The 116,619-nt window shown below is 40.9% G+C and overlaps 8 protein-coding genes and 2 non-coding genes across 16 annotated transcripts; 9 read left to right on the forward strand and 1 right to left on the reverse strand.

Annotated features, from left to right (window-relative positions):
- The first annotated feature begins 609 nt into the window (after window positions 1-609).
- hsd17b14 (hydroxysteroid (17-beta) dehydrogenase 14) lies at window positions 610-8,328 on the forward strand. 3 transcript variants are annotated; one of them, XM_066642104.1, is made up of 10 exons: window positions 610-857; window positions 2,388-2,426; window positions 3,716-3,813; window positions 3,908-3,974; window positions 4,949-5,040; window positions 6,053-6,157; window positions 6,605-6,672; window positions 6,822-6,918; window positions 7,049-7,199; window positions 7,366-8,328. In XM_066642104.1, the coding sequence occupies exons 1-9, from the start codon at window positions 770-772 to the stop codon at window positions 7,190-7,192; spliced, it is 798 nt and encodes a 265-aa protein (XP_066498201.1). In that variant the 5' UTR covers window positions 610-769; the 3' UTR covers window positions 7,193-7,199; window positions 7,366-8,328. The 3 variants fall into 3 exon arrangements, with proteins under 3 accessions (XP_066498201.1, XP_066498202.1, XP_066498200.1); XM_066642105.1 differs by having other exon boundaries at window positions 7,663-8,328; XM_066642103.1 differs by having other exon boundaries at window positions 7,049-8,328.
- A 734-nt stretch (window positions 8,329-9,062) lies between these two features.
- Window positions 9,063-25,307, forward strand: bcat2 (branched chain amino-acid transaminase 2, mitochondrial). Its single transcript, XM_066642210.1, has 11 exons — window positions 9,063-9,295; window positions 12,542-12,616; window positions 14,038-14,238; window positions 14,983-15,093; window positions 15,388-15,507; window positions 16,583-16,746; window positions 17,728-17,870; window positions 18,107-18,192; window positions 18,919-19,059; window positions 21,610-21,684; window positions 22,437-25,307. Exons 1-11 carry the CDS (start codon window positions 9,278-9,280, stop codon window positions 22,476-22,478), a joined length of 1,176 nt encoding a protein of 391 aa, XP_066498307.1. The 5' UTR covers window positions 9,063-9,277; the 3' UTR covers window positions 22,479-25,307.
- Window positions 25,308-27,147: 1,840 nt separating this feature from the next.
- On the reverse strand, window positions 27,148-35,614 carry ifi35 (interferon-induced protein 35). Of its 4 annotated transcripts, none has more exons than XM_066642440.1 (11): window positions 35,579-35,613; window positions 35,045-35,077; window positions 34,650-34,703; window positions 34,321-34,389; window positions 33,023-33,181; window positions 32,453-32,569; window positions 31,722-31,866; window positions 31,249-31,355; window positions 29,933-30,119; window positions 28,897-29,006; window positions 27,148-28,120 (listed from the first exon to the last, which is right to left on the reverse strand). In XM_066642440.1, exons 2-11 carry the CDS (start codon window positions 35,057-35,059, stop codon window positions 27,920-27,922), a joined length of 1,164 nt encoding a protein of 387 aa, XP_066498537.1. In that variant the 5' UTR covers window positions 35,060-35,077; window positions 35,579-35,613; the 3' UTR covers window positions 27,148-27,919. The 4 variants fall into 4 exon arrangements, with proteins under 4 accessions (XP_066498537.1, XP_066498538.1, XP_066498540.1 ...); XM_066642441.1 differs by lacking the exon at window positions 35,579-35,613 and adding an exon at window positions 35,406-35,519; XM_066642443.1 differs by lacking the exon at window positions 34,650-34,703 and having other exon boundaries at window positions 35,579-35,614.
- Window positions 35,615-36,326: 712 nt separating this feature from the next.
- Window positions 36,327-56,819, forward strand: grna (granulin a). Of its 2 annotated transcripts, XM_066642854.1 has the most exons (23): window positions 36,327-36,409; window positions 37,082-37,175; window positions 38,066-38,206; window positions 39,948-40,088; window positions 41,150-41,278; window positions 42,127-42,211; window positions 42,636-42,742; window positions 43,514-43,664; window positions 44,193-44,405; window positions 44,595-44,692; window positions 45,441-45,594; window positions 45,693-45,790; window positions 46,330-46,483; window positions 46,903-47,000; window positions 47,509-47,662; window positions 47,761-47,858; window positions 48,763-48,916; window positions 49,109-49,206; window positions 49,613-49,870; window positions 51,076-51,351; window positions 52,361-52,591; window positions 52,953-53,180; window positions 54,744-56,819. In XM_066642854.1, exons 1-23 carry the CDS (start codon window positions 36,339-36,341, stop codon window positions 54,885-54,887), a joined length of 3,375 nt encoding a protein of 1,124 aa, XP_066498951.1. In that variant the 5' UTR covers window positions 36,327-36,338; the 3' UTR covers window positions 54,888-56,819. The 2 variants fall into 2 exon arrangements, with proteins under 2 accessions (XP_066498951.1, XP_066498952.1); XM_066642855.1 differs by lacking the exon at window positions 44,193-44,405.
- Window positions 56,820-60,672: 3,853 nt separating this feature from the next.
- On the forward strand, window positions 60,673-69,127 carry rundc1 (RUN domain containing 1). The gene is made up of 6 exons (XM_066642924.1): window positions 60,673-60,863; window positions 61,505-61,832; window positions 63,259-63,417; window positions 63,902-64,100; window positions 64,832-64,921; window positions 65,184-69,127. Exons 1-6 carry the CDS (start codon window positions 60,802-60,804, stop codon window positions 66,056-66,058), a joined length of 1,713 nt encoding a protein of 570 aa, XP_066499021.1. The 5' UTR covers window positions 60,673-60,801; the 3' UTR covers window positions 66,059-69,127.
- A 1,861-nt stretch (window positions 69,128-70,988) lies between these two features.
- Window positions 70,989-75,814, forward strand: rpl27 (ribosomal protein L27). Its single transcript, XM_066641987.1, has 5 exons — window positions 70,989-71,064; window positions 72,066-72,148; window positions 72,561-72,730; window positions 74,556-74,666; window positions 75,731-75,814. The coding sequence occupies exons 2-5, from the start codon at window positions 72,068-72,070 to the stop codon at window positions 75,777-75,779; spliced, it is 411 nt and encodes a 136-aa protein (XP_066498084.1). The 5' UTR covers window positions 70,989-71,064; window positions 72,066-72,067; the 3' UTR covers window positions 75,780-75,814.
- A 2,797-nt stretch (window positions 75,815-78,611) lies between these two features.
- On the forward strand, window positions 78,612-94,892 carry slc25a39 (solute carrier family 25 member 39). The gene is made up of 12 exons (XM_066642853.1): window positions 78,612-79,079; window positions 81,009-81,116; window positions 81,379-81,438; window positions 82,571-82,621; window positions 87,473-87,582; window positions 87,973-88,040; window positions 88,534-88,658; window positions 89,092-89,265; window positions 89,961-90,070; window positions 91,206-91,287; window positions 91,563-91,643; window positions 92,245-94,892. Exons 2-12 carry the CDS (start codon window positions 81,020-81,022, stop codon window positions 92,361-92,363), a joined length of 1,077 nt encoding a protein of 358 aa, XP_066498950.1. The 5' UTR covers window positions 78,612-79,079; window positions 81,009-81,019; the 3' UTR covers window positions 92,364-94,892.
- A 3,567-nt stretch (window positions 94,893-98,459) lies between these two features.
- On the forward strand, window positions 98,460-104,140 carry rpl3 (ribosomal protein L3). Its single transcript, XM_066642308.1, has 9 exons — window positions 98,460-98,594; window positions 99,804-99,996; window positions 100,803-100,971; window positions 101,412-101,547; window positions 101,661-101,847; window positions 102,266-102,426; window positions 102,741-102,842; window positions 102,964-103,179; window positions 104,010-104,140. Exons 1-9 carry the CDS (start codon window positions 98,592-98,594, stop codon window positions 104,052-104,054), a joined length of 1,212 nt encoding a protein of 403 aa, XP_066498405.1. The 5' UTR covers window positions 98,460-98,591; the 3' UTR covers window positions 104,055-104,140.
- Window positions 102,111-102,204, forward strand: LOC136665485 (small nucleolar RNA U83B). Its single transcript, XR_010795262.1, has one exon. It is a non-coding gene; the product is annotated as a small nucleolar RNA U83B (small nucleolar RNA).
- On the forward strand, window positions 103,749-103,883 carry LOC136665482 (small nucleolar RNA SNORA54). The gene has a single exon (XR_010795259.1). It is a non-coding gene; the product is annotated as a small nucleolar RNA SNORA54 (small nucleolar RNA).
- Window positions 104,141-116,619: the final 12,479 nt, after the last annotated feature.

Consider the following 116,619-nt stretch of genomic DNA (forward strand, 5'->3'; position numbering starts at 1 on the left):
GTGTTGTGGTGTGAACGAGGTACTTGAACGTTACTGAAACGCAGTGATTCATTTTTGTAGTTTGATACGAACAAAAATTGCAGAACAGAAATTACAGGATTTTCTTGCTTGGTTACAGATGCTTTGTCAACACACACATACACACACACACACAAAAAACACACACACACACCAGCCAGGATAAACACTATGTTCACACTAATGTGGGTCTTTAAAAGGCCTAAGCCCTAAACAGGGTCCATCTCAAGGCGACACACACCCACATATTCACTCACACACTCACACCTACGGACACCATAAAGAGGAGTTATCTGATTAAACTGGGAAACCTGGCTTTGTGGAAATCACTGGGCTTTCAATCTCTGTATTTAAAGAAAGCCCCAGCAGCGCTGTTGATTCCCCTTCATCGTTATACGAGTTTGTACTTGTCAGAGTGTGTACACGGCCCGAATTTACACAACATTCATTGGAAAACTACAAGTCCCATAATGCCCCACGGCAGATCAGATGACACAGTGTGACAGGCGGCTGATGTTTGCTGAGGCAGAGCTGATTGGTGTTTAACAGCAGCGTGTGGTTCAGGATGTTCCTCAAACACACACACACACACACACACACACTGACAGAAGTGAAAGGTGCAGAGTCAGGTGGAGTGTGCTGATCAGCTGACTGAGTTCAGACTGATATTCGCCTGAGTTTAAACAGAGTAGAGTTTAGTCTGAGTTTAGTTTAGTGTGTGTCTGGGTGGTTTTTGGAGCGCTGCTGCGGAATGGCGAGTTCTCTGCGCTACGACGGGAAGGTGGCGGTGGTGACCGGAGGATCGAAAGGAATCGGCCGAGGAATAGTTAAAGTGTTCGGTAAGAAACAGTGAGAGAGAGAGAGAGAGAGAGAGATAGACTTTGTGTGAAAAGAGAGAGAAACAGTGAATGGAGAGAGAGAGGGTGATGAGCAGAGGGAGAAAGATATGGAGAGATAGAGATTGAGTGGAGAGAAAGAAAGTGAATGGAGAGAGAGAGGGAAATTGAGCAAAGAGAGAGAGAGAGATGGACTTTGAGCAGAGGGAGAGAGATATGGAGATTGAGCAGAGGGAGAGAGAGAGCTGGAGATTAAGTGAAGAAAGTGTGAGAGAGAGACTGAGTGGAGAAATGCAGAGAACACACTTCAGTATGACAGTTTCTACTAATTTTATTGCATGATTACTGTTTATAAACGTTAATAAGACATTGTGAATGAAGGAAAATGACAGGTGTTTATACAATGTAGTTATAACACAGTTAATAATCCAAGATGTAGAGGGAGTGAAGTGAAAATGTTCCAGGAAGGAAGTGCAGTGTGCTGTATGTGCAGAGGGAGAGAGAGAGAGAGAGAGAGAGAGAGAGAGGTAGTAAAACTGAATGGTGCACAAAGTTCACAAATAAACAGGACGCTTTGGACCGAGGTTATTAAATTCTTCTGAAGCTCTGAGAGATCAGAAACCATTATATTGCAGCTGTGATTATGTTCCAGCCTCAGGAGCACTTTCCTTGCACAGCTGCTAAAGGACCTCTGTCTAGAACATCCTGTCTGTTCAGAAACGTTCTGCCATCCTTGTCTCTACACTGACTTTGCACTCTCAGCTCCACTGACCACACGGGAGAGCTGTGTATTTCTACAGTTACAGACTGTAGTCCACCTGTTGCTCTGCATACATTGTTAGACCCCTTTCCCCCTGTTCTTCAGCGCTCAGGGCTCTCACAGAGCAGGTGTGATGTGGTGGTGGATCGTTCTCAGCGCTGCAGTGACACTGACGTGGTGGTGGTGTGTTAGTGTGTGTTGTGCTGGTGCGAGTGGATCAGACACAGCAGTGCTGCTGGAGTTTTTAAACCCCTGTCACTGCTGGACTGAGAATAGTCCACCGACTAAAAAACATCCAGCCGACAGCGTCCTTAGTCACTGATGAAGAACTAGAGGACGACCGACACACACTGTGCAGCAACAGATGAGCTACTGTCTCTGACTTTACATCTACAAGGTGGACCAACGAGGGAGGAGTGTGGACACAGGGTTTAAAATCTGTAAGGACTGCTGTGTCTGAACCACTCACTCCAACACAACACACACTAACACACCACCACCACGTCAGTGTCACTGCAGCTCTGAGAATGATCCACCACCACATCACACCTGCTCTGTGGGGGTCCTGAGCTCTGAGGAACAGGGGAAAAGGGGTCTAACAATGTATGCAGAGCAACAAATGGACTACAGTCTGCAACTGTAGAACTGCAAAGTGCTCCTGTGTGGTCAGTGGACAGTGAGTGTAGAACAAGGAGGTGGTGTGTGTGTGTGTATACATGTGAATGAATGGATCTCATGTAATGACTCTGTTCCTCTTATGTTCTTTTCATCAGTGCAGAACGGAGCTAAAGTGGTCTTCTGTGCCAGAGGAGGTGAATATACCTCTATATTCCATCATACATCTGTTATAGTTTGTTTGTTGTGCATTTATTTACTGGTTTACATCTTTGTTTGTGTATTTACCAGGCTTCTCGTTTACTCACGGCCTCTTCTCCTTTCTGTGTGTAGTTTACCATTAGATGTGTATTATATCTTTTATTTTTTTTCACAATCATCCTTTCATTAAAAACAGTTTCCCAACATCTCTGTATCCTTTAATATTTATCAGGCTGTGTCTTTAAGATCAATATATATAAATGAGCTCTGTTCTGATATTCTTATCTTTCATAAACCAGTCTGACCTGAAAAACCTGTAAACGTGTTGACCTACTGCAGGCATTCTCACTGTCACACAGCTGCAGGGTCTCGGGTCCTGACTGGGATCTTCTCCTCGGGTCACTGTCCCTGTGTCTGTGTGGGTTTCCTCCATGTGCTGCTGTGTACTCTCACAATCCATACAGACATTAGATTGTGGATTGTTTGTGAGAAATTGCACACAGATGTGAGTGCGTGAGTGACTGGGTGAGTGCATGAGTGACTGGGTATTTGTGTGTGTGACTGGGTAAGTGCCTGAGTGACTGAGTGAGTGCCTGAGTGACTGAGTGAGTGCCTGAGTGACTGGGTGAGTGCCTGAGTGACTGGATGTGTGCATGAGTGACTGAGTGAGTGTGTGAGTTACTGGGTGAGTGCATGAGTGACTGAGTGAGTGTGTGAGTGCGTGGGTGCGTGAGTGACTGGGTGAGTGCGTGAGTGACTGGGTGAGTGCGTGAGTGACTGGGTGAGTGCGTGAGTGACTGGGTGAGTGTGTGAGTGACTGAGTGTTTGTGTGAGTGACTGAGTGTTTGTGTGTGTGACTGGGTGAGTGTGTGTGTTTATTCTCCATAGAGCGGGCCCCACTGATGAGGGCAGCAATGTTTACATCAGGTTTAAAGGAACCCTAGGTAGCATTGTTATCTTAAAATTACAGTTTCAAAACATTGTGAGGCTCCACTGAGCTGTAACAGAGAGAATAGGGCATCTGCAATTTCTACTTCAGGCGCAGCACTGCAGAAACTGCACTGTGTGAAACTGTGAGGGTAGGAAACCACCCCTTTCTTTCCTACTTCCCGCTTGGTATCAGGACAATGCTGTAACAGTGAATTACACTCTGGAACTGTGTGTGTGAAGGAGAGTCACTGGAAAAAAGACTGACTGTACCTTTAAATGCATGGTTACTATGTAATTTGTTTGTTTACCTTGTTACTTCCCAAGCCTACTCACCTCTCCCTCTCTCTTTCTTTAGCTGATGCCGGTAAAGCCCTGGAGGCAGAGCTGAATGCGTCGGGTCCAGGCTCCTGCCGCTTCGTGTCCTGTGACATCTCGAAGGAGGATGACATCAAGGTGTGAAGAGTGTGAACTGAAATTTAACCTGTGACTGTCCACAGCGCACATAAGCCGAGTTTATTGAAAGCTTCTCTGTGTTTCTCTCCCTCAGAGGCTGATCTCAGTGACCGTGGAGCATTTTGGACAGATAGACTGTCTGGTCAATAATGCTGGATGGCGTGAGTGGCCCCTCCTCTCGTCCCCTTTCCTCTGTTTGAGTAACTGAACTTTAAAAGGTGTCAGTGTTGATAAACAGGTTTAGTCATTGCTTGACTCTCTGTGTATGACACGGTATGGACACAGCCTCTACTCTTCTAGGAAGGCATTATAGTAGACTTTGGTACATTTCTGTGAGGATTTGATGGCATTCAGGCACACAAGTATCCGTGAGGTCAGGTGCTGGTGTTGGAGAATTAGTTCTGGATCATAAGCACCAGTCCAGCTCAGGAAACAGCTGGAGCTCCAACCTTTCAAAAAAAAAATAAACACAGCTGCACTGCTCCGCAGACCAGTGACCTCAGGCTCATGTAGCTGCCCCAGAGTGTCCCATTTCATGTCATGATTTTGTTTGGGACCTCAGTTGGTCTCTACAAACGTTTAGACAGGTTTGTGTCTCTGGCGAGTGTTTTCAGATAAACATTTTCTTCTGTTGATGTATTTAGTCTTAAAATAGTCTAATAAACTGATTCTGAGTCTGTTGTATAATATAAGTTTATTTCCCTATCCCAGAAAGCTTTATCTGGGGACGTATTGACGTAGTGACATCAAGTGCAGATAGTTTAGAATTGCCCCGCCCCCTCGTCTGAGTCTGTCCAATCACAGAGCTGGACACGTGTTTATGTGAGAGAGCAAAGACAAGGTTAAACGCAGCAAAACAGACACAACGTGCGCGGAGAAATAATCACACTGAATTTTTTAAAAACAAAGAAAACGAGAATGGAGAAGAAAAAGCTGAGCTTCTGCTCCTTGCTCCTCACTGCTGTGCACTCAGGGTCGGGGTGAACAGTGTGCAGCTCATTATTATTTAAAGGAACAGGCGCTGAAAACGGGTGTTCTGAACAGGGCTGTTCACTTGTGGAAAAGGGGGAGAATTTGTCCCTTTTAAAGATTTGAATGACCACACTCTCTCTCTCTTTCTCTCTCTCTCTCTCAGATCCACCCCATAAACCCACGGATGAGACCACTGCAGAGGAGTTTAAAGACCTGCTCAACCTCAATCTCATCAGCTACTTTCTGGCATCAAAGGTGAGGTGTTTAAAACCAGTCTGTCCTGCCTGGGTGGCCTCAACGACTCTTTTCAGTTACATTCTCCTCACAGCATTCCTGAGCTCTTTTTCATGGTCAGAAAACTCCAGCCTAATCCCTTTAACTATCACACCACATTATTTGCTTGTAACCAGCCGTTAAAAACAAATGACCCCGCCTCATTCAGAACAATGCTTGTCTGTGCAGGTGTCTGTTAGAGAACAGAACAGGGCAGTTAGGGTTCTCTTCCAAGTGTGTTAAGCTTGGAAGACCTGCTCCACCTGTGGCTCATCTTGCTGTTTGTGGTCAGAACATTTTTAAACCAAACTCAAGGGACGAGGGGAGAAACTTTAACTTTTGAGGTGGAGGAAAAATGAACCGTATGAGCCCTGCTCTCATTTTTAAGCTCTTTGGCCTCCTTTCTGCTGTGTCATTTACCACTAACCCTAACCCTAGTCCTCTGTTTGCAGTGTGATGTGTGTGCGTGTGTGCGTGTGTGTGTGCATGTTTGATCTGAAATGAATGCATTGGAACAAAACCAGACATTCTTAGATGGGTCAGAGAGGGTGATTCTGAACAACAGAACACATGAGTAGGAATATAAGGAACATATGAACTGTGCTTATCGTTACTCCTTTTAAAACGCAGTAGGGGTCATCTCAGAAATAAACACAGAGCCTCCAGTAAGACAAAAAGCCTTTTTAATTATTTCTGATTTATTTCACTTCGCGCAGCGTGAACATGCACACGTCTGGCCTCCTCTATCACCAGAGTTGTACCAGGAAAGAAGGCTATCTGTGACGGCTGGATGGCCACTAGGGGGCCTGCAAAGATCAGCTACATAGGCACTTACAGTGTAGAACCTTCTGTCTCAGAATTACTAGAATAAGGAATGATTCATCTGAGGCAGTGCTGTTCCTGAGATACGGCTCCCACTGACCAGTGTAAAAAGAGGATACAGCTCTGGTGTATAATGTATGAAACTTGTCTGTTGTTTCTTCCTTGTGGTCAGTTTGCTCTTCCCTATCTACGCCAAACACAAGGCAACATCATCAATGTCTCCAGCCTGGTGGCCACTATTGGTCAGAAACATGCAGCACCTTATGTGGCCACGAAGGTGAGTGTTGTCTTCATTTCTCTTACGTTTATAGTGCAACTTCTCAGACTAAGTTGCTTAATTTGTATTCAATATGTAAGAGTTTTACTGTCAGTGTCTTAAAGAATAAATATCTGAATATAGCAAAAGGGTAGAAATAAAAATAACAGTTAGCAGAAAGGGTCTGCTACATACCGATGAGGTAGAAAGACAAGGCAAGTTTATTTACACAGTACCTTTCATACACTGCTGTGGGTTTTGCAGCACATTTACATTATGTCCATCTTCGGTCAGCTTCTGTTGGGCTTGATGCTTACCTTGACCAATGGAGTCTCTCGTGTGAGAATGACCCTGAACATAGGTAGATAACCCCCTCCGGTTATCGCTGAAGCTACTGGGTTACCTGCAGAAAGGATGCATCGTCTCCTAGTTTGAAGTTTGTGTGTAATTCTCATCTCTGTCCACAAGGGGGCTATCATTTCCATGACCAAAGCTATGGCCGTGGATGAAAGCCGCTACAATGTGAGAGTGAACTGGTGAGTGACCCTCAGCTCTGACCTCTCACATCATTCACCACTTCATTATTTCACTTTCGGAGTTATAAGTTTGGGCACACCTGGTCAAATCTCTCTCTCTCTCTCTCTCTCTCTCTCTCTCTCTCTCTCTCTCTCTCTCTCTCTCTCAGTATGTCTCCTGGCAATGTGATGACCCCTCTGTGGGAGGAGCTTGCTGGACAAACTCCTGATGCTCTGGCAACTATTAAAGAAGGAGAGAATGCACAGGTAAAGAGGAGATAAATGAGCACACCTTAAAGTAGTTGGAACATTTGATCTGTGTCTGAATCCCTGCACTTGTTCACATTTCTCTCTCTCTCTCTCTCTCTCTCTCTCTCTCTCTCTCTCTCTCTCTCAGCTGCTGGGAAGGATGGGGACTGAGGAGGAGAGTGGGCTGATGGCTCTCTTTCTTGCGGCTGATGCTACGTTCTGCACTGGGATTGACCTGCTGCTGAGTGGAGGAGCCGAACTGAACTATGGCTTTAAAAGCCAGGTCCCTTAAACACCAGGTGCTTTTAACGCCATGTTTACTGAAAACTAGGTTCACCTGGCACCTGGTTTCTCCAACATCTGGTTTCTCTCTTTAAGAGGGCTCAGAAATTTTAAAGAATAGTTCTGTCAAAAAAATCTAATGCTGCTAAGAATTAATAAAATCTACCTTCTTTTCTCTTTCAGCTGCAGAGGCTTATTAGATAGATCTGTTAATTGAACTTGCCTTTGACTTGATTAATCCGCTTGTGTGTCTTACTTGGAATTACATCAAAATGTGCCTTTAAAGTTTATTTTTAAAAGGGAAATTTAATGATAAAAGTTCATTACTTTACTATTATTCCAGGCAAATGTGTTTGTATGTAATATTATATAATATAATGCAACATTCATTACCCCCCACACACACAAACACAATGATAAAGAAATTGACTCATTCATTCATTCATTCATTCATTGTCTGAAACTGCTTATCAAATTCAGGGTTGCGGTGGGTCCGAAGCCTACTCGGAATCACTGGGCACAAGGCAGGAACACACACTGGAGGGGGCGCCAGTCTTTCACAGGAAATGGACTTATGTAGAGGCTAATGATTACACACAATATATCCAGCTTCTCAGCAATGATGTTAACCATCTGCACAGAATGAAGTATATCAAATTTTCTCCACATAGCACCTCCCACCTTCAAGATGCATCAACAGATGGTGATTTACCTCCTTAATACAAACAGTTGTTCCTCTTGAGAGTACTGTGACCCTGCTGTAACAGATTAATAAACCTTTTTACAACAGATATAGCAAAGGTTTTATAAAAACAAATTTAGAATTTTATATGGTTGGAGTGTCATTTTTAACAACAGTCAGACATGGAATTGATGTGTCCTTTAAAACTACTTGAAAGGCTTGTTTTTGTATGTTGCTAACAGCTGCAAACGCTGGAGGATTACATTTGTGTAGCGAATCGTATAACATTTCTTAAACATTCCTGATGTAAAGTAGTGTCTAAATTACGAGGTCAGTTCAGGTCAGTAGACTTAATTCATCCTCAGCCTGGAAGGACTGTTTCATAATAATGAGTGATGTTAGCAGGGTGGTTTCTGTGAAAATGTTGACATTAAATGGATGTAATAACCTATTACAGTGTGTGCCAAATTTATTTATCGGTTGACCATACTGAGGAAAAGTATTGCCACATAATTCCTTATGAATACATCAAATCATACAAGTAATTCTGTTCCTTTTCCCCCTCTATTCTATAAGCAGCATATGATTGGTGGACTTGTTTAATAAAGTAGGTGTTGATAAGTTCAAATAACACTGGGCTTGGCAGTTTTGAGTCACTATTACTGTATTAATGTTAATATGTTAACATGAATACAATCACTATTTATTGTAGTAGTTGCATATTGTAAGTACCACATTTAGAAACCCTGATTCTGGAGCAGTTGTAACCTGCATATGCTCTGAAAACAAGTATATATGCTTGTAACGTTAAAACAGTATTTATATATATATATATACTGTTTTAACGTTACAAGTCTAAACCTTACAAGTCACGGATTCATATTTAAAATGATTTATATGTGTAATTTTAGCTGGGTGAATTAAAAAAAAACGTAAACACATGCTGCCCAATCAGCGGCGAGGAAAAGTGAGCCGCCCCCGAATCTGACCAATCAGAATCCAGTGTTCTGTTAAGCGATGAATTCATTTTCCACAGCTCTGATATAAGACACCTTCTTCTTTCTCTGAATGAAATAGTGCAGTGGACACTCGATTTCCCTAATATTTGTACTCTTAAAAACTTTAAACGTAACATTTAATTGTGATTTATGGAAATATCAACTGAGCAAAGTTGCTACTGTTTTAAACACTGAGTCTGGTCATATCATAAACGCTTTACAAACGAGATTCAGAAGATTTGCGGAGAGAGGAAAGGCTTTAAAACACTACAAAACAGATGCATGTTTTATATTAGTGTCTTAACATAACTAAAGTAAATAAACAGAAGGAGACATTTTCGAGCGGAACCCGAGTTTGTGGGTGGCTGTTCCTCAGTCGGGCCGTGTTTGTGTGCTCCCCGTGACTGTGTGTGTGATGGCGGCACTGAAGGCGGTGAGTTTTATATTTCTCTGTTTTTTGTCTGTTCTGAACCTTTCTATTAATACTTAACAGCTGAGATTGAACACTCCGGCCTTAGGCACATTATCACCGAGGTCCTGGGGTCCGTTTAAAGCGGGGTTTTCTCGCTTTCAGGGCGCTTTTATGCCCAGTCAGGATTACTTGGGGAGCTCCTGCAGCAGTGTGTTCTTTGCCACGTTAATAGAAAGGGTTTCACGGTTTAAAGGTGCAATATGTGAGGTTTTTTTACTGGGACAAGACGAAAATATGTCTGCTAAAACAGTGTGCTGCACCTGCTGTGAGTCACCTTGTCAAACCTTTAATACAGTTTCAGTAGCCAGAGCTTTCGGGTCGGAGTACTTCAGATTACCGCAGGAGTCTGCGTGTTGCCGTCACACGCCCAGACTCAGTAATTAGTTCAGGTCGCTGGGCTGGTTACCTGAGTACTGTTAATAGGGCCGTGGCTCAGTGTTGCACAGTGCTGAACGTTTTTGAATGAAAAGAGGGAGATATACTTAATATGGGTCAGGGTCTGTTGTGTTCTTGCTGTATCTGTGTGGGTTTTCACCACATGCTCCAATTTCCTGGAGTGATTCTAGGTTAACAGGATGAAGTTTCGGAATATGAATGAATGAATCAATCAATCAATCAATCAATCAAGTGAGTTGTTGTGGAAAGAGGCGAGCAAGTCAGCCCCGGCCTCTTTGGAAAGTTCCAAGTTTAACTTAGCGGCAATTTTTCTGCTATAGATAGTTATGTTTCATACTTTAAATGTTATTTTAAATATTTTTGCCTCATATGTAATTCAGTAATGTAGATGACATTGTGAGTTCTGACCCAGTTCTAATTGAATGAAAGAATGAACACACATTCATCAGATAATTTCACTCTGGGAAATGGAATACAGCACAAGCCACATTTCACTATTTTTCTGCAGTTTGCATGTTTCCACGAGAGAGGGCGCCAAATTTTATAACAGTCGCGTCCTAAACTGTTTTCTCAGAAAGTCTGTGAAATTACTGCCGTTTCTTTTGGGATCAATAAAGTGTTTGAACGACTGACAAAATCATTAGTTGCACATGTTAAAAAATCATTTATGAATAATAAAAAAACATGCTGTGTGTGGTTCTGGGATGTTTATGTTTTAAATAGTAATCCACTAATTTCTCAGCACTTGGAAGCAAAGTGTTTGAGTGTTTCTTTTTTTTTTGTATGTGTGTGAGAGAGAGAGAGAGAGAGAGAGAGAGAGAGAGAGAGAGAGAGAGAGAGAGAGAGAGAGAGAGAGAGAGAGAGAGAGAGAGAGAGAGAGAGAGGTGGTTTTAAATGGAGCAAGCCTACTATGTAAATAAAATTTCCTTCGAGATCAATAACGTATTAGCCTATTTTATCTTATGTCTACAACACAACCCTAGCATTGTATTTCCTTTTCACGAAAAACTTATAAAGACCGTGTTTACACCTGAGCCGTTTAATCATAAATGAATATTGAAAACCTGGTGGATTTTCTTTTGTAATAATTAACAAATGTATATTTTCAGGTGGGAGGAAATATTTTATTCTGTTAGAAGTCAATTTACTTGAATTATTTAGTTTAAAAATTAAGCTGTATTAATAAACTACACATTGTTTTGTCTGGAAAATCCACAAAGACTCAAATAATGCCAAGTAGAATGACCTTGCACAAAACTTGAGTTGTAAGAGGTGCAGCTGACTTATAAACACCAATGAAACAGACTGAATTCACAGACTATTTTCATCTCCCTGCACTGCTGCAAGCACATTTTTAAAACTGCATTGAAAATGTTATAGACATTTAATAGCTGTTAAGTGAACATAACTAAAAAGCTTGCTTCTGTTTTCTGCCTAAGGCACAGCTTGATTGTTCCTGTTGTTCTACAAACACTAAAACAGAGCGTAAGCGGAGCTCAACCCTCATATAACCACAGCACAGCTCTTAACCCCAGTCACCTTGGCAGAGAAAGTCAACACTTGTGTGTGCTGCTGGGTCACGTGTTTCATCACAAAAACCTCAGCCACCTCAGAGCCAAGGAAGACTGTTGTAAAAAATAGTTTGTAGTAAAATAATATGCGTACAAATATGGTTAGAATGTACAGTGTATTTACAATAAGTAAATTATTATTTGATAAATGGAACAGTGCCAACTAATAATAGAATAAAACTTGCCATTGTGGTCACCACTGTTGAGATGGTCCTCCCTGACCTTATCCAGTGTGGATTATTTCATTAGCAGCTTATTGTCTGTACCTTCCTTTGTCTCTGTCTTTATGACTGTATTTCAGTTTGAATTTAACCGGTCAGACCACTGATGCCTTAGGGTCAATGAGAAAAACTCAGATGCTTTGTTGTTGATAAGATCTTGTGTAAGGAGTCAGAAATTAAAGGCGTACTAGTTAATTTCATCAGCGTGTCTGTCAGTGTTATTGTAGTTCACCAGGTCACTAGAGTTCATGCATCCTAAATCCTGACTGGTGCACTAGTGCATTAATGAAAGGTGACCTCCAGTGTCCGAGCAGGTGAACAACAACAACAAAGACAGATGCCCTGGGGTATGGTTTTTCAAAGAGGTTTTCTCAGGTGCAGGATGCACTCGCACTGATGCCGTTGGTGTGTTGTTTTTTTTAAATCAACTTCTTCAAATTTTACAGTTGATTTGTATTGATTAGAAAAATTAAATAAAATCACATACTCTCTTTTGGTGTGGAAGATAAGAATATTTGCACCAGCAGGGGGCTGAGCTCCAGACCTGTAGAATTGGTTGGTCGACTGTTCTAAATGTTCATAGCTGACAGAACTATGCAAACTAAAGAAAATGAATACTAGGTTGGAGTGAAGGCACCCTAGGGCTTTTTCTTGTGTAATTTAAGAATAGGTTAGCCATTACAAGAGCCTCTAGTGGAGGGGGAGGATGGAAAACACACTGCTGCATGACCAAGCAGTCTTTAAGTAGTTAAAGATTTGCAATAAAATCTGATCTGTCTGATTAGATACATGCCCTAGAAACAGGGCTGGGGTGCTCTACAAAGGATTTTAAATGGTGGGGTGGGCATACTCTGGACTCTCTATCTCTCTCTCTCTCTCTCTCTCTCTCTCTCTCACACACACACACACACACACACATACATACATGTATGTGTGTGTGTTGTGGTCAGTCTCAGTCCCATTATGCTGTCTACACTCATGGGATTTTCCACTGTTTTGTGTCTCTTTTCTTTTTAAAGGCACTATGTGGACGCTTCCTGAAACCTCTGTCCACTTCGTTTGGATCTTTACGCTTCGCCAGCTCGTCTTTCAAGGTATTCATCGACACACAGGAGTAACATGGCTCCAGCTCAGATTCCGAGTGTACTCTACGCTTCAGTGATGGCTACAGCCGAGTCTGATGACTCTGAGACCGGGCTTGTGTTCTCCTCTCACTCCTGACCACAACTGCTGAGCCAAAGAAGCATTGTTAAACCAGAAACAGTTCTGTTCTGTGATGGGGAAGCCTCTTATAAATGGTCTTTCAAAAAACTTTAAAAGATGGTTTTATGTAGCATCAAAAAATGTCTTTATTGTTATGGATCAAAGAGTCCTCTCTAAGTGTACACACACACACACACACACACACACACACAGCCTTTTCTCAGTCCACCTTAAATAAAAGTTGAGATGCAGTGAGTCTTTTAAGAGCAAGCTGTAGTCCCTTAACTGAAAAACTATTGACCTACAAAACATATCACCTCTGAAGAATTGATTAGGTGTGCGGATAAGTTTCAAAGCATTTTTGGTGTAATGTATAATTTTAATAGAAAATTCAAAACATTCACTTCATGGTAACTGTGGTGTTGTATTAAAGATGATAATTGTCAATTTATTAAACAGAAAAAATCTATAAATGTAGTAATAGTGAGCGAAAAGAATGTATTGGGCATTGCATTTGTTATGAGCTCCGTCAGGGAAAAGCGCTGCAGAAGTTGTGTCCAAAAGTACATGTGAGTTTAGCTTTAGACGATTTACAGATGAGGATTTTCCAACAGTTTGTGCTGATTGTACAGAACTCTGACTTTATATTCCCTTGATTTTCTTTATGGACCAATATTATTTTAATTGAAAGCTGTAGCATTTTCTTGTGTAAATAATATTTTAACAATGCCACTGAACTATAAACAGTGCAAACACAGATGGGCTGCTCCCAGGTGCCCAGTTTTTAATCACTTCCAGAAGCTTCCTTAATGAAAGTCAAATAGAATAAAAATAGTTGTTCAGAAGAAAGTGATGTGTGTGTTGTCCCATAGTTTTCCACTTATTCACTGTTTAAAAAAAAAAAAAAATTAATTTGTTTTGATGATATCCCCATTTTTTTTTAGAGTTGACATTTTTCATGATGCTGTAGATTCTGACTTGTCTCTCTCTGCCTCTGCTTTCACTCTTTCATTCTGTCCCTCTCTCTGTCCTTTCTCTTCACTGCTTAATTATATTCAATTGTTATAAATATGTAACTGGCATGAAATTAATCCAGATCAGTTTTTCAGATGCATGAGTAATCATTGATGATGAATTAAAACCTTTCTGCCCTTCCACATATCCGCTTTACTCCTCCTCCCTCCTTTCTTTCTCTCTCTCTCTCTCTCTCTCTCTCTCTCTCTCTCTCTCTCTCTCACTCTCTCTCTCCCCTCCCTCCCCCCCCTCTCTCTCTCTCTATTGTGCTCTTTCTTTCTCCTGGTCTCTCTGTCAGGCTGCTGACCTCACCATCGAGAAAAGCAATGATTTGAAGCCCAAACCGGATCCATCCACGCTGGTGTTTGGGAAGCAGTTCTCTGACCACATGCTGACCGTCTACTGGTCAGAGAAAGAAGGATGGGAAACTCCTCAAATCAAACCTTTTCAAAACCTCTCCATTCATCCAGCCACGTCTGCTCTACACTACTCAGTTCAGGTAATTTTAATTCCCCTCGTTAGTTCAACGCCACATGACACAACGTTACTGTTCAACACACTGAACACTCACTGCCTAGGCTCCAGTCTCCAGGGTCCAAATGCTTGAATTGAGTGGGGCCCTGCTTTCTTTGAGTGTTTGAAAAATGCCAGTTTGGGGGTGCAGTGTAAGTGCTTATGGGTGTTACATCGACAGTGGTCTTCAAAGTTGCTTCCTCCCCTCCTCCTCTTTCCCATCCAGAGCAGAGAGGAGAGGAGTAGGTCCTTCAGAGCGAACCATGACGGTATCTGTGAGTGTGTCTAGATAAAGAAGCTGCAGAAAGAGCTCAGAACCTGACATAATGCGTTATGGCACATTGGAGCTGGACAGATCATTTTATATATAAATTGAAGAATATAAAACAGGAACATGCTCTGCTGTCCACAAGCTCTTCAACATCTGCACACACACATCATATCGCCTTATGATTTGAACCTGCTGTAAACAGCGGATAAACCATGATTATGTCCCAATGCTGGAACCGAACATCTTGGCAGTGCCCCCACCAGCTGATGACGTATCTTTGGTTCCCATCAAAATGTGTGGAAACGTGGCTGGTTCACTGGAGTGCACCAGGGTTTCAGCTGGACCTTTTGGTGTAAAAGCGCTGTGTTGTGTCACTGAAAAAGAGGCCTTAGGGCATTATATAAAGTTCACTCTCTGTCCTCTGTGTTTTAATCATACTCCCGTTTGTGTGTGTTTCAGTTGTTTGAGGGAATGAAGGCATTTCGAGGGGCAGATAATCACATTCGTCTGTTCAGGCCGATGCTGAATATGGAGCGAATGCATCGCAGTGCTGTTCGCTGCTCCCTCCCTGTGAGTTGAACACACACACACTCACACATTTTGGTTGTTACGGTTGTTAAAGCAGTCTAACCTGTTCAGTAATTTAAAGCATTTGTTATTTATCTGTCTGATCTGTAATCAATGTATTCCTCGGAGTTTAAAGTGCACTATACTCTTTTTAGTCTAACATTAATTCAGTATAATTCTGAATGTCCTGTGTGTGTCCTGTGAGGTATCCCTCATGTTTACAGCTCTTTACCTACCTACCTGTGTGTCAGATTTGTTCTGGTTCGTGTGAAAGACCTCTCCCTCTTTTCTCCTCAGGAGTTTGATAAGCAGGAGCTACTGGAGTGCATTAAGAAGCTGATAGAAGTGGATCAGGAGTGGGTTCCATATTCTTCCAACGCCAGTCTGTACATCAGACCCACGTACATCGGAGTAGAGGTGAGATTATGTCAGCTCAGTGTCACAGGGCCTTTTCACACAAATCTTAATGCACATTTTACTTCTTCTCCACAGTGGAACACATTTCTGGTTCTTAATGAAACGTCTGTGACCTGCTTTGGTCCAAACCCATGAGCCCCACAGCAGTGTTCTCCCCCTGTCTAAACAGCCCTGTTCAGAACGTCCGCTTTTAGCGCCTGTTCCTTTAAATGATAATGAGCCGCTCACTGTTCACCCCGACCCTGAGTGCACAGCAGTGAGGAGCAGAAGCTTTGGTTTTTAGCCGTTCTCTTTTTTTCTCCCTTCTCATTTTCTCCGTTTTTTTGCTCAGTGCTCTTATATCGCCACACTGGTCCAGTGCTGTGATTGGACAGACTCAGACGTGGGGGTGGGGCCATTCTAAAATCTCTGCACTTGATGTCAGAAAGGGGAAAAAAATCATTTTGTTATTATGTGTGGGTTGGTGGGCTCCAGAATAGCAAATGAATGTGCTCTTGCACTGAACAATGTGTTGGTTTAAAACAAGACTGCACCAGATTTTTATGCCATGATTCAAAACCACAAGCTTTATGTTGTCTGAAAATTCTCTTTCAAGTTGTTTATATAAAAAAATACATACCATCATTAATTGAGCAAGTTGACGATTTCTGCAGATGTTTTGACAATATTTTATAAAAAGGTTAAAATTGACTTAAAAATAACTATTTAATAACTGCAGATATTGTAATTACATATAAATATCACCTGTCAGCTCTGAAAATCAGAGTAAAGTAAAGGTGCGAAACCTTTGAAGGTAGTTACTAAACATTTGAAGATATCTGCATTTCTAGCCTTGCTGCGTCATCTGAAAACTATCTTTATATTCATTTTACTTTAAAGAGATTTGTGTATAATTAAGATATAAAATATTGATAGATAAGATTTTAGCATTTGTGAGACATTTCCTCTTTTATTTCTGATGGCTATCCACAATACACCCAAACCGCGATGGGGAAAGTTGTGAGATGAAAGGGGGTATATTTTTTTGTTAATAAGTGTGTGTCTGATGCATTGTCCTCTTCTGTGTCCCCTGCAGCCGTCTCTGGGTGTGTCCCGTTCTGGTCGAGCTCTGCTGTTTGTGATCGTGGGGCCTGTCGGTCCGTATTTTGCCACCGGGACGTTTAACCCCGTTTCCCTGCTGGCGGACCCCCGCTATGTCCGGGCTTGCAGGGGTGGAGTGGGGGCTTACAAGATGGGGGGGTAAGTGAGGACTCTTGCTTACACACACACACACACACACGTTTATCTGGACCATTTGCTTAAATATTTGTATGTGTTTGTACATCTGCAAACAACCTGCTTAAATCAGCAGTTTCTTCCCGTTTATGGAGGCTTTAGACTAGATACTGGAACATTGCTATAAAGATTTGATAGCAGTCCGCCATGATTACATTAGTGAGGTCAGGGGGTGATGTTGGAGGATTCGTTCTGAATAACAGACACCACTTCTGCTCATCCCAAAGGAATAGGTAGGAGCTGAAAAAGTCTAGAGAATTTCCAATTCGTCCACATCCCAGTACCCAGTATTTTTCTCCAGCCGACACTTGGCAATGAGCATGGTAGTTTAAATAGTACTGACCTAAGAATATCACATTTCACAAGGGGAGAAAAGAACTCAGATGCTCTACCACCACCATGTTTCATGTATAAACACATCACAGAACTAAAGGAGAATACGTTTAAACACTGATTTTAAACAGAAACCACAGTAGAAGTTGAAACATATGTTTTTCTGAAAGAAGTAAAGACATTCCCATGCCTATTAACTATCAGCAGTGTGTCATTTCCAGTCCGGAAATGATCCACTGTAGTATATAACATAAGAGTAATCTCATTAGTTAATTATTAAGTCCTTTAGGAACGTGTGTGTGTGTGTGTGTGAGAGAGTTAAGTGGGTGAGGCTCATGTACCTCCTTCTGCAGATCCACTCACTGTGTTTTAAATAGAACAGATTCCATTCCTTCAGCAGTGAACAAGGTCAGACACAACGCTGATTTATTTATATTTAGTTGTAAACTCCACACACAGATTTACACTTAGCTGTGTTTACTCATTGTCTCTGACACAGAAGAGTTATAATGCTTCCTCACTTGCTTGTTCTTTTTCTCACCCCGTCCCTCTCTCTCCCTCCTTCTCCCTACTATAATTGTGTGTGTGTGTGTGTGTGTGTGTGTGTTTCAGTAACTACGGTCCCACCATAGCAATCCAGACGGAGGCTCAGAAACAGGGCTGTCAGCAGGTGCTGTGGCTCTATGGAGATGAGGAGGAGATCACTGAGGTGGGCACCATGAACCTCTTCATCTTCTGGACCACCAAGAGCGGAGGTGAGTGTGGGTTTGTGTGTGGCGTCTGTCTCTCTCTGCTGTCTGTATTCAGAACTGCAGCTAATATGAGACGGATGTGAATAGTTTCGGAAGCTGGCAAGAAAGTGCCTTGTGGCTTTCACACACAAAGCCTGGACTGGGTTATGTCTCCTTCAGATCTAGTTCCTCTCCTCCATCTGTGTTTGTACAGTGTGATTACATTCCTTGTTATGCTGTGTTTATCTGTCCCTCTGTAGAGCGAGAGCTGGTCACTCCACCGTTAGATGGCATCATTCTCCCTGGAGTCACCAGGCAGTCTCTGTTGGACCTGGCCAGAGAATGGGTGAGGAGCAGGAGACTAGCGAAAGAGGAAGAGGGGGATATAGGAGGAAGTGTGGGAGTTACAATGGGAAGAAATGGGCACTGAGGGGATTATGGTGCAGGGCTCACTCTGCACGAGTTACGTAGTTTAAAACTATGGGAAGATTTCATTGGGCACTGCATTTGTGCTTCATCAGGAAAAATCACTGCAGAAGACTGTGGTGGATCTGTTCTGTTCTTGGGAAAATATTGTGTCCAAAAGTACCTGTGCATTTTGTTTTAGACAGTTTAAAGATAATGCAGCATATTAATACTTCATTTTATTTTATTTATTTATTTATTTATTTTTTAATAAAATAACAATTGTCATTTTTATCATCATGCAATAGTTGCCAAAAAAAAGACATGAGAAGGCGAATTATTTAACTTTATTATGAATTACAATTATGTAACACACACAAAAATCATTTTAAAACAGATTTGTACACCAGATATTTAAAATTGCACTCTCATTAATACAGTCATTAATGTTTGTCTGCTGCTGTTTTCCACTAAATAAACATGTTTTAAAAAGGCATATGAAAACCTGCATTGAAAAAGCTTTTAAAAAGTATCCCCAAACTTCTGATGAATCTTCCAGAGTCTGATTCTGTAAAGACAAGCTTAAAATATGATCTGAATATACTGATCATGTGCAAGTTGTGGTGTGAGGAACATGGGCAGATGATTGTGTGTGTGTGTGTTACAGGGGGAGTTTAAGGTGACTGAGCGGACTGTGGGCATGAAGGAGTTTCTCTCGGCTCTGAATGCTGGTCGAGTTCGGGAGGTGTTTGGAGCTGGGACAGCCTGCGTGGTGTGTCCTGTCGGTAGCCTGCTCTACAAAGGACAGGTACCTGAAACCTCAACATTAATTTCTTCTGTTAGTCAAGACAGCTTTGTTAGATGGCACACAAGTGGTGCTGGTTCTGTCATCATGAAATTATGGTTGTCCTCTCTCTGGGTGGATAGGATGGCTTTTAGTCATCTTTTAATTAACATGATAAACTGGGCTGTTAAATCAGGCATACTTTGAGATAGGGCTAGGCAATTAATTGAAAACTAATCGAAATCAGAACTTCTAATCAACATAATCGTGTCTGTATGGATTACAGGTGCCGGTCATAAAATTAGAATATCATGAAAAAGTCGATTTATTTCAGTAATTCCATTTAAAAAGTGAAACTTGTATATTATACTCATTCATTACACACTGACTGATATATTTCAAGTGTTTATTTCTTTTAATTTGATGATTATAACTGGCAACTAATGAAAACCCCAAATTCAGTATCACAGAAAATTAGAATATTATGAAAAGGTTCAATACTGAAGACACCTGGTGCCACACTCTAATCAGCTAATTAACTCAAAACACCTGCAAAGGCCTTTAAATGGACTCTCAGTCTAGTTCTGTAGGCTACACAATCATGGGGACCATTGCCCAAGCAAGGCAAGCAGGGCAAGACACAAAAGGTCATTACTATACAGGCTGGCTGTTCAGAGCTCTGTGTCCAAGCACATTAACAGAGAGGTGAAGCAATAGGGATAACCACACCCTGGAGATGATTGTGAAACAAAATGATTCACAAAGACTGGGCTGCAGCTGGAGTCAGTGCTTCAAGAACCACCACGCACAGACGTATGCGAGACATGGATTTCAGCTGTCGCATTCCTTCTGTCAAGCCACTCTTGAACAAGAGCCAGCATCAGCAGTGTCTCGCTTCCAAAAAGGACTGGACTCCTGCTGATAGGTCCAAAATTATGTTCTCTGATGGACGTAAATTTTGCATTTCCTTTGGAAATCAAGGACCCAGAGTCTGGAGAAAGAGAGGAGAGGCATAGTATCCATGTTGGTTTGAGGTGCCATGTCATCTGCTGGTGTTGGTCCACTGTTTTCTGAGGTCCAAGGTCAATGCAGCTGTTTACCAGGAAGTTTTAGAGCACTTCATACTTCCTGCTGCTGACCAAATTTATGGAGATGCAGATTTCAATTTCCAACAGGACTTGGCAGCTGCACAAAGCTTCCAGTACCTGGTTTAAGGACCATGATGTCCCTGTTCTTTATTGGCCAGCAAACTCACCTGACCTTCACCCCATAGAAAATCTATGGGGTATTGTGAAGAGTAAGATGCAGTACGCTAAGACCCAACAATGCAGAAGAGCTGAAGGCCACTATCAGAGCAACCTGTGCTCTCATATAGCACCTGAGCAGTGCCACAGACTGATAGACTCCATGCCACATCGCATTGCTGCAGTAATTCTGGCAAAAGGAGCCCCAACTAGTTATAGAGTGCTGAACATGTTCATACTTTTCAGTCGACACCAAAAGTACCAAAAAAAAATTGCAGCGTCTGTGGTTTGGACATGCTGTGTTTTGACTCCAATTAAAGACGACTCTGAACAAAAAGAAGTCAAATGTAAACGCTGAAAGAAAACAGTTTCAGCCAAAGCACAATCTCACACCAAATATAAACAGTGCTCAGAAAACAAGAGAGGAACAAGCTCTTAGTGGCATTAGAGAAATATCCCAGCTTTAAAACTGGAGCATATTCACAGCACAAGCCTCATCACTGAACTATGAGGGTCACAAATACAACAACAAAATAATCGCTCATTAATCGTAATTGTGGTAATACGTACAAACAATCGTGATATTGATCTGCGCTCATATCGCCCAGCACTACGTTTAGATCACTGGCAACTAAAATACAGGATCAGGCTGAAATTTGCCTTAATCTGTCTTCGTTTGACATGAAGTTTGAGGAGGGAGCAATGTCGTGATCAACTGCCCAATCAGTGGTTGAGTGGCTGGTCTAGAGTTGAATGTTGGTGTTCACATCCCCCAAAACCATCTTCTGGAGGCTGCTCAAACTGCAATGTGTCAAATACCAGGGGGCATTTCAGTGCACGGCATATCACACGCTTTGTAGCATGTCTGATACACAGGCATCCGTACTTGACTAAAAGAGAGCTTTCCAATTGAAAGAAAGGTAAGTATGAGGTGGTGTTTCATGCTCAGGATGAGCTCCCACATCAGCATCATGTCATTTGGACTGATTACTTTCATGATGATTCAGCGCTGGCCATACATGACAGACTATACAAAAGTGCGCATTGAGTTGTCATCTACCTGGATTTAGTGTTCTCCTCCTATAGTGTTGAACTCCAAGGACTTTATTGCTCAGTTATTACCCTGCCATGTGTCAAAAACTGTGTGCTGCATAAATATAGGCTGTTGTTTAATGGACATGAGTGTTTTTCCTCATATTTGGATGAAGTTCACAGTGGAAACCTTAGCATCAAACTGTCGTAATAATTGAAGTAGGAGGTAAATGTTCTGTTTGAAGTAGAATTTTAGTTACGACTGAGGCACTGATTTTTCCATTAATCTCTGCTACAGACCTATCAGATTCCTACTATGAAGAATGGTCCAGAACTCGCCACCAGGTTCTTCAATGAGCTCACTGATATACAGGTTAGAGACTTGACATCCTGCTCTTACACTCTTCTACCTGTTTTAAAACAAATGACACAAACGGTGCCTTCAGATTCACACACGAATATCTCATTGGTTTCTGCAATTTGGGTTTGAGTTCCTTGCATTTTTATGGATAACGATGTGAAAGTGACATTTTGAAGTGGTTTAGACGTCTTTACCTGTGAATTTTGGGGATATTATCTAAACCTTTCTATGTTTTGTGGAGATTTACCATTAAAGTAAAGTAAGTAAGGTTTAGTATTTCTGCTCCTGGGCTCCCCCTATTTTGGAGAGTGTAATTCACTCTTACAGCACTGTTCTGTACGTTTTGTGGTCAAAGTTACAATTCCTGTTGTTCCCACCCTCCAAAAATTACATAGTGTTGTTTCTACAGTGCTGAGCCCAGAGTAGTAACAACAGAGGCTCTATTTTCCTGTTACAACTCAGTGAAGCGTTTAACTTCTTTTCAAGCTGTCATTTTAAGGTGAAAATTCTACCATATGTTGATTTAACATTTCTGTAGTTAATATAAGCTTAACTCTAACCTTAAAACATGTCTTCACCTTTAATTATAATGATTTACATTTACACCGGTGCTCCCCATTAGGAAGAAAATTCCCCAAAATGGGATTGTGTGAATAGGTCCTTACAATGTGATAATTTCCTGTTATACACACACACACACACACACGCCTAGTACAATAGAAATGAACTCTCACACTCCTGTCCTGTTGTGTCCTCTTCTACAGTACGGACACACTAAGAGGGACTGGGCTCCAGTCATCGTCTGATTGGCAGATCTGGTTCTGAGTCTGGAGCAGCGTCCTCCAATCACCTGTGAGAACCGTTTGTACTGGACCACCCACCCATAACTCACTGATACTCCTCTCCTCTCCGGCTGTGTGTGCGATGCTCACGGTTGTCTGGTAGTTCTTTGTCTTGTGTGTAGGGACTTTTTTTTTTAAAGGGATAGTGTTAGTTTTTCTCGAATAAACCACGTTACAGAAGAGTGCGTTGGGAAATAAACCACGTAATACATTTAAACAAAGCAGCAATAATTTGGCCTTAGGTCCAGCATAACCTTAAAACACCCTCCACCCTACTGTACTCCACCGTAATGGATTTATCTAACTTACGTATTTGTGTTTGTCTTTTTGCCGTACAGTATCTTCTTGTGAGGTAGAAGTACAGTTTTCAGTTGTATTTAATAGGTGCAATAACGCTCACTCCAGGCAGGTCGGGTGTCCTGACTCTCTTCTCTTTGTCGGATAGTTACTGATGCAGCTAAATACTTTTATGCTTTTAAAGCCTCATCGGGTGCTAATAGAAATTGTTACTTTTCTAAACAGAGAGAGAAACCTTGAACAAAGTTGTAGAATGAACGTCTAAAGAGGAACAAATATTTTACGTGTTGTTAATCTTTGATCAGTTGCAGTAGAAATGTATCTAACCTGATCCTCAACCCTAATCAGCTTTATGTTCATATTAACACACATCACATACAGGGCTGAACTAATGTCTCTGTCCCTTGGTCAAATATATGTAGATTTTCAAAGTGAAAATATGTGAATGTAGTGGGAACAGTCCTGGCTGCATTTCCATTCTCAGGTCTGGATTGTGGGAGCAAACCGAGCACCAGGAGGAAACCCACTCAGAAACAGGGAGAACACACCACACTCCTCAAACACACGTTAGTAGGTGAAGTTGTTGTACAATATTGTCCACAGGTCTGAGTGAGCGTGTGAAACTGTGCATGTGAGTGTGGATGAATCTGTTACGAATGAATGATTGAATGAAACTAAATAATCAACACTTCCTCTAAAGTGATCCTACATTTAAAATCTGTTACTCAGAATGTTTTTATATATTTGCAGAGAATATATAAGATTTAAGGAAAAAATAAAATAAAAAAATATGGCCTGCGCAAAAAGTTACAGCGCGTTTGTGAAGTAAACTTCAACCAGGTAGAATTTCTGCCACGAAAACTGCAAAAAAATGTCATGTTTACATTCCTCGTAGAGAATGTGTTCACTTCTTTTCACTTAGAAAATCAACAAATGGATGTCACTATTTAACCAGGGGTGCTCAAACCTTAGTACACTTAGAGGCAAAGGAAAGCTTTAAAACATTGCAAGAATATTTGGAGCTGTTCTGATTTATTTAATGCAGTAAATGTTAAAGTTCGGACAACTGTGTGGTTGATGTGTTTTGAGGAATGTGTTTATCGTTTATGGCCAGGAAACCAATGTGTTACATGAATATCTTTCTATATTTGTACCCGAGTTTGAAAAGAGCACAAAGAAAGAAAGCACTGAGGCTGTTTTGGAAGTAGCCTGTGGTTTTATAAGTGTGAGTAGGAGTCTGTTTGGGTTGGGACCTTTAGCCCTGCAGAGGTTTTGTGTTTATTACCTGATTGTTGTAAAGCTTGTCCAACCTACATTTGTGGGCGGAGACTGGATGGGTCAGTTGTTTGTTACATTAGGAAATGTGCTAAATACTGTAGCACTACTGCCACCCAAACACATCATAAAGCAGGATTTTAATGTTTCCTTAATGATTTGAACTATAATCGTAATCCTGTTATTGAACAGACTTCCAGAAACAGAAATCCAGAGCGTTTTTTTTTTTTTTTTGGGATAATACTCTCTTTTAGCTCATTTTTAAAAACCTGTTAATTGGCTGGTTTTATTGGACATATAATCGAGCTGATTGTACATTTGTATTTGTCTGAAAGAACACTAGGTAGTATTTTTACCTTAAAATACACATTGAAAGTCATTATGATGCTCCACTGAGCTGTAAAATGTAGAATAGAGATGTTCTTGCTACTCCTGGCTCAGCACTGCAGAAACTGCACTACGTACCTTTTAGAAGATGGTAGAAAACCAGCCCTCATCCCCACTCTCTCCCGCTTTATTTCAGGACAGTGCAGTAAAAGTGAATTACACTCTGCAACTGTAGGTGTAGAAACACTAGATCTTACCTAGCTTCCTGGGAAGCCCAGTTAAAATCCAGCAAATCAGTTATACCCTTCGCTCAACATGACACTCAATAGTGTGGATGTCTCTGGGGTCACATAAACTAACTGGGAATTTAGTGTTCTCCTCCAAGTGTGTTAATCTTCAGCGATGTTGCGTTAGCATCAGTGCTAATATGCTAAAGCTCTGCCCTCACTGCTCAGCCTGGTAATTATTAAGGTGGGCACAAAGCTGAGTATAAAATCCTGCTTTATGATCGTCTGGACTTTTACGGCAGTGAAACAGGATTGTTCGCATTCTGTTGTCATTAGAACAAATGTAAACACATGCATGTGGAATGTTTCCATCGTCCCCTGTAGAGATCCTTTGTCCCTTACACTGAATGGTTATCCTCTATAAGGGGTAGTTATCCCTTTTACAAAGTGTCATTATGCCCTGTCGAGGCTTATCCTCCGTTATAAGACTCCTTGTCCCCTGTAAAGACTGGTGAGGGGGGTAAACGTCACTGCACTTTGTATGTTAAAGCCATCCCAAGGCTCTTGTCTGTAAAAGCAAACTGTTTATTTTAGCTTTTATTTGTTTTCTTTTTATTTGGTGAAGGTCTACACTCCTGTTTGTAGCAAGATTTACTTTCCCTTATTTACCTTTGTTTTTCCTAAGTGCCTGATGGAGTTTGTAGTTTCTTCTCCTCTTTTATTTTTCATCTCGCTGTTTGGGTTGTTGGGTCTGCTGCACTAAGAGCTGAGCCACTGTTGTGTGCTACGATGTATTGTATTGTAAACGGAGGGTTGTGGGATGGACTGTAGAGACATTTCTCATTTGCTGTTGTTGTATTTTTTTACAATAAATCTGTATTAAAATATGTGGGCTTTTGTTTTATTTGTAGATTGGTTAGGCTTGTAAATTACAGTATATAACAAACAGCTGAAACCCTGCCTTTATTACACTAATAGCCTTTAATTTTCTGTGAAAGCTAATTTTCTGGATTTGCAGGAAGTCACATAAACAGTACTAAATTCAAGTGCTGGTGTTGGAGAATAAGTCTGGATCACAAACACCACTCCAGCTCCATCACTCCACAGTTTGCTGCTCCACACTTTATCCATTCATTCACTGTCTGTAACCCTTATTCAGTTCAGGGTCTCGGTGGGTACAGAGCCTACCCAGAATCACTGGGCGAAAATCTGGAACACTCCCTGGAGGGGGTGCCAGTCCTTCACAGGGCAACACAGACTCATACTCACAGACACTTTTGAGTCACCAATCCACCTGTTTTTGGAGCGTGGGAGGAAACCCATGCGGACACGGGGAGAACACACCAAACTCCTCACAGACAGTCTCCCGGAGCGGGACTCGAACCCACAACCTCCATGACCCTGCAGTCGCCCCACACTTTCTCCAGAGTAGACCAAATTACCTCTCCATCGCTTTGACCATTTAATTACATAGGAATTCCACTTTGAATATAAACAGCACTCAGCACTGAAAATGCAAACCACAAAAATAGTTTCAGAAAATAAGACTTTATTACTATATACTACCCATGAAAGCATTTAATATTAAGACAGCTATACAAACTTTGAGAATTAAAATAACAGTATGTACATGAGGAGAATTGGCTTATTTGCTAAAATTGGTGAATTATTATATTTTTATCCCTCTAAAGCAGAATTTTCCAGAATTATATTCATAAAGATAATAATACATGTTATATATATATAAGAATTTCTTTCTCAAACACCTTCTGAAGAATCATCAGATGAAATAAGGTCCACCAAACCATATTCTCCCAGTTTTAAATTAGTTTCCTGCACAATTCAAATGTTTCCATGATCTAACTCCTGATGCTATAAGAAAATAAAGCCCAGAAAATATTATAGTTCAAAAAGAAAGTGAATGTTTTGAGAATAATGTCCAAATATTTGGAACCTAATGTTACAAAAACAGTGTCACAATTTTAAAAGAATTAAATGCTAATATTTTCACTTTAATAAAAATGAGAAAATAATTCATTTGGACTGGAACCAGTCAAATTACCAGCGCTTAATGATTTTACAGCTTTTAGCCAAAACACAGCGACTTTCACTGAGAATAACTGCACTCCACCCTCACAATGCAAACTTTTTACCAAAACATTGCCACTTTTTAAAACAATATTATGAATGTATTCCCAAAATATTTAACTTTATTCTTGAAATACAGCTTCATTCTCCAACAATTACTAGAAATCCTCCACCCAGCTCCAGGAAATACTCCAGCATGAGCCTAAAAATTACATTTTTGATATTGCTTATATGCATTTGAGGTATCACAGATAAAGGTTTAATGCTGTTCTTCTCTTCAGGGCCATATTAGCAGCAAAACCCTGAACTTAAGGAGCACTAGGTGGCAGTGTGCAAGGCTTTAAGCGCACGGGACATAGAGGAGAGGTCTAGTTCACTAACAACCGCTCAAACCACCCTTTGAAAAGTCCCTCCCTTTGCTAAATCAGCCAATCAGCTCACAGGAAAAATCAAACATGAGAAGAGCCAGAACAAGCTGAAAAAGGTTGTCTTTTTGTTTATTTAAGCACTTTAAATGATTGATATAATTTTTTTGTAGAAAGAATGCTAGTGGTCTATTGTTCACTCTGTACTTTCTGTGAACAATGGGTTTTGATTGATTTTTTAACGTATCACATCACTTAATTGTTCCAGAAATTAAAGAGCATAAATGACACATTTTATCCTTGTACTGAGCCCTCTAATGTGTTTGGACATCATGATTTTGGACTTTCATGTGTATCTGTTTATGGATATGTAATATATTTCTGCATACACAGAAGATCTATATGGCATGTCATTATGAATAAATGTGTGTATGTTGCGTACATGTCAGTGAAACACTTTCCTCGATAAAGCACCCGCAATGAAGACTTCAAACTTAAACAGAAGAGGAGGCTTCCCCTAAACACACTCAGAAAGCTATGTTTAGTCAAATGTAGCTGCAGACCAGATGCCTTTTATTTCTGTTATGTTTCAGCATAACATTCCCCTAAAACTGTGTGTTGGGAAATGCATCTTAAGGGCATCGATGATCAATGTGGACTTGTAGGGTGATATATTTTGATCTGATTCACTGTTTTTGGACCAAAATTAAGGCCATGGTTTGATGTTCTGGACCTGTAATATTAAACCTATGTCTGTAGTCAGCATATACCCAGCCTGCCCCAGTTTATCTGCAGTCAGACGGCTCTGTCCTTTCTCTCTCTGGTTCTATTCGTCTTTGGAAGAATCCTCCTGGAACACGGCCAGGGTCCTCTGGCCCACTGGGTTGTACACAATGGCGTCCACCTCTCCACCGCTGTTGGCAGATTTCTGGAAGTGGATCTCCAGCAGGTCCTGCAGATTGTCCAGGTCCATCACAGGCGGGATTCCCGTCAGGAGAACTGTCTTATCACACACTGCGTTACACGTCTGAGGACAACACAGGGATTCAAGGTCAGGGTCAGGGGGAAAGGAGCAATGATTATAAAATTGATTATGTTTTGAGTTTTACACATTTTCAAGTGTATCTCGCTTTAAACTGCTTTGAAATCCTTCAAATGACCAGTTTACACTCCATCGAGTGGGCACCCCCACTGTTATGTTTAAAATAGTGTTAGTATAGAGTTTTTCTGTAATATTCTCCTGTACTCCAAAGCTTTTATATGGAATAATGTACACTCTCTGAAAGAAAAAGGTGCTGTACAGGTGCATTATTCACTAAAGGTGCAACCAGTGTAAATGCACATTTAAAGGTACAGCAGTGGTGTTATAGTCCAGTTGTGTTTCTTAAATCTACGTTACATAGAGGGGGATATCTGTAATCTTTCTTTATAGAACTGTGTCAAATAAGAAAAAAATTAAAAGTCCTGGAGATGAAATGGGCCGTATGAAATCAACAGAAATTATATCTTACCTATATCTTATAATCATTATTTATCTTCTTAGAATCACTTTATTGGCCGCTGCGCTTGCACACAGAGGAATTTGTTCTCTGCATTTAACCCAATCCGTGCAGTGAAACTTACACACTAGTGGACACTGAGCACACATGCCCAGAGTAGTGGGCAGCCATAGCCACGTCGCCCAGGGAGCATAGGGGTTAAGTGCCTTGCTCGAGGGCACTTCAGTCATTAGGATCGAACTGACAACCTTCCGGTTACAAGCCCAGTTCTGAGCTGATCAGGCTAAAGTCATGGGACTCTTACCTGTAGGTGTGTGATGCCTCCGTTGAGGAAGGGAGTGACCTTCACTTTTAGTTTCTTTCCTCTTTCCAACTCCACCTCATGTGTCTGTTTATCCGTAAGGCCTTTAGCAACTACATAGTTTGAGGAAAACAATAAAGAGGTCGGGGGGCAGTGGGAGAGAGATTCTGTGTTTGAGACAGTTGAAGGAACTTCTGTAAAATGAGGCTCAGGAAATAAACAAATTCTTGTCTTTTGGGAAACAGTTTGTTTCTGTATCTCACTCTGGTTCAGACACTGTGTATCAACTTACAACTCTTAGCTTTAATCTTTTGTAATTTTGCTGTTTACTTGTAGATGCTCTTTCTGGTAAATGCTAAACTGCATTTAATCACCCTTTGTCTCACATCACTATCATCCCTCCTCTGCTCATAGCTCCACCTTTAGCGTGACTCCTCATGTTAAAAATAAACATTTACAGGCTTCTGAGTGGCACAGGGAGTCTATTAGCTGGTGTAAAAGCTGTGATGTATTTGTTGAATGGCTGTGATATTTGGTGTGAGTTAGTCAGTTTCAGTCCAGGGTGTATGGTGTACTGTCATGTATAGCCCTGTCTAGTGTGTTCCTGCTGTCTGTCTCATTGTTTCCTGTGGTTGTCATGTGTTTATAAGCACATGGCTCTTTGTTTGGTTTTTGTCTTCCTTGTCTCTGCCTTTGCTCCTCCCTCTTGTGCCTCCTTTGTGTTCCTGCCCCTTCGTTATCTGTCCCAGGTGTTTCTTGTTTGTGTTGTCTTTTTATAGTCCATGTCAGCGGTTCCTGATTGTGGGTCATTGTGGTAGTATGTATGTTTGCTAGGTTTTGGTTCTATGTTTATAGCCTTTGTGTTTAGCCCTTGTGTTTTGTGCTTAGCGGTCTACCCCTTGTGTTTAGTCCCTTTGTCTAGTTCCCGAGTCTCTCTGTTTAGTTCCATTGTTCTGTTTATTAAAAGTCTCCTGCAATTACCTCCCTTCCCTTGCTCCTTGACTACTCATACACACCCCCCGTCGTGACATGTACGTACCGTCATCGTCCACAAATGTGATGACCACATTCCCGGAGTCGTCCAGCATGTCTATGTCCTCCACTTCTCCTCCTCCATTCTTCTTCTTGGAGAAGTAAATCTCCAGTTTGTCAAGGACTCTGTCCACGCTCTCATTCTTTGGAAGATTGGAGACGAGAATTCGTCGTGGACACACCTGAGTGTCCATCTGAACCAGGGAGAATAGAAAGCAAAATGAAGCACACTCACACTGCACCACTACACAAAATATTCCTTCAAACACCTCTCCTTATAATTGGGTTAACTGTGTGGAACGTGCAGATTTTTAAATTGTGATCCACACCACAGTCTCAAGTGCATTCTCAAACCTGTTGATGCAGGCTGTGTAGAGGAACATAAAGGCTATGGAGCAGTGTGAGTGCATGTTCTGGATCGATGAAGCTCCACCCAGTACCTTTGGGATGAGTTGGAGTGGTGATTGTCATCCAGAACTAGTCCAGATTCAGAACCTGATAAACTCTTCCCAGAAGAGTACAAACTGTAACAGTTCTGTAACAGAATGTTTGGCTCGTCTGCCACTAGAGGGGGGTGCACTCCCTCATCCCCAAAGCTAATCAGACTCAAGCGTTCACACCTGGGGAGAGTATTTTTAGACCCAGAGGTGGCGTTGTTCAGTGCTGGGTCTTTGTCTCAACCTGAGCAGTAAGAAACAGCTGGTAATTTTGATAGAGGGCTGAGAGTTTTCCAAATCCCCCTCATCTTTTTCTCTCAATGTGTTCTTGACAATTTTTCCTGCCTGAAACAAACCTTTAATAGGAAAGGTTTAATCTCTCCCTCTCTAGAAGGTGAGGCTCCTGACTTCCTCACCTTCAGCTTTCTCCTCTTTGTTTTCTTTATTTCTATACTTTCAGTTTGGAAATCCTTGTTTCTTTTCTTTTTCCTGTTCCTCTCTGTTTGGCCAGTTTTCCTCTTGGAGTTTTTTTTTTTTGTCTCCAATAAGGGGCTTGTTTTTGTGGTGCTTGAGTGGTAAAGTCGTGTGACTTGTTGGCCAAAATTCAATTCCCATGTGCACTGGTTTTTAGATATATTTTTCTCCTGAGTTCTAACTGCTTTGAGATATAAAACTCCTGCCCTTGGGTCCTACTCAGGACTGTGGCAGCTCACCCAGTTAACACCCCGCAACAAAGGTAAAGCAATTCCTTACATTAATTATAATCAAATTTCCATAAATGTAAATCTGGCTCAGTTGGTGGAAATCTGATTCAGCTCTAACCAAATGTCAACAAAATATGGAAAATTAGCCATAGTCTGGTTGCGGTTGGGAGACTCTGCAGTACCTCCACTCCTGAGGGCACGAGGAAGCGCACTGGCTCGGCCTGGACCACGATCCTACAGTCACCCAGGGACACCTCGTGCTCCTTTAGAGCCAGGATTTTCTCAGTCACTGAGGAAGGAACGAAGGAAAGCACGTCAGTACACAAACAAACTATATATATATATATATATATATATATATATGCATGTTTGTGTTATTTCAAAACATTTCTGCAAGAAGTGTATTGAAGAAGTCTCAGGCTTTAGCAGTGTGTTCATAATCATTAACTTTAATAACCTTCTGTAAGGACTGTTCAGAGATAGATATCTGGTTCCATTCACAAACACTGTGAACACTTTCGACTTGTTAATTTTCTCCAGAACGAAGAATTTCAATCAAACCCCACCATCACTTCTGTCTCGTTAATTACATCTATAGTTCTTTTGCTTTGTCCACTACAAAACGATTATGTTGTGTGATTGATAGAGTTCTAACCTTCCTCCTCCTCGAAAGTGATGAGAGCTGTCCCTCCCTCCATGGTGTAAACGATGTGAGGTTTCATATCAAAGCTCAAAGCCTGAGCGCCGTTAGCCGTCTCTCCAGTAAACACCACCTTCTTTTCTGGCACCGCAGTGGACACCTGGACAGAACCAGTGCGCACACATCAGCATTCAGCATCACATTTATGTCTGAACTTAGACCAAGTGTCTCGCTCTAACAGTAGCTGATTATCACTTAAAGGAAGTTTGAAATGGGACATTTGCTTTTTAAAACACATTTTAGCTCATGTTATGTTATAAACTTTACTCAAAAATAAAACCCTCAATACCTTTTGTGAAATACAATAAAATCCAGAATTTGTAATGTGTTGATGCTCCTGGAGTTACTTTAGCTGACAAAAGCACACAATATTTCAAATGTTATCACTGACCATTCTTGATTATTTAAATAATAAGACAACTGCAGAAATCAGATCATGGCTGTACCATGTAAATGTATTCAATGGCAATGTTTTTTTCCCCTCGGTTAAATAAAGCTTTAAGAAAATAAACTCATCATGGTGTTTAGTTCCGTTTACAAAATGACTGACTTTTCCAGAAGCGGATTCTCTCTGAGACTAAACAATGCCTTGTAACTTGAATCTTTACTTTCTGTAAACAAAATCAGTAGTGTAAATTTAAAGGGACAATATGTGATCCCTAAAATATATAAGTTCTTCTCCAAACCTCAGTCTGCTGCCTGAGGCTCTGGTTGGTTTCCTCCATGTCTCTGAGTTTCTGATCCATAGTCATCAGCTCTGTCTTCAGCAAAATGTTCTGCTGCTTTACAGCGTCTAGCTTCAGCTACACACAGAAAAGCCACACACTTTTATTATTATTTATTGCCATCAGTGTCATACACACCGGCGCTGGAACCCCACTCTTAAAAGGTCCTTGTTTTTGGTGACATGGTCCTGAAAGTGAATTAGATTTCATGTAATTTTAACATTTTTTGTTGCATTGTCCTTATTTAGGTATTTTTAAATATCAATAAATAATTTCTTCATGTATGAAACACTTTATACTGACACCTGGTGGCCTAGATGTCAGGGATTCCATACATGTTTTAAACATGGCAACTCCCATTCAGAAAACCCACCATATGGAGCATAAACGTACAGTAAACAATTTGATTCTTCTTCTCATGTGTTTTGCACTTTATAAAATTTATTTAAAAATGAAAAAAATCACATTGCATGGTACTTTTTGTTGGTAAAAAGTACTGACTGCACCTTTAAAGGTGGATTATAATCTGACCTGCTCTTTCTTGACTGTCTCTGCTTGAGCGACTCTGTCATTGTCCAGATTCCTTTTCAGGTTCACCGCTCGTTGCTGGAACTCTTGAGTATATTTGTGATTACTCTCTATGCCGTCAGAGAAAAGCTTGTGATCCTTCAGCAGGGTTTCATACTGCACCTGTGGATTTATAAACACTTCAGTAAACCTACAACATACATTCATCCATTCATTGTCTGTAAGCACTTATTCAATTCAGGGTCGCTGTGGGTCTGGAACCTACTCGGAATCACTGGGCACAAGGCTGGAACACACCCTGGAGAAGGTGCCAGTTGTTCACAGGGCGACACACACTCACAAATTCACTCACACACTCACACACCTATGGACACTTTTGAGTCACCAGTCCACCTACCAACGTGTGTTTTTGGACCGTGGGAGGAAACCGAAGCACCCAGAGGAAACCCACACGGACACAGGGAGGACACACTACACTCCTCACAGACAGTCACCTGGAGCGGACTCGAACCCACAACCTTCAGGTCCCTACAGCTGTGTGATTGCCGCCCTCTACAAAGTGGTGTCACCAATTAAATGACACAAAAATATTCTTATTTGAAAAATTATTTTGAATATTGATATTAAACTTATCTTTATTATTATTATTAGATGTGAAGCACTTTATAGAACTGCTTTATAGAACGGGTGCTCATGTCTGTGAGGAGTTGGTGTGTTCTTCCCGTGTCCGTGTGGGTTTCCTCCCACAGTCCAAAAACACCTGTTGGTAGGTGGATTGGCAACTCAAAAGTGTCCATAGGTGTGAGTGTGTGTGTTGCCCTGTGATGGACTGGCGCCACCTCCAGTGTGTATTCCTGCCTTGCGTCCAATGATTCCAGGTATGTTCTGGACCCACCGTGACCCTGAACTGGTTTAAAAAAATAATAAGCGGTCACAGATAATTAATGAATGTTTTCTTTTCTAATGCCCTAGCCTCAATATACAAATTTAACAAGCTGTGCAAATAAATAAATAAATAAAATGGGTGGGTACTGTTAAAACTAGCATGCAGCAACAACAACATATTATTAAAATATGAATAAGTGAAAAATTAGACACTGTAACTATGTTGCCTTGCGCCCAATGATTCCAGGTAGGCTCTGGACCCACCGCGACCCTGAATTGGATAAGCAGTTACAGATAATGATTGAATTAATTAATTAATTAATTAATTAATGTAACTATGTTTACATTCTTGTCCAAGTCCTTTAATTTAGCTCACCATTATACAAGCCTTTACATCTTTATTGAGAATTACAAACCTTGAGTTTTTCAATGTCCTTCTGGATCATCTGAAGGTTAATTTGTTCATCACTTACAATAGAGAAATCCTGCACAAAATATAAAACATATCCAGACTGTAGAATACAGTATACACTGAGTAATCCCAAAAGCATTCAAAGTTTATCTTTGGTACTGTGCACCATACATGATCACTGTAGATCTACAATTACACTGTATTCCATTTGTTGCTCTGTAAACATTGTTAGCTCCCTTTCACCCTGTTAGATATGAGTAGATACTGCTCGACTGACCACCATCACGTCAGTGTCACTGCAGCGCTGAGAATTATCCACCACCTAAACCATACCTGCTCTGTGGGGGTCCTGTTGTTCTGACCATTGACGAACTGGGTGGTAGAAGGCTAAAACAAGAATGCAGAGCAACAGATGGACAACAGTCTGAAATTGGAGAACTGAGAGAATTTACAGTGAGTGTAGAAACTAAGACGTTGTCATAATGTTATGGCTGATCAGTGTACATTCCTGCTTGTTAATGCAACATTTATAGCCCCTGAGATTTTCAGCCCAGCCCATCCTACTGGCAGTATGTGTTTATGGAAGTTACCTGGCTATGTGCTTGATTTTATATCTATCAGCAATTAAATAAATATTGAAGTTAATAATTAGGAGGGTGTCCATAAAGTTTTTCTTGTATAGTGTATAGAGATGTATGATGTCAGTGCTATGATCCATGGCCTTTTACCTCATCCGAAGACATGTTGGACAGCAAATAATCCTGTTAAAACAACAATGTGTTAGAGATTTGCCTGATGATAACCGTGTGCAAAAAAATAAGAAAATGTATGAAACATCATCAAAAGGAGAGTTAACGAATTAATCAGAAAATGATGTCAAAACAATCTGAGAGAAAACGAAAGTTGTTACAGCAGGTCGTACACCAAGCAGGAAATGATAACGACATATTTGCTATAGGAATTTGATTGGAAATTGTAGCAAATATTTAAAACCCTTAAACACCAAACACCAATCCTTAGGTCATTAAGTTTATAAAGAACCTCATTTTATAGAGTACTAATTTCCCCTTTCTGACATCACCACCTTACCTTACCAACCTCAGTCTCGTTGTCTTACCCGTTTCTCTTCCTGTAAAACTAATACAATGCCCTTTTGTTTGTGAATTATAATCCTGATTTAACCCCCTGCACTGTCCCCTGTCTTCACCCTTTATAAAATAAAGCCGTGTTTGGTTAAGAGAGCGAAAACCCAGAGTCCTCACCGTCACTGCGCTTCTTCGCTTTCGCTTTCGTTTCTTCCTCAGCACGGTTCACGGTGACGTCACAGAGAGGTGTTTAAATATTCATCTAGTTCTCTAAGTGAGTAAACGTGTGTTTACATTTATTCTGCGACTGTTTCAGAATACTGCCATAACGCCTGCGACGTAAAACAGTTTGGAAACACTTGCTATGTCACAATTTTAACTTTTTTTTATTATATAAGATTTCCCATATAACGTTATTTTCTTAGTGCACATTCTAAAATATTTACACATAACACGCACTGTCCACTCTGTGAGACACTCCTCCCTCGTTAGTCCACCTTGCAGATGTCAGAGACAGTAGCTCATCTGTCGCAGCAACCGAACGAGACCTGCTCTGTGGAACAAGACCTGCTCTGACCTTTGAAGAACAAGGTGAAAATGGGCTAATAAAGTATGCAGAGCAAAATACAGACCACAATGTGTAATTGTGGAAAGTGAATAATGAGTGTAGGAACTTGGTCGTTTCAATGTTAACTCAGGAAATATTTTTCTTTACAGTTGCAAATGATTCCTTTCAGTTTGAAGTTGTTTTTAATAGGTTTATTTATGGTTCCTTTTTTCTTTTTTATTAAATTTCGTTACATTGTGAAAAATTCTGAGAATAAGTGGAAATGTACTCATAATAAATACTAGGACATAATTTTTAAAAACTCCTGGGTATATTCGACGCCACGCCTCCTGACAGTTATCAGCGCTGGGAGCGGAGGGGGTGGGGTTTATGAAGATACCGGCTGTAGCAGCACGGCTTCTATTTTATAATCTACAGCGTCGGCGAAGGAGAGAGAACAGGTGAATATATACATTTCTACAATGCCATTCTTCTTACTAATCGTTGTTGTGAACTTTTATGAATTTTAAGACTTTTAAAAAGTAACCCATTTCATAGTAAGCCTTCCTTCGCGTAATTTGTTGCTAGGCAAGTTCATTTTTATTTATTCAGCGACAAGTCTGAGCCACACACTTGATTTTTTTCTGGTTAACCTCATAATAGAGAAGTACAGTTTTTCTAGACTGTATATTACACAGTTAAAATGAATAACAACTAATGGTTTAAGGCGTGCACTCTCCGAGGGTTTTCATATATGTCAGTGAATTACACTGTAATATATTAATTTTCTGCTTGAATTCCGCCGTCATTTCATGGTTTGTAACTTTATCACCTCGCTACAGTTTACTTTTATACATCACTTTAATCCCTTGCTGCAGGAAACACCTGCCGTAATAAAGGAATTCAAGGGGAATTCCTCACAATAAAAGATGGAGAGGGTTTAAAATGGAGGGTTAGGCTGGAGAAAGTGCAGTAGTGAATGGAACCAGATGTCTCAATATCAGCAACCCAAATCTCGCATCATATTTCCTCTTCACCATCATTATTAACTTCCACTTCTTTAGTTATAGGGAGCATTTCACTCCAAACTAAACCATTTACTTACTTTACTTTTCATGCATCTCCTGTTTAAGGTTGACCAGGAGACTGTGGGAGAGATTGCTTATCACTTTGCCCAAAGTTCTCCAGGTGTTCTTGAAGATCCACTTCTTTTTCATGCATTTAAACGTAAGTATACTGATAACATGAATATTTTGAGTTTTTTTATCTCCAACGTTATGACGTTAAAGAAGATATAATAATAATAATAATAATAATACATTTCAGTGCAAGTTAATGGAACTGGATGTATTTCCAAGCAACTGATACAAGGTTTTGCTTTGTATGTATAGTTTTTGTGTAGTTTTACTGAAGCACTGTTTTGAAAAGTTAGTTTAAGGTTGCAATACATTAAGATATATTAAAGTATTTACATTTTGGGAGCTATGACAAATTGGAAAATACCCCAGAAAAGGTGAGTTTTATGCTACACTGCCAGACACTGAACTGAATCCTGATACTTTTTATCCATTTAAATACTATGGACTAAAAGCAAATTACTCTGTTACAAACCACTATTTTTAAATAAACTGTCTTTGTGTTGAATGCTTACTCCTATAAAGACATAATGAACTTTGGTAACATGTAGGAACAATCATGATTAGTTCCTCATTTTTACCACCTCTTCCTCAAAGAGGTTTGACACAAACCAAACTGGAATATTCACATTACTTAAATAAACTGTATAAATAAAGACTTACAGTTCGGCCAAAAGTTTGTGGAAACCTGCTCATCAAATCTTCCTTCTGAAATAAAGGGCACTAATCGGGAATGTGTTCCTCTTTGCTGCAGTTGTAGGTCTCTACTCTACACCTCTGGGAAAGCTTCACACTGCATATTGAGACATTGCGGTGTGGATTTGATTGCAGTGAAATTTCTTGTAAGGGGATTTGATGAAGGGGGAAACTCTATTATAGCCTTTGTTTCAGTTCAGAACACTGGATGTCCACAAACATTTGTCCATGTACTGTATCTTTAATGTAAATGTTTTATTAACCCTTTCTTTTGTCTCTGCTCAGATGCTGAAACTAACCCTAGGTTTGTCCTTGTTGAGCCTGGTGGTCAGCTCAAAGTGTCCCAGTGAACAGCTTTGTAGGGACAGAGAGACATGTTGCCTGATCCAGACTTCTGGAGAGTACAGCTGCTGCCCTTTCCATCAGGTCAGAGACCTCTACTTTACTTTCACATTATAGAGTCAAAAGTTTGTGGACGTATGATCAACCAACATGACAGATATTAATTGAGGCTTTGTAAGAATAGCCTCTGTTCTGTGGGGAGGATTCGATTTTAGAGAATATCTGTAAGAATCCAAGATTTGGAAACACAGTCTACTGCTCAATTACCCAATGCCTGGGGGGTTTATAACACTTCATCTAGCTTGACGTTGAGCTGGGTGACCTTAAGTTAATGTTCAGCTGCTCTATAGCTTCCACTTAATTTCCATAACTTTCTATAAATATTATACAGAGTGGGATTAACTCTATAAACATTTTTTTTAGATTTGATTTAAGGGGACATAAGAAACTCACAGATCATGTGCTCATTAATGTGGGGATCTGGAGCCCATCAACCCACACAATGTGAACCAAGACCAAGTCAGTTTTCTGTGTGCAGCCAAAGTCAGAGAACATGGGATAAAAGGAGTCATTCTGATTCTGCCCCGCTTGTGATGTCAAGTTGCCCCGCCCCCTCATCTGAGTCTGCCCAATCACAGCGCTGGACCAGTGTTTATGTGAGAGTACAAAAATGAGGTTAAGAACAGCAAAACAGACACAACTAGCTTTGAGAAATAAGAGTACTGAGTAAAACGGAGAAGAAACTTCTACTCCTCGCTCCTCATTGCTGTGCACTTGGGGTCGGGGTGAGCAGTGAGCAGCCGTACCAGAGCAGAGGTTTTCGAACGTCTTCCTCCAGAGCCCCATGACCATTTATTTGTCATGTTTTAAAAAAAACTGGTCAGTGTGTTAATTGCTTACAGTGTCTGTAAAAAACATTCAGCTCAAATAATCACCTAGGTCCAGTACCTTTATTATGTAATATGAACTGGCTACAACATAAAGTAAAATAGAAGCAGCACAGGAGGAGAACTTCTCTTTTCTCCTCATATGACCAGATCACATGCTCCGGCTCGGCTCGTTGGGGCTTTCTCCTCATCCAGGGGTCCGTCAGCTCCCTTAGCTATTTTTTGAATACCTCTGTAATAGAGGAATACTAACATATACAGTGTTATTTAACAGTGCTATAAATGTAGATTGGGTTTGTTGCTGTAGCTCTGGAGGAGTCATTAAGTACTACCACGGAGCAGCAGTCAGATAAATGACTGTACATTCATCATCTACTCAGCTGTAGTGAAATGGACAAAAGGCCAGGGTAAACCGTGGTCAGATAAGTTGTGCTAGGGATCAGATACTATATACTGACCTGTCCTTACTGGACATGTCCACGTATGCAAGCTTGCTCTATACCAGAGCTGATAAGGTTCTCCTCCTCTCTCTGATATCAGTGTTTAACTGGTGTCTCTTACTTTGTTATTCAAAATGTAGGGAAAGTGAGTCATCTAGAGTTTGTGATAGGCCTGTCTTGGCTTGTAATTGCCTTCTGCACTTGATGACAGTCAGTCAGTCAGTCTGTGGTAGATAAACTGGTTCCTAATTGAGAGGGAGATATTCTGGGCTGTAGTTATACATTAGTTACACAATACAATGAGTTTAGAATATCTAAGGGCTATCCTGTATTTATACTCTGTTCCGCTGCTCATGCACAGCTCATGAAACCTCTGTAGAAAAGCATTGATCAGTGCTCGTGAGCCGCTGTAGGTGAGCCTCAGTTCACTTTGCTCAGGGTAGAGGAATGAACCCCCTGCAGGATTGCTCATATGTGTGTGTGTGTGTGTGTGTGCAGGGAGAGTGTTGTGAAGACCACTTGCATTGTTGTCCCGAGGGGATGTTGTGCCAAACTGCAGAATCCAGTTGTTCAAACTCCACTCACTCTGTGCCATGGACTGAGAGGAGGACTGCCACACAGACATTGAGTCTCGCTAAAGTAAGTACAGAGAAATAACAGAAGCAGACACACACACACACACACACACACACACACACACACACAGACATGCAGAGTCTTAAAGACAAGTCTTACTAAAGTTACAACAGAGAAGTAAACCCTCACAAATATTGTGAAATTAAAGCACAGGCAGAAATATAATATAATATAATATAAATGTAAAGAAATATAATGCGCGCGCACACACACACACACACAAGTAAAAACACACAGACAGGGAAATACATAAACTTACAGACAGAGAAACATTAAAAGAAAGACAGACAGACAGACACACACACACACACACACACACAATTTACATCCACAGTCACATGTTCTTCTTCCCCATTTGACCGCTTTCACTTCATATTCCACATTTCCTGCAGAATAGCCATTGTGTGAGTTTTAGCGCGGTAGCTGAGACATGTTTTTTTGTTCTACGCCACAAGATGTAGCTCACAGAACAAAAATCATACCCAAATAAACAGAGAAATTAAACTCAGTAGAGGATGTGAATGTGAATGATATTATTCGTGGTTCAGCCAACATCACAAACACACACCACACCGGTGTGTGGTGTGTAAAAGCCATGGCCACACAAATATATCTGTAAAACAAAAACAGTTCACTGGAATGAGGAACGGGATTTTATTTATTTAACAAGGTAAGTAATTAACAAAATATATTTATTTACAATGGCAGCCAGGTAAGAGTACAGACAGACAGATAGACACTTACTTTAATGATCCCAGAGAGAAATTCAAGTCTTTCGTGTGTTGTGAGTGAGTGAAAAATATTTATTAACGACTAAAACTAGGGATTGCATGATATCATCAAATAATACTAAACTAATATGAGGAGAGATGTGGAAAGGGTTAAACCAACACATTCACACACACAGTATCACACTCACTGGATAATGATAATGATTATATGTTGCAGGCATCGGCTGTTCAAGGAACAAAAAGCTTTGACTTAAAAAACAAAAAGCACAAACAAAGACTGTGAATATTAAGCCTGTCATTTTAGGGGTTAATGACGTCTTGTGCTCCCCTCAGTCCTTCAGGATGATCAGTGCCACCGTGGCCAGTAAGGATAACATCATCTGTCCGGATAACTCCTCCTGTCCAGCCGAGTTCTCCTGCCTCAAGCTGACTGATAAATACAGCTGCTGTCCAGTCACACAGGTGAGTCTTTATCTCTGTCTGCTCTCTTGAACAGAAACATTTATTCATTCATTGTCTGTAAGCGCTTATCCAGTTCAGGGTCGCGTTGGGTCCTGAGCTTACCCAAAATCATTGGGCGCAAGGTGGGAACTTGAACCCACAACCCACAACCTCTAGGTCCCTGGAGCTGTGACAGAGACAGAGGATTTTTATACTACGTATACACCACCATGTATAGCATTGACATAGTGGTACCACAGATACCCCCATCTTGAGTCCACCATCCCAAGCACTTTGAAACAGAACCACCCAGTCTGTTTACTGTGCGCTGCCTAAGTCTGAAATCATTGGAAAAAACGAGCTGATTCTGGTCCGCTTCTGACGTCAAGTGCAGAGGGAGAAACAAGGAGAAATAAATGTTTTCATTATGTCCCCTTCTAAACTTTGGTGCAGTACTCTGTATAGCATGTTGTGTTTTATCTATTAAAGCAACACTAGGTAGTATTTTTACCTGAGCATTACAGATTCAGAATCACTGTGATGCTCCACTGAGCTGTAGTACAGAGAACAGAGCCTCTGTCTTTGCACCTCTTTGCTCAGCACTGCAGAGACTGCCCTATGTAACTTTTGGAGGGGGTTAGGGGATCACGCTCACACCCTGAACTCTCCCACTGATTTTAGGGCAATGCTGTAAACATAGATTACACTCTGTAGGGGGAGCCCAGGAGTAAAAATCCCAAATCTAACCTAGTGTTGCTTTAAAAATCTATAAAATGTCATAGACAAGAGTCAGGAACCTCAGCTGTGGAGGATCAAACACTCTGTAACAGAAGGATGTGGTGAGTGGCTGATTTCTTCTGTTGTTTCAGGGCATCGTCTGCTCAGACGGAAAACACTGCTGTCCCAGTGATCACGACTGCAGCATTGACAGCACCTCCTGTGTCAGAAAGAGAGGTGAAGGAAACACAAACACACACAGATCACATAGACAGGATATTCAATGACTAAAGGCTGAAGTTGTTTAGGACCTGAAACGCAGTTTTTTATTCAGTAATTTTTCTGAAACTAGTATGGAAGCTCTGCAGGTCTAAACATTAGCACGTGGACTCTTTTATCAGACCCTTAGAGTTGAAGGGATGAATGACATCACTTAACAATTTACAGTGAACATCACCAGACCACCATTAGATCACTGATAAAATCTGAAACTCTTTCCAAAGCACCACAATAGCGACTTTGACTGATGAGATTGTTAACTGGATCTCTGTCTCTCTCTGTCTCTCTCTCTCTCTCTCTCTCTCTCTCCCTCTCTCTCTCTCTCTCTCTCTGTCTCTCTCTCTCTCTCTCTCTCTCTCTCTCTCTCTCTCTCTCTCTCTAGAGCCTGTGAAGGCAGTGATATGTGCTGATGGAATGTCAGAGTGTCCAGTACAGACCTCATGTTGTAAGACTGCTGACGGAAGCTGGGGCTGTTGCCCGATGCCCAGAGTAAGAAATACGGGAAAGGGATTAGTTTTAAATGGGGCAGTGGGACACTGTAATTTTTACCACTGGAATCAGTAATGTTTATGGCCATTTGGAACAAGTTAAGAAACCTAGCGATTAAGTGATTAATTACAACAAGCTTGGAGTAATCATATACAGAAAACAGCTTAACCATGAAAAACACATGTAAACATTCAGAATGGTGGGTCTGAGCATGTGCAGATCTGCTGTGGGATAGTTATCAATAGGTAGCACAACTTGTTGAACACCTGTGTACAGCCTCAGACACTGAGTCCCACCACAGCTCACACTCAGCTGTACATTAAAGAAGCTTTGGTCTTTTGCTCGGTTCTCTTTCTTCTCCATTCTTGTTTTCCCCATTTTTACTCAGTGCTCTTATTTCTCAGCGCTTGTTGTGTCTGTTTTGCTGCGTTTAACCTCACCTTTACGCTGTCACATAAACACGGGTCCAGCGCTGTGATTGGACAGACTCAGACAAGGGGTTGGGGCAAGTCTACAGTGGCTCCATTTTATATAAGACAAAGATAGAAAGACTCATTGCATGATCAGTATGATGTTTCTACACAGATTTATAAAAAACTGACTGGTTTGTTTATTTTATAGTGAGTGATCTGATGGGTCCCAGAACTCCACGTTAATGTGATATTTCACTCAAATAATGATTTACTTCTCCTATAAAGGGACAATCACTGTTCAGGTTTGATCATTGTTACATTAGATACTGAGTCAAATGCTGTATGTTTCCCTCTACAGGCTGTATGCTGTGCTGACAACGTCCACTGTTGTCCAGAAGACACTGTTTGTCACATTAACAGCTCCAAGTGTGTGTCCTCCACCAGACAGGAGCTGCCGATGTGGTCCAAGTTCCCCGCTCGCCTCAGAGCTGCCTGGGAGGACCACAAAGGTATGCTGATATCACACATGCACTATTACTAACAATATTTATAAGCCTTTCTACTTTATTAACTATAACCCTGGTATTCTTTTCTCTATTGCTTTTTGAAAACATCTCCATAATTCATTGTGTGAGCTGCAAACAAAGTGATGGAGAGAATTTGTTTAGATGTAAATTTGTTAGGTGTTATGCAGGTTTCTGTCCAGTGGTGGTGAATGGAACCAGGCGTTTCTGTGTCTCCTGCTTGTTATTTCCTCTCCACAAACAGCAGTGACCTCCACCTCCACTAGCATTTCCTAGGGAATGAGGCTGATGAAGTCTACAGAAGTCTAAAAAACATCACAAACTGTCATCAGTATATCCATCAATTTTTCATGTAATAGCGTTTTAGAGGCTGATGTCTGGTTCCATTTGTCGTCACTGAGCACAGTGTTGACACCAAACCAAATCAGTAGCAGTTACTTTATGTATTTAATCACTCACGTGTCTTTGAAAAATTTGTGGTATTCTCCTTTCATTGATTTTTTTTTTCTGCAGCCATAGTAGTGACTCAAAAGGCGACAACTAAACACCCTGAAACCACTACAACTACTGCTACTACTACTACCACCACTGCTGCTACTACTACTACTACTACTACTGTTCCTACTACTACTACTACTACAGCTCCTACTACTACCACTACTACTCTTCCTAATACTACTTTTATTGCTACTAATACTACTTCTCTCGGCACTGATGTTTCAAAGGGTATGGAGAAATCTGATCACAAATAATACCTTTAAATAATGTGAACATCCTCTATATAATATTAACACCTTGTATATTTTAATTAACAACTACTCTTAATTTGCTCTATTTAACACACTGAGGAAAGTAACAGCCAGAGTAAAAGTCGTGGGACACTTTATGTTGTTTATGTGATCTCGTCTTGGTTAGTGTCCGATGTTCCCTGTGATGACACTGTGGCCTGTAAAGATGGACAGACGTGCTGTAAGGATGGGAAAGGAGGCTGGGCGTGTTGCCCAATGGAGCAGGTAAATACAAAAGTACTGGACATTAAAAGGGCAAACAATATTTTTCTCAAGATTTCCCATCATCATCCCAGTGTTGCCAGTTCCACTGTTTCCACTCACTTTTAAAACATTTTCTGTCACAGGACTAAAAATTGAAGCCACTATTATTAATGAAAGAGCTTTTTTACTGCACTGCATCATCGCTGGCATCAGACTAACAGCAGTTTGCTTCTGTTGATTTGTAGCCAGCTGCCCTTTGACAGCAGTTTGTCCTAATAATTTAGTCATTCATTGTCTGTAAGCGCTTATCGAGTTCAGGGCGGCGTTGGGTCCGAAACCTACCCGGAATCACTGGGCACAAGACAGGAACACACCCTGGAGGGGGGGGCAGGCCTTCACAGGGTGATGCACACTCACACATTCACTCACACACTCACACCTACGGACACTTTTTAGTTACCAATCCACCTACCAACGTGTGTCTTTGTGGCGTGGGGGAAACCGGAGGAAACCCACACGGACACCGGGAGAACACACCACACTCCTCATAGACAGTCATCGAGCGGGACTCAAACCCCCAACTTCCAGGTCCCTGGAACTGTGTGGCTGCGACACCTGCTGCACCACCATGCCGTCTCTAATAAATTAGCGAATATAAATGTTTCAAAATTACTGGGAATAAAAAACATTACATAAACTTGCATCAAACAAGGTGTTTTTTGACAAAACAGGATTTTTCTTTAAGCTGAAATCTTACTGTCATTTCCAGGCGGTGTGCTGTGAAGACTTCATGCACTGCTGTCCTCATGGGACAGTCTGTAACCTCCCTGCAGGGACATGTGACACACCCTCAGGTTCTGTGCCCTGGCTGGAGAAGAGGCCCAGCCGACCAATCAGAGGACAGAAACCTCCACAAACTAAAGGTACAGCATAAAGCACTCATTATCAGCTGCAGAACTGAGAGTAAACAGGAAGATAAGGCTTCACCACTCTATCACTTCCTCTTGCTGTGTGTCTTTAGTGTCTGATGTTCCCTGTGATGACACTGTGGCCTGTAAAGATGGACAGACGTGCTGTAAGGATGGGAAAGGAGGCTGGGCGTGTTGTCCAATGGAGCAGGTAAACACTCTGTCTTAGCAGAGAGCAGTGGACATTAAAAAGGCACTCCACATTTCAGACATTAAACTGTTTGGTAGTTTTTACGTAGTTTTGTGTTTTATAGCCCTCTAATCCACACTTGACACTGGGCATCCTGAAATTAAGTTTAGTGAAAGGGAGTTTGTACGTCTTTGCTGCAGTAAAGGCTTTAAACGCAGTTCTACTGCCCCACGGCCCAATACTTTGGGCTTTTATGATCCTCTCGTGTAGTTAGTGATTAATGAACAAAGAGAACAGTTTGTACCATTCATTTCAGTGCCATTAATGCATTCTCAGCCAATCTGAAGTGAGTGTCTGGATCATGGCATGTGCTGTAAAGTACATGAGTGTTAATAATAACACTCCAGTTCATCTGAGGATTTTTAAGACTCATTAAATTTCATCAGCTCTCTGTAAAGAACTTTGAGGTTTTACTGGACTGAAAAGTGCTTATTATTTTATTTATTATTATTATGTGTTTCTCCAGTTCGTACTGTTATTTTGCTTATGGTCATTTCCAGGCGGTGTGCTGTGAAGACTTCATGCACTGCTGTCCTCATGGGACAGTCTGCAACCTCCCTGCAGGGACATGTGACACACCCTCAGGTTCTGTGCCCTGGCTGGAGAAGAGGCCCAGCCGACCAATCAGAGGACAGAAACCTCCACAGACTAAAGGTACAGCTTAAACAAACACACTGTGTGTTCTCAGAGACATGTTCCACAAAGCAGGATTTCTCAGTTCATTCAGATGAATTAAGCTCTAAGTTAAGCTTATGTTAAAGAGGCGAGTGATGTTTGTGATCAAGAGTAAAACATTCAACATCAGCACATGACCTCACTCGTGTGTATGTGTCTGAATGCAACCAAACCATCACAGCAATGTTTCAAAATCTAGTGTAAAGCCTTCCCGGGACAGAAGAAGCTGCTACTGCAGCAAAGGAAGACAATGTCTCTGTTAATGTTGTTGATATCAGAAGAAATGTCGGAGCTGGTGTGTTCAGAGGCGTCATGTCGAACAGTGCATCTGTTGATCTGAGTTTTAAAGGTGTAGAGGGTTTAACCTGTGATTATTACTGTGATCTCATCTTGTTTAGTGTCTGATGTTCCCTGTGATGACACTGTGGCCTGTAAAGATGGACAGACGTGCTGTAAGGATGGGAAAGGAGGCTGGGCGTGTTGCCCAATGGAGCAGGTAAACACTTTTAGCAGCAAGCACTGGACATTAAAAAGACACTCCACATTTTAAAGATTTAACACTTCGGTCAGTTTTTAAGTAGTTTTGACCTCTGTACTTATCTGGTCGTCGTTTTAAATTGGGCATGGTGACTTAAGGCTCATGTGCAGCTACTTCAGAGAATCCTAATTAATTTTATTGTTGTTTTATAGAGATTATATGGGCATTTAGAGTAGTTAGTGATTATTGAACAATGAGAACAGGTTTTACCATTCATTCCAGTGCCATTAATGCATTCTCAGCCAGTCTGAAGTGAGTGTCTGGATCATGGCATGTGCTGTAAAGTTCATGAGTGTTAATAATAACGCTCCAGTTCATCTGAGGATTTTTAAGACTCATTAAACTTCATCAGCTCTCTGTAAAGAACTTTGAGGTTTTACTGGACTGAAAAGTGCTTATTATTTTATTTATTATTATGATGTATTTCTCCAGTTCGTACTGTTATTTTGCTTATGGTCATTTCCAGGCGGTGTGCTGTGAAGACTTCATGCACTGCTGTCCTCATGGGACAGTCTGTAACCTCCCTGCAGGGACATGTGACACACCCTCAGGTTCTGTGCCCTGGCTGGAGAAGAGGCCCAGCCGACCAATCAGAGGACAGAAACCTCCACAGACTAAAGGTACAGCATAAAGCACTCATTATCAGCTGCAGAACTGAGAGTAAACAGGAAGATAAGGCTTCACCACTCTGTCACTTCCTCTTGCTGTGTGTCTTTAGTGTCTGATGTTCCCTGTGATGACACTGTGGCCTGTAAAGATGGACAGACGTGCTGTAAGGATGGGAAAGGAGGCTGGGCGTGTTGTCCAATGGAGCAGGTAAACACTCTGTCTTAGCAGAGAGCAGTGGACATTAAAAAGGCACTCCACATTTCAGACATTAAACTGTTTGGTAGTTTTTACGTAGTTTAGTGTTTTATAGCCCTCTAATCCACACTTGACACTGGGCATCCTGAAATTAAGTTTAGTGAAAGGGAGTTTGTACGTCTTTGCTGCAGTAAAGGCTTTAAACGCAGTTCTACTGCCCCACGGCCCAATACTTTGGGCTTTTATGATCCTCTCGTGTAGTTAGTGATTAATGAACAAAGAGAACAGTTTGTACCATTCATTCCAGTGCCATTAATGCATTCTCAGCCAATCTGAAGTGAGTGTCTGGATCATGGCATGTGCTGTAAAGTTCATGAGTGTTAATCATAACGCTCCAGTTCATCTGAGGATTTTTAAGACCCATTAAACTTCATCAGGGCAGCACGGTGGCACAGCAGGTAGATGTCGCAGTCACACAGCTCCAGGGGCCTGGAGGTTGTGGGTTCGTTTCCTGCTCCGGGTGACTGTCTGTGAGGAGTTTGGTGTGTTCTCCCCGTGTCCGCGTGGGTTTCCTCCGGGTGCTCCAGTTTCCTCCCACAGTCTAAAAACACACGTTGGAAGGTGAATTGGCGACTCAAAAGTGTCCATAGGTGTGAGTGAATGTGTGTGTGTCTGTGTTGCCCTGTGAAGGACTGGCGCCCTGTCCAGGGTGTATTCCTGCCTTGCGCCCAATGATTCCAGGTATCATTGGATAATGATACAGGATTATATACAGGATAATGAATGAATGGATAAACTTCATCAGCTCTCTGTAAAGAACTTTGAGGTTTTACTGGACTGAAAAATGCTTATTATTTTATTTATTATTATGTGTTTCTCCAGTTCGTACTGTTATTTTGCTTATGGTCATTTCCAGGCGGTGTGCTGTGAAGACTTCATGCACTGCTGTCCTCATGGGACAGTCTGCAACCTCCCTGCAGGGACATGTGACACACCCTCAGGTTCTGTGCCCTGGCTGGAGAAGAGGCCCAGCCGACCAATCAGAGGACAGAAACCTCCACAGACTAAAGGTACAGCTTAAACAAACACACTGTGTGTTCTCAGAGACATGTTCCACAAAGCAGGATTTCTCAGTTCATTCAGATGAATTAAGCTCAAAATGTGTTCAGAGGCGTCATGTCGAACAGTGCATCTGTTGATCTGAGTTTTAAAGGTGTAGAGGGTTTAATCTGTGATTATTACTGTGATTTCCTCTTGGTTAGTGTCCGATGTTCCCTGTGATGACACTGTGGCCTGTAAAGATGGACAGACGTGCTGTAAGGATGGGAAAGGAGGCTGGGCGTGTTGCCCAATGGAGCAGGTAAATACAAAAGCACTGGAGATTAAAAGGGCACCCCATATATTTCTCTAGATTTGCCCATCTTCATCCCAGTGTTGCCAGTTCCACTGTTTCCACCCACTTTTAAGACTTTTTCTGTCACGGAGCTAGAAATTGAAGCCACTAATATTAACGAAAGAGTGATAAAATATGCAAAGCCTTTTAAACTGCACTGCATCATCACTGGCATCAAACAAATTGCAGTTTTGCATTTGTTGATTTGTAGCAGTGCATTTTTACAAGATCTAAAAAGGCCAGTTGCCCTTTGACAGCTGTTTGTCAAAAAACAAATATAAATTTTCCAAATATTCAGGGTGTTTTTTGATAGAATAGGGTTTTTTTTTTTTTTTTGAAAATTTTTTCTGAAATTTTTTACTATCATTTCCAGGCGGTGTGCTGTGAAGACTTCATGCACTGCTGTCCTCAAGGAACAGTCTGTAACCTCCCTGCAGGGACATGTGACACACCCTCAGGTTCTGTGCCCTGGCTGGAGAAGAAGCCCAGCCGACCAATCACTGGACAGAAACATGAGGGTAAAGGACTCAATGCAGCGAACATCAGCTGTGACTCGTCTCATTCCTGCCCAGCTTCCAACTCATGTTGTAAAGATTTGGATGGGAACTGGGGCTGCTGTCCTTTCTCTCAGGTACTGTGTCCAGTCCGTTAACTCCTGATCGTAGGGGGTTAAGCAAATTAAGACGTACTCATTGAATTTTGAATTTTATGGCAGCTACACTTTTGTAACAATGACATGCTTGTTACTCTCCACACTTATCAGCACGTTCATTTACATTAACTTTGACTCTTATAACTTCATATTACTCTTACTGTAGTTTGAATGTGAATTAATCAGAGAGAGTCTAAATCAAATATAACTCTACTCCAAACCTCAATTTTAATAGGTAACAAAAGTCTGCCATACAGAGTCAGAAAATACACAGCTCCTAGGGAACTGGATGTATCAGAGGCCATATTCACACTGGCATTAGCTTGTGTCATGGGTTTGTCAATCATGGGTTTGTGACCTCCACAAAGTACAGGTGTGAATGGGTTACAATTAGGGCTGGACAATAATTCAATACTAGTATTTATCACAGTATAAAATGTTTCAGTAACAATGACATGATTTTTATACACATTTTCAATATTTCAATATACACTATTTACAGCATCTGTCACTGACTGTTGGTCATTACAGGGCACTGCTCAGTTCACTACCTTCATTTTAAAGTTAGTTAAAAAATATTAATATTGACAAAGCCAAGAGGTTGTTATTTAATGGTAATGCCATGATTCTTGTTTGTTTTTGGCAGTTTTTCTGTGGCTTTAATGTTGTTTGTATCGATATCGGAAATGATATCATATATAACGAATTTTAGAAATATATCGTGATATAGATTTTTGCAATATCGCCCAGCCCTAGTTACAATGCATGTCGTGGACACATTATAATCCTGTCTGGATCATCACATTCAGACGTGGTCGGAGACGCGAAAGCATGTCGATGAGTCTAATCACTGCCTGCATCAGTTATGCACAGCTCCAGCCGGAAAATACATAATTGGAGTACGACGCCGCACTCTGCTCAGCCTTATACATACACTGCAAACTCGCATCACATCCGCAAAGGAGAAACTCACTCCCACCTCTGCCCCGTCTCCACCTCCTTTCTGCCCTTGTATTCACATTTCCAATGGGGTGTGCTTTACACATATTCCCAAGCTGCTCTGAACTCCTGCCCAGAAATATATCTGAGTCTGCCTCCATGTTTCAGAGCAGATAAACAGAGATTTGTGTTAAGTCTAAATAAGTGTATAATAATAATGGTTAATCTGTACCCTCTACCTGCAGGGTGTTTGCTGCCAGGACCATTTACACTGTTGTCCACACGACACTAAGTGTAACTTCAGAACACTCTCCTGTGATAGCGGCAGCAGCTCTGTTCCCATGGCTATGATCATCTCAGCCAGGACGCACGGGCAGCAGAAGAAGGTCAAAGAGGAGAAGCCAAAGGAGGATAACAGCAGCAGCGGTGTTCAATGTGATGAACACACTTCCTGCCCTGATCACTCCACTTGTTGCTTCATTGGCAAAACAAACAAATGGGGCTGCTGCCCTCTGACCAACGTGAGTTCAGCTGTCACACGCCTTCACTACCAGCCTTAAAGGAGCAATCAGTCCATTATGAAACGTGTTGAAACATTGCCACCCCTTGTGGTACACAAACACACACACACACACACACACACACACACTATGGCACATTAGCTGGATCATTCAGTGATGACACAGCCATTGATTTTTTCATCTTATCTGAATTCATTTCAAATAAATAATCTCTTTCGTAAACAGTGTTTGATGCTTGTGGTAAAAATGACTGACTGCTCCTTTAATGATCTCAGTTAGAACTAGAAGGTGGACAATATTATAAAAATATAAATACCAAAAACACTGATGTGTCAGATTTGACATAAAAACAGTAGTGCGTGCCAAATTTAGTAAAATGCCACTAAAAAAAGAAATAAATTGATTATTCAGCATTTCACATCCAGCGCTGCTCTGTATTCTTTAGGACAAATTTTCTCTGTGTAATGTCAGTGTTCTTGAATTACTGAGGATATACACAGTATACACAGAGAAGCATATTATACATTCATTTATAACTAAAATGATAAATATTGTCATATTGCCCTGCCTGCCCCCTCCGGGGTGTGTTCCCGCCTTGTGCCCAGTGATTCCAGGTAGGCTCCGGACCCAGCACGGCCCTGAACTGGATAAGCGCATACAGACAATGAATGAATGGATATTGCCCAGCCCTTGTGGGATTTGTGACTTATTCTGGTTCAATCTGATAAAGTTCCCTATTCCCAGACTGACACATACAGAGAATGGCCTATTATAGCTTCATGAAGCATCACAATGAAGCTGCGATTTTAGGCTAAAAATACGATCTAGTGTTCCTTTAATGACAGATAGAATAGCATTAGGCGGAGGTTATACGCAGTTACTATTCCATTATATAGGGATTTGAGCAGCTGCAATTAAAAAACTGAAATATTTGATTAAATATTCAAGAATGAAGATGATTTAGGGTGTGCCTTTTTCCTTTTATTGAATCATGTGTTCCCTCTCTCAGGCCGTGTGTTGTCAGGATGGAGAGCACTGCTGTCCAGATCAGTATAAGTGCGACAGGTCTCAGACGTCTTGCGTTAAAGGACAGGTGGTCATTCCATGGTACACTAAAATAGCAGCAGAGAGCAGCTCTGACCTCAGCTCTATCCGGTGCGACTCTCAGACAAACTGCCCCATTGGCGCCACCTGCTGTAGACTGGGCTCAGGAAAATGGGGCTGCTGCCCTCTTCCAGAGGTTTGTGTGTGTGCACTGTTTTCTTCTCTTTTTTTAGGATCATATATATACATAAAACTCCAGTTATCTTTGAGCTCCTCCACTGAAACAAGAATCCACAGATGTTACACTCCTAAAAACGTTGGTTGTTCAAGGTTTCTTAAGTAAATCATTTATTTATTAAGTTAATCATATGTTTATATAGAGAACCACCAATAATCCACACTGTGTTCAACTGGTGGAAATGGATCAGACACAGCAGTGCTGTTAGAGTTCTTAAACACCAGTAGATACCAGAAGCTGCAGAAAGCAGCAAAAAGACAGATGTAAATGTGTCCCCTCCTCAGTCCTTTTCTCTTTTGTGCTCCCCCCACTCCTTCAGGCGACCTGCTGCTCAGACAGAGAGCACTGCTGCCCTAAGGGCTTCATGTGTGACGAGGACACTGGTTCGTGTGTGAAGAGCATCCTCCTGCAGGTGGAGACTGTCCCTCTCACAAGCATCAGACATCTGCAGACTGATAAACAGTGTGGAGGAGGATATACCTGCAGTGAATCTGAGACCTGCTGTAGAACCTCTCAGACTTCCTGGAGCTGCTGCCCCTCTCCACAGGTAACACCTCCCAGCAAACACCTGAGTGGTTTACATGCTTTACACTGTATCTTTCAGGTATTATCATGTGAGCACTGGTATCTGGTGTTCTCCTGATAGTATCTGGTGCTTACAAAGTATCTAATTATAACATTACACTATGTGGTGGTCATCTAATAGTATCCAGTGCTCACCTTATAGAATATGGTGATCTATATAATATCTGGTGTTTGCCTAATTATTTGTCACATGCATCGTATCTAGTGATCACATGTAAATATGTGGTGGTCACATCTGATAACTTTTGAAGCACAGGAGAAATTGAAAATTGGATTGCAGCAATCGATTTCGGAGACAGTTGTGGTCTTCTTTGATAAGCTACATGACCACATTTCTATTGGAAAAAACTTGCCCTTGATACAATATGGCAGCTTTCAAGATGGCGGCCATGTTCCGGACACAGCCTAAAAGATAGGCCCCTTACCCATTACTTGCTTGGGTATTCAGATATGTCAATTTCTCGTTCGTTTCTGAACTTAAAGGGTGTCCTTCGACTTTTGACTCATGTACAGTATGTACGGTATATACCGTGCGAACAGATCAATGTAGTAATATAGCCATAGCCAGTTCTCTCTCACTCTCATTCACACACAGTGTCCAGTTATTCATGCACACCACTCTGCAGACCTTGCCTTTTATCTTTGTATTTGCACTGATCTGTGGCTACTCAGGACACTTCTGTAATTCATATATTGCCTTTTACGCAGGAATGGAAATGATGAGGAAAGACTGAGAGCAATGAACATAGTTCTGCCCCCTGTAATGAATGAAATTCAAATGAAAGTCAAATGTGGATCATATCCCATCATGATATCTCTGTTTGCACTGGGAATTATAAAAGTACTGGTAGTAAAATTTGATTGGCTGAGGCATTATCAATGCTATTATAGAATACCCAGCCCTCACAGTTAAATTCTCTATGAATTCAAATTTAGAAATAATTAAAGTGATCACATTAACACCAATTAAAGCAACGCTAGCTTGTATTACCCTAAAATTACAATTCAAAATCATTGGGATGCTCTACTGACCTTTAATAAGGTGAATATAGCCTCTGTCATTGCTACTCTGGGCTCGGCGCTGCAGAAACTGCACTTTGTCATTTTGGAGGAGGGTAGGACATTGGGGACACACCCCGTCTCTGTTCCAAGAAATACTCAGGGGTCTTTAGTGTCCTCAGAAATCCAGGACTTCTACCTTACGTCTCATCTGAAGGATGGCGCTGTTTATTCAGTACAGTGTCACTGTCACTGCTCCCAGGCATTAGGATCCTCACAGACCACAGGCAAATCTCCCCCTGTTAGCCCCAACAACACCAACTCCAGCAGCCATTCAAGCTTTACTAGGAGGAGATCCCCCTCCCATCCAAGTTCTGGCCAGCCCCAAGGTTAACTTTAGTGGATTTACATGTTCTGGGGTTAAGGTGTTATGGCTGCTGTCAGGAATTATTACTATTCTTCACACTTTTACTATTTAAAATATTTCTGACCCATTCCCCTTCCCTTTTTGTGCTCCTGACTCCAGGCGGTGTGCTGCAGTGATATGAAACACTGTTGTCCGGCTGGTTACGTTTGTGAAAACAACGGGATGTGTACTCAAGCCACAGCCTTCAACTGGGACCACTGGCAGGTGTTCTTCTCCAGAAAGAAACGAGCTCTCCTCGTATAAACACAGCTTCAGGATCTCCTCCTGACACACACAGATACACACATATATACACTGTCCCTTAAAGGTTCTGGGTAATGTTTGGTTTTCCTTGTTAATGTTGTTAATTAGCAGCTATATTTATTTGACTCTCAGCTTCGTGTTCACCTTCACAGAGAGTTGATTGTGCCCAATAATCACTGGATCATTTACTTTTTTAAAGCAGACACTGGCCCTCATTCATCAAAGCATTTCACTCACCACTTTGATTTCCGTTTGTTCCATCTTCCGTCTGGTTCAAGTGTGTGTGAATCTGAGCAGAAAATCTATCATTATCGTCATCATCATGATTATCTTTAACCAGCATAAAAAGAAGAACATAAGCAGACACTAACAATCACACTAATAATCTGTGCAAATAGTGCTCCAGTCCAAAAGTGGATTTAATTATTTAATTATTCTTCTGTTACGCTGTGCTTTTATTTTATACGACTGACTCCGCCCACAAACTCCACCCTAAACACAGCAGCTGCAGCAACAGCCTTTAATCTACTGCAATAACACAGTTTACATTTTTATTTCCTCCATCACATTGCTCTCGTCTCCAATCAATCAGCGTGTTTATTCTCTCCACTCACCACCAGGAACAGAGTTTGTTCAGTAGGGGGAGCAGAGCACTTACCACTCCCCTTTAAACTCTGCCTATAATCCTCTGACATCCATCTTTCCATCAGTTTACCACCAAAACATCTGCATAAATTAGAGCTTGTTAATTAAATAAATAAATTAAAGACTCTTCTGGTCTAGAGGGGGTTAAATGCCTGAAAGGTTTGAGTGACATCACAAACCAGGGGGGAAAAGAATACATTTATATTAACAACATTTTGAGGTAACTCCAGAACTTTTGAAGGACAGTATTAACCACAAACAACATCATGTTAAACTAATCACATTGTGTCCAATCCGATGATCACATTAGATTACAGGTTTTAAAAATTTTTATGAAGGATATAGGAGTTTAATCAGAGGCTTGAGGATTTACCTAAACATTTGTTTGCACTATTAATCAATGTCATATTCCTATATACCTGATTCAGCTACATTCTTTGAGTTTTTCTTTACTGATTATTGAGCCCTCCTGTGCCATTCTTATTAGCTCATAATGTCAACACATACTGTATGACCAGTTTATCCTGGACATCGGCTCATCCAGTATTTCTTCTGACATGAAGGGCATTAATCAGGAGTGTATTCCTCTTTCCTGCAGTGACTGCCTGTACACTTCTGGGAAGCCTTTGGGCATAAGCGAGGTTAGGTGCTTAGGTTGATTAGTAATTAGTTCTGGATCACAAACACCAGTCCAACTCATCCAAAAAATAATGGATAGAGCTCCATCACTCCTGAGAATCCATTCTCCAATGCTGCAGGGATTTATATTCTTCTAGCCTACATCTAGCGCCACTGGTTCCTAAGTGTGCCATCATGTATCATGCCTTTCAATGCAAACTATAATCCACAGTGAAACACAGTGAAACTTAAAAGTGCTGATTTCACTCATTATAAGGGATGCATACAAACATCTGAATGTGCAGTTTGCATTTCTCACTGTAGGACTCAGTGTTAAGACTGTATTTTATCATGGATGCCATCTACTGGTTGCTTTGTATTGGCTGATATTGTTTTTCCAGCTCATACCATTTCTACAGGGACATTTCCAGAGATAACGAAACACTTATGTGTCATTCTTATGTGTCATTATTTTCTTATGGGTTATTCTTTATTCTTAACTGGAATCAGGCAAAGTGGCCACGTCTGATATGTGTATACTTGTCTTATCATTAACACAGCTTTGCCTGTGTCCCCAGTGGTTGGATTACTGTATTGATCAGAACTGTGATGAGAGAAACTTTGTTGTCCAGTGCCTTCTGATGCTGAATAAAAAAAAATACAACACCACTTGAAGAACTCACACTTCAGTGCTAACTTTGATCAAAACTTTTAAGCAAACTTTATAAGTTTTTCTTTTTTATTATGAGGCTTTTTTCATACCCAGCTCCCCTTGGTCCAATGCTACAATGAAGCCTCTGAGACCTTGTTCACACCTGGAATTAACATGCCTCTTACACACAGCTGTGAACACCTGGACTCTTGAATGTGTCCTGAGTGACCACTTGCGATGTGCACAAACATGACTCTCCTACACAAAGAAACACCCATTCCCTTACATCCTGTGCTTAAAATTCGATCACCATTTTTTTTATATGTGTGTTTCCTTACTTTTCTCTCTCCTTACTTTTGGGAGCCCCTGTACATTTGTTCTCAGAGTGAAACATGGAAATGTTGAACAGAATTCAGGACCACAGTAAATGATTGCAGACACGACCTCATGAGGGATTTTACCAAACATCAAAGTGTATTATGGGTGTCCTCTATTCACTAGGACAGAGCTCTATAAATCCATACCTTGGATCCAAGTCCCAGACAGGGATTTTGATATATCCAGCTGGAATTACACGATACACAGCAAATTCACCAGTGTCAGGCCAGGTATAGCATTATTTAGGCCTGCCATTTTAAAATCCCGACCAGGAACGTGTATCCAAGGTTCGGATTTGAAGGTCTCTGTACTAGGGTACATTGATTGTACAGTACTTATTGCAGTGCATTGTGGGATTTTTTGAGTGCACTATGTTTTCAGACACCATTACAAAATGGTTGAACCCCAAAATAGTGCACTTTTATAGTGAATAAGGCACAGTTTTGGACACAGCACAACTTTTCAATCTATGACTAATTCAGCATTAGCTCGACTGACTTGGAGGAGAACACTAACTGTTGAATTCTGTTACTTATCAAATGCCAGGATTGGCTAGTTTTACACTGAATGATGGGGGAGGGTTGCTATGGTAACTGGGAAGCAACCTACAAAAAATGGTGGTGGTGGTGGTAGGAGGTGGGTTAGCTAGCTTTCTTTTCATGCTCCACTTGAATGTAAAGAAAAGAAATGCTGTTACACAATCCTTTCCTTGTTTGTTCAAGAATGAACATGGACAAAGAATGGAATTTCCCTCCTGCCTCTGTTTCTATCTTCTGAATACAAAGGTTCACCTCTCCCGGGGCGTGACGTGGAAAATAAATAAAAAAAAGTAAATAAGAGGTGCCAGACACTGCCTTTTCATCTACCTTGTTTCCAGTTTTCTAGTCAAACCTGCTCTGGAAATGTTAATGATTAACTGTCATCATGATATGGTAATGTTAGCCATTAATAGTTCTCGAAGACAAATGCCTTTTATTCAAATATTTTAAATATATTTTTAAGATAAAACCTAAAAAGATCTTACAAATCACTGAAAACATACACACAGTAGTCCATTGGTTGCTCTCCATACTTTGTTGGCCTCCTTTTACCCTGTTATTCAATGGTCAGGACCCCCACAGAGCTGCAGTGACACTGACGTGGTGGTGGTGTGTTAGTGTGTGTTGTGCTAGTACTAGTGGATCAGACACAGCAGTGCTGCTGGAGGTTATAAAATAGTGTCTCCACTGTTAGACACTCATCTGTTGTTATATTTTTATTTAGTCAATTACTAGTCCTTCATCGGTGGACACAGGACACTGTCGGCTGGATGTTTTTGGTCTATTTAGGACAAATGAGTGTAGAATCAAAGTGTTTATTTTAATCGTACTCCTGATTGGGGTATAACCTTAAATAACGTAATATAACTTTTTAATGGCTAGAATTTTTCTTTAAGAGCTTATTGATTTATAACAGTTCAGACTATGATCAATGGCAGTGTATGTAAAACCATATACTGTATTGTAAAACATGAATGAATCACCCCAAACATTGAATGAGACGCTCTAACTGAAGCTGTGTCCGAATTGGAGCTCTATAACCTACAAAGTGCAATCCTAAATAATTAAGCTTTGAATTTCTAAACAAATAAAATGCATTAACGTTTATAGAGTGAGTCGGGAAACTTAGCCCTTAATAAAAATTACTTTTACTTAAGGTTGAAATATGTCCTTTGGCTTTAAAAATGATCAATTCATGACATACATACTGCACTACAAAAGGAGTGAGAGTGTATTTGGGTTCAGCCCTGACCCTACGGAGGAGTCCTGCGTTACACTGACGTCACCACGCTTTGGCCAAATCGGAGGCGGCATACGCTGATTTGTATACGAATTGGATGGGGCCTAAGCGCGTTCACGGAGCGGCCGCACATGTTTTACAGGTCGCAGATTGATGTGTGTTCATTGAACTAGAAGTTTTAACGAATCAAAAGATTGATTCAATCGATTCATTTTGCTATGGAGTGAACAATTCAGTAACACCCAAATGATTCAATACTCGAAAAATACTTTCAGCTATTTCTTAAAAAATATAACTGTAGTTTTAAGAACGTTATTAATATGTTATTTAAATAAAATTAATTTATTGCAAGGAAAGCCAATATATTTCCTATTTTCATTTACATCTGCATTTTTTAAAATCACTGTTCTTTTAAAGGTGCACTATGCGATTTTATTCTATTACATTTACATATTAAAACATAACAAATATATTGTTTTATTTTTATTTACTGTCATTTATTTATTTATTTTATTTGTGTATTGTGTAAAAACTGAAGAATATGATTTAAATTTGTTAATTTAGGTTTTAGCAATTACAAATTGACAATTTGTAGGTTTTAGCAATTACAGGTGGACAAAGTGCAATCTGTGCCTGAGAAAACCTGCTATAAAACAGTTTTCCCTGACCCCATGTAGATATCTCTGCAAAGCAGAGAGTAATATAGGAGAGGGATGTACACAGCAAGTGGGTATCAGCAATTTAGAGTTTATGGTTTGCTGTTGTGATTCACCTCTTTGACCCTTAGAGGTCGCCTTTAGTAATGACTTCAGGCTGAGATTCAGGATGCACAACCTTTGCTGGTGGTGGCAGTGTGGCGCAGCAAGTAGTTTTGCAGTTATACAGCTCCGAGGACCTGGAGGTAGGACCCGGTCAGTGTAGGTTTCCTCCGGGTGCTCCAGTTTCCTCTCATGGTCCAAAAACACACATTGGTAGGTGGATAGGCGACTCAAAAGTTTCCATAGGTGTGAGTGAGTGTGTGTCGCCCTGTGAAGGACTGGCACTCCCAGCAGAGTGTGTTTCTGCCTTGCACCCAATGATTCTGGGTAGGTTCTGAACTCACCACATTCACTAATTTGGATAAGTGGTTACAGACAATGAATGAACATTTGCTGGCTAGGAAAGTGAACTATAATAACACAGGCAGAATATTGCTTAGTGTCGTTTTAAAGGCCTATTCATTCATTCATTGTCTGAAACCGCTAATCCACTTCAGGGTCGCAGTGTGTCTGTGGCCTACCCACCCATCACTGGGCGCAAGGAAGGAACCACACCCCCAATGCACCTACCAACCGAAGGAAACCCACGGGGACACTGTGAGAACACACCAAACTCCTCACAGACCTGGAGTCACCCGGAGCGGGACTCGAACCCACAATCTCCAGGACCCTGGAGCTGTGACAGGGACACTACCTGGTGCACCATCATGCCGCCTAAAGGCCTATTTATTTAATTATTTAATTAATATATAATTATTAATTATATACTGCCTTTACCAACATTTGTAACAGGATTAAAATCTAAGTCGCTTTGCAATAGAGTCTCTGCCAAATTTCTTAAACATAAATGTGAAGTTTACTGATTCACGTTGGTGAGGCTGATTCAATTCGTTTGATTCATTTACAAGAATCTATTCAAATGAGTCGAATCATTGTGGAATCGGCAACGGGCTAATCCGTGGGTCGTTTTTTACGCCGATAGCAGCTGTTCAGCTAGAAGATGGAGTTTAAAGGTGTCGTTTTCACCGTGAGCTGATGATAAAACCGCAGTTCGTTGTTGTGTCGTGTTTATATCTTGTTAAAAATGTCAACAGAAGATTTGTCGCAGTCGGACAGCGAGGCTGTGGGAGCTGTGTCCGGGGAGAGGTGAGTCTTTGGAGCTCGTTTGTGTCTAACATATCGTTTAGTAAATATTTGTACCCACAGATTTGATCTTAAAATGGAAGAAACCTGTTTCCTACCCCTTTTGTAAACCCATTCACCACCCGAAAACAAGCACAGACTATTTGTGAGACAAAAAAGGGAAAAAGTTTCTCATTATTTATATTAAACTACATTTCACAGCATTCAGTAGAAACTTTCTATCTCATAATAATGATTCAGCATCTCCTATATTTCATAACTTAGATTTACTACTTAATAATGATGATACCTTTACATCATAATTATAACTTACAGAATCACTACATAATATTTTCTGTATCTCATAATTACGACATACTCTCTCATAATAATATATCAGCATTTTCTCTGAAACTTACTATCTCTGTATATGTGCTTATCCTTTTATATCTGTATCCTGTAACAGTGGAACGGTGTTCTCTGGAGTGATGGAAGGGAACAAACTACTTTTAAATATTCTCCCTTTCAGAAGAGTTACCCAAGACTATGATTTCACTCAGGTGTGGGGGATTTTATACCCCTCTAGCCCACATTTGGCTGAAATCATAGCCTTGTTTTCTCATGAGTCTTCCTGATTTCCTTCTGTCTGGACATTATTTCTGTAGGTGGGCTCCTGTGGGGGCAGTGGCGAGCCCTGAGGAGCAGGTGGAGCAGCAGTGGAGCTGTGGACGAGGCAGGATGGACCAAGCCTCTCTGGAGCTGGATGCCATCCCTCCATCTGCACAGCTGCAGCGTCTGCAGGAAGAGAGAGAGCAGATGAGGGCTGCTCTGCTGGCCGTCAGCTCTCACTTCGCTCAGGTACAGTTTCGGCTGCAGCAGGTGGCCCGAGCACCGGCGGATGAGAAGGAACGCCAGCGCATGCTCCAGGAGCTGGAAGAGTTCGCCTTCCGCGGCTGTCCACACGTCCTTGGCCTCAGAGCCAAAGAAAACCCGGTGAGAAGGAGGAGGAAGATGAGGGTGTCTTATATTACCGTTAAATTAAAACAGTACATAACTCTCAACACATAAAGACGGAGACCACACTTGCATTAATGTGGCTCTTTTAAATATATTTACCTTAACATTTCAGCTTAACTGACCTGTAATAGGGAGAATAGAGCTTCTGTCTTGCTACACTAGGCTGAGCACTGCAGAAGTGGCACTATGTACAACTAGGAAAACACACCTTGTTCCCTCCCCTCTCTCTTCAGAGTGACAGTGCTGTAAAAATAGAATTACACTCTTCAACTGTGGGGAGAGCCCAGGAGCAAAAATACCAAATCTTACCTTAATTCATTTTTGAGTGCGAGGACAAAACACACTATCCACATGTTCAAACGTGTGTGGACAGCTACAAACGGCTTTCTATACTTCCTTGTGAAATGATCGGTATAAATAAAACTCTGTTTCATCCCCTACATCACTCTAGGGCACACAGCTCCAGTGCTGAAGATAAACACAAACCAGTAACCAATCACAGCCCTGAACACACACAGGAAATGAAAAGCTCTGTGCCTGATTAAAGGACTTTTATTTTGAGACGTGTTATCAGAGCACACCGGTCTTGAAGGGGCTCAGTTGCTATTTATAGAGCTTTAAATATGATGGCGCCATTCCAGTTACTAACAAGTTTCCGAATACTTTACACAGAGAATCACCTTTGAAGTGATGAAGTTTACGTAGTTTTCCAGAAGCTAAAATTGCGTTTTCATTTTGCACAAAAAGCAGTAAATAAGTAATAAACTTAATACTCCTTTGTTGTGTGTGTATGTATATGTATGTATATATGTGTGTGTGTGTATATATATATATATATATATATATATATATATATATATATATATATATATATATATATATATATATATATATATATATATATATATATATACACACAGTATTTGAAATACACACAAAAATAGAGGTACTCAAAAAGAGACACACAAAAGGAACCACAGACTTAAACAGGTGAAGCAAACAGAATAAGGCACTTGCACTAAAGGAGAATCATGCACACAGAGTGAGAGGGACACAGACACACTAAAGGAGAAGTATACACAGAAAAATAGACACACACACACACACTAAAGGATAAACACACAATGTACCTTAAAGTGGACATTTCATGTTAAATGACCACTTGTTCCTTTGTTTCCTGACATGCTTTGCTTGTAGGAGGAGCTGGTGAGTATAAACGCCACAATCTCTCTGCTGTTTGCACATCTCCCTCGCATGGGCTCCTGCGATTGAGCTAATGTATTGGGCTCTGTGTTGTTGTCATGACTGTATGTGTGTAGTTTGGTTGATTGTCAGGCATTAATACTGAAACAAAGCTGTAGTCAAAATCACATCAGTTATGTGTCTGTGTGTGTCTGTACAGAGCGAGAGGGAGAAACGTGAGCGTCTGGAGGCTCAGAGAGAGAAGCAGAAGGAGCTGATCTTTCAGCTGAAAACGCAGCTGGACGACCTGGAGCGCTTCGCCTATCAGGAGGGCAGCTATGACTCACTGCCTCAGTCTGTCGTCATGGAGAGACAGAGGGTACACCACCTCTTCTAACTTCACAGCAGTCTTGCATCCGAAGCTATTTATCTGTCACGCCTCGCCCCCTTCAGTTCTGTCTGAAGTATTGTGCACATTATATTCATAGTGTATGTTTAGAAATATTTTTTAAGGGGACGTATTCAGAATAAGTCACTTGTTAATGTGTGAATATAGAGCACACCAACACACACATGGTGAAACAAGACCACCCAGTCACATTTTTGAGTGCTGAAAACACAGATGAAATGGGACGTTCAGATTCTACTATGCTTCTGGCTTCAAGTGCAGAGACTTTAGAACACCATCCTGTGTACTTCTTTTGGGGTAGTATGTTGATATTCCCTGAGCAGGGAATTGAACCGTAGCTTTCAACCCTACATTCACCTACCGCTGTAGTATGTTTATAATTGTAAGCTGCTCTGGATCCTCTGCTAAATGCCACAAATGTAATGTAAATGTGTTAAATCCTCCATATCTCCAGGTGATTATTGACGAATTGATTAAGAAGCTGGACGTGAATCTGAATGAGGACATCGGGAAGCTGACCCCCGAGGAGCTGCGGCAGCGAGTGGACACAGCTATTGCTCAGATTGTTAATCCAGTCAGAGTCAAAGAGCAGCTGGTGGAGCAGCTCAAAACTCAGATCAGAGACCTGGAAATGTTCATCAACTTCATACAGGGTGAGGAGCAAAGATGGGCTGTAGAATACACACACACACACACACACACACACTATGAACAAGTTCTTAGCTCCTTGCACACATGTATGGTAACCCAGAAACCTGTAACATTTGTCCCAGACTTTATTCTGCTAGAGCCCTAATACAAATCCGGGTAATGTCAGAGAGCGTGCATGTGTGAACAGAGCCGCTAATGTTCCAGAGAATTCCTCTGTATCTCCTGCATGTGATCGCCTCATGCCTCACAGCTACATGTGTAAAAGGACTACTCCTGACCTGATTCTCCAAAGTTTCTCCTGAGTTCATTTGTGAAAAAGGCTCTAGACCTAGATCCCAATAAACAAGTGATTAAATACATATACAGTGGTCATATCAGCTATTAACTTTATAGTGGACATTATACTTTACTTTACTATACTTTGAATTTTGAGGTTTGAAGTTTTGTAGCAGTAAGTATAAGCCCATACTTCCCTGTCATTATTGTTGGGACAAATCCTTGTATCTCCATTCCTTTTTTTGATTATCTAAAAATGCCTAATGCTTAAATGCCTAAAGCTTAATCATGTCTTATCTAGGTAAAATGTAGTTATCTAGATTTTCTGCTGTACAATCTTTCACTCCAATGGAGCTGCAGTTCTCCATTGATTGTTGAATCTTTTGGAAAGTCATATAATTAATATATTTAACTGAACTAAACTGTGACTATTCTAACCTTGATGCTTCTCTCTCAGATGAGGTGGGGAGCCCAGTTCAGTCGGAGGGAGGGAAGGGTCAGCAGGCTTCCGGCACTAAACCTCGTGCTCAAGGAGGCGTGAAGCAAGGTCAGTTTTACTAACCTCTGATTTTCACTTTTGTTTTTGAGAATGATAAACTATTCGATGGGGACGATTGGCCAGTGTAACTGCTATATATTTAATTAATTGTTGAGTTAAGGGGTTTTGCGGTCATAGCTTTGTCCATAATTATGCTGTAAATATGCATCCTTGTAGAGAGCTTAAATGATACAGTATTAATATGTCCTGTTGTGAATTCTTTTGATTAACCCTTTGATTAATTTGAGCCCTTTTTCTCTCCTGCCTGCAGTGGACCCAGCTGAGGCAGAGCGTCTGCGTGAGACTGGCCTGCAGCTGATCCAGAGGGCTCTGGCTGTGCTGCAGATCTTCGCTATGAGTCAGTTTGGCTGTGCAGCAGGCCGAATGCAACCAAACGCATGGCCTCATGGAGGAGCCGGCACACAGGATTACGGAGCTCTGCTGCAGAAGTTAGAGGGCGCTGTGGAGAAGGTGAGGATTGAAGCTTCTCAGAGGCAGCCGTCTAATCTTGAAGAGCATGTGGTCAACTACACATCCAGTAATTCCCTTTGCTCTTCTGGGGATGAGCTCACGGCTTTGGTGAGGAAAGACCTGGCGGTGGCGTTGCGTGATATTTTAGCGCACGGCCTTTATAGCCCCTCTCAGGGGATGAGCCTCGTCCTGGCGCCTATCTCCTGTTTACTGCCGTTTACCTCCTCCTCCCAGACACTGCATCCCTGGGAACTGTTTGTTAAATACTATCACTCGAAAAATGGACAGGCTTTCGTAGAATCTCCAGCCCGTCAGCTATCGCAGTCTTTCAGCTTGCCTCTAGGGGGCAGTAAAGTGACTGTAACACCAAAACAATCCCTTCTCTGGGCCATCCACAGCGTTCTTCGTGAACACGGACGGTACAAACGCAGCGCCGACTCGGAATTCAAGGCCCTGGTGTGTATGGCCCTCAATGAGCAGAGGCTGGTGTCCTGGGTCAATCTCCTGTGCAAGTCCAGCTCTTTAGTCCACTCCCACTACCAGCCGTGGAGCTACATGGCCCAGACTGGTTTCGAGGGAGCGCTGAGGATCCTGGGACGCCTCAGCCACCTTAAATTCAATCTCCCTGTGGACCTGGCTGTGCGTCAGCTCAAAAATATCAAAGACGCATTTTGATCCTTGGACGAGGGAGGGCAAGGCATTGAATGTAGCTGCAGTGTCTTGACTTTTTTTTTTTTTAGACTGATGGGAAATGCTGGAAACAGAAGAGAGCCTTGTGTCTGTTTATTTTTGTGGTCGTGTGATTTCACTACTGTTGCGAGGTAAAAATGTGTGCAAAGGTTTGAGCACCCGTGGTGTGGTCAAAAATCATGTTTTGATGTTCTGTAAAATAAGCTAACAATCTTCAGGCCTCCTTTTATGACTTAAAAGGAAAGAATTATTTTTAAAAATCAAATTTACAGTGCATTAGCTTGTTAATGTAGGGATCTGGAGTGTGCCAACACACAAACTGTGATATACGAAAGCCTAGTCAGGTTTTTATGAGCAGAAAAATGAGTGAATGATGCAAAACCAGCAAAAATGAGCAGAGAACAAGGACAACAGGCCAAAATGGCTAAAATGAGAGCTTTGTGTTTTGGTTGTTTCTGCTGCCCTCTATAGGCTGTGGTGAGCTGTGAGATTTATTCTCATTTAAAGAAACAGGTAACCAGGTGTGTCCAAACTTCTGCACATAAACTTCTGAGTATAAAATCATCAGTTACTTTTCTTGAAGAAAACTGATCAGATGTTCTTTAAAATGTCTAAGATGAATCCGTCTCTGCTGTATTTACCACAGGCCTGCTCACTCTCTGCCCATAATGCACTCTCTTAGCAACAGTTGCTAGGTTGGAGGAGTCTTACAGAACAGGAGCACAAATCACATTAAAAACAATGAGACAATATAATATTGTAACGCAATCTGTGTTTGTGTTTTCATTTTAAAAATAATATCGAACATACACCAGTGTTCAGACACTGATCAAAAAACGAACAATTAAATAAACTGTAAATAAAGAAGAAGAAATAGAACTAAAGATGATTATGTAATGACTGAAAAAGAAATAAAACATTGAGAAGGATGTTAAGCCCACGTCTACTGTTCAGTGAATAATGAAAATATTGCGCTGTTCTGGTGTGGAGTACACTTTTGGTTTAATTTCACTGCCATAAAGTAAGTGTTGTAATGAAAATAAACAGCTACAAAACTCCAAAACAATAACTGCAGCTAAAGAATGCATTTCTGGGCAGAGTCTGTAGGTGGACATAGTGTTTTTGTGCCACAATTAATGATGACATGTTTGAACTGGTTGAACATTACATAAATGTGTTTTAGAAACAGGCACCTGAGAGGTACCTGGAGTGTGTCTAATATATCCATCATTTCAGGTGCAATCTAATAATCTTGTTTCATAGACAATGAATTTGTATAGAAGCTCTAATGACACCCATATTAGGAATCCCTTTATTTCTCAATAATAAAAATGTACGAGATTTTTAGAAGTCGCTGTGTGGTAAACAAAACCGTTCAAAACCAGAATTATTTTGTCCTATTGTTGTTACAGCTGAGCAAACACTTGTGTGCATTGACATAGAAGTTCCCTTTAAGGAACTCTACTTTTAAACTTCAACACTTTTAAAACAGCAGCAGCTCGTCAAACTTCAGCCTGTTCCATATTGGGCAAAGCCTGCATGTGTGTCTGTGTATGTGTGTGAGGATTTTTGTCAATTTTTCCAGTGTTATTTATGTAGCAATATTCATATTCTGACTATTAAATTACATTTAAATTAAGAGATTAATTAAATTCAGTAGAAAATGTGCTTAGAACTAAACATGGTGAGTTTTGAGCAGTTCTGTTTAACACCATGTGCGATAGCAGCATTTCCAGTTCATTTCAGTCATAGAGAACTACAGATTAGATCCAGAATTCTCTCTATGGGCATGTCACCATTTACAGAATAACAACACTGTGGGGTCTGAGTGTGACACTGGGCCGTTACTGACATTGCCGCTCAACCATATCACGTGTTACAGATGTTGTTGTAGGCCTAGTTTAAAAGCTGTCACCAAAATCAGCCATGCAGATGTGCTGCAGATGTGCAAGGTTTTAGTTGATTTTTATTAATCAACTAAACATTTTAGCTGATTTTTATTAATATTAAGCTTGCGTGGGGAAACAAATCATTAATTTAATGCGTGTTAATGCAAGATATTTTTTAGCCCAAGTAGGTATTGGAAAGTTTGTGGTTCAGTCGTCTTAAAAATGCTACAAATTCATACACATATGTCCTCAGAAATTGAGCATTTCACACTGAACCAAACCCACTCTACATCGTGTTTATTTAATCCATATCTCAACCATTCCATTGAAATATAAAGAATATTTAAACCATTTCTGAATTTATCTGGCTTTGCCTTCATTCTTCTGTGGTGGACTCCATTAACGACCACCTGACGTTTAAGACCAGGCGGATTATATTCCAGGCCACGGGGACCTGGACAAAGGCTTGCTTGTTTTGCTGCTAGAGAACCGTCTGAACTGAAGATGTGAGTGTAACTTTCAGTGAATCACTTGGATTATGGGGATGTTCGCTTGTGAGAGCAGAAAGTGCTGTGTGATGAGAAATTCTTTCTTTTGATTTTCCTTCAAATTTTAGGACAATTGTTCTACTATGATACTGAATGTATTATCCACTACTCTGTCCAACCACTGTGTTCCAGCTGCTGTAGCATCTAGCATTTGTTTTTTCCTTGTTTAATCTGAAATTTAGGAATATTAATGCCTTGGTATATAATAAACGCTAGATGTAATGAGTGCATGTATTACGTTTGTTAACCTGTTTTTTTTTTTTCATTGTTTTTCCAGCATGATAAAGTTTATTGGCTACAAATATGACCTAATGAAAGTAATATATAAAGGTACTGTAGGATTGTTTGTATTCTTTGCATTTATCCTGTAATTTCATATTAATATTTCATGTTTTGTGTTTTCCTTACGTAATTAGCACTTTTGTTCAAAGTATGATTTTCCATTAGTGTCAAATTATGTGTTTTATTTTAGCGTTGTGCATGTTTCTGTTCTCCTTAATTTCATTTATCTCTTAATCTCTTATTTTGGATCTTGTTTTGTTGTTAATTCTCTGAATCTTTGTATCATTTTTTTTCTCAGATTTAAGAAAATATATATAATTATCATTTAAACTGAAAATTGAATTGATTCTGTTTACTCGCTTTATTTAAAAAATGATGGTAAGTCTGTCCAATTTTATTTAGTAGAGTTCTGTTTATTATATAGTCAATGGACCTCAAACCTGAATAAAACTTCCAAACAACTTGCTAAACATATTTCTGTGATTTCACTGGGTTTTAAGAATTAAAGGGACATAAATAATCACTTGACCACTTAGTTTGTTACCCCCCATTTATGTAAGAGCGCAAAGATGAGGTTAAACACACCAAAACAAACACAATGTGCACTGAGACATAAGAGCACTAAGTAAAAAAACAAGCGAAAACTCCCAATGTATTTTCAGAGCGGCTCAGCGCGCAGAGTTTCAAAAATTTGTTCTGTGATTAACCTAGCCATAACGTGATAAATTCTTGCTCAAACTGCAAATTTTACACTAAGTCGATCCCCAAAGTGTCATTATTGTAACAGTATATTCGGTTAAGCCATTTCGGAAAACTTTTCCGAGCTATGAGCATTAGTTTGGAGGGTGTGTACACTTCTTCTATAGGAATGAATTGAAATTAATATCTCTGACCCTATTGCACTACTCCATTTTCAGCCAAACATTTACCCATAACTTCCTTATACTTTCAGCTGAATATGGGAACATTTGAAAATATGGTTTTTGAGTTATGAGTTTTTGTTCGGTACAAGGGAGGGTTTTGGCTCCCATAGTGTTTCCCAATGTATTTCAGAGCATCTCAGCGGGCAGTTTTTCAAAGATTTGTTCTGTGATTAACTCATCATGACACAATCAATTCTTGCTCAAAATGAAAAAACCAGATAGATCCCCAGAGTTTCCTTGTTGCTATCTTTGGTTAAAAAAGGAACAGTAAAATATTTTGAGCTATAAGCATTTGTTTGGAGGGTGTGCCCCCATAGAAATTCATTGAATTGTGAATCTCTCTCAGTCCTTCAGCTGTGTGTGTGTGAGTTAGAGAAAGGGAGGTGGAGGGGTGTGAGGGACACAGAAATATGCAGTCTCTAAGATTTTAAAGGTCATCTTTAAGTTGAAAATCCAAATAACATTGTTGTTTTAAGATGGAAATTTTAATAAAATTGTGGATTTCTTAAGGTAGAATTTTTAACATGTGTCAATCAAAAATGTATCGGTGGTCTTTTTAAGGTTTTAATTATTTTTTGCTGTGGTCATTTATTTAAATTTATTTTATTTAAATGGCCATTTTTAAATGTGGATTTATTTTTTTAAAAAGTGGAATGTTTTAAATTTCACCTTTCTAACAGCGGATTTTTAAGGTGGATATTGGCTTGATTGTTCTATTAATGTCACAGGTAAAATAATAAAATAATTAAATTAATTTATTAAATAGTTTTTTCTTAAGGTGGATTTTTTTAAAAGGTGACAATCAAAATGCATTGGCGATCTTGTTAAGGTTTTAAAGGTTATTTGAAATTGTCATTTATTTAATGTGGAAGTATAATTTAAATTTTTTTTTAAGCTGAATATTTTGTAAGGTGTCAAAGTATATTGGCAGTCTCTTTAAGCTAGTGGTATTTTAATATTATTAGTATTGGGTAGTATCGGATAGATTGTTCTATAAATTTAAAGTCATAGCCATTAAGCAGCATATAAGCTAATGTGGACACGATGCTAGCACTATGTGACAAGCCAAATTCTAAGTTCGTTCACGAACTTTCCCCCTCTAGTTATAATTTGGAACATTGCCGCTCCTGTTCAGTCGGGCACTACAAAATGGCCACAGCCAAGATGCGCCCTTATGAGTGCACTAAGTAGTGAGGAAAATGCGTTTTGAAACGCGTCCGTAACATGCCTGCATTCCTGGCCAATCAGAGTCTGAGAAGACAGGAGGTGCGTCACGTTCGGCGATGTCAAAGTTTAGCCCCGCCCTATTAGCTTCCTTTCTTGCTGCCGTCGCCTGTAGACTCAGATCAGTAAGTTTAAACTCGATAAAATAATCCAGTTCCATCCACCTTTAAACTCACTCTTTCGCACAATTTTACGCAGTGTGTCGCGAAGGAAAGTGCTTAATATTAATTCTGTGATTTCATCTATGTGTACTTCGTGATACTTTAAATAGAAATAAGCAGATTTATGTGTATCGGCGTATGTCGCGTTTTACGTGTCTGGACAGTGAACTCCGGGCCAGGGTTCAGAAAATAAATACATCACACACTATATGAATACCGTTTCTTAGTTAAATGTCAAATTAACGTTATTGTCTAATGGGCTTTAAATGTGTTGTTTAGTAGCCACCTAACACGTTATTTAGCTACAGTACCGCAGGGTTCCTCATGCACATCTAGCTCTTTACACGTAAAACATCTTATTCGTTATTGAGTACTCCATAGTCGTTCCAGCTTTCTTTGTCCGTCCTGGAATCACATTAGCCCCTGATGTTAATCCTCCAGGTTTGATCTGAACAGGGCTAACATTGGTGTGTGCTATGTTTATCATACCTAAAATGTTCCATGTTTAAAGCTTAAATTGACTGGCTTTTCACTCTGTTGTGTTTAGTTAAGGGACAGAGATGTAAGCAGATTCATTCAGAGCAGTTTAAAAATGTAATGCATGAAGACGGAAGCTAAATTTGGGCTGGTTTGCCACTTCAAATCTCATATACATCCTCATCTTGAGTGTGTGTAAATATAACATTTAGGACCAAAGTTGTTATAACTGTTTTGCGACTTAGTAATAAACATTTTGTCCAGTAGCTTCCAAAGGTGGATGTCTGGTTCTGACCCTCAACTTTCTCTACAACAAAACATTTCACACCTGACCACTTTGTTTACCTCGTAGCCCCCTTCATTACAAAAAGACGCAGTGGAATTGAAGCAAATTTTGTAAAAATGACCAAAAGTGCTTTGATTCTGTAGTTTGTGTGGACTCCTTTGTTGTAGAAGTGTTAACATCTTATTTTCTTTTCCACCCACAGAGATGGGCAAGTTCATGAAACCTGGGAAGGTGGTGATGGTCCTGGCTGGACGATACGCCGGACGCAAAGCTGTCATTGTCAAGGTGAGACCTGGAAACCTCGTTAATATCTGTACCTCAGCGTTTAACTGAAGCCTCAAGCCTCTAAAGATTAAGACTCTTAGACTCAGCAGTGATCATAGAAACTACACAGAACAGTTGTTATAGTTGGACTTGGGTCTCAGGTGAGCTCAGCACAGTGGGACCTATGGATACGGGACTGTTCTGGACTCAAGCCTCTAAAAAGGACACCGTTTTCAGGAGACATTGACGGGCATGTTTGAATGTTTTGTCCCAAATAAACTTGATTAGAAACTTAAGCATGAGGAGAAAATAAGGAACACCAATTTGAAATGTGGTGAGCTGCTACCTGGACAAAGTAGATGCAGTGCACTTGGAGCACAGCTCTTGTAAAATTCTGTAACCACTTATCCTTATATTGCTGTGCTTGTTGCAGAATATTGATGATGGAACGACTGACCGTCCCTACAGTCATGCTCTGGTTTCTGGGATCGACCGTTACCCCCGGAAAGTCACCACAAACATGGGCAAGAAGAAGATCGCCAAGAGGTCCAAGATCAAGGCTTTCGTTAAGGTCTACAACTACAACCACCTGATGCCCACCAGGTACCTTTCCACAAGCGCACTCACCTTGATTCTCACTGTATCATGGCTCTGCTTTTGCCATAGTCCTGGAAATGAGAATGGAAGTGGCATAGGGAACATTATTGGGTCAAACTTTCGTGATGAATGGACCAATAGAAATGCTCCGAAACTTAAAAATTGATAGTAAAATTGATTTTTGTAGAAAGTTAAAGATTTAGCCATCACTGCTCACTTCCATGAAGGTTAAGTAGAACTTAATTTTTGTCATGTTGCTTAGATTGCTCGCATTACCTTTCACAGCTCCTTGCCACTCACTCCATAGAAGGTAACTGATTTGTCTGTTTTCACTCCTGCCACTTACTGTATGAAAACACCATAATGTTTCAGGGACATTTCTGAAAAGGTTTCAGCAGCCGTATAAATTCCTCCTGTTTCTTGTTATTTAAGCTTTATAAAGTCATCTTTACATTTGGAGTCTTAAGCAGCGAGACAAAGCATGAGAAAAAAAAAAAGCTCTGCCAAAATAGTTCAGAATAATTACAGCAGGAATATATTTGCAGAGTAAGAGAAAGGAGAGTAAGATTGGGTTTTTGTTGCTGATGCCATGGCTCTAAAACATGACAAGGCCCGAGGTGGCCGTGACCTTTTGCTTACGTTAGCAAAGAAAAGGACATGATGCTGATGTTGGAGCAGATAGAAGGCTCTGTTGCTGTTCTTGAACTCTTGGGATCGTTGCGTTCTGTCTCTGGGCTTTAGTGTAACATTTAAACCCAACAGCTTTAGAGATCTGCTGACGATTCATCTTTAAACTCACTCTGGATGTTTGTGTATATTTCAACTTGAATTTACTTCAGCAGCTTTGTGGAAACATTGGTGAATATGTAGTCCCACCTACTTATGTCACTGGCACAGAGAAGTCAGTACAGGGGATTCACTCTGCTGCTTTGCCGGCGCTATTTTATTATAATACACTGTGGCCTTCTCAACCAAAGTAATGAGAGTAAGGTTTCTTGTGTACACACACTTGTTGCCTGACTATGACTTCAGTGACTATAGGCAGAGGATTTTACTTGAAATGGTGCCATTGTGTTCAGTGATGTTCAAACCTCTGAGGTGTATAAAGAACTGGAGGATCAAGGTGAAAGCAGGAGGGAGATTTTGCGAAATAACTATAAACTTAAAGACTTAAAGTTGATTATATAATAGCCCAGTAGATAAATATTAAATTCTATGCAACCCGAATGTTTCTCAGATATTGTTCAGAGATGGGGTGCACTGAGGTTTCACTCTGAATTCTCAGTGTCTCTCTCTAATAAATTTATACTTCTATTTAGCGTCTTCTCTCACTTTTTTCAGCAGCTTAAGTGTTTATAAAGTTATGGTAGTTGCTGTGTTATCAAAGGTGTGTGAGGAGGTAGCTGATTTGTCATCTCATCTTTCAGTTCAAAGTTGCCCCCCACCCCCCTTTAACCTTCTGCACTGTTTGTGTCTGATGGCACAGTTCATATTCTTTATAATTTTGTAGTGCATTACAGTTCATCAGCATTTTCATAGTCCGCAACCAGTGGTCAGTGTCGAATGTGTTAGTGAGTTTGTACGGTTGATAAACAATTCTTCTGCTTTCACCGAAATACTTTATATAGATTGAATCCTTTAAATTTATATAGAATTAAGTCATGTTGTTTTTTTACTGCTGTACTTATGTGGTTACACAAATTACACAGTTACATGGGTGTCAGGTGGCTTTAGTTGTATTAAAGTACCTGACCATGCTTATGAAATTCCTGCTTTTATTTGCATTATGTTTAATGAATAAAGGTTAAAGAGCAGTTCTGACTCTCTGCAGGTACTCTGTTGACATTCCTCTGGACAAAACCGTTGTCAACAAGGATGTGTTCAGGGATCCCGCTCTGAAGCGCAAAGCCAGGAGGGAGGCCAAGGTTAAATTTGAGGAGAGGTGAGTACTGCATGGAAATGTGCCACAAGTACAGAACATGCTGCTGAAGTTGCATTGAGGCCTCGTGTTCAGTAAGGCTTCAGCGAAGGACAGCGTCATTCAGTTCATAAATCTTTCTGAAAACAGTTCAAAGATTGTGCTGTATGACTGAATGTTTCCTTCATGTAAAATGTCTTTTGACATGTGATTACATCAACAAGAGCCTCTGGGCCTTGAATATTTTTATTAACCAGTTATATCAGATCATGTTTCCCCTCCCCAATCAGTGAAATCTTAGTTTTCAGTGATGTGGTGTAGACATTTTTTTGTTGTGTAATGTCAAGTTACTGTCAACTCATTTTTTTTTTCTTTTTATGCGATTGTAATATTCCAGTCAGAGCCAGAATAGTGCTGGTTCTCAAATTGCTAAGAATACTGTAACATTAAAACACAAACGTAGTTAGCTTTAGCTTTTAGTTTATGGTGAACAGAGGTGTCAGAGTGAGTCACAGGGATCATTGCTACACACAAACCCTGCCGTCAATGACACGGGCTTCGGATGAGGTCCGGCGGGACAGCTAATTTTTTGATGCATAATGAGTGTGAGAATTTTTATTTGTCAAGGACATGGATTTGTCGTTGTGTGAGCCACTGAGTGGCAGACCAGATTGGTTTCGACATTTTCATATGGAAAAGGGGATTTAAAAAACCAGCTTGTATACATTTGGACTAGGCTTCAAATTTTGATTTGCCTTTTTGGCAAAATAAAAAATGTCCATGTACCCTGTCTGCATTGTGTGACAGATTCCCAAGCTAAGAAATAGAAATGGTGCCAAATTACTTGGAAATAAATGCTGATGTATTAGAATTTTTCACTTGTCCTGATCTTTGGATAGGATGTTTCCTCCTGATGGAGGCAGTGGGGTTTTCATAGGTTGTGTAAATATGAACTTTTGAGGAAAGACAACCTCGCCACTGTTTCATGACTCGAGAGGAGGATTCTGTACTGATCATTAAATGGCTTCCTTATAAGATTGTTTCATGGAGTGACTGAAGAATCCTTTTTTTTTTCTTTTCTTTTACAGATACAAGACCGGCAAGAACAAATGGTTCTTCCAGAAGCTCCGATTCTAGATTTATTGGTTTCTCTAATAAAGCTGTAAAATCCATTTTGTCTCTGGTTTTTGTCATGTTGCTAATTTCTGGGTTTCCTATATATTTTATGCAATTCATCTAATTTGAGGCATTGTACATTCATACAGATATAGAACACAATGTATTATATTGACTTTAGTTGCCAGTGTGCCATTTATATCATCTGGATTTTTTTAGAGTAAATATAAGAAGGTAATGTGAACACGTGTGAAGTGTTAAAGAAAATTAGTACCTGGTGGCTCTGGAACCAGCTGGTGTTATATATTTGTTTTTAAAGAAGCTGAAGCTTAAAGAAGAATTTGTTTTCTTTCAGAAGCTGTGCTGTGACCATTCTTTTGGCCTTACTTATATAATCATTAAAAAGTTTTGAAACATGACACTGAACATATTTCAGTGAGGAGTAATAGCTGTCATAAGGAGAACAAACTGAAATGAGATTGGCCATGACTTGCACTTAGTGTATGATGTCAGAAAATAGGATGTAGTGAGATGGATGCGAGTCTGAAGTGAGTTTTAAAATCGAGTTGCAATGAAAAGGAACTTTACATCTTATTAGTTTATGTCCTAGTTCATACTTTACAATCCATTGTGCTGTATCTGAAATACAGGGGTTTTTTTCCTTGGTAATTTGGATTTTATTTCCATTTGGGGTTCAGCACATCAACTCGGATTTCTTTTGTGATGAACCTGCAAAGTAATCACTGGAAATATGAACAAAAGTTTGAAAATACAAGTTAAAATGGAACTTTTACATATTTTGGTTCATGGTTTAATATTTCTTTGCTTCATAAAATAATTTTAGAGACTTTCTTTAAAACGCCTTCTGATCTGATTACAACAGCAAGAGCCTGCAGTCACTGAAAATAAAGTTATTAACCAGTAATCATGATTTTATAATGTGATTTTCAAATGTGGCTAAGATCACATTGGACCCATATTTAGAAACATTGTCCAGTTGAATTCCTCACATTAAAGAAGAAACATGTTTCCCATTGACACAAGCTTACACTACCTTAACTTTACCAGAGAAAAGAGAACATTTTAATGATATAAAAAAAGAAGAAAAACAAATTATTCTGGGTGACAGAATAATTACGGTTCTGGTTATGGGTGAATGCAGCATCACTGGCAATGGCATTGGTTTTATTTTGTTATTTTCATTTTTATAAAATAATTAATATACAAACATGAACCTTGGGAAATATGTGATGTTTAAGCTGCAGAATTTGACCCTAAGTCCATTGAAACAGTGGATTTATAGAGTTTGAACCTTTGGTGAACAACAAAGACACAGGCTGGGTCTGAAAAGAACGTAATAACCTTGATGCCTCCGAAGGCAGTGTATTCACATGAAGGTCCCTGTAACCAAATCACATTTGAGACATGCTTCAAAGGCAGCAATATATAACTTTGTAGCCAGGATTTCCAAATACTAATTTTCACTGGTCATTAACAGACATTAATTTCAGATTCAACTTGGCTCTTCCTCCGTCAGTAATTCTTCAGCACACAGCATTTAGGACATTTCGGACACAGCCATGGTGTTTTTGACAAAAAGCATTGAGTACAAACCCTAATGGAGCTATTCCTAAATGTGAGTGTGAGTGAATGAGGGTGCTTCCAGAAACCCTAAAAACTTCTGCTTTTTTCCTACGGATCATGCTCCTCTTCAACCTGACGCAGAAACTGATTTTGTGATGCCATCTTTGTGATTTGCCACCTGTCCAAAAGAAGCCACTTAAAGTATTTGTGATTGCTGTATTTATCAGCAGTCAACATCATATTTGAAAAGGATATCAGCTCTGTCCCATTTCCCCATTTACTGCTCATCTCACCATTTCTCCTCCTCCTGCCCGCCGCTCTGGGTGTGTTCACAGATAAATGGGACGGGGAAGACACATTTCATTGTACATTGTACAATTACAAATAATTGCACATTTCATTTGATTTCATTTCATTCCTCAGCCTTTTTCCGGAGTAGGAGAGGAGCAGTAGCAAATGTTTCTGGAAGCACCTTGAGGTTTAAGCCAGGGCCCCGTTTCCCAAAACATCTCAGTTTTAAAGTCTTGTGTGTTTTAAGATGCTTTTGGGAAACCCAGCCCCTTTTAGTGAATTGTATGTGAAAATACATCCCTACAGTAGGCTACTTCTAATGTGAGCTATTTTTTAACACATGTTCCCAGTGTTCAAACTGTGGTGCTAAACATCATACAATCCAAACAAAATTTCAGTCTGACTGGTATGAATGTCGGTTATAATCATGACCTGAATCCACAATAATAAGAGGCCCCTGACATGTGGATCTCAGAGGAAACCCAGATCTGGGCAGTAATTCCCAAATATCCAAACACCACACATATTAAAGAGCAACACCAGCAAAAACACCTGCCTCAAGGAGTTACATAGTGCAGTTTGAGGCCAGAATAGCAACAACAGGAGCTCAGTGGATCATCACAATGATTTTAAAAATGTAGTTGAATGGGACAAATACTACCTAGTAGACAGTAAACATATATCAGTCCTTTGGCTTAAAATCTCGGCACACTGCTGACTGTAGGCCACTGCTGGTCCACCATGGGACTGCTCAGACTACTGGCCTGTACAATATCTACTTTTTAATCTCCTCAAACTGATTTTAAATTCACAGAGACTTTTATTATGGAACAGTAGCTAGCTAACAGAAAGATTACTATGAGAGATAAATAACGAGCAGGCCTGATATAAAAAAGATTATGCTGAATACTTTGCCACTGTGCTGGATTAAAATGATTTGTTAATATGATTTACAAAGAATAACAAGAGAAATAATTAAGAAAAACCCAGTAAATTATACAGTGAAGGTCGGCCCAGAAGCGCAGTTCAAATCGACAATGGACTTCCAACTTCCTCCACCTTTGCCCTCAGTGAATCAACCACGGTTCATTGACTTCTTGCTATGGATTCCTAACCTCCAACAAAATGTACATAATGTAATTTCTGCAGTGCTGAGCCTGGAGTAGCAAGAGCAGGGGCTATATTCTCCCTATTACAACTGGTGTTACTTTAATTGCCCCTCTTCTTTTATTTGGAGCAAAACACGGAGCTGCTTGGCCATTAAAAGTTTCCAGAAGTGGCCGGTGGGTGGAGCAGTGGAGCAGAGAACTGGGCCTAGGACAAAGCGTGTTTATGAGCGTGAGGCAGAGTGAGAGCAGTATGGAGCAGGAGAGGTTCGCTATTCGCTTCAGCATGCAGTAACGGAGGGTCTGGAAGGAGACAGAGCGCCTCGCTTTGGCCCAGAAGGTGCGTTTATGTTTTATAACTCTTTACCAAAACGGTCCGACCCGTTATTACGGTAATTCGGTCGTGTTTTACTGCAGACTTTGAAATTAAAGATGCCCTTGTTTTTTCACTTTTCCATTCCACCTTAAATTCTGCATATAACTGCTGCACATTTAAGGTGGAACGGAAAACTGGAATAACAAGCCATACTCCAGCCTCTTTAAAACGATTTAGTGCATTAAATAATCTCTTTGTCCGTTTCTGTGTTTTTTTTACTTCCTTTAGTAAACACGTAATTCTTATTTTCGATACTTTATTCTTTTTATTTGTCCTTGAAATCGCTGAGATAGCATTGATAACATTTCTGTGAGACCATTTTTCAACCTCTGTTTATTCTTTAGACTAAAGCAGGCTGTTTTTGTTCCAGTGTTATGCAAATGAGCTCCTTTAAAAAAAAAAAAAAAAAAAAAAAAAAAAGAAGAAATCCTTTTTGAAACACTCTTTATAACTTCACAATAAATAGGCCAGACTCAAGTGCTCTGTGTGTAAACTGCTGTATGCTTTAGATACTTGCATTGGGTTTTCAATTCAACAACCTAAGGACAGGCTGTCTTTGCAACTTTTTTTTTAATGTGGATATTGGGTGTAAAAACTGTTTTTAAACGATTCTACAGTGTCTGCATACTATAAGTTACATGCATATATCGGCCTTAACGTTAAACTGATCTCATTATTTCTACACCCATTGTCCAGACTGTGGTCCATCTGTGACTCTGCATAGGTTGTTTGTCTCCTATCATCCTGTTTTTTGATGCTCAGGGCCAGAACACAGCAGGTATCCTATTACATGGATGGTGGATAATTCTCAGTGTGGCAGTGACACAGACGTGTTGGTGTGGTAGTGTGAGTGCTGTGCCGGTACGAGTGATCAGACACAGCAGTGCTGCTGGAGCCCTCAGTGTCACCACTGGGCTGAGAATAGTCCAACCAAAAACATACAATCTTTGGGCAGTGACCTGTGTCGACTGATGATGGAATAGAGGACAAACAACACAAACTGTGCAGCAGTAGTTGAGCTTCCTCTGACTTTAAAAACTCCTATCAGCTCTGCTGTGTCTGATCCACTTGTACCAGCACAACCCACACTAATCATACCAGTTCTGAGCATTGAAGAACAAGGTGAAAGGGGGCAAAGAAGTATGTAGATCCACAGATGGATGATGGTATGCACATGTATGTTCAGTGGAGCTGAAAAAAATGGTTAAAGATGAAAATAATTATGGAGAAATTTGACAGTTAACCACTGCAGAATGTGTATTAAGTATTGTCAAATGTGGGGTGTTGTTACAGAATGTGTTTTGGCTGTGTTTAGGGGTAGAGGGTGGAGACCTGGTGCACCTCATAGATAACATATCAGAGCTCAGTGTTTGCCCATTCTGATCACACACACACACACACACACATATATACACACACACAGTATTAACCATGGCTTTCCCTGTGCTAGAAGTGTGACACAGACTGAGTTATAGAGCAGATTTGTAACATGTTTTCTCTGGTTGTATTTGCCCAGAACTTCTTTTCTGATGGTCAGTAGTGTATTGGTCTGATCCTCTGGTCACAGTGTATTAGAAATTAAGCAACAGGTCAGAGGTGAAACTGCAGCGTGTGCATCTTATAATCTGAACACAATTTTTAACATTCCCTTCTCTCCCCTTCACGTTCTCTCCTGACATTTCTTATCTTTCTATTTCCTATCTTCTCTCCTTTACTTCCTTCCTCTTTCTTGTCTTATCTTTCTCTTTTTTTGGCTGTCTTTTGGCTCACTGCTCTTCTTTTGCTTTTGCTTCTTTTTTCTCTTTGTTTCAACTGGCTTTTTTACTTTTTTTTATTATCCTTTTCTTCCTCTTATTGTTTGATGTTATATTTTCTAATCTCTCTCTCTCTCAGGTGGGGGCAGGATGGGTGAAGGTCCCGTGGGCAGTTCTTCTGCGGTGATTACTCCAGTGCAGCAGATGCTGGCATCCGGCACTGGAGCTTTACTCACCTCCGTCTTTGGTAAGGAAAAATGCTGTGAGGATTTGATTGCATTAGTTGGGGCAGGTACTGATATTGAATGATTGGTTCTGGCAACTTCATCCCATACCAGAGGTATTACGTAGTGCTCTATCCATTCAGAACACAGTTCCCCTGCTCTGCATCCCAGTGCTGGTGGCTTTATAGGTCTCTAGATGAATGCCTCCCTAGACTTTGGGTTTGCTTTCCCTGTTGCATGTTTTAATTTGTCTTATTGAAGGTTGTTGTGTGTTTGTTGCTGCAGTGACGCCGCTGGACGTGGTGAAGATCAGGCTTCAGGCTCAGCAGACTCCATTTTACCATGGTATAGTCCTTCAACCCTCACAGCGCCTCACACCACACCTCAAGCCACGCTCACCCTGGGTTTTTGTCTGCAAATATTGGCTTGAAAAATTCATTTAATTTCAATTAGATTCTCTGCAAAAGGTGAATGTCCTGCTCACGACTTCTGGGTGAATAAATGTCGCCTGAAAAGTTTCACATGGATTACAAAATATAAGTAAGTGAGAGTAAATGTAGAGCTAACAAAACTCTTCTCTGATAACTCCTCATTTTCGCCAGTGCTGCGAGAATACCAGCACTCTGCAGATGTGAAACTGCTGAACTGAAATGGAGGACTGTTAGCACTGATTTCTGGACCCGCTGGCAGCTGCACCCTTTTGACAAGATGAAGTGGAAAAACAAAAACCCAGTGCGACCGGGCCTTTAGACTGCCTCACCCCAAACTTCATACTACCTCAAATCACCCACACCTCAGACTGCCTTTCACTACCTTACACTTTCTAACCACACACTGCCAAATGTCACACAACTCTACCCAACCTCATGCCTCATGCTGCCAAACTTTACACAGACTCAGACTACCAGGCCTCAGCTGAACCCTGCCAAACCAGGGCTAGCATTTGCTATCAGGACTTTGAGCTGGTCTTGACTTTATGATTTGAACTGGTACAGTAATATCTGCTGTTGATTTTGTAGCTTCTAAAAGAGGTCAGTGGGGTGTGTGTGAGAGAGTGAGACAGATTTGTTCTGCTCCAGTTTAATATTAACAGCTCTTTAGAGGAGCATTATATTTTTGCCTCCTGTGATAAATGTTGTTTTAATAAAGAGGCAAATTATATGCTTTCGCTATTAACAACGAATTGCGGCATAACCTCCCTCCCCCATCTGTCCCCTCTCTCTGCTGTATCTGTCGTGCTTATGTTGCTCTTTTTTTTTTTTTTTTTTCCCTCCCCCCTCTCTTCTTCTTCCCTCCTCCCCCCTCTCGCCTGTTGTTGTGTCTGGCCTCTCTCTCTCTCTCTCTCTCTCTCTCTCTGTTTTGCTTTCTACTTTCACACTATTTCTCTATCTTTCCTTTGGCCTTTTCTTTATTTGCTCTCTCTGACACTTTGCTGCTTCTCTCTCTCTCTCTCTCTCTCTCTCTCTCTCTCTCTCAGCTGGTCCAACTGAATCGAGGTTGTGGAGAGGACTGCTTCGTCCTTCAAAATGTGAGTAACCCCCTGCTTGCTCTCTCACCTCGCTCAATCGCCACAGCTCACAAAATGCTACATTAACCAGGCAACACTTTGTGTCCATGTATATTTTAAATGCTTTAAGCTGCACAAAATATACATAGTCTTCAAACAAGAACACATCTGTCTAGTGAGGCAGCCCTCTGAAGGAGGAGGGCCTGAGCTGAGTCTGAATTGAATGCTACATATCTTTGGTTCATATTCTTAAATGTTCCTGCTTTTGAAGTGTGTCTTAAACGTGATTTCGTAACAGAAGCCTTCATTTTAAAATGCTGCCTTTTGAGACACTGACCATTAGGCCGCACAGCCCCAAACATGTCGAGGTTGCTACCTTCTATTTCAGACGTAATAATGTTATATTTGATACAAATAGCACTCAGTAGCTCTCCTTGGGCAGACGTTCTTAACTGTGAGTATTTCAAGCCAGTTCTTTAGAACTAAAAAAAAAGGGCAAGGAAAATTCATAACAGCTTTTAGTGTAAATTACATTAACCACATTTTCACTGAAGTCATTCGGGATCTGTTCAGTTTGCCACTGAGTAGCTGGTGTTCAAATGAAAATCATACATTAAAGGTGCCATGTATAACATTTATTGGCATCTATGTTAAGGTTGGAGATTTCCACCACCTGAATTCCCCTCCCTCACCCCTTACTATCCACATAAAAATGCAAAAAGCCCTCTCTAAAGCAAGTGCTGCACACTGCACTTTTTTAATTCAGATAAATAGTTTTCTTTGCACAGTGAAGGTTATACAGTGCAAGGGCGGGGAGGGGGTTGGGGGGGACAAGCCAAAACATTAGCCAGGGGTCAGGGAGTCTCCAAAGTTAAACGATGTTATCTTTGCTGGTTTTATTGGTAAACACAGACAGAACACACAACTTTGAACGTGACTCTCTTCTGCTTCTGACCCCCCCCCCCACACACACACACACACACACACACACTGGAATTCAATAATCGGAAAAAATCAAGCAGAGACAAGATCAAAACATTAACCATGCCCGAATCCACTGTTTGATACTTTAAAAATAGTCAAGAGCACTTTGTAAAGCTTAGAAATCCCAGAATAGAGAGAGAAAGAGATAGTCCATTGGAAAAGCATTGGTGTTAGTCTATTAGTGAATTATAATGTACTGTAACATTTATTATTCAAGAAAACAGATTGGGCCTTTTCCAAACACAGCATTATCATTTTCACCTTTGGAAGTCAAGCTGCAATAAAAATGCAGCTTTTACCTTGTTGGTTCATGTTCATATTAAATACACATCATCGTGCCATGTCATTTAAACTCTTGCGTCTTTGTGCAATGAATTGTTCTTTCTGTAAAATGTATCTGACGCATAATGACGTACCTGTATATCCGTGGGTGTGGAACGCTTGTGTTAATCAAACATTTCACAGTTAAGTTCCCATCTGAAAGATGAATGACTGGAGTCGATTCCTCACCACAAGGTCAGAAACATGGGCAGGAAGTGTGTATTTGTTTGATTTTACTACAAATACACATGACCCCTTTCCCTAAAACACAAAGGCTATTCACTCAGGGATCCAGAGCTTACACTCAGAAGAGGGTGGGCTAATAGACAATGCACAATTCTGTTCGAATGATTGAAGAGTCTCATAAAACACGAAATGGGATTCACTGAAATGATCGATCGATTCCTCAGTCCACACTCTTAAATATAAAGGTGCTTCAAAAGGTTCTTTGGGTGATTCCATAGAAGAACCACTTTTGGTTCTGCAAAGAGCCATGTTTGTTTAAGAGATGTGAGCATGAAGAACGTTTTAAAGGTTTAACCCATCACTCGAGCTTAAAATTCTTCACCCATTTAAACATATCAACAAAAATGTGTAGGGATTTTTTGTTTTGATTTTTTATGGAACCGAAAGTGGCTCTTCTATGGCATCACTTAAAGAGCCTATAGTAGCACCTTTTATTTTAAAGGGTGCACTCTGTGGGATACTCAACTGAACTGAAAGGAAGTAAGGGAATCATGCTGAAACTAATGCCGGGTAAGTCATGAGTGATTTCCCCAAAACAGAAGGAAATGAAACAGAATCAGCTGAATTGACTCTCATTTAAACAAATGGATTGAAAGTATCAATTCAGGAAAAGGAATCATATACTTTGAAACACCAGTTTTTCACCCTCCAATCACCCTCTCAACCAATAAAATCATGCCCTGCCCATATCAGTCCTCACACAATCGTCCTGTTTCACTTGAAGTCACCTCACCTTAGGAATTTGAATTTCCATTTCATGCTCACTTTAGTCATTTTAGATTTAATCAAATAAAAAATAAAAATAGCATTAAAAATTAAATTGTGCTTGATCACAAACACCACTTCATCAACACGTTTCCACTGCTCTACAGCCCAATGCTGGGGGGCTTTATAGTCCTCTTGCTGATAGTTGCCATTGAGTGTGGTGGTTGCCAGTGTGGTGGTTGGCTGAATGTAACTGAAAGAATTTACTCTAGTAGAAGTATCATTGCTTAAATACTAATAATTAAGTACTTGTCCATGATAAAATGTCCTTTAGTGGATGTAACTGAGTAGCTCCCAACCTCTCACTGTTTGTACAGTTTGTGCAAACTCTCTGGACTTGATTGGTTAATCTGCTGAATGGACTTAACTTTCCTTTTCCCTGTTGCTGTCTCCACTGTAGATAATGATACTAACTCTGTGTAACCTGATCACAGCAGAATTACTGTCTTCCATTCATTGTATGTGTGGGACTTACAGGGTTAATATAGTGTAGAACTTAAGGTGGTAATGTAGTAATGGAGCCGGGGACGTTAAAGTTGTAGCGTAATAATGGAGTGGGGATGTTAAGGCAAAGAAGAGTGCTTTACAGAAGGAATTTACACAGTTAATAAAACAGTAAAATGATTCAATCATAAAGAGAAGTAAAAATTCAAGAGACTCCCCTTCACCTGAGGGGATAAAGCATGATATACCAGTCTTCCCTCAGTTATAAAACATGAGCCCACCCTCACCACAGGTGATACTGTAAACAAATCTGGTATAAAATCCATGTCTTTCCCATAAGGGATAACAAAACTAATCCCAGTCTGCCGTCACCTGAGGGGATCACAGTAACAGAATTTCAGATAAATATACAGAAATAAAAGTGTAAAACAGCAGAAAAACAATAACTAATATATGAAAATCAGTTAAGAATAAGAATATAGTGCAAGCATATCATACATTAAATTAGAATATAAAAATATAAACACTGACGTGCGATTAGAAAATTAAAGTGAGTAGTGTTTTAAACTGAGTTGTTATCCCGCTGAAATGCTTTTATTCTGGACTTAAAGGTGTCTAAAGTCAGGGCTCGTCTAATGTTCTCTGTCAACTGGATCCATTTAAGGACTGCAGAGTAGCTTAAATTGGAAATGTGGAAAAGGGGCTGGGAAGATAAGGGGATGATGGACTGGCGAAGTTAAGATAATGTAGTAATCAAGTGGGAAACTTAAGGCGGTATTGTACTACAATTCTGTCCCAAATGCAGAGGTTTGAATCAAGTACAATTGAGGTTTTTGTGCTGTACATCTGCACGTTGTCAATTTCACTGAGACTGAGTTTAGAAGTGTTAATGAAAGAAATGACGAGAGAAGGCAAGGTGGTAGTGTAGTGGATTTAATAAGTTAAGCTTGTAGTGTAGCGTTGGTGATATTAATCTAGTGGGGAATTACACTGTAGAAATGGAGTGGGGAAGTTAAGGTGTTAAAATAGACACAGTAAGAAGCTGAGGTAGTAATGCAATGACACACTGGGTATGTTAAGATAGCAATTTATTAAAGAAGGTGGGAAGTTAATGTAGTCATAGCAATGTATAGGCAAATTAAGCTATTGAATTATTGTAGCTATGGTTTTATTATTGTAGGTTAATGTAGTATTGGCCTGGGGAAGATGAATAGTAATGTAGTAAATGGTGGTGGGAATGTAGTAATGCAGTGGGGAATTTAAGGTGGCACTGTAGTAATGCAATGGGGAAGTTAAGGTGGTAATACAGTAGGGAATGTCATGTGGTAATGTTGTATTAGCCTGGGGAAGATAAATAGTGTAGTAAAAAAAAAAAAAAAAGCAGGAAGTTAAGGTGGTAATGCAGTGGGGAATTTAATGTGGTAATGTAGTATTGGCCTAAGATGAGTAGTATAGGAAGGTGAGAAATTAAGGTGGTAATGTAGTAATGCAGTAATGTGGAAATGCAGTGTTAAAGTTAAGAATATGATGTATAAATGGAGTGGGGACTATAAGGATATAATCCTTGGATCCAATCCTCCATCCTAAAATGGAGTGGGGAGGTTAAGGCGGTAATGCTTGTTCATTGTTGATAAATGGAGCCGCTGAAGTGGAAAGTAAACAGAACCAGTGCCAGCGCTCTTGAACCCTTTACACTGGGATTAACCTTGAGGCAATCTCCATGACTGGACAGAAATAGTAGTGTGTTTTTGCCAGATTCAAAGTGGTCAGGTTTACTTAGCACTGTTGTGGCTGTCCCATGTGCTTGGACACTTCCATGGTCATTGATATTTATAGCATCTGTTAGCTCTGTTTGGGTCATTCTCCCCACTCTGACTCCGTAGGACAGAGCATATCTTTAAAACAGCATTTCGCAGAAAAAATCTAATCTATACAAACCACGGGTTAAGTGAAGTCATGTCGTCTTCAGTTTAATACTGGAGCTCCAATGCTTATTCCACTAACATCAAATCTGAGACAGGCAGCTCAAAGCCAATTTCTCCACATGGCCACATTGATTTTAGTATTTGCTTTAGAGAATGAGTTTTGTTCCTGTGTTTGATCCTCTTTAAGGGAAGTGTTTTCTGTATTGTAACGGACTGATGGACCACATCTACGTTTGCCAGAACATGACGACCTGCAGCACCTGGTACAAAACGCCCACTCACTTCAACGGGACGATGGTAGGTTCTTGTTCTGTCCATCTCTCTGTCTCTTTCTGTGACTCTGCCTCTTTCTGTGTCTCTGCCTCTCTCTCTCTGCTATCAAACGTACCTTTAAGTTACTAAGCCTGCTAGGAGACGACTAACACATGCTTCCTCCATAATTGGAGCTAAACACACTTGGAGGAGAGCTCTAATTTCCAAATTCTGTTGTGTTAGCTACCAGACACCAATATTATCTAGCGTTAAGCGGCGTGATTAGGGGAAATGTGAGGGCATTCCTATCCACTCTGAGAAAGGACAGTTTCACTTTTAATCATGCATAATCAGTGGAGTTATCTACATTTATTAAAAGATAAATGTTAAAAACTCTTCAAATCTGGTTAAAGATGTTATTTGTGTTCTTTTAAGGATGCGTTTGTGAAAATCTCAAGGCATGAGGGTTTGCGGTCTCTATGGAGTGGACTTCCTCCAACATTGTGAGTCTTATTTAACACACACACACACACACACACACAACACACTCATGACATTGACATGATAATATTCAATTTATTATCTTTTGGTCAAAGGTGGCTGGTCCATACAGTAATAACTATGTGGTTAATTCTAGTTTGAGCTGTTGTAAAGTTTTTTTTTAAATGTAAAAACGCGGTTATACAGTAGTTTTATGGCTTTTTGTCCATTTTCACACAAGGGTTGATAGTGTTAACATTAAATAACTTAACTGATCTAAAGATAAATAACAGATCTATAAAGTCTTTATCGGAATGTTTCTCCATATGTTTTGAGCCATTTTAATGTAAAACTATTTAAGAGATCTCCAGAGCTGAGAACGTAAAAGTGGAGCTTTATGGTCCTTTGTTCCACCTAAATATAGTTTATAAACATTTTCGTATAAAATAAATTATTTGTATAAAACTTGACTGTTGAACACTGTTGTGTGGTTTGTTTTTTGTTTTTTGGGTGAAGGGTCATGGCTGTCCCTGCTACAGTGATTTACTTCACGTGTTACGACCAGCTGAGGGATTTCCTGCGTTTCGGGATGGGTTACCAAGGCACACACGTCCCCCTCATTGCTGGAGGACTCGCCAGACGTGAGTTACAGCATTTCACCAAAATGAAATAGTTAAACGCTTAGTGATAACTATGATCCCTGGCACTGATGCTTGTCTTACAAAGACTGCTAGTCTGAGGATGCACCGTAATTGATCCAAAGTGATCCAAATGAAGTAGTAAATGGCATAATTGCTTGCCTCTGTAACATGAGAGATCTGGATAAGAACGTCTGCCAAATGCTGTAAATGTAAATACCACTAATGCCATGCTACTGGACAGCTTAACATGCTGGAGGAGAATGCAAACTGCCCAGATCTGTTACGTCAGCTGACAGACATTCATGCTGGCTAGCACCATAAGCAGAAATATAGTAAGAGTGGGCCATCCTACTCACCCAGAAAGTGATTTATATTTATTTTAATTTCTAAGTAGTATTTTGATGGATCTGGCCGTGTGTGTGTGTGTGTGTAGTTGGAGCAGTGACAGTGATCAGTCCTCTGGAGCTGGTTCGCACTAAGATGCAGTCTCGCCGGCTCTCATACAGCGAGCTGAGGGTGTGTATCCGCTCAGCCGTGGCTCAGGACGGCTGGCTCTCACTTTGGAGAGGCTGGGGTCCCACTGTCCTACGGGACGTCCCCTTCTCTGGTCAGTATCAAAATTTAAAATCGGTTTATTTCCATTTCCACATCCATGCATCTACCGCTGCATCTGTATCTTACAGCTGGATACCACAGACACCTTAATTGTTCTATTCTGTGAAATTATCCCTGTTCTTCTGATTTCACTGAAACTTAACATGAAGTTAAATAACACACCAGAAAAAAATGAAATGAGATTTAAAAAAAACAATTGATAACACACAAAGTTCAGATTCAAGTTCTCCCTTCTCTGAACTGTAGAGCCTCTGTAGAGCATTATTAATATTGTTTCATAAATCTAGTCTTAGAATCATCTATCTGAAGAGCACTTCTGTGGCAGTAACTCCAGCTTACAGTTATGGCAATACAGTCTAACTCTGTTCTCCCAAAGCAACAGATTTGATTATATAATGAGTTGTTTTTACAAAGTTTCTTTTAAAAATTACTATATTCCCATACATTCCTAACCCATAATAATCACTGTACTTATATATTTCTAATTACTGGTAATTCTTTAAATGGTTCTTTTATATAATGTAGCTAACTTTTGTTTTATACTTAAATAATACTTAATTAATTAAAAAAAACATTTGGTTAAATGTGATGTGATATTTGTAAAGTAACCTTGGGGGAAACCCATATAAAAATACTAATGATTATTAACAAATATATTATAGCATTATTGTGTGTGTGATTTTTCAGCTCTGTACTGGTTTAACTACGAGCTGGTGAAGGCGGAGCTGTGTGACAGATACAGAAAACCCCAGGCTTCTTTTAGCATCAGCTTCACTGCAGGAGCCGTGTCTGGAGCTGTGAGTAAAATTCCACCAAGATAACATCCAACAGCTGGTTTACCAAAAGTAAGACCCCAGACACCTGCTAGAGCTGCTGCCGCTTCCAGGGGCTTAGTGAAGTTTTGGACTTTTGTCTTTACTGCGTAACTGGGTGTTGAGAACCTTAATTCAGCCAAAGCATAATTAAACATTTTACCTTTAAAGCCCTGGTCCAATTGTTCAGGTTTTAAAGGAGACATGCGTATCATAAAAAACTTGTGCATATACATTGGAGTACCTGGAGCCTACTAACTCTCAAAAGATTTTGCTCAACTGCCTACATCAAATGCAGGCTCTTTAGAATTATTCCTCCACCCGTATGACCGTTTTCAGTCACAGCAAAATCTGTGGGTAAAACTGCTTCAGAAAAACTTGACCAGAATTAAGAGAACTGTTCCAAACCTGTGAAGATCAGAGCAGAAGATCTAGAGGACCAGTGTAAACAGTGTTAACAGGAGCTCCTATGTGCTTAGTTTGACCCTGCGTGTTGTTTTGGGGGTGAACTGTGTGTGACTCAATGTCGTTTAAAGGAACAGGCGCTGAAACTTTAGACAGAGGGAGAACGCTGCTGTGGGGCTTGTGGTGAACACATTTCTGTCCCTTATGTTCCCTGTAATCTTAAGATTTATTATACAGTTTATTACACAACTACTGTGTGGTTTAGTATTTATTGTGAATGATTCAGCATGTACTGTATTATGTACAGTCTATATCTGCAACAAAGGATTTAGAAACTAATGTGAGTTAGTATCTTTGTTGTTATTTATTGATTTATATTTCCCCCAAATATTGTGACACTGTGGAGCTGAGTTTGATCAAATATGACAGCACCGTTTCCTCTCAGGGCTCATTATGCTTTTTGCAACAGTGTTCTCTGCTGTGTTAGTGAACTGGTCATCAGCCAGAGCTCAGTTACTTGTGTGTGTGTGTGTGTGCGCGTGCTGAAAGTAGGACAGTAAATGATTGAAAGTTTATATCGACTCTGAATGATTTGACTGTGTCCTCTTTGTTTAGATGTGTTTCTGGGCCAGATATTTTTAATTCATAATGTAGCAAAAGTGACCAGTTATTCACCTTATTCATTATATTGCTTCATTGTTTGTGTCCTCTGTAGATTGCTGCGGTGATGACCCTGCCGTTTGATGTGGTGAAAACACACCGCCAGATCCAGCTGGGAGAACTGGAGACTCAAGGAGGTATCGTTTGTTTTATTATTTCACTAACTAGAAGTAATTCCGTTTGTTATGACGCCAGCTTAAAGGAATAAACAGTTTTTACCACCAAAAGTAGCAAATAATGTTTATGAAAGGGAATTTGTATTATTTATAGGGATTATTTGTCATTTTTACATTTTAAATTTTTCTTTCTGTAAATTTTTTTTTACTTTATGTATCTGACTTACGTATCAGAAATTCCATAAGGCATTTTTTTGGGTATCATTTCTAACTCTGTGTTTTAATATTTCTTACAGTTCCTCTGAAAAAGCCATCTTCCACCTGGAACATAATGAAAAGCATCTGGTCTGAGATGGGTTATCGGGGGCTGTTCGCAGGTAAATATTCGAGTCACATCAGTTAGCTGCTTGGAGCAGGTAGACTTTAGGTAATAGACTTCAGTAGAAAGTAACAAGTCACTGTCAGTGATTCTACTTCATGTAATGCAAATATAATGACACCTAGTGGCCTGGATGTGTCAGAGATTGTGTCAGACTGTGGACCTGCTCTATGGAGCATATACAGGGACATCGAGGCAATATGGTCCTTCATCTCATGAGACTTGTAATATTTAACAATCAGTTTAATAAACATGCTTTTAATTCTAGTGAACTACTATTGGCTCTACACATTATTCTCTACACATACGTTGCAGATTTAATTTCTGATGGTGCTGGATCTGTTCACATCCAGAAGAAAAACACATCACAAATAATAGTACTCTCCCTGGCCACATCTCTGCTGGTGAAGAGTTAGAGACTGTAACTCATCTGCTACATTCTGTTTACATTAGTGGAGCTGTAAATAGGTGTTTCCAATAAAAATCCAGTAAATAGAAGCGTATATAATGGGTGTTTTTAATAAAGGGGCCTGTGAGTGGAATTTTAAATTAAACTTGTTTTTCCTTCCATACCTCTCCCCTCGCATCCCCTCTTGCAGGCTTCCTCCCACGTGTGATTAAGGTGGCCCCGGCATGTGCGGTAATGATCAGCACCTATGAGTTCGGGAAAGCTTTCTTCCACAAATACAACGAGGAACAGAGACGGAGCGAAGTCTGAGGAGGATTCAGCTGCTGGTTTCAGCCTTTTTTTCCTCACTCCCTGCTTAGAGTGGATAATCTGTCTAACACGGACAGAGACAGGGACATGTCCACGCTAAAGAAACTGCCTTTAGCTCAGTCTGTGTGGGTCCTGCTCTGAGCTGAAGAGATGTTTTGAATAAACTTGGACGTGTTTTAAAAGACAGCGCAGACATGTATGGGAACATATAACACTTCATATAAAGCTGTGGACATCTGCAGGGGCTGCAAGATAAATACTATAGTACTATACCTTGCAATATATTCAGAAGCTTCTAAAAATGTTTAAATCACATTATTTGAGAAGAAAAATGATCTGTTTTTGTTGGACATTCCGTACGTCCTCAAAAATCTTCATTAAATCTATGATTGGTCAATAATAGAGACGAATAGATGCGTATTGAAGCCTTCTGCCTAGGCCAGTATAAACTATGCAGCCCTAAATTAAGACTTTTCCCTCAAATGTGACGCAGCAGTGAAGCTGAAGGTGCTGCATGATCATGCATTGAAATGGCACCAAAGCATGCTGGGACATAACATTGAAGTCAGGTCCATCTTTGAAATTTTTCATTCCACCTTAAAAATTTCAAGCTGCATGATTTTGTCTTGAATAAATACTTTTTTTTTTTTTTTCCCTTCCCCCCTCTGTGGATGAATGATAAATTCCTTGTCAATGTCCTTTTTATACAGAAAAAAGCTCTGTAAACAATCACAAAATTTAAGGTGGAATGGAAGATCCAGACTACAATCCAGACCCAGCTTCATTGCTGACAGGAACTCTACCTCTATTTGCTGGCTTAATTTTAACAGAGGACAGAGAGACTTCAGTGAATAAATAATACTGGGGGGATGAATTACATGTGGTCTAAATCAATTGTCCTCTGTCCGCATATAGCCTCTACTTAAGTGTCTGCAAATGAGGCAGAGCAAGTCTGATCTGTGTTCTTAAGTGTACAGCAGCGCTACCTGCTGGCCATTCACTAAAACTACAGGACGGACATTAATGTTCTGCCGGGCAGAAAATGGCTGAAGACACGTGGTTTCTCAGACGGTGATTAAGACTAGTCCTGGACTATAATATTCCTATCAATGTAAAAATCACTATTCAAAGTGCTGCCTAGTGCAGGACTAGGCTTAATTCCTGTCTGAGAAACCACACTATGAAGCCTAAATGCTGTTTAGAAAGATTAAAGGGAATTCCGCTGACATTTTAAATTATGTCTGCATTATTGGGTGTGGTAGCCTTACACAAAGTGATGGAGAGCATTTGTTTAGGTGTGAAGTGGGTGATTGTAGAGAAAATTGTTGACTCTAACTGGATTCTTTCCAGTCATAAAGATTGGAACCTAGTGTATCAACGTCTAAAACATGAATCCAGCACTTGGTTTTCTCTCCAGCGCCAGTGCTGACCCCCACCTGTCTAAAGATGTTTATATAGAATGACAGTGAAGTGAAATGTTGTCAATCTGATTGGTGTTTTCTTTGTGACATCAGCAGTGTTTGATGCTTTAAAGGCAGAAGTCTTGTTGCATTCACCAACACTGTGAACAGTTTATATTGTGAAATGCCCCTGGTCCGGAGCATTTCACACCAAACCAAATCCACAGTCACATCATCACTTTGTTTACATTTTATCCATTTAATTATGGAGATATTTTGAAAAGTCAGTGGGAGTTTCCCTTTAGTGTACCTCTTGATATTCAACTGAAATTAATTATGCGAGTCCTGACTGAACTTGTGCTTGTCGGCTCTTCACAGCGGGTCATGTGTTGATAAATTGCTGCTATAGCTGTAGTTATGAGTGATTATCAGAGATTCCAGTCAAAATATAAAGCTCTGTAGGATGCTCTGCCTGAGGGCGGTTATAAATCCACTGAGATGAGATTGATCAAGGCATTACACTAATGTTTGAGTCCTTGTATGTATTTTTTTATTTTAATGTGTGGTGATATACTTTAGCTTTGTGAATGTATCAGACACTGTTTTCACAGTGAAATACAGAAAAATTCCCTATTTACAGATCTTTGGAACTGAGATATAAAGAAATGATAAGTTCATAAACATGACTTTTTATTTAATCTGCCCCATATTTCAGAGAAAATCGTTTCAGGAAACATGGTTTGCATGGGCATGTGAAACTGTGTCCAGCAAATATTTAAACAGGGTAGAGATGGTATCTGAAATTTTGTTTTTTTATTTCTATTAAACACTAAAAACAGTTTGGTCTCTGCTGTCGTTAACTTTTTATTTGGATTATGCTGCATTTGAAATAATTTTTATAATTGTGTTATTGCAGAATTTGGAATTAAGGGAAATAGCCCAATGTGTAGATATTGGAATAATTACTAAAACCAACCAATTTAAACAATGGGCTCTAAACTTGCCAAAAGACATCATCTATTTGTTTTGTTAATATTTCTGTTTAAATTGTATTACAATCATAAGGGAAGTAGGCTTGGGACATAAAAGTCACCAGATCTATCCCCAACACTGGCAGGAAAATGGAGGTGAGGAGGAGTGAAAAAACACTACTCTTCTCCATCAACATCGACAATTCATTTGCATTTGAATAGTTTTTTATGCATGATTTCTGTAAATAAAAGTAAAATATTATGGTCTGATTTGTTATTAGTCAAAAAGCATTTAGTTGTTATTTAATGATAAATCATTACATTTTTGGGGGACATGCTGTGTACAGTGTGTGGATCTTTAGCCAAGTGCTTAAACACAGTGAAGTCATCATCTGGTATATACAACCTTCTGATGAGCACCTGAAAACAGCATAATGCTTTGTAGGCCGCTCAGGTTTGTGTAAGAGTCTTTAATAGGAGTCGATTGAAGGCAGCTAAGAATCTCTAAACACTGATTTAATGGTAGAGGTCAGAAAAACCAAGGTTGCGTTTCAAATGGCTCATCCACCACTCCCTGGTGCACTACATTACACTACATTTGTCTCTTTCAGCACTTGAGGCTGTCCCACAAACATACGGGATTAGTTTTCCACAGAATTAAAAGTTTTTAAAAAAAGGTAGTGTCTCTGTCACAGCCACAAGTACTTATCTCTGCAGGTCGGAGGCCCGCAAGTGGGCGGAAACCAGCAAGTGGGAGGGGCGTACGCAGCAAGTGGGTAGAAACCAGCAGGTGGGGGATCTAGATGTTTTGTGGGAAGGCGAATGTAGGAAATGCAGCCTTTGTGATCTGAAAAAAGGGCATAGTTTCTCTCCAACAGAACTAGGTACCCTCTACTAGTTATAGTTTAAAATATTAGGTTTCAGTGAAAACGAAATACATAGCACTTCTGATATTTTAATTATATATTTTTGGTAATCTGATTGTGGGGTGAACTGCAAACTTATGAAATCCATTAGGTCTCTCATGTCTACAATCATTATTTTAATTTGATTACAGAACAATAGGACTGTATTATTTGTTTTGTACTCAACACAGTATTGGATTATAATCAGTTTAAATGTGTAAACCCTTAAGTAACACTTATGACCCACTATTCAAATAAATATTTAAAGCAGCTCCTTTCCATTAATGGACATGGGAGAAATGGTGCTAATAATTTGCAAATAATCATAATATTCAGCAAACCTACCATGAGCACTCAGTCATAGTGGGTGTATATGACAATAGATTCAGTGCCTGTAGCTACAAGTGAGGTGAACTTAATAAGATGGAAATTCACTGTAATGTAGTTATTGTTTAATGTATTCCAAGATAGTGGTGCAACCTTTCTGGAAATTTGGCTCAATTAAGAATATAAATAGACATTCAGAGAAGTTCACTGTACTTCGTTTAGTTCCTTTGCATGGTTTTAAATGATTCTTTACAGAAGTATGTCCTTGTTGTAGAGTATTGTGTATTACTCTTTGTGTTCAGATGATCACGTGCTTTGATTTGGCATCAGAACCAGGTCCTGGAGCACCCTACTCACACAATTAGTTGAATCAAGTTTGTTTGAACAGGTAGAATAGGATCAAAATTGGATAACACTGGCTTAGACTGTCAGAAAGCCTCCCTTTATTATTACCTGGATTGTGCATGTGAATTTGTAGAAGACTATCATTCATTCATTCATTGTCTGAAACTGCTTATCTAATTCAACTCCTCACAGGCCTTCACATGGAGTGTGGCTCAAACCCACAACCTGGAGCTGTGTGACTGCAACGCTACCTGCCGCACTACCGTGCCGGCCGCAGGGCTATCAATTTATTTTAATACAGTTGATTTATTCAGTTTAATTTATTTCAGAAATACACCATATATACAAATATTTGAGGACAAATTTGTAATGAATATATTCTACATTAAATTGCAACTGTTACTAACACAGATGTGCACACACTGCCTCTCTAATCCCTGTAGAGAAATACTGACAATAGAATTGAATTCTCTGGAGTAGAGAAACATGAACCTAATGCCAGGCGAAGAATATATAGCACCCCAGCACTGGGCTGTGCTGATGAACCCATATTTACTGTCATGTCTCTTGTTAGGAAGTGAGTAGTAGCCTATATGTAAGCAAACATTATCATTCTCAGTACACGTGGTCTAAGTTAAATGGTTATTCTCTTTATTTATTGCAAGAATTTCACATATTAAGCCAACCACAAACAAGTCTGTAACTCACATGATGCTGAAAATGTACTCCATATAATGTACTCAATGTTTACAAGGTACAATATTAACACTGAAAACAAAACAGTTATTACATGGTCACCAGGCACACAGCTGTACTACAAAATACACAATAATCTAACACAATGTCCCAAATAACTCACTGACATTCTCTTAAACTTCCAAACAATGCTCAAACAGAGCAATGTGAGCTGCATTAGTTATAGAAATTTGTTAGAAGAAAGAAAATAACTAGGATACCTATTTTGTGCAGGGCATTTTACGCAAAGCAGGACATCACAGTTAACCAGACAGCCTAGGTTTCTAAAAGTATCAAACTATACACACTGTCTGAACTGTGGTGTACAAGGTGCCCTGCAGTCTAGTATCTGTGCCTTAAGAATTGAGGTGAGGGCCCTACAGTTCAGTTTACATGCCTTAAAAATTCTGGGGTGAGGGGCATGGCGTAATCACAAACATCGCATTGACCCTGAGACCCTGCTCATCAACACAAGCTTTTAGAAACAGCTCCATATCAGCCCTGTTTTTAAAAACAAATAAAAAGGGTTCTTTAGCCTCTGGGTCATCTCCAGAGCCTTTATGACAACTACATATCTCGAAGCCAGCGACGTGCTTGAGTCGTGCTTAAAATGTTCTTCCGTGCTCACTTGGAGCTGTACGGCCCACTTGGAGCTGTACCACCCACTTGGAGCTGCCTTCGGCCTGCAGAGATACCCTTCTCGTCACAGCTCCACGGAGGTTGTGGGTTTGAGTTTCGCTCCAGGTGAATCTCTGTGAGGAGTGTGGTGTGTTATCCCTGTGTTCATGTGGGTTTCCTCCGGGTGCTCCGGTTTCCTCCCACGGTCCAAAAACACACATTGGTAGGTGGATTGGTGACTCCAAAGTGTCTGTAGGTGTGAGTGAGTGTGTGTTGCCCTGTGAAGGACTGGCACCCCATCCAGGGTGTGTTCCATCCGCCTAGTGAATCCAGGAAAGCCCCAGACCCACCACCCCCCAAAACTGAGTAAGGGTTTCAGAAAATTAATGAATGAAACATACTTGCAAGCAAAGAGTAGCTTTCAGTATATGTTTTAGGCAGCTGTAAAGTTCTTCTATAAAGAATAAAGGAGTACAGAAGTGAAAATATAGAGTCAAATCAAGGTTATAAAAATAATGAGTTATATATTTTCACAACCTGCAGTTCTATATTATATTGTCCATGCGTGTGAAAAAAAAATGATTTAAAGATTTACAAATGTACAAATACTTTTATGTGTGAAATGTTTTGTGCTAAGTATTATTTGCACATTTGAAGAAATGTTTTATAAATTATATATACCTTTGTATAATTTATACGTGTTATGTGTGCCTTGGTTACAACGAAATGGAGCAGAGGAGTCGACCCTATTTGATTCCTACGCTAGGATTTGAGAGTTAGAGTCGAATCCTGAGAATCCGGAGTGTGGCATCTGTACGGGCAAATGCGTGCGTGCTGACGCAATGACGCACAGACGTGCTCGTTCACGAGGCTTGAATAAATATTGCGCAGCCCCTGCCCTCGGCCTCTTTCTCAATCGGAGACATAATGGTGAGTGTTCTTGTTCTTCTCTATCTGAGAAAAATATCAACCATCCTTAGTTTTACCCGCATGCTACTTGTAAAATAAGTTACTCTACTGTTTATTTAATTTGCTAGAGGTGGTATTTGTGGGTTAGGTTGTAGGATTTGTTTGTGGAGTATATTTAGGCCCCATGGCGACTACTGATGATTGAGCGCTAATATTTTAACTTGTACTTACTGAATGATTACGCTTTAAAAAAAATAATTAGTTCTTATTTATGACTGTTTTAATATTGTTAAAAACGCGAGAGCGTTTGCGAAGACCGCGTGTGGCCTGCGCTATGAACTGAATTAATATTATGGCTATCCGGATATAACTCCAAATACTAATTTTGAGTTTTTTTTTTCATTTCTAAGTTTTCTTTTTAAGTTTTATGTAGAATACGTGAATAAATGAGTTTGAACACATTATATAAATGTGGGGTTCCTCCTCATGGGGCAAGTCTAGGCCTGTTCCCGTTTGTATCAGCAACTCTTTTAGAAGGTTATGTTTAAGCTTGAATTAGATTTAATTTGCTTTCTTTTTCTTCTTTTTACTTTAAGATGTAGTTAATCTAGTTTTTGTAGCTGCAGATGCAATTATCTGCACAATTTTGAGCTTCACCATTTATTTCTGGAGACAAAACATGCCGTTTTTATAAGTGTTTTGTATAATTGCTATAAACTTATTTCAGAGATGGTACCTATATATTGTTGAGGTATTGTAGAGGCATGAGGTAATTTTATTTCGTGGATTTCTGTGAGGAACCAGGGCACAGTGTCAGCATTGTATGTATGTGTATATATATATATATATATATATATATATATATATATATATATATATATATATATATATATATATATATATATATATATATAATGATTTTAGTGCATAGTTTAAGCCAAAAGTATAATTAAGGAAAGCTAAATGCACACAATCCACAGAAATGCTAATATGATAATTGAAGCAATAAAGAGCTTAATTGATGCTTATTTTGTAAAGCTGCTTTGCAACATATGCTGTCTAAAGTGCTATGAAGTTTTGGTTATTAAATCTCTTGGCAATAAGGTTTTAGTCATAACTATTCTGGCCCTTTGTCAGCACCACTAAATGGTTTACAGAAGATCTAGAGGCTGAGCGTTTTGCACAAAGGGAAGGTTTTTTTTTTTTTTTAAATAATTCATTTGATTCCAGTCTCACCGTAAGTTTTCGGCTCCACGCCACGGATCCCTGGGCTTCTTGCCCCGCAAGAGGAGCCGTCGTCATCGTGGAAAGGTGAAGAGCTTCCCCAAGGATGACCCCAGCAAACCCGTCCACCTCACGGCCTTCCTCGGCTACAAGGCTGGAATGACCCACATCGTCCGGGAAGTCGACAGACCTGGCTCAAGTGAGTTAAAGCTCATCTCCGGGGTGTTCCAGGGTGACAGTTGTGCGGTGTACGTTGATGTCTGCCAATGATGATACACTCGACGGGCGGACATATTTGGGCCTAAAGCCCTTGCTGAATGTCGAGAACTGAGCGCAGTCATACACGCCTTTAGAGTAGAGTCTGACCGATGTGGAAACTGGAATAAATTAACAAAATTGGAGCTGTCTAGAATTCCAGTCTTGGTTTTCTGCAGTATATTCTCTTATGCACCCAGAATGTTTGAATCTCAGTGATTATCTTTAACACGTTTTTTTCACCAAAGCAATGTACAAAAAATATAAAATACAATTTAATTTTACTTTTATGAAAACTTAACCCAATCCCCTTTTTAGGTTTTTATTTACTTTATTTGGGCAGGAAGAATATAATGTACATTTAGGGGACACAGTCATTAAAGCCTGCCTTGAGGGAATATTTTACACTTTATCATAAACAAGTGTCCTTGTACAGTACCTCTTTATTCCGATACTCTACATTACATATAAATACAACAGTGAGCCTTCAAATAGTGTTCCTGGCTCTGGTTGCACTTCTGGAGATCAGTCTCAGTCTCTTTATTCTGGAATTGTAGCTACTAGTGTAGAAACTACAAATTTGTGTTCCTTTTTTAGCAATGACTCAAGCCAGGTTATTAGTGTGCTTACACAGCTGGTCTAAAATATCGGTCATGCTCTTAGAGTAGGTTCAGTATTTACTAGTTAAAGCTGGTGGCCTATGTAGGAAACAATCATTGCTTACATAGATTTTGTAACTGCTGTTTACAGAGGTGAACAAAAAGGAGGTGGTGGAGGCTGTGACCATAGTGGAGACTCCTCCTATGATCGTGGTGGGTGTTGTGGGCTATGTGGAGACCCCTCGTGGTCTGCGCTCCTTCAAGACCGTCTTTGCAGAACACATCAGCGATGAGTGCAGACGCAGATTCTATAAGAACTGGTAAGAGACGGATACCAAGCTGTCGGTTTGAAACATCACTGTACCTTAACTGGATTAGTTCTTTATGATTAGTTTTTCTTAATGTCATACACAATTGTACAATCAAGTTGTAGCTTTGTTTGCTAGTTTCTACCCATTGGAGCTGAATGTTGCTGCCCAGTGTGAACTTGTTTCCCCTGAGTCAGACTAACATCTCGGTGTGGTGCAGCTCCGCTCGGGTGCCTCGTGCCCTGATGAGCTCCGGGCTCCTCTGGCCAGCGGAAAGGGCTCCTTAGAAGCTGCGCCATGAGCCGAAAAGACCCACAGAAGCTGTTGACGCCCTCCTCACTGAAGCTGAGGATGGGCTAACTGCTCTGCCCAGCCTCCTTCCGCTGATCCAGAAGGGTTATGAAGGAGCTGTGCAAATGGTCTGCCCCTCTCATTTTGCGGCGCTTGCACAGGTACAAGTCCAAGAAGAAGGCCTTCACCAAGTACAGCAAGAAGTGGCAGGATGAGGAAGGCAAGAAGCAGCTGGAGAAGGACTTTGCTGCAATGAAGAAGTACTGCAAAGTCATCCGCATCATCGCACACACACAGGTGAGGTTTGTCTTTACCTTGATGGAGATGTTCTTTAATGTCCTTGGAGGGGAAAATTGAGATTCAGAGATACATGCACAGTGACTGATCACTAAACACGTTCTTTTGTTTAGATGCGTCTGCTGCCCCTGAGGCAGAAGAAATCTCACCTGATGGAGATCCAGCTCAACGGTGGAAACATCGCTGCTAAAGTGGACTGGGCCCGAGAGAAGCTGGAGCAGGCTGTGCCCATCAACACCGTGTTCTCCCAGGATGAGATGATCGATGTCATTGGAGTCACCAAGGGTCACGGATACAAGGGTATGCACCATTTAACAATGTACAGTAAGGCTCAGGAATGGCTTGACCAAATGGGTTGATGTGGCTATTAAAACCGAGTTAATGCTGATGGCTCTTAATGAGCATGCATTAACACTTTGAATTCTTGCTTTTATCAGATTATTCACAAGGGAATGTATTAAATCCACAAAACTTTAATTATAGCTTTTAAAGGTTTTCGGAGGGGGTTAGCCACGTGAGCTCCTTTTGTATAAAGCTGGTCCTCTACTAAAGCTTGACCCTACACTGTTTGGTGATGAAAAACATGGATACTGCGTCAGGCATGGCGCCCGAAAAGCATGAGGAAACTACCCATGCTGCCTTCCTTCTGAGAACACACCAGAAAATAGCTGAAAGACAATGTTTTCTGTGCTTTCTAAGGACGTCTTATTTTCTGCAGGCGTAACAAGCCGTTGGCACACAAAGAAGCTGCCCCGCAAGACCCATCGTGGTCTGAGGAAGGTGGCCTGTATTGGAGCCTGGCATCCAGCTCGCGTGGCTTTCTCTGTGGCCCGTGCTGGTCAGAAGGGCTACCACCACCGCACTGAGATCAACAAAAAGGTACGTGTTGATGCAGGAAAACCTTATTTATTTATTTTTTTTTAATGGTTAATATTTAATTGATCAGTGAACATCTGTTTGGCTTCTATGTAAAGATTACATATGGCAGAAATAAAAATGCACTATATTGGGCTAATGCAGAAATGTTAACTTACTGGTCATGTTTTTATATATACATAAACATCCCTGGTCCTAAACGTGCACAAAATAAATCAACCCATGTGCTCATGTCCCTTTTTTGTACTACCATTCTTTTTGAACGGTTTTTGCTTCTGCAAAGCAGTACCACATCTCAACTTCTGTTTATCCTCCAGATCTACAAGGTTGGACAGGGTTACCACACAAAGGACGGCAAAGTGATCAAAAGCAATGCCTCCACTGACTACGATCTTTCCAACAAGAGCATCAACCCACTGGTGAGTTGAGCACGCTTTATATAAAACAGCATATGGATGGGGATATAGTAATAAAGCTTAATTGTGCATTTATACAGTAAAATGGCTAAAATATTACAACCCCTCTCCTCCCGTCCAATAGGGTGGCTTTGTCCGCTACGGTGAGGTGACCAATGACTTCCTGATGCTGAAGGGCTGTGTTGTGGGAACAAAGAAGAGGGTTCTGACTCTGCGCAAGTCTCTGCTGGTGCAGACAAGCCGCAAGGCACAGGAGAAGATCGACCTCAAGTTCATCGACACCACTTCCAAGTTCGGTCATGGACGCTTCCAGACTGTGGACGAGAAGAAGGCCTTCATGGTGAGTTAGTGGTGGAAAGGAGCCTAGTTTAATCAGTGCTCTGTGTGTGAAGCTATTCACCATTATGCCAGAGGCCAGCAGTGGTCAGAACAAAGGGCAGGAGCAGGGGCCTGAGGTCTGATTTGGACCACTGCCTCTACTCTGACTCACTGTACAGTCACTACCTCTTTAGGTGGTGTGGCTGTAGCATTGCTGCCCACTTAAATGTAATTGGTTGAATTAAGCTTGTGGGCTGAATTGTGGCATTGTTAACTCTGACCAGCTTTGAACACGTTCATGGAATTTCATTGTGTTCTAATTTGAAAATTAGGACTCTGATTAAAGTGCTAATAGCTGCCTTTGACCCAGTCCCTTTGCAACCTAATGAATATTTTACTGTTGCTCTGGGGGCAGAGTTTTGGTTATCCCATTATATTTGTGTTCATTGTCAACCATTGTGCCAGTGCCGCCTCATTAAATTACAAGCACACAATTTCCACATAAACAATCCTACAGAGGCTCTAGTTGGATTTAGAAACTCATCCTTCCCAAACCAAAGAGCCATAGCTCCCAAAGACCAATCCAGTCTAGTGCACTGTTCGTAACCTGTTTCAGTAATGCAGTCTGAAATTTGGGTTCCATTCCAGTGCTAAAATAAAGTTCGGTGAGGCAGGGGAGTGGAGCTTCTCTGTGCATAACTCCCTGTTCACTCTCTGACAACAAGCAGCACATCTAGATTTCACCTAAGCCCTGATAAGGTTAATGTTTAGTTGCAGGGTCTGGAACATGGATGCTTTTATTTTGGATTCTGTTTGCTGCCTTTCTGATCATTCTTTGCATTTGTCTCACAGGGACCACTCAAGAAGGATCGCATCGCCAAGGAGGAAACTGCTTGAATGTCCTTCAGACTTGCTCTGTCTGTCGATACGTGAATTTTCATGTAGCACTGCAGAGTTATTTAATAAAAAAGCCAAAAACCCTCTTTCATGGATGTTGCATGCTTGCATTACACATTGCAGTACACAGGTGTAATTAACACAACGTAGGGGCCAGAAATTTCCTCCCATAGTCAAAACTTAAACTCTAAAAGCATTTTAAAGCTATCCCTTTTGTCCACAGATTTACATGTGTTTCACAAATTGGTGATTCCCCGGTGAGATTATCAGCAGTTGATGGTTTAAAAATCTTCAGAATTAAATGGGAACTTAAAAATTCAAGCATTTTTACATGAGATGGCAGGGTACACCATTGGATTAGCATAATATTTTCTTTAAATTGTCAATTTTGGTATGTTACAATAGCACTAATGAATGTTAACAGTCCAATCAGCCTTTTGTACATAATGTTGAGAGGTTTTCATAATGTCCTGAGCATAATCAGTTACATTTATTTTAAATCAGTTTATCAGCCTGAGAGGCTTGGTTACAGATGCAGTTGTCTTAATTTAGAAAATGACTTTTTTAAAAGTGTAAATGAAGATTTGGTTTATTTAAAGAAAATGGCTGGATGTAATCTTGAAAATGACAAATGAGGACTATCGCTTCTGGAACTTCAGAGACTCAAACCATTTGTGAGAAAATAAATTTTTTTTAAACTAGTAACCCATTAAGAATTCACAAGTTTCAGGTACAAAAGCAAACCATATCCTGTGCTTAACTTAAAATCCTGTGTGTAATTTCCTGGGAAGAAAACCTATGACAGACAGTTTTCTTCCTAAACAGTGTCTAAACTATGCAGAAAAGCATTTTTGGGAGAAAATTGCAATTCCACTTTGCTCTAAATGTAGTTCAGTGAAAAAGACTTGTGTTGAACTACTTTTTGTAATAGTTTAGACCAGGAGTTAAATTAATGAAAGGTAGCAGTGGAGTTGTAACAGCAGTGTACGTATCAGTCGGGTTCTGCTCCCAGCTGGGGTAGGAACACTGCTATGCTGTAAATTTTTTTGGTAAGGCTCTTAGCACTGCATTTGTTTATGTAACATTAAAACAGGTGCTCTGGAAAGCATGTGGTTTTACAGCAGATTTAAGGCATTTTCTTCAGCTAGCTTTTCAGTTTTAACTATAGTGTGTAGTGTGATGGGACCAATCCCATCAACCCATGGCAGGGCTTTTGAGCTGCATAGGGGTGGGTAAAATGCAGGGGCTAATTGTAAGAACTAAATGTGAACGCAAGTAACACTAGGGTTGGTTTTTTCATTGTGGGAACAGGAACAGATGGTTTTTTTTATTTTAACTGATGACCTGAGGGGATGTTTATTATGTTGTTTGACATTCCTCTATACAAATACACCTTCAGCAGGTTAAAAGTTCCTAACTGGTAAAGTCTTTTGAGGAAGCACAGAATTAGCCGTAAATGCTGTCGACAGCGGCCTTGAGGTTTCCCTGAGTCAGCTTTAGCACTAGATCCAGGTGCAGGGTCGATAATGAATGCCGTACACATGCTAATTAGCATTGTACTTTCACAAGGGTTCCTCAGAGGACGAAGAGCTGATTCTGAAGAAGTGCTTAACAGGCTCGGCCTATATCTTTCAAGACGTCTGCCCTTGGGAAAGTCCTGACACTTTTTGGATGAGCAGAACTCTTGAGTGTGTGCTTCCATGTTTGAACTCTAAATCCTGCCCTTATATTAAGGATCTACTAAGTTAAACGAGGGATTTTCAAGAAAACCATAAAATATAATACAAAGTACACCAAAGGAAAAAAATACACAGCAAGACAACAGCACAGATATGTGTACAGACAATCAGTGAGCAGCACTCGGTTAAACATGGGTTCCTTAAATTGACAGTTACCATAGATGTGAGCAGTGATAGCAGGCGGCTAGCCCCAAGCAGCGACAATGAAGATGGGCTCCCTCAGTTGACATTAGCAGCAGTTTGGAGCAATGATATAAAGCAGGCTACTAGCCACTGAGCAGTGGCGATGATATCAGACTACCTCTGTCAATAATAGTAGCAGCGTTAGCAGGCCGTTAGCCACAGGGCAGCAGTGAAGGTGACAGGCTTTCTTATTCAGCATTAGCAGCGGTGTGAATTATTAATGATAATATTAGCTTTAAGTAGTACTTTCTTTATTACATTATTTGAGCTGTTGTGTTAGTGTTGCCATGATAAACTAACACTATTAAGGTATGATATGTTTGTGAATTTCATTGTTATGTATAATTTCTCCATATATTCAACACTTTAAAACTTCAGAGGATGGTTTCAGAGACAAGGGTTAAGCCTAGCTCTGCACCAGACAGCATATTATGAATTATGATTTTCCATTGAAAGAAGAATATAATCCCTTATTTATTCATTTTCTGAAACGGCTACTTCCTGTTCAGTCTCACAGGGAATTTGTCCAGCTATATCTTAATATCTCATTCTCCATAACTGTTGAGGCTTGTTCAGATCAGGTTTGGACTTTTTATTAAAACTTGTGGAAACTTTTTGAAGCATTAGCTCTTTTGCAGAACTGGGAGAACACATATATAGAGCTGGGGGACACAGGACAATGGGAATGTAGGGCCCTGGATATGTACGTGTCTACAGCTGGGAACATGGGACCCACTGGGTGTATTTACAGGATGAAATTGGTTTAACAATGTATGCAGAGCCTGTAATTATAGCACCGTGAAGTGCACCTATATGGTTAGTGGAAATGACAATGCTGAGGGAAGAGTCTGTTCTGTGTCCAGGAGGGACTATATTCACTTACCACAATTTTGCAAACCATCATTTGCATATCTTATAGAAAAAAACCTGGAAAGTGTAGATCCAGAATTCCTTATATGGGCACGGGACTGACTACAGGATGATGCCAACCACAGAGGCCTTTAAAAACCCCATATGTAATCCTGCCTAGTTGGCGTATTAAAAAATTTACATTCTCTTGTTATGTGTGCAGGACAGACGAGAGATGTTCATGGTGGTGTCCTTGAAGACTCGGCCTGAGAGCCAGGCTTTCGAAGTGAATGCAGATGGGGGAGTTTGGGAGCATTTCCAGTGGGAGGAAGTCACCTAATTAAGCCTGTTTGTCCTCTCTAAACCCGAAGAAGTGCTTAATCTGCCCTTTTCCAGCATAGCACCGTAATGAAGGATCTTATTGAGGTAGGCACCTACAGAAAAGTAAGATGCAAATTTATTAGGTACACATCCACTGAGTATTTTATAAGAAACACCTACCGTATCCATCAAATGGCCAAGAAAGTAGGTGGTGGATACCTGGGCCAGACTCATGATGTTGGACATTCAATTACCACACCATGGACTTTTTTATGGAGCTTATCCCCTTTGTGGCTTTTATAGCCTGTACTCTTCAGAGATGTTTATCCACAAGATTTTGGAGTGCGTCGGAGGTCAGTCACTGGTGTGAGATGAAGGCCTGGAGATTGATGTCCAGTTTGATTTTAAATGTTCAAGATCAAGGCTCAAAGCAAGCCACTGCATTTTCTCCACATCTTATTTTGAAAGCGCTATGAACTTTCGAGCCCTGCTCTGTGACTTGACATGATTTGACCACATTGCGTGCTCCTATGTGCTTCCATTGCACAATTATAGCACTTACGGCTGACTGGGGCAGATCTAACTGGATGGAAATGGTAGTGTTAGTGCCACACTTACAGTCAATGACCTCAAATCTATAGCCATATGCAAATTCCTGCACATTTGTACACCACCTAGAAATCTCCAGACAAGAGAGACTCTGTGATCAGACACTGAGAGGTAATGACATTTCATTGTGAAATGCACTATATAAACAAAAATTGCACGATTGATTGTCAGTGGATGGACAACACAAATGTGATTCACCCCTCAAAGTGCACAATATTTTTAAAGTTCAGTAAAGTAAAGCAAAATAGTTTCAAAATATATTGGATCACCAATATATTTTGAACTCCCCGGTGACCTGAAAATTGTCCACAGGTGTGAGTGTGTGTGATTGGATAGGTGTGTGAGTGACTTGGTGAGTGTGTGAAACTGTCTAAAGGTGTGAGTGAATGTGTGTGTGTTCGTGTGTGAAACAGTTCACAGTTGTGAGTGACAGGGTGAGTGTGTGATGTCCTGTGATTGATTGGTGCTCTTACGAGGGTGTGGGAGTTTATCAGTTCAATTTATTACATAACTCTCATACAGTGTGAGGAGTTCTTAAGATGGAGATGCTGTGGAGCAGCTGTGCATGAGCTTAAGGCCATATGTGCATTGCCAAACATGGGCTAGAGGGGTACTAGCCCCTCAACATTGGGTGTTGGAGATAATGGTGTTCTCCTATAAACGCTTCAGATACTGCTGCATGCGGTCTGTACTTCAGATATGAATATAGTTGGGACGCTAAGGGTGTGGATTTCAGGAAGGACGTGCTGCGGTGTGTGTATGAGTTGGCTAAGGTGGGGTAGAGGGGTGTATACTGTGTGTGGGGCTTTAAGTAATATACATAGGCATGCATTTGAGATTTTATACACCGTGCTGCATGCGATCTGCGGTTTGCATACGAATCCTGTGGGGATTCGTTTTTGGCTGAGGTGGGCTAGACTGTGCTTTCCTCCGCCTTGTGCTCCACCGCAGCCCCCCTGCTGCACTGTGTGATCAGTATTCAGAGCCTGTTCCCATGGACACGGCGTTCTCAAAGCTGGCAGCATCACCAGACTCGAGCAGCGAGGAGGACCACTTCTCTTTCTCCCCAGCAGGGGGCATCAGAGCCAGCCGTACACATTAGGGCCAAGCAGTTCCTTTGGAAAATCAGCAAAGCATGGCGTGTCACAAAGGGTGGGCACACGTTTGTGTATGACTTTGAAGTCTGAGCATGAATACGGCAGTGATGCGGTGTAGTGTGTGTCAGGGCCTTCACTAAATGGTGAGCAGTTAACCACCCACCCCCCGTGTTGACTCTAGTGTGACCCTTTTCCCCTCCTAAAAGGAAAGAAGAAAAAGAAACATGTAGGAGTGTTAAACCATGCACTACTGCACATCTAACCCTGACAGGGGTAAACCTAGCTGTTGTTTCAGTACAGAATTAATAACAGAGCACAAAGGACAGTGTTCTAGATGCATCCGGGTTCCTCTGGTTCTCCAGAAACAGCACAAAGCTGAAGTTCCAGTGAAGGCTTTATTAAAATAAGAGGGCATGAGAGCACGAGTGCCACCGCCGACATCATCACAGCTAGGATCGGGTTGCTGCTCGAGCTGGAGAACCCTGGTCCTTAGAACGGAGCCCATTCCCGTATCCTTTCACTCATGGAGACGGAACCAGAGAACATCAGTGCAGGCCAGTGTATGAACAAAGCCAAATTTGTCTCTTTATTTACCAGTTTCTTACTGGAATTTGCCATTCCACCTTAAATGCTTCACCAGAATGTAATTGGCACGTTATTATTATTAAAGGTGGAATGGACTACGGAATGGAAGAAGCTCTATCAAAAAAGAATGAACTGAGATACTCCGGAGCAGCTGCACAAGTCAAAGGTTGGATGATTTAGAAGCATATAAAGCTCCCCAGCAGAGGCACAGTGGAATGGTGTTCTCTGGAGAGATAGATCTACATTCGTGTTATTTTGCTCCGCCGACCGGTGCATGTTGTTATCATCAGATCTTCCAATGTGTCACAGTTTCCTTTCACAGACAGTTAGGCTACTGAACTCTTTACTGCCCCCAACCAAACACAACACCCTGGACCCTCTCATCCTCCCCTCATAGACACCTGCCCTCAGCCAACACACACACACACACACACACGCTCCCCAGAGTTCTCCACTCATATGGTTTGCTGAATCATGTGTAATACATGGGAGCAGCTGTGTGTACAGTGGTGCGGTCTATATGTCCTGGAGTCAACCCTGTGTTCTACATAATGCCGTCCCTCAGTGTGTGCGATGGACCTCAGAGGTACGTTGGGGGCATTTAGTGTGTGTGTGTGTGTGTGTGGTGGGCAGTATGAGTGGCGCAGTGGGGAAAAAGGTCACACAGAGTGAGTGTTTGGTGTGTGTACTTATGTAAGCTCACCCAGCACTGGAAACGTTCATGTGCACACACACACACACACACACACACATACACAGCAGCTGTGGGACTGAAACTTGAGAGAGAAAGATGGGGAAAAGACAAAGAGGGCAGAGAAGGATAGAAGAAAAGAAGGAATGAAAGGGCAAGAGCAAGTGAGGGAAATGGAAGAAGCAATGGCATAGAATGAAAAGATGGGAAAAGGAGGGAGAGTGATATTGTGTGGGAGAAAAAGGGAATGGGGTAGGACAGAGATGGAAGGACAGTAAAAAGGAGAGAGGGGGGAGTGAAGGGGAGAGAGAAAATTAAACAGAGGAGAGGGGGAGAGAAGAGCAAAAGACAGATGGGCAGAGCAACAAAGAAAAAAGAAGTGATGGGCAGGGAGAGATGCCAAGAGGAAACCCAGCGGAGAGAGAGGGAGGGATGGAGGTAGAGCCAGACTCACTGACAGCAGCACAGCGAGGGGCTAATTCTTCACAGCTTGTCAAACCGAGAGACACAGAAATCAACAGAGGACGGAGAGAGGGAGGAGCACTACACCGAGGAGAAAGATAAGAGAAACAAGTGCAATCTGAACGGCTTTAAAGGAAGAATCTGGCAACTCTACCAACACTACCCAACCCACCCCCTCGAATTTACACTGTAAACTCTGCCTCTTTGGCCCTCTTTGGTGCAGAGAAGCTTCTAATCTTCTGGGAAGGTTTTAGGCTACACCTTATAACGTTGCTGTGAGGTTTTGATGGCATTCAGCTAGGAGGGCCTCAGTGAGGTCAGGTTCTAGTGTAGTGGCCTTTTTCCATTTAATCCTTTTTGATGAAGTTCAGCCTACATTCGTTTAGCCCCGCCCATTCAGCCTACGTTTAGCCATGCTCATATATTCACTGGTATAGCTCCACCCTTTTAGTCCACAGCAGCGTAGCCTCCACCCATTTAGCCTAGAGTACTTTAGCCCCACCCATTCATCCTACAGCAGTTTCATCCATCCATCCATTATCTGTAACCGCTTATCCATTTCAGGGTTGCGATGGGCCCAGAGCCTACCTGGAATCATTGGGCGCAAGGCAGGAATACACCCTGGAGGGGGCGCCAGTCCTTCACAGGGCAACACAGACACACACACACACAGTCACTCACACCTACGGACACCAACCAACGTGTATTTTTGGACTGTGGGAGGAAACCGGAGCACTCGGTGGAAACCCACGCGGTCACAGGGAGAACACACCAACTCCTCACAGACAGTCACCCGGAGCTGGAATCGAACCCACAACCTCTAGTTCCCTGGAGCTGTGTGACTGCGCCACCGTGCCGCCCTCTACACCAGTTTAGCTCCACCAATTTATTGTAAAGAAATTAAGTCCCACCCATTCATCCTATAGCAGTTTAACCCCGCCCATTCCAGTGGAAGTGATATGTGGTGTTGTTCCTGCAGAAGCTCTCTAGTAGGGGGTGTCTAAGAGCAGTTAAATGTGCTGTTTCTGGAAGTTGGAAAACACACATATCTGAATTACAGGAGTAAAGTGCACTTGATGATGAAATGAAAGATGGAGGACAATGTGTGTGTGATGGGTGCAGTGTGTAAACACAGAAATCTTAATTTTTGTCGGTGCGCTGAGGACGGCAGGAGAGTGCTACGTTAAAAGAAACAGCATGACTTTAATCAGTCGGCCATCTTGATCACAGAGACAGAGCAGCTACTACCTGAGCATCGATCTCCTCTGTTTACAACCAGCATGGGCTTTTACACCTGCAGATTGAAAGGAAGGAGACAGAGACAGAGAGGAGAGGTAGTGAAAAAGGAAAAAAAACATGAGAAAATGAGGGAAGAAAAGTGAAAAAATGAAAGGATGTAACTGAAAGAGAGATTTGCATTAAGGAGGAGTGTAAAGTAGAGAGAAAGAAGAAGATAAAAAGACGAGGAAGAGATGCTTGACAAAAATGAATAGGAAGTAAATGAAAGAAGAGAGAATTTGAGAGCAGAGGAAGGAAAGAAAAAGAGAAGGAGACAGAAAATTAGATATTAATGAAAATGAACTGTGGATAAAAGCATGTGGCAAGGAAAGACAGAAAAATGATAGATGCTCATTGAAGTACAGAGCAGAGGAGGAATGAAAGAAAGGCAGAAAAAAAAGGAGGGATGATGAAGGATGAAAATCTAATGAAGGAGAAAAAGGCCAAGAGCTGTGTGCGAATGAAAGGAAGAAAGAGAGAGGATTAAAAAAGCAGAGATGCACTGAGTAGAGCAGAGGAGGGATGAGAGAGAAGGGGATGGTGAAAGATGAAAACAACACGAAGAAGGAGACGTGTGAGAGACCTGCGTGAAAGGAGGAAAGAAAAGATGATAAATGAAAGGAGATAGATGCACGGGCAGAGGGGGAATGAAAAGAAGGAGAGATGGTGAAAGATGAAAGCCACATGAAGGAGTTGGATGGGAGTGAGTGGATGAATGTAAGAGGGAATGATGCACAGTGAAGAAAAGGACAGAAAGAGGGAGGGACAGAGGATGAGTGGATGATTCAGAGGGAAGGAGAGATGATGCAAGAGAAGAAATCTGAGCCATGCGAAGGAAAGGATGGAGAGATTTTCCACAGGTGTGAGTGTGTGAGTGACTGGGTGAGTGTGTGAAACCGTCCACAGGTGTGAGTGTGTGAGTGACTGGGTGAGTGTGTGAAACCGTCCACAGGTGTGAGTGTGTGACTGGATGAGTGTGTGAAACCGTCCACAGGTGTGAGTGTGTGAGTGACTGGGTGAGTGTGTGAAACCGTCCACAGGTGTGAGTGTGTGACTGGATGAGTGTGTGAAACCGTCCACAGGTGTGAGTGTGTGAGTGACTGGGTGAGTGTGTGAAACTGTTCACTGGTATGTGTGTGTGAGTGACTGGGTGAGTGTGTGAAACCGTCCACAGGTGTGAGTGTATGAGTGACTGTGTGAGTGTGTGAAACCGTCCACAGGTGTGAGTGTATGAGTGACTGTGTGAGTGTGTGAAACCGTCCACAGGTGTAAGTGTGTGAGTGACTGGGTGAGTGTGTGAAACTGTCCACAGGTGTGAGTGTGTGAGTGACTGGGTGAGTGTGTGAAACCGTCCACAGGTGTGAGTGAGTGACTGGGTGAGTGTGTGATACTGTCCACAGGTGTGAGTGTGTGAGTGACTGGGTGAGTGTGTGAAACTGTCCACAGGTGTGAGTGTGAGAGTGACTGGGTGAGTGTGTGAAAACATCCACAGGTGTGAGTGTGTGAGTGACTGGGTGAGTGTGTGAAACTGTCCACAGGTGTGAGTGTGTGAGTGACTGGGTGAGTGTGTGAAACCGTCCACAGGTGTGAGTGTGTGACTGGGTGAGTGTGTGAAACCGTCCACAGGTGTGAGTGTGTGAGTGACTGGTTGAGTGTGTGAAACCGTCCACAGGTGTGAGAGTGACTGGGTGAGTGTGTGAAACCGTCCACAGGTGTGAGTGTGAGAGTGACTGGGTGAGTGTGTGAAACCGTCCACAGGTGTGAGTGTGTGAGTGACTGGTTGAGTGTGTGAAACCGTCCACAGGTGTGAGTGTGTGAGTGACTGGTTGAGTGTGTGAAATCGTCCACAGGTGTGAGTGTGAGAGTGACTGGGTGAGTGTGTGAAACCGTCCACAGGTGTGAGTGTGTGAGTCACTGAGTGAGTGTGTGAAACCGTCCACAGGTGTGAGTGTGTGAGTGACTGGTTGAGTGTGTGAAACCGTCCACAGGTGTGAGTGTGAGAGTGACTGGGTGAGTGTGTGAAACCGTCCACAGGTGTGAGTGTGAGAGTGACTGGGTGAGTGTGTGAAACCGTCCACAGGTGTGAGTGTGAGAGTGACTGGGTGAGTGTGTGAAACCGTCCACAGGTGTGAGTGTGTGAGTGACTGGGTGAGTGTGTGAAACCGTCCACAGGTGTGAGTGTGTGAGTGACTGGTTGAGTGTGTGAAACCGTCCACAGGTGTGAGTGTGTGAGTGACTGGTTGAGTGTGTGAAATCGTCCACAGGTGTGAGTGTGAGAGTGACTGGGTGAGTGTGTGAAACCGTCCACAGGTGTGAGTGTGTGAGTCACTGAGTGAGTGTGTGAAACCGTCCACAGGTGTGAGTGTGTGAGTGACTGGGTGAGTGTGTGAAACCGTCCACAGGTGTGAGTGTGTGAGTGACTGGTTGAGTGTGTGAAACCGTCCACAGGTGTGAGTGTGAGAGTGACTGGGTGAGTGTGTGAAACCGTCCACAGGTGTGAGTGTGAGAGTGACTGGGTGAGTGTGTGAAACCGTCCACAGGTGTGAGTGTGAGAGTGACTGGGTGAGTGTGTGAAACCGTCCACAGGTGTGAGTGTGTGAGTGACTGGGTGAGTGTGTGAAACCGTCCACAGGTGTGAGTGTGAGAGTGACTGGGTGAGTGTGTGAAAACGTCCACAGGTGTGAGTGTGTGAGTGACTAGGTGAGTGTGTGAAACTGTCCACTGGTATGTGTGAGTGAGTGACTGGGTGAGTGTGTGAAATTGTCCACTGGTGTAAGTGTGAGAGTGACTGGGTGAGTGTGTGAAGCTGTCTACAGTTGTGTGTGAGTGACTTAATGAATGTGTGATGCTCTGTCAAGGGAATTTTTACCTCTGATTACGCCATAAGGTGGCAGTGCACCTAGTTCTCACTGTAGGAGAGTGTCTCTCTGCCTTTCTCCTGTTTAGAGTCTAGTACATTTAGCAAATATCTCTCTGCATTTCTCCCGTTTGTTTAGTACATTTGAAGCACAAGGCTACTAAGCTCTTTGAGTAATATTGAGAGTCCTACCCTTACCTCCCTGCATCACTGTTGCTGGCCTCTTACGTTCATGTTTTAAACAGAGAGGGCTTTCAATTTGACGGTTTACATGTATTTTAAGAGTCATATAGAGTGATGCTGGCAGTTGACATTAGAGGCGGCTAATGCTATCATTTGTTTACTACGCAGAAAAACCCACTTTTAAAAGTCAAGGGCTGTTTTTAGTCCCAGTCCCTATCTGATTATGAGTAGATGCTAAATACTAGTTAGTTTACCCTCACTTATTTCTGCTGAAGAGATGTGTAGTGTTGTTCCTGCAGATTTAAATATGTGGGAAAACCATTAAATGTTGTGCTGTTCCTGTCTGCCACGAAGCAGCATAGGAGGGCAACAGCTGAGAACGTTTTCACTTCATAACATTGAGAATTTCAGGCCCCAATTTCAGATTCCAGCATGGACTGCTTTTGGAAGAGGGTAGCCAATCAGAGACAAGCTTATTTGCATGTGTTAGTCATGAAGGTACAGCTACAAAACAGGTATTTATTTTAAGGGCTTTTAGATTTTCTTAGACATTGACCGTATTATTGCCACCTGAGGAACAGCCGCTCTCAGAGCGATCCTCAGCACTAGAGAACATAACCGATTTCGACAGCTTTGTGTTCTCCTGCAAGCATGTTGAGCCTGGGTAATGTTATGTCAGCTTGAGTGTGTGATCCTGATCATAAGATCATGAGCCCTGAGGAAGGAGATAGGGACAGAAACATCTGGCTGTTTACATGTTTACAAACATGTGCATGGTAAACATAGTCACTGCATTATTTAGAAGCACAGGGGGGTGACGGAGGGCTGACAAGCAGTTAGTGTTTTGGGGCATTTAAAGCATGTTCCTGGCTGCAGTCAATGTAAGTGTTAGTGCTGGACTCTGGCTTATTGTACCTGCTGGGTCCTAGTGCTCCTCATAAATGCATGGAATATAAATGTTTAACACACACACATACACGTGTCAGACTGAGGGCTGTAGAGTGTTGTTGGAATGTGAAAGTGATGGCTTAAGTGCAGCTGGTCTACAGCAGTTTGTGTATGTGTGAGTGTGTGTGAGAGAGAGAGACTGGGTCACTGGGGCAGGAAACTGTGTGTTTTATAGCAAACCCATGTTCTTTTAACGCTGACATGTTCTTTACTATCCAAGATAAACTATAAAAGATCATTCATATAAGAACATTCAGACCAGCCAAAGCTAAGCAAATCTGGGCCAGTACTTGGGTGGCAGACCTCCTCCTCCTCCTAGAAAAGCTTGGGTGGCTGCTGGAGTTGGTTTTGGTGGTGGGTAATTTACAAAAAGGGTACGTATAAATAAAATTTCCTAAATGGCTAGATAATGTCACCATTAATCATTAAGTAATGATAAAAAACAAATGATTGCTTAATGATTATTTGTGACTTAATCATTTATTAATGATGATTACTTTTTTTTTTTACTTAAAGTGGTCTTAAGTACCGTATAATTATGTGCCCTTATAAAGTGTTAACAATGAGCCAATGAATGTGTTTGAAGTGAATGTTTACTGGAGTGAAGTGTTGTCTGAAAGACAGAGACAGCTCTGCTCCCCCTGGGGTTGGTTCTTTATTTCATCAGAACCTGATGCATCCAGGTTGAGGATCATTCAGTTTTGGCACCTTTAGATTTCATTTCATTTGAAAACAAACACACGGAAATGAATCCAAAGAAATA

Source organism: Hoplias malabaricus, chromosome 13 (assembly GCF_029633855.1).
Source record: "Hoplias malabaricus isolate fHopMal1 chromosome 13, fHopMal1.hap1, whole genome shotgun sequence".
Lineage (NCBI taxonomy): Eukaryota > Metazoa > Chordata > Actinopteri > Characiformes > Erythrinidae > Hoplias > Hoplias malabaricus.

Coding starts and splice junctions, on each gene's coding strand:
- hsd17b14 (XM_066642103.1), top strand. CDS start 770: ATGGCGAGTTCTCTGCGCTACGACGGGAAGGTGGCGGTGGTGACCGGA. Junction 6,673..6,821: donor TACAATGTGAGAGTGAACTG/GTGAGTGACCCT, acceptor TCTCTCTCTCAG/TATGTCTCCTGGCAATGTGA. Junction 6,919..7,048: donor AAGAAGGAGAGAATGCACAG/GTAAAGAGGAGA, acceptor TCTCTCTCTCAG/CTGCTGGGAAGGATGGGGAC.
- bcat2 (XM_066642210.1), top strand. Junction 15,508..16,582: donor CCACGTACATCGGAGTAGAG/GTGAGATTATGT, acceptor TGTCCCCTGCAG/CCGTCTCTGGGTGTGTCCCG. Junction 17,871..18,106: donor CTGGACCACCAAGAGCGGAG/GTGAGTGTGGGT, acceptor GTCCCTCTGTAG/AGCGAGAGCTGGTCACTCCA.
- ifi35 (XM_066642440.1), bottom strand. Junction 33,182..34,320: donor AGGACATTGAAAAACTCAAG/GTTTGTAATTCT, acceptor ATAAATCCACAG/GTGCAGTATGAAACCCTGCT. Junction 30,120..31,248: donor TCGTGCCCTCAGGAGTGGAG/GTACTGCAGAGT, acceptor TCCCTGGTTCAG/ATGGACACTCAGGTGTGTCC.
- grna (XM_066642854.1), top strand. CDS start 36,339: ATGAAGATACCGGCTGTAGCAGCACGGCTTCTATTTTATAATCTACAG. Junction 44,693..45,440: donor CGTGTTGCCCAATGGAGCAG/GTAAATACAAAA, acceptor TGTCATTTCCAG/GCGGTGTGCTGTGAAGACTT. Junction 46,484..46,902: donor GAAACCTCCACAGACTAAAG/GTACAGCTTAAA, acceptor CATCTTGTTTAG/TGTCTGATGTTCCCTGTGAT.
- rundc1 (XM_066642924.1), top strand. CDS start 60,802: ATGTCAACAGAAGATTTGTCGCAGTCGGACAGCGAGGCTGTGGGAGCT. Junction 61,833..63,258: donor TCAGAGCCAAAGAAAACCCG/GTGAGAAGGAGG, acceptor GTGTCTGTACAG/AGCGAGAGGGAGAAACGTGA. Junction 64,922..65,183: donor TCAAGGAGGCGTGAAGCAAG/GTCAGTTTTACT, acceptor TCCTGCCTGCAG/TGGACCCAGCTGAGGCAGAG.
- rpl27 (XM_066641987.1), top strand. CDS start 72,068: ATGGGCAAGTTCATGAAACCTGGGAAGGTGGTGATGGTCCTGGCTGGA. Junction 72,149..72,560: donor GCAAAGCTGTCATTGTCAAG/GTGAGACCTGGA, acceptor TGCTTGTTGCAG/AATATTGATGATGGAACGAC. Junction 74,667..75,730: donor AAGGTTAAATTTGAGGAGAG/GTGAGTACTGCA, acceptor TTTCTTTTACAG/ATACAAGACCGGCAAGAACA.
- slc25a39 (XM_066642853.1), top strand. CDS start 81,020: ATGGGTGAAGGTCCCGTGGGCAGTTCTTCTGCGGTGATTACTCCAGTG. Junction 91,288..91,562: donor AGAACTGGAGACTCAAGGAG/GTATCGTTTGTT, acceptor TATTTCTTACAG/TTCCTCTGAAAAAGCCATCT. Junction 91,644..92,244: donor TTATCGGGGGCTGTTCGCAG/GTAAATATTCGA, acceptor CCCCTCTTGCAG/GCTTCCTCCCACGTGTGATT.
- rpl3 (XM_066642308.1), top strand. Junction 99,997..100,802: donor AGTCGACAGACCTGGCTCAA/GTGAGTTAAAGC, acceptor TGCTGTTTACAG/AGGTGAACAAAAAGGAGGTG. Junction 102,427..102,740: donor GCACTGAGATCAACAAAAAG/GTACGTGTTGAT, acceptor TTTATCCTCCAG/ATCTACAAGGTTGGACAGGG.